Source organism: Dermacentor andersoni, chromosome 3 (genome assembly GCF_023375885.2).
Source record: "Dermacentor andersoni chromosome 3, qqDerAnde1_hic_scaffold, whole genome shotgun sequence".
In the NCBI taxonomy this organism is placed as follows: domain Eukaryota; kingdom Metazoa; phylum Arthropoda; class Arachnida; order Ixodida; family Ixodidae; genus Dermacentor; species Dermacentor andersoni.
Genome location: NC_092816.1, coordinates 151,388,170 through 151,510,065, shown reverse-complemented (window position 1 = coordinate 151,510,065; position 121,896 = coordinate 151,388,170). Strand labels below are relative to the sequence as shown.

The window sequence follows — 121,896 nt, the reverse complement described above, 5'->3', positions numbered from 1 at the left end:
GGCTGACACACCCTCCTCCGGAAAAGTGCTTTCCAACATGACAACATAATGCCCTTTTTCGTCTCCAAGAAACCTCCAAGTTTCTGCCCCATACGTTAGCTCAGGTAGAAGGCAATGATTCTATGCTTGATTGTACAAAACTAAATATATATATATATATATATATATATATATATATAACTTTGTATTCACCATCCAGGGCCAGGGAACAAGAGAAGCCAGACACCACTGACCAATTTCTGACTAAAAGAATTAATTTTTGACCTTATACATCTTGTTTTTACTGTACATGTCCCTCACCTCCATCCAGGTTCCCAACATTTATATCTATAAAGCTTGTCTATCACCACATACAGGGTCTGTCCTGAAAGTAATGTCAGTAAATTTATTGCGATGTGACTGTATGTCAGAGCAGTCTAACTGGTTGAAACTAGTAGTGACGGAATCCAGCTAAGCAGCGGTCCGTCAGTCAGTGTGCTCCGAACATCGAAGAGTGTCGGACGGGCCCGTTTGTGAGAGCTGTTTTTTATTCTTGTGCAAGTGAAAATGCAGCGCTCATTAGAACAAAGATTTGCGATCAAGTTTTGTGTGAAACTTGGCAATACCGCTGCGGAAACTGTTACTATGCTTAAGACTGCTTATAAAGAACATGCCTGGTCAGATCGGCAAGTGTTTCGGTGGCACAAGGCCTTTTGGAAGGCCGGGAAGAGGGCGACGACAAGGACTGCGCTGGATGGCCATCTACGACCACTATGACTGACAATGTGACACGAGCGAGAGAACTGTTGAACTCAGACCAACGATTAAGTGTTCGTTTAATGGCCGACACGTTAAACGTTTCGGAAACTCAAGTTCATGAAATTGTTACAAACGATATCGGCATGCGGAAGCCGTGCACAAAAATGGTTCCAAAAGTGCTCACTGACAACAAAAAGTCATACCGCGTTGAAACATGCCAAGAAAATCTCAACATGTGCAAACGTGAGCGAAAATTTTTTGACAACATCATTACAGAAGACGAGACTTGGGTATTTGAATATGACCTGGAGACCAAAAGGCAATTATCTGAGTGGCACACACACTCGTGCCCTCCCCAGAAGAAAGCCAGGATGAGCAAATCAAAGATCAAGATCATGCTCATTGTTTTTTTTTTTTTGACATCCACGGACTGGTTCATCATGAGTTTAAAGAACCTGGAACCACTGTGAACTCCAAGTTTTATGTGGATGTCCTTGAAAGACTGAAACGCAGGGTTCAACATATCCGGCCGGACATTGCAGACAACTGGAAGTTGCACCACGATAATGTGCTGGCCCACAGTGCCTTCATCGTCACCGACTACCTGGTTAATGCAGTGGGGCCAACGATCCCCCAGCCCCCGTACAGCCCAGGCTTGGCTCCCGCCCAACTTTTTTCTGTTTCCATGCCTCAAAACACCCCTGAAAGGCAATCATTTTGGGACAGCGGACGTGATTAAAGCAGCTAGCACCACAGCATTAAAGGCCATTCCGGAGGAGGACAACGCATTCGAGAGCTGGATGTCTCGCTGGAGCCGATGTATTGACACAAAAGGAGAGTATTTTGAAGAGTCTTAAACTTTTTGTAACAAAAAATTCAATAAATGATTTTTAATCGCCTTACTGACATTACTCTCAGGACAGACCCTGTACATGCACCTTGAAGGTATGTATGTGGAAAGCATTTCAACCTCTGCTTGCTTTCCTGGCATGGAATAAAACGGCCTTTTGTCTCTAAACCACTTACTTTTAAACTATTCCGTTTGGTTCATTTTTCTAACTTCTGCAGAGTTGCATTCACAACTTTCATAGTTAACTGGCTCCATTTTCATTCTTGCTTCCTAAAATATGCCCTCCTGTCATGCATAATTTGGAAGGCCTTCTGTTAGCAATGGGTATTGTATTTCAAGACTATCAGTGCAATGTTGCATGAAGAAACCTATTCTTGGAGTGAATTATTGTTCAGCTTGATATCATGATATTGCTGCATGGTTGTTATTTAACTCTGCAAGAGAATGGTCCTGCCATCCTACCAAGAGTGCATTTCATGGGTATTACTCTCTTTCTTTTGACATTAGTTTATGAGGCTCACAGATATGTATCTGTGTCAACAATAACACCTGGCATCTAATTTTGTGCAACATGCACTACATTTAATCAGATAAAAGTTGCATGTTTTGTCTCTTGGACCAGTCTGCTCAGTGGTAGGAGGTCGAGACCACAAATGAGAATGGCTGGCCAAGATCTGTGGTGTATGTCCCGTGTTATACATCTGACAAGATTTCATGGTGGCAAGAAGACATATCAGACCTGATGTGATCTTTCTAATTATTGTGCACAGAGTTATCAGCATGATAATATCCTTAATGCTATAAAGAGTACCTCCAGCAAGCAGTCTATATGCTTATGCCTTTTTGTTGCTTATGGCAACAAAATCCAACATCCTTTGAAACATGCTCACTTGCTGTCTGATGCACAAAATGAAGAACGCTGCCTTCTCTAAATTTATTAGCAGCAAGAAAGCCACTCTGGAAGCAATTATATACATACACAGCAACACACACTAAAACCTACAAATGGGAGAAAAAACACAGACTAGGCTAACAATAAAAGAAACCTGACACCCAACAAGTGTTACATGTTACTCAAGTATGCACATTCAACCTGAGTTAGAGAGATAGATGGTCGACTCCCGCACTCCTGTGCATGCATGTGGATATGTTAAGCCTCAGCTACTCTTTCTATATCATAACTATCCCCATGTTTGTGAAATCTGGTGTACAACTGCAAGAACAATGATGGCTTGAGAGGTGGTTCACATTTCAATGAGTTCTATAAGGAGGATGCATCAACTGTTCCAGCCAATGTACACATTACCAAATGAAAACAGCCGCTTATAAACAGCACAACACCATACAGCACAAATTATATATTTGCCACGTGTTATTAAACTTACATCATTAAAGTACATTAGAATTGGTGCTAAGGCTGGTGCACAATATATGCATATACTTTAAACAATCATAAATAATGCAGGAGCTTGGAATATGATTGGCCATTCTCGGAACTGCTTTGATAATACAAAAGTCAAGGCTTTGTTTTTGGCATCACCCACTTCAATTCGTTTTCTTTCTTTTTCCAATTGAAGCATTGGCAAGGTTTGTGCCATGCGCTTCGACAGTGATTTTTTCCTTGTTCGCGCACGGCCATGACCATAATACAAGAAAATCGCCCCAGTAACGCAGTGGTCCCTGCCTACTTTTCCATATACTTTACCGCAATACATTACGTATGCTTCACCGCATAACATGACTGTATTGCGGCAAAGCTGATTTTATGGAACTGACATTATGTAACGGACCTTTTGTCCTTCTGCTGCTCGCATGAGCATAAGCTCGAAAAACCACAAAATAAAGACTTGGCTCGCTGCTGGTTGATTTCTAGCTAACATTTCCAGACGCCCACGTTGTTTACAAAAAAATCGGCGAAGTTTCTCGCGCTCGGACGCGCTTCAAAAGGCAGCGTGCACATGACCACCTATAATTAAGGCAGTCATAAGCGGCAACGAAATCCACACAAGGTACATCAACTTCCACAAAGCTACTGGGCAACGCCATCAATAACTGGCACACGGGCCACCCAGGAACTGGCAAACGCTGCGATGACATCCACACAAACCACGTCGCTTTCCACAAAGCTATTGGGCAACACGATCAGTCACAGGCACAGGTGAAGTCCGCAAAACACTACATGGGCAGAACTACTACGGCCATACTCAATCACTTCGCCACAAGCTCTCACATTTAACGACATCAAACAGCTACAATCACTCCTCCACAGCCACGGACACAGGCGAAGACCGCACGGGCAGAACGGAAGCACCGATTCAGGGCTCGATCATGGCTCGATCGTCGCGTTCATCGCTTTAGCGCCACCTATTTAAAAATAATATACGGAGCCAAGCCAAACCATTATTTAGCGTCTATTTGGGTGAACCTAACGCTTTCGGGCCAACGACCAGGGCACGATAACGCTTACCCCCCCTTTCCACTCCTGCGACCGGGTCGCAGGAACGGCGGCCCCCGCACGAAGTGACATTCGTGCTTCAATGCGCAGCGAACGCCGAGGACACAGCACGCACAAAGCTACGAGCCGCCGATGTTTATGGCGCAGCCGGCACATGCACAGTTGTACCTGGAGAGAACGCCGTCCCGCACCCCCATCCCTCGCCGCCTCGAAAGGTTGGGCATCCCCTCGCACGCGATCGTACTTACAGCGTTGGGCGCGCGGCGACGGTGTTATCGCCCTTGGACTTAACGGAACGTCATGCCGATGCCGACGGCAGAAATGTCCTTGGAGTGTCCATATAATCGCTAGCGCAACAATAAAATACGATGTCCATGTAACGACTTCTATTTCCGAATGTGCAATGAAGCTGTCCACATGCTTTCTAGGATACACGGTTCACTTTCGTCTAGGTGAACAAATCTCGCTTCAGCCAAATTTTTTTATCTGTATTTTTATCGGCCTTCGAATTAAGCCCTCCAATCTATATTAATCCAGCAATGTTACGTATCAAACGAATGTTCAAAATAACACGGTTTAATTGACCCACTATGTATACGCAAAATCTAAGCAGTTTTCGTCGGTTATTATAGACAGAAATGTTCCGAACTAAACAATGTATACAACACAACGCAATTTAATTTATATCGCCCACGAGATTAAACCTATGGTCGGATCACAGAAATATAATGCAGAAACCAATACAATTGTTTTTCTGACCACGAAATGGTGCAAGCAACCTTAGCAAGCAAATTGAAAGGACTTTCTTTTCAAGCGCAGATCTTTTAATCTATCATTATAGCGGAATTAGTAACATCAAAGCGCAATTTTGTTTACCCTACATTCACCTTTTAAACAAGTTTGCATCCTTTGGGGCTTATATCCTTATCACCAGGATCGGCCCACACGAAGTGACATTCGATAGTGCTGTCTGTCGCTTCAACGCGAAGCGAGCGCCGAGGACACAGCATGCACAAAGCTACGAGCCGCACGTACACTTTCATTTCAAGCACAGGTCTTTTAAACTATAGCCGAAGTAGTAACATCAAAGCGCAATTTTGTTTACCCTACATACTCCTTTTAAGAAAGCTTGCACCATTTGGGGCTAGAATACACGTTTCACTTTCGTCTTGGTACGGGCAGGTAATCAACCACAACGCTAATAAACAATGATAATCGTCATCTCCCTTGCTTGCGTTTCCTTTCTTGAAAACTCTGCACTCGCTTATCTCCTGCCGGTTATGCTATGTTGGCTGTCACGCTGATAACGCGCAGGCCTTTCGTGACCTGGAAGTATTCCGCGCTCGACGCATTAAAAAAAGCATGCAAATGCGGACGAAATAGATGACGATTATCGCTGTGAGACAAGATAATCCCCAAAGGGTGCACACTTTTTTTGAGCATGAGTGAAACACATGTACTTACCTGCCCGTACCTGCCCGTGGTAACCCATGTCGACTGTGCACATGCGCCACAAATAGAGCTTAGATTCAGCCGAAGCATCCTACTCTCCTGGCAACAGTGACTGTTGCCGCCGTCGTCGCCATATTGCGACGAAGCTGGGACGTTCCATTCGGTGCTTAGCTCAAATTTCGTCCAAATTGGACGATTGGGGGATTCCGACGTCCCCCAGATCCTGGTGATTTCGCTTTCGCTCGCCGCCCAGCCTCTACTCTAAATTAGTACTGGTCTCTTCAAAGAGGACAGTTTTATTTCCCGGTGTTTCAATATGCAGCTCTTCTGAATTGTTTCGGCCATGAAGACCCAGGTAGTTATCGCAACTCCTTTCGGAGTCGCCACTGCTTTTGCCAGCGCGTCTACCAGTGTCGACGACGGTGTTTGCGTCGTCCCCGTCAATGCTAGAGTCTCCAGCGATGGACAAGAAAAATTCTGCCCGCTCGTCGTCGTCCGCTCCCAAGGGGAACACCACTGACGCCAAGAGCAAGCAAGGTGGGCTCGCTCGATACGCAATGGGCTGCGCGTAATCACGCGACCGCTCACTACGCAGTTCGTTTTAGTCCTAAATCGCCCGTTCGGTTTTGATCGACGTGTATGTGCAGGCGTAGCGGCGAGGAACGACTGCCTGGTCTTATTTGCGATGCTGACCGACCGCGAAGCTGTGGCGTGTTTAGGGATGTCATCGCTTGCGAAAGCCACTCGTAGGCCTAAGCCGCTCTCGTTTTCCTGGTGAATTTCTTCAGTTTCGGTTCTGTGCGGCATAAGCATCGGCTGCTGAGGCCAGTGAATGCGTCTTGTGTGCACAACACTAACCAGTGAAAGCGACAATGAAGAACAGCTCATCGCGAGTCGTGCTTCTTACGTTGTAGGCGGAACAGCAAATTCGGGCTTTGCAGCACATTTAGTGCCGCTTGTCAGAGCAGTCATTACTTCTCTGTCGTAGTATACAATGCCTAGGCGGCTTCGCCAAGCGTCGTGACCACTCTCCCCACTCTCTTGTTCCTTTTATTCACCTACAGTGCGAAAGGCAGTCGGCTGCAGATGATTGCTCACGTGTAAGACAGCTTGCTGTGTCATTACTGCTGTGGGCAATAGGATGCGCACCGTAACGCTCGGGAGCAAATCCGTTTATGCGCAATACCGTTGCAACACGCACGACTGTTGCTTGTATGCTTGTCGTAGCCTGCGCATATTGTGGTCGTTGACACAGCCCACTTAGCCCGTAGCACGCTACTGTGCGAGTCAGAGCTGGTGTTTCGCCCAATCGGGCGTTCATGGAAACTACTGCCTCAGCTCGAACACTGGCCACCTGGGTGCTTTGTTATACGCCAATCGCGCGGGGCACTTTCGATCACGATCGAGCTCGATCAGGAACGAATTGCGATTGGCTCCCCTCCGCAGCTTGCGCAAAAGAGCCAATTGCGACCGAGAAATTCGATCCCGATCCGAAATGCCCCGTGTGCCCGAGGTGCGCAGGGTAGCGCCTTTACGCTCAGCTAGTGAGTCATACTTTTGTGCAATAGCCAGGCAACGTTGCAGATAACCCCCTCTCAAAAATTATTTTCCGCTAAAAAAGTCCTCACATTCAAGTGTTAGTGTACGTCACAGTGGCTGAGAAAATTGCACGCAGTGAAAGCCACTGAACTCAATAAGCCAACATGGTAAACCTAAACGTCTGAGCGACGCACTTGGATGTTATCTTCAACACAGTTCGTTCACAGTGCAGGTAATGGTAATATTTACAGTTATTTTTATTTTTGTAACTGTTGCACTTTTCTGAGTTACCACGCAGGATAAGCGTTCTGCAAATTCCGACAAAACTGGTGGCCTGAGCCTGATAGTAGTACATGCTTGTGTTGATAACAGCATAAGTGTTTTGCTTGTTGGAAAGATGAATGTGCATTGCTGCTGCTTGTGGCAGGTGCAGTTTGACGGTGCTTACCTACAGTTATGCACAATGCCTTGAAGGACTGATGCAGTGAAAGTGAAGCCAGCTGTACCAAGGATGCAAGTTCTTCCATTTAAGAAGCCCAAGCTTCCTGTTGGCAAAAGGCTTGCGACAATAGTGTAACATTATTGCTTCACGTTTTAGAAGGTGGGCAATGGTAGCAATGCACTGTTCCTATCGATAATCTTGCACAGTATATAGTATTATAAAGCATGTTCCATGTTCACATAGGGACATGTTGGGCACAGTTGTTTTGATTGGAGGGGTCTTGGTTGTAAAAAGGAGTTGATGTAGCCGTCTGGCATGGTGTGTGATAAGGTGAACCAACCAGTGCAGGAGCAAAAATGGAAGAATGACTGATGAGATATTAAATTTATGCAACAGTGTGGTGGTGGGGTTGCTAGCAGTTGCTGCAGCTAACCAATGAAGCTGTGTGCAGATAGTGGCAGACATCTGGTGTGAGTCATTTGCTGGGAACCCTTGGCATGGATTTAATGGTTGCAAATCAGTGCGTTTACATATGTACATACATATTTACATAGAAAATCAGTGCATTTACAATGTGTTACTTCTTTTTCGTGGCAAATTTCTTTTTTTTTTTTATATGCTTGGGCTCCCAATGTTGCAAATGTGTTTTGCCAATGTCCTCTATAGGTAGGAAAGGAATTATCGTAATTGTCAAATGCCTTCCATCATATTATTGCCTATATATATGCATGGATTTCTTCAAAAGAAGCTCCAGCAGTTTAACTGCTAAAGCAATACCCACACATATTTTCAAAGGTTAATAAAACTACCACAAGCTTCTCAATCGTTAAACGATCACACTTAGGAAGCATAAAAGTTGGGAGATACTTTTGAGATATCTTAATTTGATACTAAAGTGGTTTCGAAATACTTGACCTTGCAGACACATTGTTGTTATGTGATGACACAGTGCGAAATTTACTGACGTGTAGAAATGTGGCTAGGTATGGTGGTATCGTTCATGAAAAGAACAAGACTGCTGCGCTCATTTCTCTGACTACACTTGCGCCTGGCAGCTGCTGCAGCGATCACAGGAACGAAGCGAGCCAGTGTATCGTGACAGCATGATGTCACCTCTTTGTTACCGAAAACAAAAGTAGTATTATAATAAGTTATTTAGGTTGCTGTGACTTTTGCCCATATTCCAAGGTTCAGGGTGTCTGGGATGTTCATTTAATGCGAAAACATGAAAAGGCGACATCATGTGAGCACACCTGTGACTTGATGAACCGCTCTTGGGAAAAACATGCAAGATTTAGGACGGAGTGGCTTACAGTTTCACATGCTTGGAAAGTAGTCGTTGCAGGAGCAGTGTGTTGGCTGTTGAAACGCACAGTATTTTGTGAAGTACAGGTAATGTATCTTGGCAATTTGTAGTAGCGCAGAAACACACATACACACAGACACACACACAAAAAAAAAGAGAGCGTCTAAAGATTTTTGACGTTTGCTTTCTTTACAAAGAGAATACAAATTTTTGCTCCCACACCATACCTTCGAATGCCTGCTATGTTGGCACAGTGAAATTCATACATTCTGACTGTCCATTTTTGCACAGTGCACAATCTACCAAAGACAACAAAAAGAGGACAGGACAAGTGCCATTGTCCTCATTGTGTTTGTCGTTGGCAGTTAGTGGGCTCAGCAAAAATAGTTTTCAACTTGCCCACTTTTCCGTTCTACTATTTTGGCTATATTTTGAACCATAGCATGAATCCAGAAGGTCTTTCTTAGCGGTTCCCAGAGCCTTGAGCTGTAGGTTTTAGAGGTTTTCGAAGGCATGACTTGTGGAATTTAAGGTCTGTTGTAGGAAACACTGTTCTGTATTTCGTATGTTGCAGGTATACAGTGGTCTGCCCTTAGTAACTTTTTTTATGTGCTTTCTCGGTGTGCAGGTGTGCTTCGGCACATTAGACTCCATCAGCGTCCCTTAAATCAAGCACCACGACATACAACATTGAGGAAGTGTCCTTGGCACCCTGTTTAAGTTTAGGTTAGACTAGGATTAGTACAGGTTTACTTTAGGTTAGACATGACTTAGTGTAGGTTTTGTTGGTCACTATTGTCCAGAAGACAGCAGTGCCCATGGACTTTAACATGGCACATGGAGGCCAGGGTTGGTTTAGGTCTATTTATGTTTGCATCCACAGGCATGCAGGTGCCTGCCGTCTTAACCGCCACTCCTCTCCCTTTGCAGATGGCTCGGGCAACAAGCAGCAGCAGCAGCAGTGGCCCGGCAGTGGCGGCGGTGCTTCGGGAGGAGGCAGTCGCCGGGGGAGGTGGAGTGGACAGCAAGGGGAGGGCCGTCGGCCCACTCCTCAGCGCAACCGCACGACGCCGGACAAGAGGCCCCAGCCCAAGGGGCAGCCCCCACCAGCTGCGCAGTCGCCGCATCAGAATTCACAGGGACAGCGCAGTCAGGTCAGCAGCTGGCAACAGCATGGGGTGGGGGGAATAACATGCACGCTCACAGATTGGCTGAATGAGGGGATACTCGCTTGCCAATATTTTTGTAGGCTGTGTACTCGCGTCCACTCTCTCTCGTCTGTACTCACTCACATTCTTGCTTGTGCCCACTCTCGTCAACGCTCACTTTTGTTTATATTTGCTTCCGTTCGCACTTGCTGGTGCTCACTCACGCTCGCGCACACTTGTCGACACTCGCTCACGTTTGTACTTACATCCACTAAAAATTGTCGGCACTGATTCCTGTTGCTGTTCACGCCCACGCACACCCTTCATGGCTCGCTAAACCTCTATCTTGTGCCTGCAATAGGAGCGTGAAATGTGTGCGAGTCAGTCGTAACATTGCAAGCCACTTATTAACCTCTTTTAAGTGGTTGTCGAGAGTTTGTGACGTATTGGTTCCAAGCTCCTAAACCGGGATGGGATGGTAAAGAGAAAATAGGGTTTTGAGGTCAAGTGCAGCTGTCCAACAAGTGCCGAGTGAGTCTGTCTCAATTTCTCACTTAGAAAGCAAGGCTCTGTGCTCAAAGTATGAAGCTGAATCTTGCGGGAAACTAGTGCAACTGCAGTCATTCAGGTGCACTAACACAGTCGTCTCTGCAATATCAACTTTTCCGGGTCTGCCATAATGTGCGAAGAAGTTCGCTTTCCACCTCGGAGAACATGCAGTGCAACCTGTGCGAATGTAAAGGGTGTTTCTTTGCATTAAATGTCCATTTGTTGTCGAAGCTCATAAATTTCATTGTGTGAGGGCATGCGCTGGGAAAGTCATTAGTGTTATAACTTCACCTTTGATCAGGTTTTGATGCCATCAAATTTATGGGCAAGAATTGGTGATCACTAAAAAACTTCAAAGAACATGCATCAGTTTTTACAACTTCAAGTCGGAAGTAACAAATATAGATTATAATTATGCAAACTGCATTTCTTGAAGCATCTAAAGCAAACAAAGTTGTTTTATTGCACATTTTTATTTTATTTTACTAGCAGCACCTTACAGGGCCACACAGAGGGAGCATAGAGTAGGATGGGTGGGGACGTTTCCAAAAACTGCATTTAAAGGAGAAACAATATATTAGCTTGCTCTGAAATGTACTAGTAAATTTCGATTAGTACTTTTGCACAGCTGTCGTAAACAATTTGATTTCCTTGCGTCCATAAGCTGATGCATTTGTCTGCTTTAGATGATAAAACAGTCTATAAAATTGATATCTTTCACTAGTGAGAAATAGTAGAGTTGTGAGCTTTCTGCTTTGATATTTGACAATTTATGTAAATAGCTTGCAAAAGAGTAAAATTCAGTTTTCTCTAAGTGCAGTTCAAATTAGCTCAGCAGTTGTCTAATGAGGGAATTTCTGCATTCCACTGTTGTTGATCCCCTTAGCAGTGAGAACAGTCATGCAAGGGACATATATAACGAAAATATTGCTATTTCTGCTTGACTCGGTGTCCAAATTAAAACAAGTCGAAGTCTGTATTATTGCGCAGTCAACTGTAAGGCGTCTGAAATTTTGGTGGCTCTTATATATTGTCTGTAGGGCCAGTGGCAGGGCCATGAAGCTGCCAATTAATTGAGCACGGCCAAATTAACGGTCACTGACTGCCATTGATCCCTTACCGTGAAATAAACTAATTAGAAAGCTTAAAAATGAATTCTTTAGCACTGTGACCTAATTTAGTGTTTCCCTTTAGTGTCCCATTATGCAGTGTTATCAAGGTTGAAAAGCTTGCCATTGTGATGATTTCTGAAGCCATAATGACAGTCATTAAAGTAAAATTTGTTCCTGACTTGTGCAGTGTTTAGGGGACACTGAATTGGAAGTTGTTCAGTTAGCCTGGCCCGTTTAACAAAGTTAGGGCTAACTGAAATACACCCTTTAGTTTCTTCTGTTGCCACTTTATGGGATGCCACCATTATTTTGGCTTTTATGTTTACTTTTGTGGCTAGGCCATCTTTGCTGGCTGAATACACAGTGGCACAAAGTGGTTCTCTGAAGCTGTTAGGAGGTGTCTTCATTGTTTTTCCGTTCATGCTTTTGTTTGTCCATGATGGCACCTAAAGGGACACTAGTAGAGAGGTATAATAACTTTACTTGTATTAGGAAAATGTGATTATGGAATAATAAAGCGGTTACTCTTACTGTATGAGGAAGATTGTAAGCACGATAAGATTCAAAGACGAAAGAAGGGCAGTTTTAGCCAGACAGCATCCTGAGACAGCGTCTACTCTAGTATGGTTGTTTATTTTTAAAGGAGTTAAAGGTGTTTATTTTTAATTTTAATCACATTGCATTCTAAGGAAACCAAAGAATCAACCTAGAAAATTTCGAGAACTTTTCCATTGCCAAGATGGCTAAAATACTAGCAGGCGCTTTGAACTTAATGTCACACCAGTGTAGTGATGCTGATTTTTTGGCATGAAATTCTAGAACAGAATGCTTGGCACTCATTTTCTCTCCAGTGAGCAACCATTTGCTGCCAAGTGAATGAAAATAGTTTTGGGAGAGTGCATTGCCAGTGTTAAAGGTATTGAATGCTGCTCTTTAAGGTCGCTTAATGCTTTCAAATATAAATGCAACAAAAGATAATTTTTTTTGCACACAGTGGCTCTGATGCTCATATAAAGCAAGACCACGTGAAATATTTCTGTCAGAAAGGTGAATGTTACCCAGGGAAAAAAAAGTTTTTTTTTTTACACTGTAACAAGTGTGGGCTTCACTGCACACAAGTTAGTGCACACTTCCAACATGACATGCAAATGATTCTGATAATCATATAAAGCAAGACCATGCAAAAAATTTGTCAGAAAGGTGATGCTTACTATAAAGAAAAAAAGTGTTATACTGTAACCAATGTAGGCTTCGCTGTGTGCACAAGCGAGCCTATGCTCCCAACTTCACTTCAACAGTTCCTTGTGCCATCTGATGTTATATTTAAAACGAGCACCAAATAATGCACACCATCTGGAAGAAGCACGAAGCAACACAGGAGCTTGAGTCGTTTTTAGGCCTACACAAAAAAAACAAAAACATGAGAAGCGCTGGATGAGCTGGTCTCGTTGTTTGTCCTCTTGGCAAGTTTTCGTTTGACACGCTAAGCTTGCCTTCCGTCCTCAAAGGGTTGAAGGACGGCGCTGCCTTCCCAAACTGATGCAATGCACCCAACGTGTTGTGCGCAGGTAGCACGCAGCCTGCAGGATGACTGTGTGGAAGAAGCACTCCGCAAGGGCAATCGAAAGGTGAACTTGAATCACCTGCTGAAGTTCACTCTGACTCCCCGAGAGAGTGATCACCACCACAGCTACTGGCCTGGCCAACGCTCCAGTCGGCCACCACCGACCAAGCACTCCAAGGAGCAGTTCTTGCAGGCCAAGTGAGCGATACAGGGATGCTCTATATATACCGAGGTGGAGCCGGGTATGGTTGCTAATTAATGCAGCAGTAATTAAGGAACTGCAGTTATCAGATTTTGCAAGTGAGCCACTCCACCAGGCTCGGAGTCTTACCTGTCGCCAGGCACTGTTAGCTTGACGTTTACTGTGCGTTGCACTTGGACGAGCCTATCTCGGTAATTTGTACGTGCCTGCCGAGCTGGAACGCTATTGCGCACATTCAGCTCATGTCAACGGCGGAAGGCTGCCCTTGGTCATTTGAGTGGAGCGTGATGGTGTTTCCACTTGGCTTCCTTGTCGCTTTACAACCAAGCTAGCTGTGTGTCGCTCGAGTCTCTAGGAGATGTGCCTGCTAAAAATGCGAGATCAGTGCAGTACTACCCTGCAGTGCCTGAGAGTATCAGATGCTAGCAGATCGGGTCACGAATGCCGCTCGGCTAAATCTTTAGTTGTTGTCGGCCTAATACACCCTCTCTGAAGCTGTGTTTTGGACCGCCGAGGCACGGGGTGTAAAGGCAGAACTGTCTTGTGGGCGTAGCTTGTAATGAATTAAGTTTTCACTGAGCATAGCCTAGGCCGTGATGTTGTTGGGTCGGTGTTGTCGTTGCAGCTGCCAGTTCGTGGTGCGTGAGGGCACGGTGCGTCGTTGGGATCCGGACGTGCCCGTAGCCTGGGAGCTGGTGCACGAAGTGCGGGTGCTGCAGCAGCAGAGTGACACTGGCCAGGAGGAGCGCTGTCCCGTGTGCCTGGGCACCCCGCGGGCAGCTCAGACGCCCCCGTGCGGACATGTGCACTGCTGGTCGTGCCTTCTCCACTACTTGGCCCTGTCGGATCGGCTGTACCGGCCGTGCCCTATCTGCTACCGGCCATTCTCTGCTCAGCAGCTCCGCAGGTGTGTGCGCTGCTTCGGTGATGCTTCGGAACCATCCCTGGTGTGCTGTAACATACAGGAAAGAAAACAGTCTGAATTACCGTACGTGTGCATTGGCCATGCTGACGCCAAAAGGAGGGAGAGAAAAAATAGATGTCAAGTTTGGTGCCACGTCACGGGGCAGTTTGTCACCACAATAGTAAAAGGCCCATTCTACTGTACAGGTGTCGGACGGCACCGCTGTTGCATTGCAGCGAAATTGACATTGAATGCCGTTGCCGCTAGGCATGTGCGAATAGTGATTTTTCACTTCGAAGCGAATACGAAGCGAATAGTCATCGAATTCGAATAATTTCGAAGCGAAGCGAATATTTTCGAATCGAAGCGAATATTTGGGACTCCTAGTACCCAACAGAAAAATTGATGGAGTGACAATAATCTCTGTTGGCTGTTTTATCAGTTATATTTTCTGAACAATTATAAATGTGAGGCAGTGAGAAACAGACGTGAGGCATGAGACCTTTTCATTTTTCAATTTATTCAGACCACTGTGCACTGCTCACCTAGCCTTTCATCCTAGTGCATGTTGCTATGTATAAACACTAACTGCTCAACATGCTCGGGGAGAAGGTGTTCTCTTCTAGTGGTGACAACATTTCCTGTTGACGAGAACAACCTCTCACTTGACACTTGGGTTGCTGGCACCGACAGGTATAGCCGAGCTAGCTTGGACAGTGATGGGTACTTCGCCGAAATTTTTCCACCACAGAAAAGGATTTTCCAAGCGGGGCCGACAAACAGGTGCATGGAGGTACTCCTCCACCTCTTCCATAAGTCGCTGGGAACCAGTGCTTGAAGTGGTGGTAGAGGCCAAAGCTCCAAAAACATCCCACACATCACTAGAGACAGCTTGTGCAGGTGCATTGGGCTCTTCGCTGTCTCTCCCCTGAGGCAGGCTCTTCTCCACAGCTGAGCAGAGTAGATTTTTCAGCCACCGTTTCTCACTTGTGGTGTCGTAACAAACGGCTTTAAATCGGGGGTCCAATGCTGTGCTCAAGGCATATGTCACCTGCAATTTTATATCAACAAACCTGGACTTCATGCTGTGAAGGAGGTTTCCTGCAAATGCAGACTCCTCCCCACAACGCTGCTGTTGCTGAGTGAGCAGAAGTTGCATGCAATGCACTAGTGGCACCACTTGCGAAAGAGTTGGGTGCTTTTTGGAGCAAGACTCTCTTGTTGCATCATCAACACATTTTAGCACTGATGTGATGGATGCCATCAGATGCCATTCACTTGAAGTCAGGTTTTCAATGTGTCCTGTTCCGACAGATTCAAGGAAATTGGTACACGGAGCTTCAAAAGGCGTGACATCATTTCATATTCACTGTTCCACCTCGTCGCAACATCCTGAATCACTTCAAGGGGCTCTAAGCCCATGCTAATCTGAACCTCTTTGAGGCGACTTCTGGCTTGGGAACTCCTCTTGTAGTGCCCTACAATTGCTCGGGCCTTGAAACACAGCTGCTCAAAATTCTGAGTGTCCTTCTTTGCACACTAGATGCACAATTGTAACGTATGCGCGAAGCACTGTATACTTGTCCATCCCGTTCGTGATGCGGCACCCAGGAAGTTTCTGGCATTGTCAGTGACAATGAAAACTGGAACATCTTGAGGCAGTCCCCACTCCTTTGCCAAGTCAAGGAGGATGCACTTCAGGTTGTCAGATGTATGGCCTTTCGGCATGTGCCGGCATGCAAGGTGATAATTGTGAAGCCGGAACTCTTTATCAACGAGATGGCATGTAAATGAGACGTAGCTATCCCCGGGCCTAGACGTCCACCCGTCGGTCGTCACCGAGTAGCATGGGGTCCCGTCAGTGAAGTGATTGCGCAGCTCACTTTTGATCCGTTCTTTTTCTTTGGCGTTAAGTTCTGGCACGACACTCCGAGAAAATGTAGTCCTCGATGGGACCTTGTACTCGGGCACTGCTGTGTGCATCAAAGACAAAAAGCCTGGCTCCTCAACGATCGAATAAGAGTGCAAGCCAGTGGCCAGGAACTGCGCAACCTTCGTTGTTAACGTTTTTGCGCGCTGACTGTCACCTTTCAACGTCGGCTTGAAGTAGCTACAGCTAGCAGCACTTGCGTCCGCCTTGTTGGTGCCCGTCGTCTTTTTCGGGCGTGCAGGCTTTTTTGAGCTTTCGGCAGCACGGAGCTTCTCGAACTGCTTGAATGGATCAGGGTGACGCTTTAGGTGATTGATGAGGGTGGTTGTAGTGCCCGTGGGCGTCTTAAGGCGCATCTTGCACGTGCGGCACGTCGCGTCACTGGCTCCGCGATCGAAGAACTCCCAGATGGCACTCCGGAACACCCGCTGCGCCGATTCGTTCATGGTTTGGCTACTTCGGCTGTGCGCGCAGTCGAGCAAAATGAACAACTAAAGCGTGACTGAAGTTGATGACTCAAAGCGACGTACACATCTGGCGACCACGTTTGCAAGCGCAAGCCTAAAAAAAGAAGCTATAGAAAGCACATGGTTGCTTCACCAAATACCTGCTACCGCTAAGACAAACTTTTTTTTTATTTGTCGTTGTTAAGGCGATTTATATTATATCTTACAATTACAAGGTATAATATGTACTTTTAGGTAGATAAATACCTACGGATATTATGATGACGTTACAGTTACGTTACATTTAGTGCCAAAAATTGCAATAGTAAACGCTTTTTTTAAAACTTACGAAGCGCCATCGCTATCATTATCAATATTGTTTACGTTCGTGAATTCGTGTGCTAGGTTCAAAGTTCGGTCACGGCTTTGTTTCTTTCAAGCGGTCGTGGCTCCGTCAGCAAAGTGGCATGAAAATGCTCTACCCAGGGTAGATATAGAAAGACAAACTTGCAAAAAATGTACGCGTACCAGTATTATTAAACTTCGAAAGACTTTGAAAATATTCGAAGTTTTCGAATAGCCCTATTCGAATCGAAGGTCGAATCGAATATGACATTATTCGCTTCGGTATTCGAAAGTTTCGAATATTCGCACAGCCCTAGTTGCCGCAGATGATTGCACATCAACGTTGTGATTGAATCGGGCAAATGATGCTCGTAAACAGGGTGTTAAACAGAACCCACTGCAAAATTTTTCTGTCTTTGCACACTCAATGGCCAGAAATCTAGATTCAGTGGCAGTGGTAGGCAAATCATTGTTATTGAAGCTGAGGATGACAGGTGGCCTAACAGTGACAACTTGATAAGAACGTTAACCATCTTCATTGGCATATTGGAAGAGACAGACAAATGGGCCAGCCCTGTTGCAAGCGAACTGCTGTCGTGGTAACAGTGCTTCAGCACACTATTGCATCAATGACCTGTCTGCTTTATGGAGTCTAGCTAATCTGCACCACACTGCTGGCAGATGGTGGACAGTAGTGATGAATCATTTTTCATTCTGTTAGCAGCCGAGTTGTCCAACCTCCTCGTGCCTTTGGATGTTTAGATGTTTGCTAATGACATGGGGACATGTTATGGCTTGCAGGGTGGTTCCCCAGCCCAGAAGGGGCTACCAGCCGGGTGACGAAATCACCATGTGCCTGATGCGTCGCCAGAAGAACCAGCCCGGTGCCCAGCCCATGCCGGCTGACCTTTGGCGTGTGGATGACCTCGAGCCCTTCAACGTCAACCGAGGTGGGACCATCAGTTGACTGTTTTTTTTTTTTTAAAGGAGTGCATTACACAGCATAGTACGAGAGTGTTGACTGTGTACGCTGTGCTGAGGGGCATAATCTTGCTGAACTGAAACCCGTTCAGAGATTGGAATGAATTGGAAATTAGCAGATGGAATGCGCAGCCTAATCGGAAGATTTAGGCTTGTCTCTTGTGGTCAAGCTTTGCCTTGGTTCTAGCTATGATTTCCCCGTTGTGATGTGACAACAGCTGCTACATAACCAAAGCGCCATGGCTTGGTCGTGGTGCTGAGACAGGTCATTGTATCTTTAGTTTGTATTTCTAGTACGTGCTGTCCAACTTCGTATGACTCTGAGACAATGTGGATTGAATCCCGGCCACGGCGGCCGCATTCCGATGGGGGCGAAATGCGAAAACACCCGTGTACTTAGATTTAGGTGCCCGTTAAAGAGCCCCAGGTGGTCTAAATTTCCTGAGTCCCCCATTACGGCGTGCCTCATAATCAGAAAGTGGTTTTGGCACGTAAAACCCCATAATTTAATTTTAACATGGATCGGCCTATACATAGCCTCTGAGACTAGGGTGTACTGCGGCTGCAGCAACGTGCCACGAAGGCGGTGCTTATGGTGCATTGTGAATGTTGCTGCTCATTCTCGGACAAACGGAATGTGAACTGTGGCGAGCTTAAGGGGGGACGTGGCAATTAAAGTGGGCAAATTGTCAAAATTTTCGATTTCCTGATTTATTTATTTTTTTCGCGATCCACAGACCTTTATTTACCTTGTAGTGAAATATTATAACAAAATACGTGGCAGAAATCGAGAAAACAGCACTTTCGTAGAGTGTTGTTATCAAAAATTGAGAAAAACCTGGCTTCGAAAGGCCTCGACGCACCGCGGATCGCCCGGCCATCCGTTGATGCAGCGCTGCCATCTTGGTATCATTGTAAAGAGGAGAGATCGAAGCTAAAGACAGCCGGAGCAACACATTTCTCCACCGAAAAATAAACCAGCAAATGCAAGCGAAAAAAAGGCAAATGCGGCATTGCGATTGGGCGTAGTAGTCACGTGGGGCACAGGGCGCGCTCCTATTGGCTGTTGTAGATTGGAATTGCTGACAAACCTCTCTCACGCGCATTTGCACAGCAGTGAGCTGCGCGTTCCTATCAACATGATGGACGATCGTGGTAGCTTACGCATGCCTTCTGCGATGAGTCCCAAAGGAATGAAGTTCCGAACGGCCCACGTGTACGGAAAACAGCAAAAGGCATAGAAATGAGAAATGAGGGAGAAAGCTACTCGTAGAAACGGATGCCGCCAAGCTTGTTGACAAGGCACGACCGGCGCACATTGGTGACTGGGAAAGCGCGCCCGCGTGCGCTGCTGATGACACGACCACAGAACACCTACTTGACCGCGAGCAATGTCACAGGAAGGTCCGACCACGAGTGACAGTGAAAGCGCGACCGTGAGTGACAGTTAAGGTCTGCGCGAACACGTGGATGGACCGTGCAGACCGATCAGGCCACTCACGTATGTCTACTCTAAGTTCCTTCATCAGCTTGAGTTTATGCCTCCAGCCATCCGTCGAAAGGTCCAGCCCACCTGTGGTTACCGGAATGCCAGACATGTTTGGCGCTGCGACAGAATGCTCGCGACGCACGCTGCTTCGATAGCTCTCGCTTGGGGTTGACTGCCAAGCAGCTGCTGGAGAGGTTGGAGAGGCTTTGTGTGCGCGCGCTCCTAGAGAACCGCAAGTAGACAACACGATGTGCCATCATGACGCAGAGCCAATTAAGGCAGAGCTTATGCCCGATCACTCGGCGAACGAGTTGAGGAGAAAATGCATGGCTATGGAGGAGGGTAACTTATAATCGTTCATAGCTCTCTTAATTTGAAAGGCTTCACACAAATTGGGGTGCGAATGATTAAGGGGAAAGGAGGGGATCAGAACTAACTTTTTTGTTTCTCGACATAAAGGGCTGAAATTTGGCACGCACACTGCACATTGCAATAAAGAGACAATTCTAAAATTTCATTAGGATATCTTAATTAGTTTTTGTTTTATAAGAATTTATATGTTCCTTGCTTGTGGAAAGCCTGGCACAGTAACAAAACATGATAGGGAGCTGGAAATACTTTGCATGTTTGCCCAGATGTCTAATCTACATCAAGACAGTGTTCGATTTTTTTTTTAGTGCGCTAATAATTTTTTGCTCAACATAACATGCACATGACTGTGCTTCACTGCATGGAGCCATGTAGTAATTGTGAAATAATTAAATAATGGAAAGATAAAGAAACATTTCAAGACTGTCTTTAAGTACAGCACAGCTTGTGGATCACAGCAAAACAAACTGGACCAAAATCGGTCCAGCCATTGTTGTGCTACGCTTTCCACGAGCGAGGTGATTGACAAAAAAAATGCAATTGAGAAAACTGGCTGCAAAGTTTTAAAAGCACTGCAAATTTATTAAAAAGCACCAGGGCTGTAATATTTTGAATCATTGCTGTCAGGCATCTTCTTACACCTTTGCCTCTTTATTTGGTGGGCTTTGGATGCCTTCTTCAGGCGTTCTTTATCCTTTTCTTGCGCCGTTTGGAGTAGTGCATGACCACCATTTTCACTGCCAGGCCGAGCCTGGTATCGCAGTGTATACCCACAGAACGCTGTTGGCATCTTGGGCACAGAGCTTTAGCAATCAGAGTTCATCGCGGAAACAGGCATAATAATGAACTCGCAGTCACAAAGGGCCTAAATTTGTTCTTGGCATTGCTGCTTCCGCTCAGTCGCGGACACTGCGCGAAGGGAGTCGCGAACGCTGCATGCCTGCGCTTCTGCAGTCACCGCTGACACAAAACGCGGCTCGAGGTGCGTCTGAATCGTGCGACGATTCGTCTGGTGAGCCTTGAGTCACCATACAGTATGTAGCTCGTCGACGGTTGGGGCTCACTCGCAGGCTGCGTGTCCCTGTTGCACGATGCATCGGAAACGCACACAGTCTCTGCCGGCGATGGAGACCTTCGACCTGCGTCGCCTCCAACAACGCGATCTCGGTTGCTGACTCGCGTGGCCGTACGCACAGGTGCGAGAGCCTCCGTTGGCACGTCTTCCGGTGGCTTAGTTATCAGTATCGATGTCACAGGGCGATTGTCGGCTTCGCTGCTGGAATCGCACGGTGCAAGATAACGCGGCACGCTATCCGCGTGTTCAGTCGGGTTCTCCGCTTCTCCCGCTGGCCGCCGTCTTTTTCTCGCCGTAGGAGGCTTGCGCTTCCGTTTTCCGAAGACATGCTTTATTTAAAAGTTCTTTTCGAACGAGCGACGATCCATCACTGACCTGGGAGATTTCATAAATCTGAATTCTGCGAGTGTCAAGCGAAGAAAGACGCCGGCGTGGTTTTCAAAGCAGACAACTGCCGTCCGCTGTGGTTGCCAGCTTGCCCACTGCTGCAGCAACAACCAATGGCGAGACTCCTTTCAGTACGGCAACCAATCGGAGGATTGCTTTCATCGCAGGGCCCGTGTGACCGCCTCTAGCAGACCCGCGCTTCTTTTGTGTTTGTGCATTTGTTACAAGATGGCGACGACCGAGGAATTCAGAAACGGAATGGCGAAACTTCGAGCGTTTGAACGATACCAAGATGGCGGCGCTCGGTGGCGGGAAAGACGAGTTAGGGCTCCGCGAACTGCGGTGATTTTACGCGATTTAAAGCTGTTTTCTCGCCCTACGCACTGATAAATTAATTTTTTTCGGGCACTTTTAGGGCGTTTTCAGTCAAACCATTTTGATACAATGTAGATTAGGCATTGCAGATACCGAAACGTGTCGTTGCCAAAAATCTATCTTTTTTGCGATTTTCGCGATCTGATCCCCGCGTCCCCCCTTAACTTTAGCTGTACGCTACGCGTCTGCAAAATTTGTTCGAACCGTTTCAGGGCCCTTTAATTGAGAGCACTGTTCTCCAGTCTCGGAGGCCATGTCCGCCCTTTCTTGGCTGACAAAACATTCCAGGAAACAAATTTTTTCTTTTTTTTTTTCAGTCAGCCCTATTGTCATAATCACTTGATGCGATATTTTCTCTTTCCTTAAGTTTTTGTCGCCATTCTGCGGGTGGTGTGTCCATAGAGCAAGTGTGTCTAGGAGATGTCGCATCTGTGTACATGCTTGAGTGGCTGCGGATTTGTGTACTCGGCACCACTTCCTGTGCCTTCGCGAGAGCCTAATGTGGTGCAAAGAAACTTATCTCGTTTCTTCGATCTGCATGGCGATCTCCGTTCGCATAGATAGCCAACACGGTGGTGCTCTTGGGTTGCTGTATATGGAGACCACGGAAATGCCACTTGCGCAAATCCAAGCAAATATTATCGCCTTCAAGTGTGGTACGAGTCAGGGCATCATTACAGATTGTTTATCTTAAGCTGCTCTAAGCCTAATAAGTCTTTTTTTTGCTGAACAAATTTTTCTGACTATATTTCAGTCCCCCTGAGGTCTGGAAAATTGGTTGGCAACTGCATATAACTGCATGCCAGCCTGTGAAGAGATGTAATCGCACCCCTGTGAGGAATAAACGAGCGGGCATCTAGTGGCGACCCTTTGAGAAATTATAAGCCAGATAGGCATCAGTTTTTGTGAGCACGACAAATGGAAACAGCCCATGAGACGAAAGCAACACTAACCGTTGTGTGCACACGTGGATGAACGAGCAGTTGCCAGCCGTCGGCATAGACAAGCCGTGCAGTTGAAACCAAGGACTACGGCATGAAAAGCAATTTCTTGTATACACACAGGCTGGCATCTCTTGCTGAGCAACAGAGTTGAAAAATTGGCACATATTTTCAACATACAGATGGCATTGTAAATATATTTGGGACTTGGTGGTGCACTGTATTTACGTATTTAAGCCTCACAGGCCTAAAGGCACAGAGAATGCAGCAACAAATGATCACGTGACAAAGTTGGCTTGGCATTGGTGGATGGCCCTGTTTGTAAAGTTTTTTTTTTTGTCGATGCCCCCTTTGAGTATCTTCCTGTATTTACTTCACTGACAAGGGAATAAAACTATAGTTGCAAATAGCGCTGTGTGGTGTGTGTTTCTCTTCTGTGTGTCTCATCAAATTGTTGCACAGTCCAACCTCTAATATGCTATACCAACATGCCCAATCTTTAACCTTCCCAGAGAAAAGTTGGTTTGTCGTAATCAGTCGAATTTAGTCTCTTAAGAGCAACAACTGTTAGTATTGTCGTGCCACCATAATACCAGGGTAAATAATACACGAGATGGTGCTGGAATCGATATGTCTGGTGTGTTTTGTACGCTGCCTATATGTCCAAGTTATGTTCCAGCTGTCCTGGCCACACAGGGACGTAATTTTGGTGCAGTAATTTATATTGTAACAAAACAGGAATGAAAAAAAAAAAGTGATCTTGGCTCACTTATTGATGTGCAGCAACCTTCTGATCTGCAGGTCAACCTTGCCTGCAGATCTGCAGCCAAGATTGTGTGCGGCTATATTGAAGTTTGATGGCTAACGGAGGTGTAATCGTGCACGTGCTTTTTTCTCTGGTGCGCAGAAGACAGGCTGACTTGCCACCAGAGGGTGTTGGTGGCGTGCCCAAAGCAGCTGGGCGCCATGTTGGACAGGGAGGAGTCTGAGCTGCGAGCCCAGCTCCTCGAGGAAGGGGATGCCCCCGAAGCCTGCTTTGTGCAGGCTGCCCTGCAGGCAAGTGCTATTCGGGCATTACGTAGTTGAATGGATACTAAAGAGAGAAATACGTTCAGGCGCATTAGTACATTGCACTTCTGCAGTACTCCCCCCCCTCCCCCCACTGGGGGGGAGGACAAAAAAAATATAAACAATCTATTACCTTGAAAGGAAGCTTGGTAAACAAGAAAGGACAAACGAGCGGAAGACTGCACCAACTCATTGTGACATCATTGATTTAGACAGCACCTGATTGGGTATAATCGTTTTTTTATCTATAAAGATGGATTACATTGTATTCTAAAGGACCCTAGACTTGACTGCGCCACTGTGGCCCCAAAACAGTGCAACCCCTCTAATATGCATTCCACAGGTTCACAAGAAAAATATGTAGTACCTGGGAAACGTATTATAGTGCAGTCCACTTATGACACCACATATAACGATATATCTGTTATAACGATGGGTAGACTTAACACTCTTGGTCCTGGTGGTGTCTGACATTACAGAAAACGTCCGACACAAGTCACGAAACAAAGTAAATGGAAAAAGCGAAGCCTTCGAATTGAAACCAGAATACTCGTGAGGCACTTGCTAGAAGTTTAGGTCGAATGGTGCAAGGCAACAGTCCTGCAGAAATATCAAACTAGGATATTTTCCAATACTAGCAGCAACACTCTTCGTTTCACTTTAGGACGTCAGCACCAAACAGCTTGGACATCTGGCTTTGTAATTTTTATTGTACTATAAAAATATGTTGAAATGCAGCTGAAGAAAAAAATTAAGCAAAGTGGTTTTCGTTGCTCATAAAATAGCTCATTCGACAGTGTACAAATTTGGTTGTAAAATTGTCAGTGGTTGTAAAATTTAGATAGGGACTAGTCGGTTCGTTTTCTTTCACACGTTTGCTGAAATGTTTTTTAAAAGCATAGTGGGCATTGTTGATTTTTGGCATATTAACTCCCTCGGGACTGTTATATAAATCTCCATAAGAGATTTAGGTGCATGTAGTTATTTCATCAATAAAAACAAAGTAGACTCGCTGAACTGATCTGCCCAACCTGTTTGCTAGATGATAAGGAAACTGAAGATCTCGTCGAGTAGCTTTGCCGAGGAATATCAAGAACTCGGCACGAACTGCGACTTAGAATAGGGAGGTCTCGACACATGTGATAAGCTTCTTTTTTATTTAGTACGATTATAGTTTCTTGTTTGAATATTACGAGAGTCAACATAACGTTTCACCGAAATAGAATATAACTTTTTCAGCCTCTGCAATATAAGATGCAAGGAAGGTGTATGTTTTTCGAAGAGAATGTGAGGTGTTCATTCCCAACCTTTAAACCCTGGTGCAGTCATTTGACACCATATCCGCAACTTTGTTAAAAATCGTAAAATGCAAAATTTTCTACCGTTTCTGAGTGCTTTTTCACACTAGATATATTGAGCAAAAAAATCTGCCTAAAGGAAAATGTAACAGAGCTGGAAGGGTTAAGGGAGGACGTGGGTTGTTGGGATAAATTTCTTACTTTTGGACCAAATTTGATGGAACTGCACATATTTGTTGAGATTTGCGTGCTGATATTAAATATCAAATTATATTCTAAATATGTGATGTAGTTCCTGAGATAAATAGTAATTACATTCGGTTGTTTGCTGAAACAATAAAAGTACGGTCGAACCCACTTATAACAATATTCAAGTGCCACGAAAATTACATTGTTATGACTGATAATTGTTATAATCGGGTTGCATGAAAAAAATCAAAATAGGGAGATGGCAGAGCTGATGTGAGAAAACTATAATGGCAGGGAGGCCAGTGCCCTTCCCCACCACCTTCCTCCATCCAGCTGCTGATTGTGTTCACTCGTTTAACTGCTTCCTGGGCGCTCCAACTGGGGTAAGAAGCCATGGCTGTCGGCGTTAAAGAATGGCACTGCTATAACAACTGCAAACAGGTGTCACGGACAGCAAGCGATATGCGAGCACCTCTGAGGTATCACTTTGCTGGCCCCAAAAGGGGCCTTTTAAATATTGTGAGAAGGCTGCTGTGGCAGCCCGTCAGCTTGAAAAATCCAAAAGAAACGTTGAGAGATCGCCACATGCATCTCACCACGTACTTCCTGCTGGCTTGCATGAGGAAAGCCTATGTCCGTCAGCCTTGTACGCTATACGCGAAGCTTGATAAAATCTTTCTCCAAGGCATCCAAGTGCTCCACGTAGTGCAGTGGAAGGTTCCTCGCGAGAACGAAGCCCCCTGTAGGGACTCAATCATCTGCCGGGCCTCCTGTGAAGGCATTGTATAGGTAGCCTGCGCTACCGCGTCATCGCTGCCGTCGTCGCCGTCACTCTATGATGCAAGCATGCTCGCGACGATCATCTTATCACTTAGAAGCACTTTGCTCCCAAATCTATAGCCGTGTGCTTTCTTTTCACTATCAACATCGTGCATTGCCGATGGTCAGTGGCCGGATCAGCCATTTTCAGTTTCGGTGGCAAGTCAAGCGAAGCTGGAGAAACCGCGTGGCCAGTAACGACTTCAGTGCAGCTAACAAGAATGAACGCGAGCGATTAAGCTGTTTGCAGAACTGCGCTGAATGAGGAGCCAGCGAGCAACATGCAAGCAATCTGCTTGTGGCGCAGTTGGTGCAGTCCATTCATGTTTCGAAGGGTGTATTAACCCAAAGACTGAACTTGACTGCGCCAATGTGGCCCCAAAACAGTGCTACCCCTCTAATATGCGTTCTACAGGTTTCCAAGAAAAATATGTAGTACCCGAGAAACATATTATAGTGCTGTCCACTTGTAATGATACCACATATACCACAAGGCACAACCTGCTGTCCTGTGCCTTCGCAAGGGCCAAGGGGTGCGAAGGAACATGGCTCGTTTCGTCAGTCTCCATGATGAGCTTCATTGGCGGAGATAGTCAGCGTGGTGATGCTCTTGTCGACTGTATACAGAGATGACATCACTCTTGCGCAAATCCAAACAAGTCTGATTGTCTCCAAGCATAATATGAGGCAGGGCATAATTAGAGATTTTTTGAAGCTGTTCAAAGCCTAATAAATTTTTCTTTTTTTGGCTGATTGAGTTTTTCTGACTATTTTTTGGTTTCGTGAGGTCTGGAAAATCGGTTGATGACTGTATTTTGTTGAATTCAAGAGTCTGCAACGAAAGATACAGGTTCATGCTGCGTCTACATTATCTTCACATCGGCGGTACGATGTGAAGATGTGAAGTGGTACAGTCGGCCACACTTTTCTGTCCACTCCGCCCCTGCCGCTGTTAGTGTCACCTGCAGTGGGACTACATTGTCATTGAACTGCTGGCAGTGGGGAATGAATTCTTCGGCTTCACAATGCGTCTCTGAAACTCGAGATTATGCAACCTCCAGTACTAAACGCGAGGGAAGACAGCGCACATGATGCCATGCCATCTCGGCAAGGCACGTCTACTTTTCGTGCATGCTGCAGATTACCGCTAAAAAACTCAGTGCCCTTCCACTCTCTGAAGAAGGATGACCAGCGAAGCTGTGTTTGTGGGCCCCTTTATGGCGAACTGCACCTCTACTGCGGTTTGGCCTGGCATTGCACTATCTTCGGTATAGGCCCACGTATGGGTAGTGCTTAATGCCTGCTTCACCTCCGCTATGGGTTGGCCTGGAATTGCACTGTCTTCGGGATCGGCCCACGTATAGGGAGTGCTTAACACCTGCGGCACCTCCGCCATGGGTCGATATGGCATTGCACTATCTTTGGGATTTTTTCTACATGCGGTGGTGACAAGGGGGAAAGTAGCGCTTAACAGCTTCACTGTAATAGGGTCCGCGAGCTGCATGTGGACTCATCTGCACTGACAGCCACGGGCAGCCATGGCCGCACTAAAAAGGATGCGCACCAACCTGCCTCACACTTCCTCCCCTTCCCCTTGCTCGTGTTTGGTTGCATTATCACCAGCTTGCTCCTTCCCCATTTCCTCTTGCTTTCACAAGAAGGCGGCAATCGTCAATCCGCCATCCTTATTGGTTCACCCTCGCACACTTTCCCTCATACCCAAAGCATACAGTGCACAGGGCATGATAGGATCTCATCGCACTTGGACTTTATACAGGACATGACACTGCCCTGCTTCCACGGTCGCTCTTGGTCGCGTGCAATTTGACAGGTGTGTTTGCAAGTAGCCGCTTACAATTAAATCATTTAATGACCATCTGCATCTACAAATGTTTTCATTCATTGTCTTGGTATTCCTTGTGGTGACAGTGAAATTTCGTTGTAATGAAATTATGTATAATACACTACATTATGCGGAGGCTCAAATTACGTGGTTCATGTTCTATAAGTGAGAAGTTATAAAAACTGAAATATTTTCTTATATTCAGAACTTCCTTATCTTGAAGTTCATTATACAGTAGAACCCCACTGTTACGTTCCTCACTGCTGCGTTTTCCTGGCTGCTACGTCGTTTTCATCCGGTCCCGGCATAGCTTCCACAGGATCCAATGTACAGTGCAGTCCACTTATAACGATATCGATAAAGACGAAAAATATGATCGTTATAACCGATGATCGCTATATCTGGACTGCAGTTATCAAAAAAAAAATTTTTTTTAAACGCGTTTGCGCTCTTTACCTTTGCAGCTCTGAACTCGAATTCGCTACTTGCTGTAAAGAATAGATGATGTATACAGTAGGCCGTGAAAAACAAACTTTATTTCTAGCGCCAATGACCGTGTCAAGGATTAGGCGCGCCGAAATAGTCCGAAATCTGCACTTGCTTTTGCGGCAGCTTCAGCTTCACAACCGCGGTGTGCATGGATTCCAGCTGCTGCGTGAACACTGGCGGCAATCCTTTAGCATGCATAAAATCAATTAAGGAGTCGATCGACGACAGTGCACTTTGCGTGGACATCGTGGTCGAGGTCAAGGAGCCACTGTCGATCTCGTTGTCACTGTCGCTGATGCCGTCGCCACCGTCGCACAACTTTGCGTCTGTCGAGACAGCACATCTTCGGCGATCGCCTCGTCGGTGACCTCATCGCAGAACGAGGCAGCACTGTCTGCAGTCAAAAACTCCTCCTTCGACACACCACTTGTGTCACCAGTAGGAACGAGCTCCCAGAGCTCGGTTATGTCAGCGACTTCCACCGGGTCGGTCTCAGCGGGTTGGGGAAGTTCGTCCTTACGCAGAAAGCCCGCCTTCTTTAAGCCATTGGTGATGAACCACTGGTAAAGCGCCTCTTCAACATCGGTGTACAAGGGGTCTCTAACCCCTTTTCCGCTGATCGGAATGGCCACTGATAGCTCCTGCCTTCACAATCGCGGTGCTCCCGGTTTTCAAGATGGTTGATATCGTTAACTGGACGAGCTCATACTTCTTCACGAGGGCGCTCACCTTGAAGCCGCATCGAGAGTCCTGCAAGATATCCATCTTCGTGTCAAGCGACACAGCTTTGCGCTTTGTCGGCGCCATCTTCGAACTGGGTTGAACCGTTTGTTGCACGCTGCTTCGGTGGTGTCAGCCTGCTATCGCGAAAGAGACGCGGGACGGGCGCCACCGCGCCGCTTTGCTTGTCGCTTCTTTTTTTCTTTCTCTCTCTTTCGGAGCGACTGTGGCCGACGCGCATGAAGCAGCTAGCGCCATCTTGTGGCGCGCTGCGCCAACGTTGGCTGCGCCTACTCGTGCGCGGGCGGGGCGAGACGCGCTGCGCGGTAATGGCGGCAGATACGAACTTACGGAGGTAAACATCGCCTCGTCTCGACATCGTTCGTTTCAGGGAACTAAGCAACGCAAACGTTACGATTATTTGGCACGGAAAACGCCGTCCAGACTGCAAAATTTTGATCGTTATATCCGATATGCGGTGAATAACCTATCGTTATAAATGGTTTTTTTCCCAATAGACCTAATGCATAAAATGACACTCTCATGTCGACCCATCGTTATAACCGATATATCGTTATATGTGGTATCGTTATAAGTGGACTGCACTGTATAAGGAACCCTGCTGCTACGTAGTAGCTGTGAAAACGTTCCCGCATGATACGTCGCAACTTAGCACCCTGAACCCGCCTGGGCTAAAGTAGGCAATGCGCTCCAACCGCCATTTTGGCTTTTGACGAGTTTTGGCCGGACTTGGCTATGGAACTGGCTGCAAGAAGCCGCACGCCAGTTCGAGAAGCCCCCACTAAGTGGCCATTCGTGAAAAATGCTCTCACTATCATCACTGTGATTACGGTCACCACATGGTTTTTGGACGGGTCGACTCACGGAGGAAGGAAACTCGGGAGAGGCCCTGACGTCACTCTTTGTGAAGCTATTGCTAAAGGGAAGCCGGAAGTTGGCGTTGCTCACGGTGTTGCTCCGCCTATCGGGCCAGCTCTCCTCTCATGTTTACATTTCTCCCACGCCGTGCTGCGCGCAACCGTGCTGCTCGGGCGCGCGCGCTCCGCAGCAATACTAAGCAATTGTTAGCACGTTAGCATGATTACGCCAAAGAGGGCACAATTTCCCGCGGATATTCCTTCGTTCGTTGCCATCGCCGTGGCGCGGTGACGACGAGGAGCACGAGCCACATGATGCCGGAGAGTTGCCAAATCCTAGCTTTGGAAAAGCCGTCGCAGCTATGGGCCTCCTCCGCAGGTACGTCGCACCTCACAGCGACGCTGACAGAAATGCGGCCTTCCAGGCTATTGAGAAACGTGTGGTGATTTCTAGCGAGCGAAAGAGACGGCAAGCCACCATACTAGACTTTTTTAAGTCCTGAGCGCACTCTGTGGAAATAAATTGTCTATAGTTGAAGCTGCACTTTTTTCATTCATTTTCGGAGCTTTCCTCACTGTTGCATTTTCCCGGCTATTACGTTTTTTTTTCCCCGGTCCGGTGAAAAGCGTATGAACGGGGTTCCACTGTAGTGAGGTATAACTGTAAAACTTCAGTTGCCAGAACGTACGAAAACTAAGTTTGGGAAGGTCTAACTTATGCTACAATAAAATCTTTGTGGTTCGAACATTGTTAATTTGGAAAATTGGATAATGTGGACTTGCCCTCTTATCTCGCCAAGTATAAGCATCATTTAATGGCATCAAACTGTCCGACTCACTGGGACATATTGGCCACACAGTGGCTGATTCAAACGATGTAGGAGTGTGTCAAGTGTCAAGCCTACCACCGATTTACCTGCAGTAACTGCAGCGAGCAGTGGTTTTGTTCTGATTCAGTGTAAGGCGTGCCATGTCACGAACACTGTGGAAACCGTCAAAGATCAAACGAGAGTCTGTTGCAGCATCTGCGTTCACATCAAACGTGCCAGCTATATCACGCTTAATAATTAGTTGCTGGACAGCTCACTGTGCTGTTGTGCAGTCTTAAGCGCACACACACAATCATTGCAGCTGTTTGATATAACGTTGGCTACCTATGAAAATAAGTGAACGCCTTTCATGTAACAATGCAGAACCAAGCATGACCAGATTGTGTCGAAACTGAATTTCAGCTTTACTGCAGTGAAAACACGGCCATGCAGCTAGTCTGGGCGAGTACTTTGAAAGAATTTGACTGCCATGGGACTAAGAGTGATAGTCATCATTTCCTTTTTTACACACCCCGGGGGCTTTGTAGCGTTACAAAGGGGAACAGGCAGATATCACGAGTGTGGTTGAGTGCGTGCAGTGGAAGGTTCGGCTGTTCACTGACCTTCTGCAAACCTTGTTGGGCTGTGCAGGCATTACAGCAGCGCAGGCAGGACCTTGAGAAAGAAGTGGGTTCACTGGACGTGAATGCCAACAGCCAGGGTCAGCAGCTCACTGTGGATTCCGAGGGCAACATGGAGGTGAGCAAAGGCTGCTTCTTGGTGCCGACTGTCTTTCCTGCGGACTTACCCCGAGCTCTCAACTGGCTTCTATATTGTAGCTACAATGTGCATAGTTATGTCCTCCAAAGCTTTGAATGTCCACCAGCGAAAGTTAATATTTCGCCCCAAATAGCTTTCCGAATTATTAAAGCCTTTAGCTGCTCTGGTGGCCCGGTAGCTACAGTGGTGGCCGTGCGGCTGAAGTGTTTTGTTGGGGGCAGGATGTGGAGGCATTAGTCTACTTGTACATGAAAGTAGTTACTTTCAAGCATTCCCTACCTGTGAACTGTGCATTCCGCTGTTTAAATTGCTCTCTAACATTTACCTGGTTTATTCAGATATGCATCCTCCAGCTTGGAGCACTCCGAGGCACTGTTACCTGGCACTGTTAGTGCGACGTAGATCTGAGAGAATTCTGTTAACGTGGCTGGTTCAATTGCTCTGGAAGCGGCTGAATGCCTGGCTCCGCAGGCTTTCTCTGGCTCCAGTCTGAAGAGAGCACTGCGTCATTCCAAACAGACCGCAGTAGGAACCAGCCTACAGTACCGTTAGGTCTAGGTTCGCGTTAACGAACATGGAGATAGCCTGAACTGATCTACTGTTGCCTCGGGACGTTAAATCCCATGAATAAGTCGTCAATTAACTGACAACATGGAGAATGTCTCGAAGTAAACAGCTAATGTATTTATGTTCAGTGCCCGTGTACCTATATTCATTTGTGCTGCACAAACTCAGTTTCGAGCACATATGTTAACAGAAGCCAGTGGTTGGAATTGGAACTTTTTTTCCTCTTTTCATGATAAGAAACACTTGTTAAAAGAAGTTTTAGGTTAGGCTTTCTTTTCCCTGCACTTACGTGTACTCCCTTTCAATAAAGGTGCCGGTGCACAGGGAGCAGCAACAAGTCGTGAACAACACAAGTGACGACACCAGAGACCTGGTGCCTGACATGACACACAGCCTGCTTTCAGGTCAGTACAACTGCTTGGGAATTTCACGCTAACAGTGTTGGGCATTTGGTGGTGGGTCTGTTGATGGCGCTACGCTTGCCTCTCTACAGAGTTAAGCTGAGCAGGAGTGATAAGGAAAGGAAGTGCATGCACAGTCGCCAACCAATAATTTGGACTCGATGGGGACTGCCAAAGAAGTCTGAAATATTGGATGTGTCAGAAAATAAGTGACTTTGTCCCACAAATGACAAAAAAAAAGTAATAACAATAAAAATAAAAGCTTGTCAACAAACATGTGCTTGCATGTATGTTTGCCTGGGACGTGTTCAGTCCGTATTTTAACCATTGTCATGCTGTTGCTGCGAATAGACGAAAGTCTATCCGTGTGAGGGTGAGCTGAGGAGCATAGTGGCTTGATGTGTGCAATCCTGCGTGCCCAATGTTGGAGGTGACGTCATTGGGCACGCTATAGGATGGGAGCCGTAAGAGAGCGCATGGTAATGCAGTCAAGTGTGTGTTAGGAGGGAGGGCTAGTGAGCGCATGGTAACGTGATCTAGTGATGCATCAAACCTTTGCCTTTTGCTCCGGTTTGTCCAACAAGCAGTCCATAGCAGTGAGAAATATTGTTTGGAGTAACTGTTGCATGGCTTTTTGATTTTGAATTTGCCGTATTTCTTTATTCAAATACATAGGACATTGCTGGGACCAACAGAGCAGTTCTAAACACCTGTCAATTCAAACTAAGACATTCTGAATTATTGGGATTTCACTATATGGCATAGAAACTAACAAAAGTAGAGTTTTGAAGCAGTACTTTATCAGTTAAAACTTATTCAGTGTTTTTCGATGTCCCTTTAACACTTCCCTGCCTGCGGGAAGAGCAGCAGTTTTTGGGTCGTCCAGTAAAGCTAAAGCTTTGATTTAGTGAAGTTGGTAAATTGGCAATCTGCTTCATTATATTCAAATTTCTTTATATTGCAATGCGATATTGTATGCAGATAAGTACATTCGCCAATGAATTTTTATTAGACGAAAGGGGCCACATAATTATCTGGATTATCGGGCTATTGGAAAAGGCAAATGATAATGAGATAAAAATTCACCCACGATTACAATACTTTCCAATGCGAAATTTGAGTGCAGCTCTATACGTGTTTTCATTATGTGATAAATTGACTGATGCAGACAATCTGTCTCATGTGGCACGTTGCAAGGAGATCGAAAAGGGGCGTGACTGCCTTGCTAATTTGGAGATAGCGAGAGGCAGCACTTGGGTGACGCGTGGGTGCTATTCACAGCAACCGCCGCCGCAAACAGATCTCTGCTCACGCAGTGCTTGGTTTCCATATATGGTATCGGTCGGCATGCTCGCTGCATGCCATCAGTGAACAGATAATGGCACGCTACTCTGGCGCCGTCTCGTAGCGGTTGTCGCTGCGGAGCCCATCTTGCGCGTCACTATGCTTTTCTTTTCATGTTTTCTCCATGCCCTCCTACGCCTTGCGCCTCATGATCCTGCTGCACCCCCCTCTACTTGCCTCCTCACGCTCTCTTTGCTATCACCATCTTTCATCCTTCGCTGTGCTCGTTTGCTCGGTTACGCCAAGGGAGGACACTGAGGGCCGACGCTGATGCAAAACGCAGGAACGGGCGCTGAAGAGCTGCACTCTAAAAATAATTTTGTTGTATTTGAGAGTCCGGGTAGAAAGTATTTATTGATGCTGTGTTGTTGATATCTTCACATCGACTTCACATCTTCACTCTGAGCTTCCCAGCTGCTAGAGTTGCTCGCATTGGGATGTCGCTATCATGAAAAGCGCCGGTGGCATGGGCCTCCGAAACTCAAGATTATGTAACCGCCAGCACTAAACACGTGGGAAGACCGCACAAGATGCTACGCCATCTTGGCTGGCCCAACCTTCGCACACGTAGCATATGGCCTCTATAGCATGCAGTCTGACACCACAGCGCCGCTAAAAAAGGAGACTCGCCAACTTGCCCCTCTCCCTCCCCCTCCCCTGCTCTTGAACGTGCACTCGCTTCCTACATTTCATCTTGCTTGCACGTGAAGACTGCCTTTATCAAGCCGACATCCTTTTTGGCTCATGCTCACGCGCTTTCACTTGCACCCAAAGCATATGGCGTAAGGCGCAACAGGATGTTATCACACTTGCAACTGATACAGAACATGATGCTGCTTCACTCAATCGCTCTCGGCGGCGCGGCACGTGATTAGAGGGATGCATTCACAAGCAGCTGCATGTAGTTTGATCATTTGAACATTTATTGTCTCAATAGTCCTTCATGACAGCAATGATGTTACTGAAATCTTGTATGAACACACTTTGTTATATTGAGGTCAAAGATATATGGTGTTCTATGGACTAGAAGTTGTAAAAATGTGAATGCACTTAAACTTCAATGTAACGAACTTGACAAAATTGGCAATTTGCGTCGTTATATGGAAATTTCCTTCTATTGAAATTCGACCTTTCATGCAAATACGTACAGTCGCCGATCGATTTTCCTTACACGGAAAAGGGCCGCAGAATTTTCCTAATTTCCGGGCAATCAAAAAAGGCAAATTGGTATGAGAAAACAATTCATTTTGATAAATGCTTCAGCTGCCTCTTGCTCTAATGGGTCACCGAAACTCGGTATTACGCAACCTCCAATACTAAACACGCAGTAAGACAGCTTACATGGAGCCACGCGGTCTCGGCACGCCGTCTCTTTGCAGACACGACAGATTACCTCTAAAGCAGGGTGCGCGGCTGCATGTGCATTTACTGCACTTACATCCATGTGCAGCCACGTCCGAGACATGCGCCAGCTTACCCCCACTCCGCTCTCCCCACCTCCTCGTGCACACTTGATCACGTTACTGCGAGCTCGCTCTCCTCCCCCTCTTTCCCTTTGCTCACGGGGGAAGGCGGCACTCCTGAAGCCACCATCTTTCTTGTCTCACCCTCGCACATTTTTCCTCCTATCTGAAGCATACTGTGCGCGGGGTGCAATAGAATCTTATCACACTTGGAATGTGATGCTGCTTCACTTCGGTGGTCGCTGTTTTCCCGTTGCATGATTTAAGAGGAGCGTTTGCAAGCAGCTGCTTATTCAATCATTTGACCACCTACGTTCATGTATTGTCTAGGCATTCCTTTGCGGAGGCAGTGAAATTTCGTTATATTGAAATCACATACAAACTTCGTTATATTGATTCGTTATATATATTGATTTAAGTTATGTAAGAAAATTTTCCAACCCTACTGACGAGGCCTGAACTTGATGCCAAGATCGACTCCTAGCCGTCTCTTTGCATGAAACTGTGGCAGCCTGCGCAGTTGCTGGCAAATGAACCTGACTGAAAGATGTGGACCTTTTAATTTCCGAATTCCGGAAGAAAGTATCAAATTTTGCAAATTTTTTGGTGTAGTCGTAATATTTTCAATGTCATTTAGATCCTGAAAATATATTACTTGATTCTTAAAACTTTGTTACTTGTTATCTTCTAAAACCCCTCAATGATTAATAGTAGCGGCACCTTGCTGCCCTCCCCCACTTTGCACTCTCGCGCAATCTCACCCCTTGATGCAGCCTAGCAGACGACACTACGCGTTAATGTGAGTTGGATGACAGTGTTTTAGGTTGGCATTCTTGTTTTAGCTCCTCGTTATTTCCTGATGCATTGAAATTACGTTCGAGAGCCTTATTTCAATTCTGCGAGGAAGAAAAAGCAGTACGAACGAAATGATAAGGCAAAAAATGTAAAAGAATGTATGCTTTGGAGTCAAGACAGGGATAATGTAGGCGCACACGTTTGCGTCTCAGTACAGGTTTGTGCTGAGTGCAGTTTGTGAATTGTAAGTAGCTGTGAAGCATGGCTGCCTCAAAGTGTTCATCATAAATAGAACCTACAAATCTGTTTTGAGTGCCGCCGACTGTAACTGCTCAGTTGTACAGCTATGTCTTTAAGGCGAAGAGAAGCGGTGACTGAAGCCACAGCAGCCATTCAAGTGTGATGGCTCTGCCTAGAGCCTTACAGTAAATTATAAAATTACTTACATTGGCATTGAATGTGCACTCTGGTTGATAACCGTAAAGCAGCATGCTGGGTATATTGTCTGGCTCCAACTTCTTTTTGCCGAAATCACGCATAATCAAAGGTTCAAAAGATTCATGATTGCCTGCAGGGTTCTCAAACAATTCTCCATTAGTCTAAACTGATTTATTGTTTCCCTTTAGTGTCCCTTTAAGCACACCCCCAAATATCATTTGGCCTAACCCCAAATTTCAGTTGGTCGACTCCCACATTCAAGTTAGGCTGCCCCTTCAAGTTGGCCCAACCCTATTCTTGCTTCCCCATACATATTCTATGGAGCCCTATGTATTCTATGGGTGTTCCCTCTGATCATTTTCATTTTTGTTGTTTCAATTGTTCCTTATCGCTTATAAAGCTACCAATCGTCAACATTTACACTATTATAACGATTGAATGTCTTTGCAAATTGCGCATTTTTGTGCAAATGCAAAACATTAAACTTGTTATGTGACGGACAAATTTCCTGTGGTATTCGCCAAGGAATGCTTATGCATTAAAGAGCTGCTCAAGGTAGAAATACTGCATTGACAAGGTACACAACTGTAGGGCATCCGTGGTAACATTGCACGGTGTGAAATGTTGGGATTAAACACCTTTGATACACTGTGTTCTTTAGAAACCTCCTACTTACAAAGCCGTGCGGATGGCGGCCTATTGCAGTTTGCGCAATCGATCCATTGCATCCATATATTTCTTCGCTCCACATCATGCTTGCCGGACGGCAGCGTAAAAAGCTTTTTTTTCTTACACTGAAGTGATTACGGCAAGTGTAGGTGCAGAAACTCATGACAAACAGTAGAAATAGCGCCACGAAGTTGGCTGTTCCTAACGATGTACTCACAATGGAAGCTACCATCGCCATACACTACGTACACTATGGCGCTTATTCATTCATTGCATCGAAAATGGTGCTGGAGAGACTTCTGAAAGCACGTGCTTTCTTCTCGGATGAAAACAACTAAATGGAAAAGCGCGCTGTCACGTGACTGCAGTAGCCCATTCGGAAAGAGGAGATGGGCGGAGGAGGGTGTGGGTAAGGGAGAAAGGCTGTGACGCGCAAGACCCGCGGCAAGCCAGCCCAAGACCCATGACGAGGAGCCGCGGTTCTCGGAGGCCAGGCGCGGGATCGACGGTAGTTGACTGAGCGACGAACAGGTGGCGTGAGTGCGGGGAGGACAGCCGCGCGAGCGTGCGGGAGGAGAGTGGAAAAAAGGGAAAAACTCGGAGTGGGGTTGTGTGGTGCGGAAGGTTGGCGTGCCGGAAAATAAAGCGGTAGTTCGGGACCACGTGTGGCGTGTCGTCGATCGTGACAAGTGGGGGCTCGTCCGGGATCTACGTGAACATGGAGACAGTGGACGTTCCCGAACAATTGGTACAGCATCTGCTGGGGCAGACGAGCGGATCTACCATGGAACGCGAGCAAATCGCGGCAGCTGTCAGACAAAGACTGATGGCGGCCGAGGCAGTGCCTATGGGTTCTACGACAACGGCGGCGGCGGTTCAACCGGTGAGCGACTGCGCTCCGCGCTCCACAGGAGGTCAGCCAGGTCAGCCTCCAAGGTTTAAGGGGTTCAACGACCATCAGTCCCCCGAGGAATTTTTGGACCGGCTTGAAACGTTTTGTTTGGTCAGCGGTGTCGCAGCTGACAAGAGGCTTACGCACATTGTGCCTGCTGCGCTGGAAGGTAGCGCGAAGTTGTGGTGGCGATTCGTGAACTCGTTTGCGTCGTGGGAGGAGTTCACTGCGGCGTTTATTGCGGAATTCTCCTCCATTGACGCGAAGCGCCGCTTGAAACAAGAGCTGGAGCACCGGACGCAACATCCCCAAGAAAATTTAAAGGAATTTATTTATACCATCGCGGCCTACTACGACCGGATTGGCGGCGAAGTGCCCGAGTCGGAAAAGGTTGACCGCGTGCTGCGGCAGATGCACCCGCAACTCCAGGATCTGGTGGAGGGAAGACAGTTCGGCAGTCTCGCGGAGTTGGCGAAGGCCGCTGACGGTCTCATGGAGCGTTTCTGGAGGCGCATGCAGTACAAGCCACCACCACCCCCGACTGACCAAGTCGCGAGAGACTTGGCCTTCCAATCGACTATAAACGTGGCCGGCGTGCCGGGAACACAACCCGGAGGGTTGATCACAGCGGCTGCCGCGCCGTTCCAGTATCCGCCGGCGGCATCCCCCTGGCCGTTGCACCCCGCGGCGATACAGCCCTCCTACCACCGAGACCAATTGCACGGATTGGCCGCATTCGCCACAAGGACGCCACATCTCTCAACGCCGTCACAGCACCAAAGGTACCAGCCGCGTGACCAAAGAGAATTCAACTGCCATCGCTGCGGAGGCGTCGGTCACATGGCCCGCGAGTGCCCTACAGGTCGGCGTGGCGGCCCACCCCGCTGCTACCAATGCAACGGGATCGGACATATCCGCTCTCAGTGTACGGGAAACGGGGGACGGTAGGTGCTGCACCGGCAAGCACCTACGAGACTGCGCTGCAAGTAGCGGCCTTGGCCAGCAACAAGGAGCCTCTCCTGGAAGTGCAGATCGGGAGGACGACGTTCCAGGCCCTACTGGACACAGGCTCGAGTGTGAGCTTGCTTGGATTGCCGGCGGCAAGGGTAGCGGTCGAGGCGGGCGCCAAACCCAAGACACAGGAACAAGCACTCCGCCTGGCAACAGGTTGGTCTCAGTCGACGACTTCCCTCAAGTGCAAAATAAAGTGGGCCACAAGCAGCCGCAATCAACGCTTCCTGTGTGTGCCAGACTTGTGTCGGGACATTGTGCTGGGCAGAGATTTTTTAACAGCAACAGGCATCTCTTTACATGTATCGCTGGGTGGGTGGACGATTGGAACCGATCCACAGTGCATGGTGCCATTTGCTAAGCGTGAAAAGGACCCAGCGACAGCACTTGCAATAGAAGATGGAGAGTCGTACCACTTGCACAGCCTCTTTGAAGAAGTGCTTGTAGTTCCAGGCATAGAGAACATGCATCAGGCTGGCACCAGGGAACTACACCCAAGCATGAGTAAAGTTCTCGATGACTTTAACCATCTGTTTACTACAGTTGCGGGATGTACCACCCTGGCTCAGCACCTCATTGACACGGGGGACAGTGCGCCCGTGAGATGCAAGCTACGTCCAGTGAATGCGAAGAAGCAGAAGATCATTGAGGGCTGTGTGGATGACCTCCTACAACAGGGCCTTATAAGACGAAGCACCAGCCCATGGACTAGCGCCCCAGTGCTCGTTGCAAAGAAGTCTGGAGGCTACCGGCTCGCTGTGGACTACCGTCCGTTAAATGCACGCACCCGAGTACCTGCCTACCCAATGCCTCGAACTGACTGGCTGCTAGCGCAGTTGGGCCGAGCAATGTGGTTTTCCAGCTTTGATCTCTCCCAAGGGTTTTTCCAAATTCCTGTTTGCAAGGCTGACGTAGCTAAAACGGCCTTCATTTGCCATCAAGGTACATTTGAATTTACGAGGATGCCCTTCGGGGTGGCAGGTGGTCCAGCAACTTTTCAAACCCTAATGGACCGGGTGCTGCAGGGAATCAATCACCACTTTGCTATGGCATTTTTAGATGATGTCCTTGTATACTCAGAGACACTGGAGAAACATGTTGAACATGTAAGGGAAGTGCTACAACGCATTGAGGGTGCTGGCCTTACGATTAATCCAGATAAAGTACAGGTCTGCCGTCAGTCCCTCAAGTTTTTAGGTCACATCATCTCCCCTGGGCAGTGCAGACCAGATGAGGACAAGGTGCGTGCAGTGTTGGATTACCCTAGACCCAGTACAGTTAAGCAGCTGCAAGCCTTCCTGGGACTTGCCGGCTACTATAGAAGCTTCATCCCTCACTTTTCACTGACGGCACATTCACTGACCAACCTTTTGAAGAAGAACGAGCCATGGCAGTGGGAGGAGTGCCAAGAACAGGCTTTCACTGCACTCAAGCAGGCCTTAGCTCAGGATGCTGTTATAAGCCTCCCAGATCTAAATCGACCCTTTGTGGTGGAGACAGATGCAAGTGGCATTGGCATTGCAGCTGTGCTGCTGCAGGCTGGCCCTGATGGTCTGCAGCCTGTTTCCTTCATTAGCAGAGTCCTTACAGCAGCCGAGAGCCATTATACTGTCCAGGAGTGGGAATGCCTGGCAGTAGTCTGGGCAGTGGACAAGTTCAGGGCATATCTTGAATTTACGGAGTTTGAAATACACTGTGACCACTCCTCCCTGGCATGGATGTTTCATACCGACCAAGCTTCACCCAGGGTCAAGCGTTGGGTTCTTCGGCTGCAGGGCTTCAACTGCCGAATCAAGCACAGACGAGGGCTGGCAAACATACCCGCTGATGCCTTGAGTAGAGCCCCTCTCCAGTGTGAAGACAACCCAAGTGACAACCTACATGAGACGCTGTTCCCCATTGCTGCTCCAGAACCTGAAGGCAAAATTACATTTGATGAAGTAGCTGTGGCCTCGGAGGTTGACTCTTCGCTGCTGAGTGACACAACACAGCTGGTACAAGAACAGGCTCGTGATGACCGCCTCTTAAAGCTGAAGGCAGTGGTCCAAGGGACTCAGCTCCCAAGTTCGGACCCTGATCATCGCCTCTTTCGTGATCTGGCCGAAACAACGGAACTGCAGCCAAGCGGATTGCTGGTTCAGCAAAGAGGCAACCACAAGGTAGCGTGGTTACCTAGTCACTTGCGGCAGCTGGCACTGAAGGTGGCCCACGACCATCCCACTGCAGGCCATGCTGGATTTTTCAAAACTCTGAGGCGTGTGGCTGCACGATTCGTCTGGCTGGGCATGCGAGCAGATATATCAAAGTATGTGCAGTGCTGTACTGTCTGTCAGCGCACAAAAGCTCGGCGCAAGAAACCAGAGGGCCTCATGAGCAGTCAGTGGGCAACATCACCCATGGAAGAGCTCAGTGTTGACATTATCGGGCCCTTGCCATCTACACCCCGGGGCCACAAATACTTGCTGGTAGTTATTGACAAATTTACGAAGTTCCCAGAGCTTTTCCCTCTACGAGCAGCAACAAGTGCGAAAATACTGGAGTGCATGGTGCAAGTCTTCTGCCGCCATGGCACACCTGTGGCCATCACCAGTGACAATGGCAAGCCCTTTGTTAGCACACTATGGCGCAACCTCTTGAAACACTGGGGCATCAAAGATCGCCACACAGTGCCTTACCGGCCGGCTGGCCAAATGGTGGAGCGTCACAATGGCACAATTAAGCAGTGTCTACGGGCATACTGCTCCAACCACAAAGACTGGGACCGGCACATACCTGAGATCGCCCTTGCCATGCGTACTGCCGAGAGTGTTGTCACCGGATATACTCCAGCATTGTTGTGTTACGGCCGCGAGTTGCGCACCCCATGGGAACCTCCAAGCGACAAGGAAGACACAGAGCCTCCAAAAGCAGCACACCATGCACTTGCTGCGGAACTCCAGCGGTGCCTTGGAGAGGCCCTCCAGTATGCTCGGTCACATCAGGCAGCTGCTTGGAAGGTGCAGAAATCCTGTTACGACCGTCATCGTCAGGCAACAACCATCAAAGAGGGTGACCTTGTGCTCCTGGATTCCCATACCTTGAGTGATGCGGCCAAGGGCGTTTCGGCGAAATTGGCACCGCGGCGAAGTGGACCTTATTGTGTAATCAAACGATTAGGTGACAATAACTTTGTTTTGAGCGATCCTGCTACAGGACGTCATCGAACTACTGCCCATGCTGATCAGTTGATGCTCTACCATGAGCCATGGCCCCTCCCTACCAGCACAGCTTCACGATTCGAGGGGGGGGAGAGTTGTGACGCGCAAGACCCGCGGCAAGCCAGCCCAAGACCCATGACGAGGAGCCGCGGTTCTCGGAGGCCAGGCGCGGGATCGACGGTAGTTGACTGAGCGACGAACAGGTGGCGTGAGTGCGGGGAGGACAGCGGCGCGAGCGTGCGGGAGGAGAGTGGAAAAAAGGGAAAAACTCGGAGTGGGGTTGTGTGGTGCGGAAGGTTGGCGTGCCGGAAAATAAAGCGGTAGTTCGGGACCACGTGTGGCGTGTCGTCGATCGTGACAAGGCATAAAGCTCGTGCGGCGGTGGAAAAGTTCAAAGGATGGCGCTTCTTTTAAACATTAAGTGGCTCTAGTTATTTTCGGACTTTTACCGCCCTCTGTCATTGAAAATTTAAACCAAAGCCAATTACTGATGGTAGCTCGTCTTTCGCGGGGGTAGCAGCACAGTACCTTGCTGAATGAGCTGAATGGACGCTGTTCTGAAATGTGGTTAACCAAAGTTGCCTTCTGTGTCAGTGCTGCTTCCAAAGCCCCAAAAAACAAATCCATCAAAATTGATAGAAATGTGACGTTTCTGTAAATGAGTGTCATGCGACGCGCTGCCCGTGCGCGACCATGCCCCTTCTCTGAAAGTGCTTTAAAAACATGCATGCTGTAGAAAATGAAATCGGAAAAGTAAAACCAACTAAATACTTTCTAATTGTCCTAATGGATAGTGCTAGCTAGCTGTTTAAGATTGCTTGCAAAGTGGCAAAATATGAATTTGCAACCAACAATAGCGGACTATCAGTGGAAATAGGTACGGGCAGGAAATTGTTAAAGTCGACTGCACAAAGGTCTTCCCTGGCGTTGCAGCTTCCTGAAATGTATTGTTATCCTAAACTGAACCTGCTGCGGTGGCATGGTGGCTAGGCTGTTACTGCTGCTGTGCACGATATCACGAGTTTGGCTGCTGGCTGTAGTGGTCGCATTCCAATGAAGCAGAAGTGCTAAAGGGCTCGTGTATTTAAATTTAGGTACCCCTTTAAAAACCCAAAAGTAGTGAAAACTTCATTGGAGCTCTCTAGTTGGCACGTGCGGCATCATAGCAACCCAAACGGGGAGAGGCTGAAAACCAATGTGAACGATGGTGCGTGGGCAGTAAAAGCGTGTGCATACCGTGTGTGTGCGAGTGACTCCAAACTCGAGATCGTGACACCTGTCACGTGATTGCGCATAGGCAAATGGAAGGGGCCAGTGTACCGCTGCTTGCTCTACGATGATGCCATTGTGTGGCACGTTCTCGTGGGAAGCTTAGTACAGTACTGTTGCATTCGACACTTGGACACCTTTTTCGTACTCAACGTTTTAGGCATATATTCGTTCCACACAGATATTAGTGAAGAACATTACTGGAGCTGACTTTGTTATATCTGATAATTTAGTATATCTGTGTCGCCTATATCCTAGTTTACATGTAAGGGCACACTAAACTCCCTATTGTGTCGGCTCTTGCAGATTCCCATCAGTTGCGGGGCCGTGAGCGCTGCACCAGCAGTGGCAGCAGTGGTGCAGAGGACAACGCAGTTGGTGCGGAAGATTTGGAGATGCCAGTTAGCACTGCTGCCAACAGCGCCGGCAACAACAACAATGGCTGCCGAGAAGGCGCCTCGGGGGCCGACAGCTTCTATTACTTCCAGGCGGCCGATGGCCAGCCCGTGTTTCTGCATGCACTCAATGCTCGGATGCTGGCGCACGAATACGGCGCGCTGGAACTTGCCCCGGTGACATTCACGGCACGCATTGTGGAAATTGAAGGTGCCTCCATTGACAATGTGAGTCCCTTGTTTATTGCAGCAGTAGATTTTTGTTGGTTCTCTTTGGCTTTCGAGGCGTGTCCATCCGTAACTTGCAGCACAAGACTTACTTTGTTTAGTGCAGTGACCACTATGGGTTGCACTATCCAACCAGAAAAGTGGATGAGAATAGAGATTTCTCCTTTTTCCAACTATGATTGGCCTCCCTGCGGTCCCAACTGAATGGAAGCTTCTCTGAAGGATTAGCATTGCACATCATTTTTTCATATTTTTTTTTTTGTGCTTATGAAATCTGTGTTCTCATTTAACGTTTAGCTTTAGATGCCTTGGAGCGTTGATACAGTACAGTCCACTTATGAAGATATCAAGAAGAATGAAAAATCTGATCGTAATAACCGATCTTCGCTTTATCTGGACTGCCTTATAAGAAAGAGAGATAGAAAAAAAAATCAATGGTACCTTTGCAGCTCCCAAACCAAATTTGCCACTCACGCTAAAAATAGACCTGGAAAGTAGGCAGGGAAAAATAAAATTTTTATTTGTACCCCTAAACAGCGTGTAAACCATCAGGTGCCCTGAAATAGTCGAAGTCTGCACTTACTATTGTGGGAATTTCGGGTTCACATTCGTGGCGTGCATAGTGTCCAGCTTCTGCGCGAACACTGGTGGCAATAACTTAGCTCGCTTGAAATCAATGAGCGACTCGATCGGGATCAGTGTCAAACACGGCCATTGTCAATCTCGTCTTCACTGCTGCTGCTCTTGTTGCCTCCGTCGCACAACGCTGTCATCAGTCGCAACAACTATTGCCCTGCTGTTGGATGCCGCTTCGCCGAACAAGGCAGTTCTGTCTGCGCTCGAAAACTCCTCCATCAAAGCACCACTCCTTTCATTGTCGGTATCGACGTGCTCCAAGAGCTCGGTAATCTCGGCGGCTTCCACCGTGTTGGTGTGGCCCCTGGATGCCGCCGCCATGATTGCAGCGCTTTTGTGCGAGCTCGTACTTCTTTGAATGTAGCAAAATTTGCAGCTCCGCCTCAAGCGACACAGCTTTGCGCTTTGTCCGCACCATCCTCTTCTCATGGGCACCATCTTCTTTGGGGCCGATTCCGCGGCGCATTTCTCTGCTCACTGAGAGAGTGTAGAAAGGATGAGTGCCGCTTTCCTTCTTTTTTTCTTTCCCTATCTTCTCTGAATGTGTGGAGCATGATCGAGGGTGAAGGTAACGCAAAGCTGCTGGCGCCATCTTGGGGCGCGTTGCTCCAACACATGGCTTTTGCTCCGTGGCTTTTGCAATTGGCGTGCGGGCAGGACATGCTGCGCTGTAATAGCGGTAGATGCGAACTCGTGTAGGCAAACTTCGCCCCGTCTTATCATTCGTTTAAGGGTCACGCAAATGTCGCTATTATTTTGATCGTTACATCTTATGAATAATATATTATATACAGTATTTACTTGCATAATGATCGCACTCTCGTAATGATTGCACCCCTGAATTTTTGCCGTCAAAATTACTTTTTTCTCTTCCCCATGTAATGATCGCGCCCTAAACTTGCCAGCCGAAAGCTAAAAAAAAAAAGCTTGTCGGCTTTGAATTCTGAGTGTGTGGCGTGCAGTGTCTTCGAGCATTGTTGTGAATAGTTTTTTGACCTCGCGTGGATATCTGGTGCCATTAATGACACGAAGGACATCAGTATCCACATGTGTGCTGCCGAATTGAGCCTGAGCAGTGGCAAAAGTCACTGTGACATGAAATAGATGAACATTAGTGAAGCATCTGTGAAGAAATCAATGCATTATGAAAACAATAGCACTTGCTTTTTTGCTACAAGAATAATCCCGGAGGTTATGCACAGCCAGAAAACTCGAGCTGCAATTGTCAGCCTCCGTGTGAGGGCCACGTCTCGCCGTAGAGCTGAAGCGCATGCCTGGCATGCCACAAAAGGAGACGCACGAAACGATTTCACGTCCGATACGGCGTCTGATGCACTGGAACGGCAACTGGATCCAAAGTGTTTTGCCATGCTGTAGTGCCGTATCGGACGCTGAATCGTGCTGTGTCTCCTACTCTTCAGAGACAGCCGCAGAAAAAAAAAGAAATCACTAGGAATTTTTAGTCTGCTTAAGAAATGCACCCCCAAACATTGTGCACATTTTTCAGGAAAAAAAAGTGCACTCATTATGAAAGCAAGTACGGTATGTCAAGGGGCCTGCAGTTTTTTAATGACATCTGTTTCAATTTTGCTCAAATTTTGCAACAAGATCACATTCGTTGGTTCACACCTTGCAGTAAAACACTTGGCATCCTTGTTAGGTGGATTTGTTTAGAAGAAAAAAAGAAATCGTATGTGCATTTTACAATCGTATAGAAGCAAGCTGCTGCTGGCGCATGGACTGATTTCACTGTCTGTCAAACCGGGTTAGCCAGAGTGCTTTGCTAAGCAATACGGATGTCAAAAACTTTATTTTTGTTGTAGAATTAGAGTTAAGACAAGGAACAGTGAGTACGAAATCCTCATTTGAATTTTTAATACCTTCAAATAATTTTAATAGATTTACAGAATTGCATTTTGCACTGCATGCAGAGGTTCTGGGACACAGACCCAGTTGTGCCTTCTACAACAGGCTCTGTACCAATCGCCCAAACAACGGCAAGCTGTTGAATAAAGATGATTGCTTTGTTGGTTGAAAATGCAGGCCACTGTGCAACTTGCCACGGTGAAGCCGTAATTTCCTCTGTTGTGGGAAGCGTTTAGAATTGGGGCCTGCCTTGTGTCACTGCAGGAGCTTCGTAGGCGGCTCCGATACTTGCGCCACCTGCCACTGACGTGCGAGATCCAGGTGGTGGAAGTGCAACTGGCGCCACCTGTTCTCAAGCAGGTCACCCTGGACCACTTTGCCCGTGCGTGCCCAACCATCTCTCTCTTACTATCTGGTTGTCCCCTGGTTGCACAGTACATTTCACTGGCATACTTTCCAACTACAGTTGAACCTCTATTTAACAAACTTCGATATAACAAAATTCTTGATATAACGAAGTATATAAATTTTCATAACCTCTTGTCCATAGAACACCGTGTAATTAGAACATCCACATAACAAAGTGTGTTTGTATGCGATTTCAATATAATGAAATTTCGCTTCCGCAGCAAAGGAATGCCATGACAACAAATATGAACTTCCGCGGACGCAGATTATCAAATTATTGAATTACAAGCAGTTGCTTGGAAACACACCTCTCATCACCTCTCAAATCGCGGCAGTCCGATTGCAGTGACCCCCGAAGTGAAGCCGCATCATGTTCCGTACAAAGTCCAAGTGCAACGAGATCCTGTCGCGCCTTTCGCACTTCGTGCTTTAGGTGCAAGTGAAAGTCTGTGAGGGTGAGAAACAAAGAGGGTGCCTTCAGGCATGAATGCCACCTCCCCCTGCGAGGAGAGGGAAAGAGGGAGGGGAGTGAGCTTGCAGTAACATGATCAAGTGTGCACGAGGGAGCGGTTATAGTGGAGTGGGGGTACACACACACGCAGCTGCACCTTGCTTTAGAGGTAACCTCTCGTGTGTGCAAGGGTGGGTATGCTGAGATCGCGTGCTATCATGCAAGCTGTCTTACCGCTTGTTTAGTACTGCAGATAGCGTAATCTCGCGAGTTTTGGTGACCTGTTGGAGCAAGACCAGATGAAGCATTTGTTCCCCTCTGCCGGCGCTTTTCCTGATAGCGTCGTCCCAGTGCGGGCGACACCATCAGTCACGGGGGTAGAGTGCCTGCGGAAGCTTGGCTGGCTTTGCTTAATTCGTACTGCCGAGAACATATAGTCACCGTATGTGACATCAAACCGTATCATTCGTTGTCGACTCCCAAATTCATCAATATGAATTGTTTTCTCATTCAAATTTGCTTTTTTCGATTTCCTGATAATTAGCAAAATTTTGCGGCCCCTTTCTGTGTAAGAAAAATCGTTCAGTGACTTATGTATTTACATAAAACGTTGAATTTCAATAAAATGAAATTTCGATATAACAAAGCAAATTGTCGATTTTACTGACTTTGTTATACAGTAGAACCCCGCTGTTACGTTCCTCACTGCTGCGTTTTCCCGGCTGCTATGTCGCTTTCATCCGGTCCCAGCATAGCTTCCATAAGATCCAATGTATAAGGAACCCCGCTGTTACGTAGTAGCTGTGAAAACGTTCCTGCATGATGCGTCGTTACGAACCCGCCTGGGCTAAAGTAGGCAACGTGCTCCAACCGCCATTTTGGCTTTTGACGAGTTTTGACCGGGCTTGGCCGGGCTTGGCTATGGAACTGGCTGCAAAAAGCCGCACGCCAGTTCGAGAGGCCGCCACTAGGTGGCCATTCGTGAAAAATGCTCTCACTATCATCACTGTGATTACGGTCACCGCATGGTTTGTTGGACGGCTCGACTCGCGGAGGAAGAAAACTCGGGAGAGGCCCTGACGCCACTCTTTGCGAAGCTGTAGCTAAAGGGAAGCCGGAAGTTGGCGTTGCTCATGGCGTTGCTCCGCCTATCGGGCCAGCTTTAGAGCTTGCTTGTGATAGTCATAATGACACCTATACTTTAGAGTTTTCGTTTAGTGTCCAGCTTGTGAAATTAAAATACAAATGCAGTCACAAACTGAAGAGCCAGCTTTTCTTTCTGCTTGCTCAATTATTAGAATGTTTCCGCACCACCACCACAGCATCCAGCACCGTTCAATGAAACAGTGAGTGGTAATTGAGCATCACAGGTACCACACATCGTTTTACTTTTTGCTGGTGACTGCTTTGCCAAATGGTCGCTGTTATTGGGCTACTGCTTTCTCACACGGGGCGCTTCCTGTGAGTGCAAGCAGTTGCTCTAGAATCTACGGTGACGTGTGTGTAAATACGAGATCAACTTGAGCCACGAGTTTAGATTCGGTGGCTGTGTTCACTGCCGTTTTGAGCATTTCTTGTCTTTCTGGGCACAGGTTCGCCTAGTAGTTGGTTAGATTCCTAACTGAGCATTTTTGCAAGTGCTTTTTCTGGTTCTACACCGTCGGTACAAAGTGACAATCTAATCCTGGGAACTTCGTGTTTTTGTGCTTGCAACTTTTTGTTGGATGATTCATGATATGCGGATGTATTAGGCTCTGAGTAGTTTATAACAAACGTTGTGTACCATCTCATGCCCTCAGCGGATGTGGAGAAACGCCGCCGTCAGCGATCCCGGAGAGCACGCAATGAGAAGCGTCAAGACAGACTGCGTGCAAAGGAAGAGATGCGTCGGCATGGCTACGGTAAGTGGCTGCTTCTTGGTTCCTAAGCAGTTAATTGCACATACAGTCAAAACAGGAAATCCTGCGACTACTAAATTCCCTCGGCAATGAAATATTTTCGTATCCCCGGTGAACGCCCATAGGATTCAATGCATTTCGTATATCACAACAAGGAAATGTCGCTGTACTACAATCCCGCATCAACGAAACTTGCCACAACATAACCCCGCATATTACCTACTTGCGGAAGGTTAGCAGGCCTCAAAATATGCTCAAATGTGATTGCTTTGCACTAAAGTTGCGTAAAATACCGCCACATTACACTTGCATTGCACGGTTGCCACCATTTTTGTTTCCAAAATTACCAAGCATAGGAAGCTACCGCACTGGAAACATGTCAGGACCGTCATCTTGTTTGTGACTCGCCGTAGTTTGCTTAGTGGCTATGGCGTTGCGCTGCTAAGCACCACGTCGCGGGATGGAATCCCAGCCACGGTGGCTGCATTTCGATGGAGGCAAAATGCGAAAACATCCGTGTACTTAGATTTAAGTGCACGTTAAAGAACCCCAGGTGGTCAAAATTTCCGGAGTGCCTCCACTGCAGCGTGCCTCATAATCAGATTGTGGTTTTGGCATGTAAAACCCCATAATTTAATTAAATTTTAAATATTGTTTGTTGATTGCCCATTTGAAGCGGTAGCATGTTGCCACTGACCTGTGAAAACTGTTTTTCCACACATGGTGCAGTGCGTAATGTGCACCTCGGCAGGAAAAATACAGCAAAAGCGAGGAAGTCCACGTCCCACCGACGTGGAATTGTTTATGACACTTGGGATGGCGGTGATTGCATCGGGCCGTGATTGAGCGATCGTCCAGGAATACACATTGCTCGCTTCAAGAACGCTGGTTTTGGCACCACCCGACAGGCATTACATGCGGATTCGGTGCTGTACGTAAATCTGCGCGAAGGGGCCGTAATCTCAATCGACAGCCTTCGGGTATACGAGACACGATCGCTTTCATGCTTGGCACTGTACATTTTGGCACCTACGGGAGATGGCGTGCGCTGGAAAAATGCTGCTGCATGCCTGGAGCGCTGTTGCTCTGTGTCCGGTACTGAGTTACGGAGAATCTCGCGGAAGTGATCGTATCTTGGATAGCAACCGACCTAGAATACTGCTCCACGGCAGTGGTGCCGCTGCCGATCGATGCAAGCGGCGCACTTTGTACTATCGGCAGTGCGGTCCTATATCCTCGAGCAAGCTTGCCAAAAAGTAGGCTAACAGAATTTTGAGGGTGAAGTTTCGTTCTGGGAGGTGTTGCCTATCTGTGCTGTCTCATTTCGCAACCACAATATTCCCGGAAAAGCGAATTTTTTTTAGTTTCCTGCTGATTTCATTATTGCGAGGTTCAACTATAGTCTGTAGGTGTAAGTATACCTACTTGTGGTGATCAACTTTTTCAAATTAGTGTGTGGTTTCTGTGGAACACGCCGAGATCCTTTGTCAGGGCCTTGGCTGCGACCTTTGTTTCAGTGTGGGCACAGTAGTTGTACAGCCATAATGTGACTACTAAAACGATGTGGAGGACGGGACCTTACTTCTCCAAGGCCCCTAAAATTTAAGTATACCATATGCCTGCAATATTACCAGATCCTAACAAGGCAAGCGTGGCAGACAAATTAACTGAGAAAATGTGGGATACTCTAGACTGGAGCCAGCGTTAACTGAAGAAGAGTCCCAACAAAGACAAGTTCTCATGTTGAAAACATTGGACTCTGAGCAAAAGGTTCTCTTATTGGCATACTGTGAGTTTAAGTGACCAGGACCAGACGTTGCATATAAAGACAATGGTCTTGTTGCTTGGACACTTCGAACTGACACATAGTATTAGTAAGATAGATGCCTGTCATCCGTTTCCTCTATCGGTGGTTTAAAAATCTGCAGTGTTCAAGAAATGTAGTGAGGTCCCGTTAATGGTTTACAAACGTGAAGCAGAGGTTAAGGCAGAAAGCTTGGCTGGTTGGTTTGAGTAGCCTTGACATACGGTCCCAAGGGGAAACAAACATGTAACACGAACATCGCCCGTCCTGTCTCCTTCATGTTGAGTGTTTTCATTTTTTTCCTTTGTAGCACTGGATTGTTGCTTACGCTGTTGTTTGCGCAGGTGGCAGTGCCCGCTACCAGCTGGATAGTGTGCGCCACTTCCCGATGTGCGAGCCAGTTAGTGGGCCATCGCCAGCTGTGCCCTCTTCTCCTCCACCCCTGTACTCACCGTCTGCAGGCTCGGAGGGCTCCATACCAACTGGTGGGTGTGCTACGGGCCGTGTGCACATGGTCTTCATATTGTGAAGACGGTTAGCTCCTTGCATGTGTGAATCTCAACTCTCACTGCATCTATGCTTTTGTTGTGTTTGCCTTACTGAGTGAAAATTTTTCCACGCCCTAAAAGCCCATTGTAGGATTTGGCTCACTTGCTCCCTTTATACAAACTAAGCTTCAATAAAACATCACCATTATCGTTATTTGAATTCCTGAAAGCAGACAGTTGAAGCTTTTGTGCTTGTTACATGCAGTTCTGCCACCTTTATGCAATTCATGAACTCGTGAGGGATTAAAAGTATGAAAGTGGAAAGTCTATGGCGTACTGCCACCAGCGTGTGCCATTGGTGTGATCAAACGGTGCCGCTGTGAATCATCATGCTCAGACCTGGATTCCTGGTTTGTCTTCACGTCGTTGCTTTTCTGACTCGTGACAGTAGCACATTATATTAAAACTCCATCTAACGAAACCCGATTTTACGAAGCTCCCGATCTAAGGAAGAAATTTCCGTTCCCCAGTCAGTACCCATAGGGTTCAGTGTTTTCATCAACCCGAATTAACAAGACTAACTTAACTACCAAACTTCATTTAACGAAGTTTTTTCTGAAATAAATGAGTAAAAAGGTGGTGATTTCTTGCTAATTTTCACACAGATGGGTCTTTTCTCCAGGCGTGCGTTCTAACGCAATCGCCTTAAAACATCTGGGCACCCTAGTCACGGCCCTAGCTTATTTTGACGAAGCTGCACGTTGCACCCATTCACTGAAGAACAGACTCGGCAGTCATTGATCTCTTATGGTGGTTTGCTAGGGCCCACGAGGGTACTGAGGACGCATTGCAAGCACTTGTAGGCTATGAGAAATGTGTGCGCCCACTGCTGGTGAAGCACGCACAGGCGAAGATCATGAGTTTTTTTCACTGCAAGATAATAAATTCGCACTTCTCTCCAGAACATCAAGGTGTGTTCTCTATTTTCTTTCAGTTGCATGCACTAGCAATTCAGGCTGACTTCGCGGACTTTTCCCACGCTCAGGTGTGCGTTAATGGCAAATACAGTCTAACCCGGATATATTGAACTCACATATAACGAATTATTGTGTATATCGAACAGCTATAATATCCCCTCGAAAATATTTTTATAATATTCTTATTTTATTTATCGAATTATCTATATAGCAAACTTTTTTGTGATCCCCTTCAGATTCGATATACAGTCGTCGACCGTTTATTCGGACCTCACGGGGACTGCGGAAATGCCCGAATAAACAGGTGTCCGAAAAAGCAGATTAAGAAAAAAAAAAAAAAAAAAAGAGGGGAAATCCTTCATTCCCACGCACTTATTCGGGCTCGGCAGTATGCTTGAAGGAATCATGAATGCGCCGTTGCACGCTGTTTTGCTTACGCGCACTGAGATAAACCTGAATCTTGGAGAGGGTCGTACGGTCACTACGGTCAGCAGCGGCTGAAAGCACAGTCACTGCTTGTGCACGCTCCGCATGCGACGGCAGCATAGCACATGGTGCGTCATCTTCCGACTCAACCGTTCGGCAGCGCAGCAGAAATCTGACGAATGATCTCGCCGTCTTCGAGTTCTGCGCATGTCAATACAGCAGTGTGAGCACCTGTGAAACTGTCAAATGAGACGGTGTCCGGAATCACAATGCAACCACTACCCAGGTCTCGGCAGAACATTTTCGGCATCAGTAGGGAGCACATCGGAAGACGACAAATGCTAGGCCTCCCAGCACCCGCTTGCCAGCATTCCCCAGCGCAGTCTGCACGGGCACTGTCGGCGCCATTAGACACTTGACGCGATGTTTCTGTATACCGCGTTGCATCACTGCAACCTTGACACAGCGCACAAAGCAAACATCACCACGCCATCACGCCGACACCAGTCGCACAAACGAAAAATGCAGCGTCGTGCACGAAGAAAGAAACAAATTAGCTGCTGGATTGTCTTGACATGGCTTACTAAGCTGAGACCGGAACTGCTGCAGCTACGAACCAGGCAGAAACGATGAGTGGGGATTTGCAGTAGCGCCACTTGGTGGGGCAGCAAGGAAAAACAAAAAAACAAAGCAAGTCGAACCGTGCACCGGTCAGACTCGGTGCATGGTGCTCTCAATCGAGTTGGCTCATGGAGTGTCCGAAAAATCAGACGAGAGGTTACAAGGTGTCCGAACTTTTGGCAGTTGTTATACATTATATGGTCTATGGGGAGAATGGCGGTGCCGCAAAGCCGACCGAATAATCGAACATGGGGTCCGAATTTTTGGAGTCCGGAAAATCAGTCGGCGACTATATCCAGGTTTGACTGTACATTGCCGCAGTAGCTTTTGAGTGTTGCTAAGTTACAATTTTAGATTTCAAATGACCGAACAATCCCTTTCTCAATTTTACGAACTTCCTGATTTAAGGGGAGACACGGCTCTTTGGGAGCGAAAATCGGTCAGAAAGCCAGATTTTTAATCTTTTCATTTTTGGATTCATGGCATAATTGTGCACCTTTGAGCAAATTTCCATTTAGATCTGATGCGTAATTGCGCCGTAATGTCGATTTAGAATAGTGTAGTTTCTGAAAGCGCCCTTTAAATTGAGGACAAACTGCGCTAGTTACGACTGCGTGCCGCGCAAAAATGAAAAGCTGCACCTATGCCATCTTGGTCTTGTTTGAAAGCTCGCGCGTCCGGCATCCCATCCTCTCTCAGCCAGCCACCATGTGCCAGCTGCAGTAAAATAAAACAAACGCAAAGTTTTCTTCAACGCGCGTTCTTATTGGTTGGTAAAAGCACGTGACCCGAATGGCACCATCTGATAGGCTTAGGCCGGTTGCCCTGGCATGAGCGCTGCACATGCCGCCATGTTAACACTTTCCTGTCCGTGGGAAAATAAGCACTTTACGGGTGGTCTAGTAAACATTTTTTTGCTGCTACACCAAATGTTTGATATTAAAATGTTTAGTATCAATTTGTAGAAGAGGGAATGCGCTTTTTAATGGTATTGTTTGAAAGCAAACATTTATTACCAATAATTTGTGAAAAAATCACTTAATAAAAAATTTGTAACAAAAATGGGAAAACTCCGCGAAAACGTCGATGCTGCTTTGCACCAAGACAACATAAAAAAAATTCAAAATATACATTTTGAAGGGACAGGCCGTATACAACATTGCTGCAAATATAAACTTTCTATCTGAACAAGTTATTTTTTTACAAAGGAAAATGTTGCCCCTAGTGGCTATCGTGCCACCGCGCAAAGCAGTTGCGTGATGCGGTGAAACACAGGTTTGCGGAGCACGTCTCGCAGAAAACGTTCGTTTTTTGTTCCACTTTCCGTTCTTGATAGCACAATTTGCAGTTCCTGTATCTTTGTAGCTTCTGGGGCTTGTGCTGTTGATCCTTAGGGCCACATGAAGCGGGAACAGCAGGAGGAGCCTTGGGGTCTGGATGTTGTTGCTCATCAAGTCCTATGAGCTGCTCCACCAGCTCTAGCCTGAACGCGAACTGATCAAAGCGCGGACCTCTTGACAATTCAGGCACTTCGGGATGCTGCCGACGGTGCTCATCAAATAGAATAAAGCTGTTGACAACAGCAATATCTATACTGTGGAAAAACAGCGTTTTCCACCAGCGCACGCACTTCATCAGAACATTGTATGTCCCAATCAGCTGGTCGGATTTATCGACGCCGAGCATGCCCACATTGTACTTGTCAATCAGCATTGGCTTTTTCACCGATACTTCTTCCCACTTATTGTTCACTTTCCTTCTGCGCTTCGCAAGTACGAATTTGTTGGCTGTGTGGGCTGTCGACATCATGTGAACAACACGCTTGTCCTTCCATTGTAAATATAGAACGTCCTGGTCCCGTAGCCAGCGAACATCTCCTCTCTTAGCTTTTTTTTCCCATTGGGTGTCCTTGAGCTCGGCTGGAAAGCCCCGACGATCCTTGCGCGTTGTGCCACAAGCAAGCGTCTTGCGCTCCAACAAGTGTACAAACAAGGATGTCGACGTGTAAAAGTTGTCTAAATAAATGATGTAGCCTTGATCTAGGTAGTCCTCTGCCAGTCGCGTCACCACATCGAATGCCAGCCCACGTGCGCTTGGTGCTTCACGCTTTCCTGTGTATACATTGAACTGAACGGTGTAACCAGATTTGGAGTCCGCCAAAACCCACAATTTATATCCCCATTTAATAACTTTGTCCCGCATGTACTGTCTAATTCCGGATCTGCCTTTGGACTTTACCATCCTCTCGTCAACGGAGAGGCTCCGATCAGGTTGGAAAAATTGGGCGGATGAGGCGTTGATGTGCTTCAGCAGCGAAGCTACGCGATGCAGCTTGCCATGGGATGCGGCAGTTGTCTTTTCAGGGTCGGACACACTCAGGAATGCAAGCAACGCTTTGAATCGATTTCTTGGCATTACCGAAGGCGGAAGAAGACCAGAAAATAATTTCCGTGTGTTCCAGTAGCAGTGCAAGCGCGGCACTTGCACAATACCCATGTAAATGAGAAGTCCGATAAACTTCTTCATCTCATCGGGAGTCACTTGTTTCCAAGATCCGTCTCTCTCACTGTATGATTGCTTCTCTAAAATATGCATCCACGCATATTTATTTGTCATGTCGCATATCTCGGTGATTATTTCCGCCGTGAAGAACAGCGCGAAGAAGTCGACGGCTCTTGCGAAGCGCCGCGCGGAACTGCGGAGCGCAGTGCCGAGGTCAACTCCCGGCCGTCTTCTCACGCAAAACTCCACTCTTTGTGCCGCCGCCGACAAGTGGTCCCGTCCAAACGACGTTGACACCCTGCAGATAAGAGCCGTAGCCTTTAGAACACGCCGCATGTCTTTAGATCTGATCGCGGCCGCGATAAAATGGCTCGGAGTGGAAAAGGAACTTACCGGCGGATGCCTGTCGACGTTCCGGGGCTACTTGACGCACTTTCACCGTCCGTGCTGAAGTCTGATGACTCAAAATCATCTCCCGAGTCTCCGCTGCTACCACCATCACAAAATTCTGATGCAGACTCATCGGAATCCGTCGAAACTCGCCGTTTACGAGGTGCACCTGCGCGCGACGTCGACGCCATATCCGAAACTACGCGCGCTCGTCAAGCGCGATTAAAAGGCGTTTTAAAAATCCCTCCCGCGGCCAAAAAAGGAAACACAAAAGCGAAACTTGAAAAATAGTCCTTTTATGTGCTGGATGGCGCTAGCTGTCCATAAGCGCTCTGAACGGGAGAAAGTCGACGTTGAAACCATCGACAACATACTGTCGATGGGCATAGGCGCGGACAGGAAAGTGTTAAGCGAGCCCTCGCTACTGCACGGAACTATGCCAGGGGGACCGAAGAAGCACCATTCGGTGTATATGTTCGGCGGGAGACGAAGGAAAATGAAGAAGAAAGTAGGGGAATCGTCTTCTTTTCCGTCTGAAGTCAGCGACCGACGAGGAGCAAGTGCAGACGAGCAGCCGCACGATAGCCGCGGAGAAGCAAACAATGCATCGCTGGACGACGCATCGCTGAACAGTGCACCCATCACTTCTGCGGATCATCAGCCGCCCGATTGTCGCGGAGAAGCAGAAAATGCTTCGCTGGACGATGCTTCGCTGGACAGCGCAGCCAACACACCTGCGGACGCCAGACTCGCCGACCGACGCACGGACGGGCAACCGCCCTGCCGCAGAGAACCAAACAATGTCTCGCTGGAAGTTGCATCGGTGGACAGCGCACCCGACGCGTCTGAAGTGTCCGCCCGAATGAGAATTGACTCGAAAACTGTCACCGACAGCGGCGTAAGGGAGGCAAGCGCTCGTGAAAAGGCTACGCTCGAGCGGCTTGCGTCGACGGCAGCAACGACGCGAAAGATGGAGCCATTCACGGAACTCGGCGGCACGGCAGCGTCGGTAACAGACGAACGTAAGGCAGCGTTTACTGCCGTCGACATGCGTGCGATAAACTCCCTCCTTGGCTTTTTGCGCTGCCAGACTTGTCAAGGATGCGCGGAGATGGTGACAGGAGATCGCGAGTACGGCCTCGCAGTGAAACTGATGCTAATCTGCGAGAGGTGCGGTGAGATAGCGACTGAGTGGAGTTCATGACGGGTACAGGGTGAAAAGAAATGCAACCCGTTTGAAATTAATATACTTGCCGGGCGTGTGATGCTCGCAACAGGTAACGGCCAGACAGCCATGAATGACATTTTCGCTGCGATGGGCCTGTCTGGCCAAGGTCTCCACAACAAGATCTCCACAACAAGACGTTTCAGCGGCATTTGAAAAAAACTCTGAACCCCGGTGCAACGCGTGCAGCTGAGGCTGTTATAGTGCAGTGCGCAGAAAAAGCGGTTGCACTTTACGAAAACTTGTGTTTTGGACACAAAGGCAACATTGCTGTGTGCTTTGATGGCACCTGGATGATGCGGGGCAATTCTTCGCATATAGGAGTAGGCGCAGTGGCGGAGTTATTTACCGGCTACATCCTGGACTGCGTCGTGGTTTCAAACTTTTGTTTGGGCTGTGAAATTGGACCCACACCTGACTCTGATGAGTATGCTGGGTGGAGGAAATCCCATCAGTGCCAGAACACTGATTGTAAATCTGGCCAAATGGAAGTTATGGCTGGATTAATCTTGTTCCAGCGTTCTTTAGAACGCAACAAAGTAAAGTACACAACCATGCTGTGCGACGGTGACAGCCGCACTTTTAATGCTATCAAGGATGGAAAGGTGTACGGCTTTGTAGATGTTCAGAAAGAGGACTGCATCAATCATGTACAAAAACGTATGGGTGTAGCGCTTCGAAACCTGCTCCAGAAGCACAAAAGTAAAGGCATGCGGGGTCTTGGTGGCAAGGGGAGGCTCACAGCAGACCTCATCAACAGGCTGAGTGCCTATTATGGTCGAGCACTCAAGTCTCACTGTGGTGATGTTGACGCCATGCAGAGAGCGGTAATGGCAACGTACCACCATGTCACATCAACCGACAGCTGCTCTAACCACAGCCTGTGCCCAAGTGGCAAGGATTCTTGGTGCCGTCATAATGCGGCAACAGCAAAAGGTGAGCCACAACCAAGGCACAAGTATAACTTGCCAGCGGATGTGGCAAAGGCCCTTTTGCCTGTGTATGAGCGCTTGGCAGATGGAAAGCTGCTGGATAGGTGCAAGTGAGGGAGAACCCAAAACTCCAATGAATCATTCCACTCAGTCATCTGGAGTATGATTTCCAAAGAGCAGCATTTCTCCCTTTTTGCTGTGGAGGCAGCCGTTGCAGAAGCAGTGCTACGCTTCAATACTGGAAATGAATATGCAGCAACAGCCATTCTTCAAGAAATGAATATGAATGTGACAGACTCCGGCTCAGAAAGAGCCAAAGAAAGACTTGCGCCGCACCACTGCTTCCAGGAAAAAACGGGCATTATCACTGGGCCTCCAAACGATGGCAAAAAAGAAGCACCAATCTGGGATGCACCCAGATTATTCCCCAGGTGCATTTTCGTAATTTGAGGTGCTTTTGTTTTCATAAAGGTGCTTGAAACCGTTTTTCTTCATTTTCTCAAAACTACAATTTTGACACACTAGTAGTTTTGGAGTGAACATATTTCTGTTTGTATTTGTGCTAGCATAGTAATTCTTTTTTCCCTGAAAACAGAAACTCTTACTCTTTGTAGTAAGGCTAATTTCACTGCGCATATTGGTCAGTAACATTTTTTAAAAAGATACTTTGTATAAAGCAGGTGAGGGAACGTTTACTGCAATGGGTTTGGCAACCCCTAGCTTTAGACCTAATTGGCCTAGGAGACTCATTCTTGTTTTACTACATTCCTTAGATGTTAAACATTAATTTGGTGTGCTAAATTTTATCATTGCATCAATTATTTGGGAAATTATCGAACTCCAAATGAAAAACATAGAATTGTAAATATTTCGAAAACTGTTTGTTGTATGGAAAAAATAAATGCAGATTTAGAATAAGTGCATAAAACTTACTAAAACCTGGAAGTTTCATTGCAATCAATCCACAAATAAAAAAATTTCAAGGAGGGGTGTCCCCCCTTAATGAAATAATTCGAGCATGGTCATCACTTCGTTAAATTGAGTTTCAACTGTAGTCTTGTATTTGTACACAGTTATTGTGGCCAAAATTGCTGATGCTTGAACCAAGTAGCCTGTGGCAGTAAACATGCTGGTGTGACCATATGCAAGCAACGAAATTAGTTAAACCTAGATATAACGCAGTACGCAAAATTGGCATTTTGCTTCATTATATCAAAATTTCGTTGTATTGAAATTCAACCTTTTATCCAAACTTGTACAGTTGCAGGTCATTTTCCTTATACGGAAAGGGGCCGCAGAATTTTCCGAATTTTCGGGCAGTCGACAAAAGCAAATTTGAAGGAGAAAACAATTCATTTTGATGAATTTGGGAGCCACCAACAAATGATACAGTTTCATGCCACGTCGACGATATCTTCACATCGGCGGTACGAATTAAATGAAGCCAGCCATGCTATCGCATGCACTCAGCCCCTACGGCTGATACCGTTGCCCACACTGGGACGCTATCATGAAAAGTGCCGGCAGCGGAGAGTGAATACTTTGTCTGCCTCTCGCTCCAACGGGTCACCGAAACTCGTGAGATTACGCAACGTGCAGTACTAAACGCGCTGGAAGGCAGCTTATGTGATGCCGCACTGTCTCGGCACGCCCCCTCTTTGCACATTCGGCAGATTACCTCTAAAGCAGGGTGTGTGGCTGTGTGTGCGCTCAGCCGTGCATACAGCCATGCACAGTGACGGGCCAAACGTGCGTCCAAAATCGCAGCGCGCGCCAACTTACCCCGCCCCTCAGGCGCGTTTGATTGCGTTACCGTGAGCTCGCTCCGCTCCCCCTCTTTCCCTATGCTCGCGCGGGAAGGCAGCACTTGTGAGTAAAGCCACCATCTTTCTTTGTCACCCTCACACACTTTCATTCGCACCTACAGCACAAAGTGCGAGGGGCGCAATAGGATCTTATCACACTTGGACTGAACCTTTTCAGGGTCAATGACTGTGGCGCTGCCGCGAACGGTGCCGCGAACATGTGCAAAATGGTCAATGCTGTATATTTACGGCACCGTCTGTACATTTAAAAAGCGCATCAATTTCCATTTTTTTTTTTCTTTCCTAGCATGTGCTGCCACTGTGTGGGAACACAGGGAATTTTTTTCTCGCGCCTCCTTCTCTCGGTTTTCATTGCATGGTTTGTTTTAGAGCTAGTTTGTTTCGGTGCATCTATATATTATATTTACTCGTATAATGATCCAACCCCTGAATTTTGTCGTCAAAATTCGATTTTTAAAATTTCCTGTGTAATGATCGCACCCCGAACTTGCCGCAGCGATATGTCGTGTGCCGTCTAGCTAATAATGATTGCGCTTACCATCTGTCGATTGCTACGTGAACGACTCTTCAAGACAAACCAAGCGGTCTGCATGCACCAAACATTCTTAAGTAGATGCCTCATTTCATTACTTTCATCACTTTCCGCACTTCCATGACAAAAAGAGGTACAACCAAACTTGCCTTTATTATTTGTAGGCTTTATAATGGTTGTAGTCAACAACATAAAGGACGCCTTTCGATTCTTCACATCGGTACTCGTGGGCACACAACAAATCGCAGGCGGCAACGATAGTAGCCACGTTTCCACTGAAACGTTAGAAGTGTACCCTATTCATACGCTGACGCTTGTAACACAGCTAAGATATTCGCCTACCCTTAGCGGAAACGTGCCGTATTAGGGTAAAGACAGATGCCGCAGTTTCCGCAGCATGCCGGCCATGTCACTGGCAGCCAAGCACGCCCATCTGCTTCTGTCCCCTCAAAGTGGACATGGCTACGCTATTGCCGCAAACTTGCCGATATTAACGATATTATTCATTACTGATATGGAAGAAACTGTTTCAATGCGCGTAATGTACTCGTGAGAAGAAAAAAAAAAATCTTTTTCGGCGCGTTTGGCTTGCTCTGCCGGCCGCCATTGTTGTTTTGGTGTCCCGCACTACATAGAGCTGCAGCTGCCTATTTGTTGACCTGTTGTCATCACGCAGCAAACGCGAGATGAAAAAATTTTTGTTTTCTTTTCGCTGGAAATTTAACTCTCGTAATGATTGCACCCCTGAATTTGCGTTAATTTTCTTGACAAAAAAGTGCAATCATTATGCGAGTAAATACGGTACAACTGCTCGTGCATTGGTGCGCGCGGGCAGGCGGTGGTTTGAGTTTTGTTCTGCGCGCAGTTTCGGCTTCTTGCGCTCGCAAAACTGATGGCTATCTTGTTACTAATCGCTCAAAGGGCGACCGCTTGTTTCTCGCTCGTTTAGTGCACACAGGAGTGCTCTTAGGAGGGATGCCGCCGTGGATGCGTCTCCTTTTTTCTTTTTGAGAGTTGCAACAACTAATTGCCTTTGGTTGGCGATAAGGGGTCTTTTTTTGCACCCGCTTTTCACTTGGCTCATCACGGTCGAGCTCGCAGGGAGAGGGTGAAGTGAATGCACTTCGTGGGCGTGACTCTTCATATTGCACCCTGTGATCTGAGGCCAGGCCCAGCTGCGGCGGCCTGTATGGTGCGCCGTAGAAAAAGAAGTGAATGCACTAATTTCTCGCACTGCTGCGTGTAGCCACGCAGCATGGCACGACTTGTGCACAACCCTCGAAATCGTGCGGGTGAGACCCTCGAGGTCATGCTCCACTGTGCCTGCCTGGATGGCGCACCGAAGTCTATGCACTAATGTTTCACACCGCCACGCATGGTCCCGCAGCGTGGTGCGGCTCACACAGCCAGGCACGTGTAAGTGAGAGAGGTCAGTGGAGAGGTGCGATATAGAGGTGATGCTTATGCACAGGTGTGCGGCTAGGCACAGCGGTGAAATAGACCACTGTTGCTCTGCGATGCAGGAGTTTTAAACTGCCACGGCGAATGAGTGTCGCACCCCGCAAAAAGCAATGTAATCGGCGCTCCACGGTTGAGTATTTTTAGGTTTCGGAGACAAATCTAGTTTGTGATATCTATTGGCAGACAATTTCACTTCGTTAAACAAGGTTTTAAATACGTGAAGTGCTATGGTGATTTCAAGGGTAACTTTATTTTCTTCGTTATAACTGTTAATTCGTTGTATCCTATTTCGTTATTATGAGGTTCAAGTGTAGAACCTCTTTTATACGTTTTGGAAGAAAATGTGAAAGAAGTACTAACCAAAAAATCGTACGATCTGAAGTCGCTAAAAAATTTTGCATCCATGTAATGTGAAGTGTCGCATGAATCGTTGCAACGCTTTGCCCGTTGAGCCGGTGGGGCCTAAGTGTTGCCGAGATGTGCATTTTCATTTTTCGCAGCGTGGGCAAGCTCATGCTTGCACTTTTTGAATTTGGCCTGGGTCAGCAGCGTCTTCGGGCGCAAAGTTTTGACGTGCCCACTTGACGAGAATTGTTGTAGCACGAGATGCCAACGAGCATTAAGCTGGTAGAGCTTGAATGTTCTGAGATTCGCTTTGTCATTTTCCTATTGCATAGTGCTTTAAGACGGTGGCGAGAATCCGAAACAAAGCCAAACTTGTGGGCGAAGCCAGAATACAGTGCCGCCAGAGCAAAACCTGGCACTCGCTTCACGCTGCCTGCAGCAGAGACAGCCTGCAGCTTTCAGGTTATTGCCTATTAGGTTATTGCCTTTCAGGTTATTGCCTATTAAAAGCATGCAGTAAACTTCCGATGGTACAATGCTACACAGGCTGTCTGACAGGTAAATGAAGGCGCTTATTGCAATGAAATTGGCAGCAAAGCTATAAATGTGCCGTGTAATAGGCCTGCATTATTTGCTGGTACCGGAATAGGAAACTGAGCATGCACTGACATTTTCATGTGACTCGGGCAGGCGAGTACTGTGGGGAAGCTGCTGCAGCGAGTGGCTACTGTGTTTGATTTAGTGAGCCTTTTCTCGTTTATGTGGGATCTAGCGGCTGGAAAATGTTTCACACGATTGCAATTTAGTGACGTTACTGAACGTTGGTGCCAAAGAATGTGCTTTCTGGGAACATACTAAGCGGAAAAAAAGGAATGTTACTGTAATGGGTCATTTTCTGTGTTCTTGATTGCAAAGGTTGTTGCTGGTAAATAGTATAAAACGGGATCATACGAACGAGGTGCTACTGTTGTCACCATTGTGGGAGTGCATGTATTGTATGAATTCTGTATTTGTTTCTGCAAGGCACACCTTCATGTAAGGCTTGCACCCATATGCATGGGAGCTCTAGAATTTGGAAGATTTGCCAAAGTGCATTCACAGAATGCGTGCATTACTGTCTTTCTAGTGGCTCATTTGTGGTTATATAGACTGCGTAGAGTCATGGTAGTGTCTGAAGGTAGCCATAAATCTGACTTGTTATGTCTTGTGCAGAATAAAATGCTAACAGCTGAGTGCATGCCTTACAGTACATGACTGCATGGTGTAAGAATAAAGGTGGCATCTGAAAGCAACTAAAGCAAATAGTGCATTTTGCTTGTACCAGTTGCAGCTGCTACCTGTGGAGATAGTGTGTATTACGTGGTTTCCTGGGGTCATACTTGGGTGAAAGTTAGTTTCGTCTGTTCATCCTTCGTCATTATCTCAGACACAGCTCCCTCGCCATTATCACAACCATTGGCCACATGGCACGACAAATAAGAGTCCAGAATAAACTGAATTGTTACGCATTACAGCCTCTGACTGCCATATTCTGTCCTTGTAATTCCAGGAGTGGTGTGTTGAAGGGTTTCGCTGGCATTTTTCTGTAGCCAACTGATTTCTGAAATTGTGGCTGCAGTGAGCGATCCTGACGAGCAGCAGCAGCAGCAGTTGATGCTCAGCAGTGCCAGCAGCCCAGCAGAGGAAGACAGGTCGGCAACCCCTGCCAGCAACTCTGTGAACCGGGTGTCCTTTGCTCAGGTTGGTTAGTGTTCTTGTGCCCCTCAGGAGAGCAGATGAGAAGCCTGTCTACTGTCTGCAGAGAAGTAGGAATAATTATGATGTAATTCCTTGACATTAGAGACCTTTAGCCTGTCCGCTATTCCGGTAAACGGAAGCGGTTTGGGCGGATTGCCGGATTTGCAGGGGCGAAAACGTGAGCGGCCAGAGCGGTGCAGCCGCCTGGTAGCGTAGAGTCCAACCAGACAAACACAGAGTAACCCATTATATCCTGCTTCGCTACTGGTGCAAATTTCTGGCAGTGGCGTAATTGCGAACACGATTACGCCACTGTCGAAAATTTACACCAGCAGTGAAGCAGTTAGCTTCAGTAATTAGTAATTAGCTTTGTGTTTGTGTGGTTGAGCTTTGTGCCACCAATCTGGCCGCTCACGTTTACGCCCTCGCTAAACCAGCAAACCGCCCGCGCTTGCCGGAATATCGCACACGCTAAAAGTCTCTATTAATGTACACGTCTCCGTTAATGTATGCATCTCCACTGTCCTCATTGCTGGAATTGGCATACGGTCGAACCAACTTGTATCAATACCAGTTTTAACAACATATCGGTTATAACAATGGGAAGCTGGTGCACTGTCAACGTTTGTATGTTTTCTATGGGGAAATAACGCACCTACTACAATGCCCCCATGCCACATTATCGGTTATGAATATGAAGTCTGGCTGCTGGGTGTCCGCGCCGGAAGGTAATGGAGTGCGAAATCCTTGAAAACAAAGAGGGTGGAACGCGAGCCGCTTCACATTTGCCTGCCACCCCAGCTGCCGCCGCATGCTTCTCTGCTTCGCTGGCCTTGCGCGAATCTCTCTCGTTGCCCTTCCGCCCCTCCGGACACTAATGGGTTGCGCCCATAGCTCTGTGCCGCGCCACCCTCCAAAACACGAATGGACTGCACCAACTGCACTGACAACACTGCCGGCGCTGCTCCCAGATTGCTCGCTGGGCCCTCGTTCTGTGCAATTCTGCTAGCCGATTAAGTCGCTCGTGCTTCTCTTCGTTTGTTGCATCGAAGTCATTCCTGGCCATGTGGCTTCTCAGCCTCGTTTGACTTGCTGCTGAAACGGAATATGGTTGATCTGCACGCGATCATTGGCAATGCATGACATTGTTGGTGAAAAGAAAGCGCACTGCTATAGATTTGGAAATTAAGTGCTTCTAACCCATAAGCCAATCATTGCGAACGTGCTTGCATCTGATAGTGACATTGACGGCCACGATGGCAATGTTGATGCGGTAGAGCAGGCTGCCTCAACATTGTCCCCGTTGGAGGCCCTGTAGATGATTCAGTCCCCCAGGGACTTGTTTTCGCAATAGACTTTCCGCTGCACTATGTGGAACATCTGGATGCCTTGGAGCATGACGTCTGCAAGCGTCGCGTAAAGCACACAAGGCTGATGGACATGAGGTTTTCTTGTGCAATCCAGTGAAAAGTATGTGGGAAAGCGTCAATGGAATGAGAGGCTAAAGACCGCGGATGATGGTGCGCTGCCCGAATGACCAGAACCACCTGTTGCGTCCGAAGCGGCATTCTACCGACGCCTTTGATTGTACCGAGTCTAGCTGCAGGTTGATGTCGTCGGGTCACCAGCTGGCGCGTCCAGCGGCATTCTAGACTGCGTTGATATGGCATACTATTCAGTATTCAGTGGGTGAGTCGGCTGAGCATGCAAGAAGTGCAGCGATCGTATTTGAAGGAGTGTATGGCGTCACAGTGCACAACGGATTGGAAATTCAAGCTGCTCGTCGCAAAAGCTTTGGATGTTGCAAAGGGAGCATCTAGATAGTAGTGCTACCGAGGCCAGACTTTCAAAACTGCACAAGCCATCAAAGGACCTTGCATAGAGCACTGGCATGCTGTAGAGCGAAGTGTTGTTGTAAGACAGTAATTAATTTGGGCCCTTCAATAAATATTCCATTCGTGTTTTTGACTTTAACATTGTGTAAGTTTATTTGGTTATGGTAAGACTACTTCATCATACAATTTTTTGTATTCATTAAGCTTGCAGACCACTGAAACCAGCACATGTGAAGTGGTAAATGTAGTTTCTTATGCTGGCTTTGGGACAGTACATGGCTTTATAAGAAGCTTTTAGCTGTTTTCAGGAAGGGTACAGTCATATATTTAGTATGGCCATTAGGCCACTTCAGTTTCAAATATCGCCGTGTATCCCTCCTCTCTATGTTAAGTCTCGCATACAGAATTTGTGCTTCTTTCCTACGAAATGCCAAACCGACTAAGCCTTGCACAATGCTTCCTCGATGCAGATGGTGCAGACACGCAGCGCGGGTGCGGCAGTCGGCTTTCGCAGGGGATTGCCGGCCAAAGATCCCCCCATGGCTAGAACAGCGGCAGCAGCCAGCTCCGACGCGGATGACGACGAGGAAGGCTGCCCCGTGCCGCTGTTCCGTCACTCGTTCAGCCTGGCCCTGGAGGAGGCTCTTAATGCTGCTGCCGCAGCATCGGCTGCTGCGCATGCTGAAAGTGCCCAGTCATCTGGTGGGTTAGCATAGTGAAAGGATTTTTAGAATGACAGGAAGCTGAGCTAGTTGGTTAGGATTCATAATGCAAATTAAGGGGCAATTGCGTTCAGACACGAACACAAGAGGAGAGAAGCGGACAACACGAATGCCGCTTATCCTGGTCCCTGTCGGAGTCGGCCGGCTAGTGTTACACTCAACGTGTAAAGGCCCGTCCACATTACCGGCACGGCAACTTGCTGCACGCAGTTCGCCGTTTGCGGGCCGCCGTGCGGTGTTCGTGTTGTCCACTTCTCTCCTCCTGTGTCCGTGTCTGCACGCCTTACTCCTTCTTTGCATTAAAAAAGGATTTCTATATGCCTGTAGCCCGGTCATAGTGGAGGCTATATGTTCAGTCGCTCGGCTCAGCAGGCTCCGTAATCAGCATTTCATCGCTACTCATCATACGTCACGTTCTTGTGCTAGTGTGCTATGACGTCAATATTTTCGTTCCTCCGCTGTGTCATAACTGCCACGCCAGCGATGGGTCTCGACTATGAGAAGGAGCTTTTAATGACTTTTTGTAGCTGAATTAAAATTATTTTGAAATGTTTGCACCGTCCAATACATAGTTGTGGGTGTCCTTGCATACGGAAGCAGCCTACAACATACTTTTTATAGCCTCAAAATGTGTTGTCCCAACCCCTTTAAATCTAGCGTAGTAGCCCAAAGTACGAATTTCAATTAATTTTTCGACTCTTGCTGAGAAACGGGAGTACATAAATCGGTCTATAATTCTCTAGCAATGTAGGGTCACCCTTCTTTAGTATAGGAATTGCTTTAGCTATCTTCAATTAATTTGGAAATATTCCTATGGTAAAAGTTGTATGAGTTAGTTGAATTTGCACCTAACTGAATTTCTGAAAGTAAAATGCTTCAGAAAATTTGTGAAGTTCAACTTACAACACTACCTACAGGCATCATAGTGTCACATTGTAATTTGAATATACGAGAAGATAATTTCTATATGTGAGAAACCATAATTGTGCTATGCGGAAATTCAAATGCAAACCCCTTTTTTCGTTGCTTATTGGAGGGGGGTATGAGCCATTGATGAGTCTTTGCGTGTGGCCTCGCCTTATGGGGGCATTAGCCGTTGCTCTCTCCTGAACTCCTGCCAGCCGGATCGGCCTACCATTGTTTTCTATTGGGCCCCATGTTGCAGGATATCAGGTGTTAGTGCCAGCGTCAATGAGGCCTGACAGTGCTCTCACATTCCACTCATAAAGTCTAAGCTTAAGCATCCTCCTAGTTTTTTTTTAGTTCCTCTTCATTGCAACTTGGGGGCAAGCTTTGTAACAAGTTTTGTTTGTTCCAGATGGACAGAAGGGCAAACCTGGATCTAAGAAGAACAAGAAGAAGAACATGACCTTGCTGTTTGCAACATCCATGAATCGTAGCAAATAGTGTCTACAACACACTGCTGGTTTGCGGCATTTCCTTCCAAGCCAAAAAGAAAAAGAGCGAGCAAGAAGAGGTCCTTGGATCGAGCAATTGTGCGCCAGGTTATTGGGGGCAAATTTATTGTTTTAATTTTTCAAGTTCCTTTGACGGTAATGACGCTTCTGTCTGTGGGTTTCCCAAAAGGCAAAACTCTTTCGAAGCGAGGACTTTCCATGAGGTTGATAGAAACAGAAATTGTTCTGTGTTTGTTTTGATGTTCATTCATTTGCTCTTTAGAGAATGCAGATCGTGGCAGCATTGGCAGACTGTTGACCCTGCAAGATGCCTGCATGGAGAAGCTATGTCATGAGTAAATAAAGTGTGCTTGTTTGAACCCTCCTTCGTGTCAGTTGCGAGTTTGAAACTGTTGTCGTTCTATTTTTCTGTCTAGGGGCACAGATCTCGCAATGAATTCAAAGCTGAATTCCCTTGTGTATCATGCCAATCTGTGAAGCGTCATTGAAAACTAACGTGCTGCGTAGTTGAGTGGCTATGGTACCGTTTTCTGAACCCCTGGTCACGGGTTCGATCCTCCCTGCAGCAGCTGCATTTCGATGGGGGTGAAGTGCAAAAACCCCTGGTGGTGAAAATTCGGAGTCCCCCAACTACGGTGTGCTTTGTAATCGGACAATGGTTTTTACATGTAGAACCCAAGAATGAAATTTCAGTTTGGTTAAAATTGACTAATAACGCATGGGAGCATACCGTATTTTTGTGCATCTAACCCACACCAAAATTTTTAAAAATTTGATGGTAAAGTGGGGTTACGGAGATTTCTTTCGCATGGCTAACAGAGTTTACAAAGATTGCTGGGCAGCCATACTCGCTTTGCATGAATAAACTGATAATGAATAAAAAAATGTAGGTTTACTGTGCAGTAACTAGCAGCGTACGCACAATTGTTTTACCACAATCGGCAAATACGGCTCTATTTTTTTTTCTAATGTACAGAGCATCCTGAATAAATGCATTGAATTGTCTTCCACTATTGATTCCTGCTGTGCTGATATTGGTCTGACGGAGACTTGGTTTTCTGCAAAAGTACAAATTTTACCGATGGGATTGTAATTACCGGTCTGGTGGTTGCCGATACTCTTGCTTCTCATTTCATTCCACTTGTATGCTCATTTGAGCTTGTGTGCGTACGCGTGCTCTTTGATTCTCGCAAAATAATTTTCTATGTCTCCTATTGGCCACGAACTGCATATGTGACCTGCGCGGTTTTGTCAATCAGCTGTTCGTCTGAGACCTAAAATCGCCCCTCTTCATATATGGGGACTTCAATTTTCCAGACATAAGGTGGGAAAGAGACTCCCGTTTCCCTACAATACAACTGAAAGCACAGAATAACTTTTTGTCGGGACATCAACTTAACTCGGCTTGTTCAATTTCCCGCTCTCATAACTCCCACTTCCGCTACCATTCCAGACCTAGCTTCCTGCTTCACTCATTCAATGGAAATTGGCGACCACTCTACAATTCACTTCGCTCGACGGGCACGGGTTTCCAACAAGAAACGGGATCATCCAAAACTACAGTAAAGCAGACATTACTCAAATGAATAGGGAATGGCAGGCCTTTGTTCGTTTTTTTTTTTTTTTTTGCTGGCTTTGGGCAACGGTTGGTTGAGGACAACTGGTACATGAACTCTTACATGAGCCTACATGAAGTCAGAGACCGGGGCTGCTTCCCTGGCGCGCAGGGAATAGAACCACCGGGAAGTTTTCACGGGTTAGGCATATAGCCCGCGGGCGCCACCGCCCTCGATCATGGTAACCGGAGCGTTGATGTGCCCTAAGGATACTATTCCGGACACCCCTAACAAATGTGCATTGCTTTGATCGTTCTCAATTGCACCACACTTCAGCGTCGATGATGTTATCGACGCAACTGAAGAAGCGAATGAGCCGAAGGGCCTGGAGTCTCTTCAAGACACGGGAGGAATAACGTTGTGCGCCGCTGCCGCATCGAAGCTCAAGTCGCCATTGTCGTCGGCGGAATCTTGGTCCCTGTCACACTCGAGTATTGTCCCCAACGTTTTTCCGTCTCTTCGTGGGAGATGCAGCGCTGGTAAAGCCATATTGGAAAGTGCTGAAATGGGGGCGAAGCCCATTAAAAAAAGTTTGGCTGCGGCTTCGCTGAGCCAACCCTGGATATGCAAACCGAAAGCTTGGTTTAGCCTGGCTAAGTGTTGGTTTCACTTGGTTACCCTTTGATGTAGCTGTAGTTATTATACTTCGGTATACAATCATCGTTGAGCCAGGTGTGGCGGCTGTTCCTAGGTCGGTGGCTAGACATGACTTGAGATTAGGCTTGGGTAGGCACGCATCGTTCGACAATGTGACGCCTGTTGTGCCACAGGGAAAGCGCAAGTGCTAGACACGCAAAGAGAGGCCACGAACATGCGCAGCGTCGAAGCACAAACGGACAGGGCGCGAACGCGATCGCCACATTGATCTCGACGGTGCGACGCCTGTTGCATTCCGGACCCTCTCCAGCGAAGCAGCTTGCCGGGCGATATCCGCAGGTGGTCAGACGCCGCTTGGCGACGGCGGCAACAACGGCTCAAAGCCCCCGCTCCTGCGCAACGCTCATAGAAGACGGCCCGTCCTCGCTCTCATCCATGCCCAAGCTCGCACTGACCAAGAGAAAGAAACTCAATTTCTTTCTCTATGCACTGACTAGGCGAGCACGGCGCTTCTCATAAGCCAGGCGCGGCAAGTCACATGGTCAGGCGACGACCCAGCTGCTGAGAGCGCATGCGCCAAGCCTGCGGCGGAGCGCGGCGAGTCACGTGGTGCTTTGCCAAGGCTACAGCGTAGCTGCGGTTAAGTCGAGGTCAAATTCGCGGTGACGGCGAAACTCTGCTCGACGAGGCTAGTAAATTTTCGCTTCAAAAATTATGCGTGGCTGTGCCATCGCAAACACCAGAGACCAGCGAAGTTGTGGAAGTGCCAAACCGCACACAAGACACTCGAGCGCCGGCAACGCGTCCCTACGGCGTCCGCCAAAGGCGTCTACTACAACGCCGTAGTAGACGCCATGGTTGTCTCCGCTCTGTACGGAACAATGGGCATTGAATAATTTATTGTGAAACTGTTGAACAGGATTAAACATAATTTACACGATGGAACATAATGTACATAATCATCTCCAACGCTTCAATGACCCGCCGCGGTAGCACTGTGTACACGGCGTCCTGCTGCTGAGCTCGAGGTTGTGGATAGCTCTGAAAATTATTTTTTAAAGGTTTAATTTCATCCTCGACTACCACTGTGTCATTCCCGATGCACGTACCACCAGTTGGCCCGCACGTTACAATTGCGGTAGCCGTAGCGCTCCAGCGAAATGGGCACGATTCGTGGAAACCCGCCTTAATTCTGACCAAACAAAAATACTTCGCATCACGTCGCGCTCAACTGGAGCGGTGGCACATCCCTTCGGCTAAAACCTATAGCGTCATATGTGATACCCAAGTACTGAAGCGACTCTACCTATGGAATGGTTCTCTGATCATATACTACTGATAACTGTATCGGCCCAGAAAGCGGAAAGACAAGAACTACACTTTTGTTTGCGTTTAGTGACAGATGAAGATTGTGAAGCCACGTCTCGAGAGTACAGAGGTACGTTTGCAAGAACAGGCAAACGGAGTTGACGTCTCTTGCTGTCGCGAAAAAAAATGCGATGTCATCTGCATGGACATACATATTCACATCCTGGAACAATGGTACTGAACTCATCAACAAGTTAAATTGTACAGGGGACAGAACAGCCCCCTGGGGCACCCCTCTTGTTTGGTTGAACTTTGTTGAAGAAAAGCCATTTTGAAAACAATGAAATTTGCTGTTTCGAAATTCGAAAATCTGTGCTATATCATATATCTCGGAAAATTGTAGGCCTGTAATCTGTCCAGCAGTAGTGAGTACTCGACGCTTTCATAAGCTTTCGCTACGTCAAGAGTTACTAAAGCACAAAATTTTTTTCTGTGCCGAGCAAGTTAGATACGGCTTTCCATGTCTACATGCGCACACTAAATGGAGAGACCAGGCCGGGAACCTGTTTGACTTGGGCTCAGTTGCGAATTTTGATATATGTGATCCATCATGCTGTGATATAAAACTCTTTTAACAAGTTTTACCATATTTGACGTAAGAGAAATAGGTATAATATTATCAAGATTGTAGCCAGCTCCTTGTTTTTTAATTAGTGGAATTGTTTTGGCCGTCCTCCATTCTGGAGGAATCCAAGCATTTTTAGAGAATGATTCATCGCATTTAGAAGGTCTTCAGGAGACATTGCAAACAAAATTTTTAGCATGGCATTGGAAATGCCGTCAGTACCTTGGGCTGGGGCAGGCAGAGATCTAACGGTATTGGAAAGCTCTGACACTGCGACTTACACTAAGTCATCTGTGATGGGACATCTTAATGGCCCATTTGGTAAACGTGATGTTAAGCGTTACGCTAAGCCCTTTTCTATGAATTCTAAAGAAGCAGATATCTCTCATTGTGAAAAAATTGTCGACGCTATATTCGCTGGTATCAATATGAACTTTCTATATCGAAGGAATTTGAACAGAGCTTTTTTGTTGATGGGCTTAGAGAGGAAGTCATGACGTTTTTCATCATACTCGTCTTTGGCATTTGATACTGTTCTCTCGAATGCATCAGCTGCGAACTTATACTCACTCCGTTAGTCGGAAACTGATTGTAAACTAGCTTTTTCCAAGCGGCTTTTCGTCATCTATAATCCCGTGTACACTCCGAATTCCACCAATGAGAGGTAGTACTTTTATCTATGTTAACATTGAACTGAGGCTTTTTAACGGATCATTTTAATACAGAGCAAAGCCTCACGGCTTTGATATCACCCGGCACTGTTATTTGGGAGTTGAACACTGTTTTCAAGATACTCTGAAATTTCTGGTAATTGACAAAAGTGCGCACCGGAGACTCTATAAAGAAATAAGAGGGCATACAATATCAAACCTAATAGGTAGATGATCATTGTTTGAGGCAGAGTCGACAGTCGACCAGTAAGTGTTGGAAATCCCCGAACTGGCAAGTGTTAGATCCAACGCTGATTTAGAAAGACCTTGAATAAACTTAACTTCTTTCATGTTTAAGGAACAAAAATTTCGATTGGTTGTCGAGTCCAACAATCTCTTTCCATATGAGTCCGTTTTGAAACCCCAAGACACATGATCCGTATTGAAGTCTCCGGATGTCACAATTTCTTTCCAGCAAGATTTGATAACAGTATCAAGGTAACAAATGTCCTGAATACCTGTGGAAAAATATGTATTAGCTAAGGAAAATGGGTAACAACCAGTAATGGTTACATCGATTGCTGGTCAGCAAGACTTGATAACAGTATCAAGGTAACAAATGTCCTGAATACCTGTGGAAAAATATGTATTAGCTAAGGAAAATGGGTAACAACCAGTAATGGTTACATCGATTGCTAGTATCTCGCACTCCGTAGACATATACTGTTGGGATATTTTTGCATGGTGGCATATTTTAGTTGTTATCAAGAAAGCAAATCCTCCGCCTCTTGATGGACTGAATTATGGTAATAAACGATAATTTCATGTGTGAAAATCTTGGCCATTGGAGCTAGAAATTCTATCGTCGCGCTACATGAACGCGAGCCCTCTTGATCTTCACCGGCTATAGACGTGATAGTCGCGCCACTACAAGATATTTATTTACAGAATTTTGCTGCAGGGCGTGCAGAAACAGCTCAAACAGCAATGAACGTCATTGCAAATTCTAACATCAAATTTCTCGGGACTGGTGCTAGGCACGACATATATAGCAAATTGGTATGCTTTCAATACTGGCTGCCTGCAGTATGCGATGAGATGTTCCCTAGCAAAATAAAGAAAAGCTAATTAGTACAATTTTGACCGTATGTAATTGTATTGGACTATCGCGCAAATTCTGATGTCTGTTGCCGCTATGAAGATGTCACAGCAATAAAATGTCATTTCAACTACTGAATTTTCATAAATTTTAGACAATGAGTCATGTCCACGAATTTTATACACAGCCCCTCCGGCCATTTTGTGAACCTTTTCTTTTTCTTGTAATCTTTCGTACAGGCATACAGTCTTGCACGTCTTCACCCATCCTTCAGCGCATGCCAATGGATATTGTACATTGCTCCTTCGGCCATCCCTTGAACTTCACTGCAGTGCACTAGCGTAACTCACTGAACAAAGCTTAAAAAAAAGGCATTTTCAGAAGATCGGCAGAACTTCAACAAGTTTCCGTTACCTACGTCGGAACACAACATTCGCTGCACAACATTTATTTTATTTATTTCATAGGTACACAACATTGTGAGAATGTGCCCCTTTAGTAAACGTTACCGTGCTAATACTGTGGGGCTGAATGTCTCTAGAAAACGGTTGACAGCCAGACCTGTCGGTATGACGTCACGATACGGTTCGCGTGTAAAAACAGAGCTGCGGCGTGGCAGCTGCGGAGCTGGAAGGAGTCGGGAATCATTCCGCCTGTCCAAACACCAGGAATGGAGTTGGAATTAAATGGACGCATAAACTTGTTACGCTTAACGTGGCTAATAAGCGTGAGTATGTAGATAAAGTAGGTAAATTTGCTAAACGGACTAACCTGGATTTGGCCAAGTTTATTACATTTTTCAATTTTCAGTGAATACCGGCTCTTTCAGTATCTGCTTATAAGGGACTGGCTCTGCCTCGCCTCTTATAAACAACCCTATATTCTGCCCGTTTTACACTTTTAAATGCCCGGGGACCTCCTGCGTTACAAATTCAGAGTGCATTTAAAGACAGCAATGTATAGCTGTCACGAATGAATCGATTTTGCATGAGCATGCTTGAGCTAAGAGGTAGGAACGGAAGCCAAGAACTAAGTCGCAAACGGTTGCACCCCCGTGGGAGTCCACGGTAATTTGAAACACCCGCCGTGTTGTTGTTTTTTTCGCACACTATCGAGTATTCAGAAGGCGCGATAACACGCAGTAAGAGACATGTGTTGGTAAAAAAATTTTACCTCATAATACGCCAGTAACTGTAAAACAAACAAAAATGTTTTTATGCAAAAAATGTCAGTGTGTTTCGTTTTCATGTTACTCATCGAAGTGACAGCATTCTAGCACGTGCACGAAAGAACAGTACGTAATATTAGTTGTAACGTTGTTAAGAATTCAGAAAATGAGCTCTTTAGTTACTAGGCACGCAAGGGAACTTTTAACCAAGTATAGTTGAACAACTCTATAACGAAGCGCTTGGGGCATCCGAAATCGTTATACAGCTCGCCTAGTTGTAAAGGTCGCGTCCCGCACCGCTCACAATAGAACCGGGACACAAATATTCCTTCGCTGTACAGGTCATTTCGTTGTGGATGCATTCGTTGTAGAGGCCCTCGTCTATGGAGAAAACGTTTCATCTACTGGAATTAAGAGGAGTGGAATGGCTCAGCTAAGTCACCCCGGAAGTGGAAATGATGCAACTCCCACCATTCCGAGGAGTTAAGATGAGTTGTGTTGCTGAGACCTCCACTCTTCGGAATGGAATCGGGAATGTAATGAAGGAACCTAGCCCGGCAACTGCGGTCGAAAAGGGTCTGTGTTTTTCCATTGTAATCAGTGTACTTGGTCCGGGCTTGCACTGTTTGCCGTGTTAGTGGCGTTATATCAGAGTAAAGCAGTTTTATGCAGTTTTATTGGCCAACCACGTCTTTCCGGAGACCAGCGAGCCGTTCCATGTCGAGGACGTTAGCAGCGTGGACGCGTCGGAAGAACGTTCGCTGCCGAATCACTTGCTCGGGGTCCGATCTGCCGCTGCCGCTGGAAGCCATTAGGCTGTGCCTCTCCTTGATGGCCTGAAATTGTAGGTAAAAGTAACGCATCAATGACAGCCACGCGAATTCGTTCATTAAAGCAAATCCTTCCTCGACTCCTTCTCCCCCGTATCAAGCAGTGCCTGGCAGTGTAAGCGACAACTCGGGCTATTGGGCATGTGCCACTGGCTAATTCTTTATATCCCTTGGTATCTGCCAATTCTTGACCAATCACTTCGAACATGCATGTTCGACTGTGATACACAAGCCTTAAAATGTATCTAGATGCCTGTAGTGTTTCTGTGTGCCCCTAGCACACCTCTCACCAATTCTTACTTTTTCGACCTGCATCTTCTTACAGCGGCAGCTAACTGCTGCAGGCGACGAGGCCCATGCGCGCATCAATACTGCTGCTGCTACCTCGCTAGCTCAAACAAGCTTCGCGTCGTTTATATTCCAGCATTGCGTTAGATCTGCGTGTTTTTTTTCTGTTATGACATTGGAGATGTTTAGCAACAAAGAATTGCGGAAAGATCTTCGTCGACGATTGTCAATGTCAAGGCTGCGTGCTTGTAGAAATGCATTCGCTATTTTAAAGCAAATGATGCGCACCAAGGCGCATCATTGAAGGTGCATCATCACCATGAAGGCATATGGGCAGAGTTCTTATTTCCATTGCCTGATTCCGTATGGGACAAAGCACATCTGTCCTCCTCTCCCGCCGCCAGGGACCTCTCTCGCAGCCGCCACAGGGTACACACGACGGCTGTCGTTCTCGAGGCGCTGCACCGCAGCATCTAAGCCTTCAGCATACAACAGTTGCTTGGGCCGTGGAATAATGCATCGCAACAACGATCAGCCTTGAAAGCTTTAGCAGCCTTCTTTAGTGAAATTTACATTCTATGTATGCATTAACACTTTGTATGTCCTTGTGTGCAATTTTCATGCCGCAGCATTCTGTGTGGGTTGCAGATTGATTACTGGGATATTTTCATATTGACTCTTGTCGATTAAGCATAATTAGGAGCTTTATGTTATTCTCTGACCGTTTGTTTGTTTTTCCCCATCACCTCACATTATCGCTCACCTTATCACCTCTCATTAGACAATCCACTGTTTGTAACGAAACCGGTGACACGACAGTTGCCAACATTTCCGCTGCAATGTCAATCAATCAATCAATCAATCAATCAATCAATCAATCAATCAATCAATCAATCAATCAATCAATCAATCAATCAATCAATCAATCAATCAATCAATCAATCAATCAATCAATCAATCAATTAATCGATCAATCAATCAATGAGACGCCCTAACGCTCTGGTGCGACAACAAACGTTTCAAGGAGCTATAATAGCGGGCGTTTCAGGGACGAACGCGGCTCGCGAATCGGTTGCGCCAGACTTTGCATCGGCGCCTTTGTATCCACGGTGATAATCTGACCCCCACCGATCATTACGCAAACGGTAGAAATCAAGGCGCTTTAACCTAGTTCACTTAGTACTAAACTTTCCGTGAAGTAGGCTACTGTACGTATAGTTAACTTTGCATCGTTTTCGCATTCCGAAAACTTTCGCAAGGAACTGTGCATATTTGGATCTACGAATCCGCCGTCAGACAGCACCGCACTGCGCGCATGTGCACCCGTATGGCCGGCCACTGCAGCTGGAAGTGGATCATGGCTCGCGCCCACTCGAGGAATCCCACCGCGGGCCACAGCTTGGCGTCCAGGTGGAAGTAGGCGTAGTTGCACTGCAGCACCTCGAAGTCGCTGAACCGCTGGTCGCCCGCTGACCGCAGCAGCAGGTCGGCCTCGGGACACTCTGTCAGCGCCACGTACTCGTCCAGGAACTCGCCGGTCAGGTCCCTGTTGAATAACCGCTAGGCTTAGAAGGGCTCGACTGCTGTCGCCACGCAGATTTCTCGGCGTGGTATTGCAATGACAGAACATCGGCCGACAATCGCGCGTTGATTGAGGAAGGGAAAGAAAAGGGGTGAGTAAGCGGCAGAAAGTGCAATATGGTTCCCTATATACTATCATAATGCCCTCTTTTATTAACTGTCTTTACTGAGTGTTACTGTAGGTCCCAGGTGCCCCGTTTTCTTCGAGTGTGCGAAATGACCAACGCACCGGGACCTAAGACGGAATATTTTAGCGATTCCACACTCCTACAGCCAGCTGTCCAAACGACACTTTTCCCTACGTTATCATCCTCGTCGGCCGGCCATGAATGGTTTATTTATTATAGAAGAAGAGGTTAGAGCGAAAGGAATCCACGCATTACACAAACACGCGAGCACGAACAAGTCCGCCAGATATACGAAGTGCAATTAAAGTAGGAAGTATCAAATAAGATTAAATTTCCTGAGTTTAACGTACCGAAAGTGCACAGTATGTGTAAAAAGGAGCACCGTAACAGAGGGCTCCAGATTCATTTGAACTACCTTAAGTTCTTCAATGTGCACTTAAATCTAAATACGCGAGCGTTTTTTTAGTATTTGTTTCCCTTTTTATCGCATTTCACCGCCCACCGGAATGCGACCGCCGTGGCCAGGTTCGAACCCGCGACCTCGGCAGCGCAATGCCGTAGCCACTGAGCTACCGTGGGGATGCATCGGGGCTGGTGTTCACACTGAAGCGTGTCCAATCGTCGGTCAATGAGGAAACGCTTAAGAGAAGTGTGGAGACTATGTGGACCAAGAACAGTACGCATTCCTCGTAAGATGCCTCCACCTGAGGAAAAGGCATGGACGTCGAACGAAAGCAATTATACCCTTCATTTATTTGTTCATTTATTATTTTTTTCATAGAAACACTTCCATCAATTGTGGGGCTCTTCATACGAAAATGCGGATACAAAACCCGTAGAATTCAGTGCTTAAGTAAGACTGCGGGGCACGAATGTAAACATGTAAGTTTCGATGACCCTAGCTTGCTTTTTTTTTAATGCGAAGGTGAATGCCTCAGGGCATAGAGGGGTATGTGATGGGGGTGAATAAGGATGATTAAATGTATGAAAAAAGATTTGCTGATCTAATGAAGTCCAAGAGGGATCGATAATGTGGTCCCTGCGTCCACGCAGTGTAATCGCTCGGATTATGCGGCGAAAGTCCCGCTGCTGCGAGGTGCCGGAGCCTCGTCAGTTTCAGTGCAAGGCAAACCCACAGCAAATGGTGGATGTCGGCTTCAGCATTTCGCGACTTGCAGAGTGGACACCCAGGGCGAGGATATAACTGGCGAAAGTGCGGCCTCTTCCGAGTCGCGGCAGGAGTGAGGGCAACCCCGACCGCGTATTTCCAACTGCTCGTAGGTACAACGGGGCGTGGAACTTGCGGAGACGACGGACGTTTGCGCGCATGCGCGAACGAGAGCGGGTGCGAGAGAGGAAATGTGGGGAGTTTTGCTCCTTGAAAATACGAGTCTGCCTAGGTACTACGGAGGAGTTTCTTGGCGCGCGGTGTATGCGCTTGTCCCTAGGCGTGCCGGCAGAAGTCGCGGGGCGCGGTTGTGCTGAACATAGCATCGCAAGTTGGCGCTCGACGCAATCATATTTAATCGATCATGTTTTAACTAATGAAAACAACGTGTCATTATTTCGCATTATTGGCGGCGCCTCCAGGACACCAAAGCGGCAACGGGGATATCAAAGCTAGAAGCCGGACTGGTCCGTGGGTTGGGGCTCGCAGAGGCCTGCGCATGCCAGGGGAGTATAAGATCGGCTGTCCGCTATCGCGGACAGCCAATGTTTTATGCGAACACCCCCAGGCACGCTTCGGCCTCTGCGGCCCCAACCCACGGGCCGCCCAGCTTTCAGCTTTGATCCCCCCGCTACCGCTTGGGTGCCCCGGAGATCCTGCGCCGCCTGCTTTAATATAACCTCAGGTGCTCTCCTGAGGCCTCCGTTTGCCGGTTACATGTGCCCTCCTGGAGCAGTGCTTGTAAAAAATCCGATCTATCGTCACGACGAAAAAAGCGACCCGCGACTTATAAAACACCAGTCAGAACATTGTCCCTTCAGACACAGCGATCACCAAGCGGCGTCCGCGCCCACTGCCTCACCGCGCGGGCAGCCAGCGGCGGAGCGTATAAACCAACTCGACCGAACTCCGCAATGCCGGCATGTCTAGGGGACAAACGAATACAACGCGCTCTAAGAAACCTCCTCCGTAGTGCCTAGGCTGTCATATATTCAAGGAGCAAAAGCCCCCAGATCTTCTCTCTCGCGCCCGCTCTTACTCGCGCCTGCGCAGAAACGTCGAGCTCCGTCAAAAGTGGCACGCCCCGCTGTATCTACGAGCAATTCTAAATACGCACCCCGACCCGGGGTTGCCCTCACTCCTGAAGGAAGGAGGCTCTTGGATTTGAAATCGGGTCGTCTTATTAGGGGAGGTGCGTCAGGGCAATAAATTGTAGTGATCGTTTCACAGCCCTGAACGCTTGCATCAACGTAAAGCACGATGGATCCAAGCGGCAGGTTGGCATCTTGAGCTACAATCCGGTCATGAAGCGACGCTGCCGCGTGAGTTGATGTCGGGCGACGTATATCAGACGGCTTGTTATCGCTCAGCTGTACAAAACTCCGTGGAGGGAAGAAGAACTGGCGATGGTGGTGGTAGAAGGGAGTACGAGAAAGCGCAAGCCCTGAGAGCACACGTTGCGTGTGAAATGCTGGCCTTAAGCCTGCGAGCATCACGTCGCTGCTGCACCAACTCATCTAGTGTGTTCAGCTGTGCATTTTCTTGGAGAGCCACGATCGGGGTGATGCGGGGAAGGCAAGTGATGACCCTCATTACCTTGCGATTAACAGCCTCAAGGCGATGCCACTGTGCCCTCGCCAAATGCTGGAATTGGGCTTGATAAACAAGGCGTGGTTGGACTACCGCCTTCATCAAATGTCGCGCAACATATGAGCGGGCACCGTCCGTTTTAGGAGCAATGCACCTAATCAGACCCAACGTGTGAATCGCCTGCTTTTTCGTGCTGGAGAGCCAAGCAGTTCCGGTTCCCAACTCGTGGACCGTCAGACCCAGAATTTTTAAAGTTGAACATTGTTGAAGTGGGGTTCCGAACAGGTGAAGACGAATGGGTGTCGCATAGAGTTTATACCGGCCTCAGCGATTGGCCACTGACATGTAAGCAGATTTGCTGACGGAAAGCCTAAGGCCGACCGAAGAAGCAAAAGTCGACGTCATAGCTAAAGCTGATTGAAGGGCAGCAGCTTGAGTCTGCAGGTCATGATGAGTGCTCCAAACCGTGATGTCGTCAGCGTACAACAAGAACTTTATGTCGGGTAATCGTGTAAGCGCCACGCAAGCGGGATGAAAGCAATATTGAATATTGTGGGTGACAATACCGATCCCTGGGGTGCGTCGCTACGAGGGGCAAATGAGCCGATGGCGTCACCAGTGAGGCGAATTGCTAAGTGTCGGTCTTAAAGGAAAGATTTGACGAAATTCCGTACTCTAGGGAGAAAATGCAGCATGTCAATTGAAGCCAAGATGGCAGCATGACTGATGTTATCATACGTCTTTTCGAGGTCCATAGCGAGGACAGACAGTGTGGCTACGAGTTGACCATAAAACTGAGGATGCCAAGATAGCCAGCCCATATTCAGTACCTATCGATGGACGGAAGCCAATTTGAGCAGCGTGGTAGAAACCGTGGTGCTCTAGCCACCACGACAGTCGTGCGGCTGGCATTTTCTCAGCAAGCTTGCACAACGTTGATGTTAGGGAAATGGGTCGGAAGTTGTCAAGGTCTGTCGGCGGCTTGCCTGGTTTCGGAAGCGGGATCACAATAGCCGATTTCCAGCCCGGAGGGACAACGCCATCTAGTCATACCTTGTTCATGGTGTCGAGGAGTTGAAGTAGCACACCGCAACTCAGGTTCTTGAAAGCCTCATAAGTAATAGAGTTTGGACCGGGTGCTGTCTTGCGACTGGTACCATCTATCGCTGCAAGCAACTCAGGCATGGGGAAAGAGCTTGCAATCGCCACGGAGTCTCCTGTAGATGGTAACTTGTCGATATATGCTGGAATGCCTGCCAAGAAAGCACCATTGGCTGTTTGAGGCAACACGTCGTACTGAGGGGAATACTTCCGGGCTGCTTCTCTGGCGAAATTATCCGGCGACAAGCCAGCAGCGAAGCAGGCTGTGGCTGCCGCGTCTGGACGGCGGCAACCGTGTTCCATGGCATGGAACGTTTGCCAGAGAGAAGCATTGGATGAGAACCGCTCACACCACGTATGCCAGTGCCACCGCGAGAGGTCGCGTTCATATCTTCGGGCCTTAGCAGTAAGGAAGTTCAGTCTTGTACGTGCTTGTGCAGAAGTGGGGTCTCAGGATGCTGCCAGCTCAGCTTGTCTGCGAGCAGCCCACAAGTTGAGCAGGCCGATATCCGGTGCCGGTCGATCGACGTCTACCCAGCTGAAGGTTGTAGCTTCATTGAGCGCGCTTTGTATGCGGTCAACAAGTAGTGGTGACGAGTCTACAGAGGTATCTTGGAGAACAGAGCGAAAGGTGTCCCAGTTGACCGCAGTACACTTGTGGCGCAATCGGCGGGCCTGCGACGGATGAAGGCCGATGATGATAGGGTGGTGGTCACTACCCCAACAGTCGGGCTCCAGGTGCCAAGTGGGAGTGCCGGGACCCCACAACCACGTAAGATCCGGTGCGTATGTTGCACGTCGAGCATGAGGCACAGCCCGCGCTGTTGAATCGGTATGGTTCAGTAGTACAAACAACGCATCCGCCTAGGCGTCCCACACAGCCCTACCTCGGGGGCTAGAAGCAGGGTACCCGCAATCTGGGTGAGCGGCGTTGAAGTCATCATCATCATCATCATTAGCCTGGTTACGCCCACTGCAAGGCAAAGGCCTCTCCCATACTTCTCCAACTACCCCGGTCATGTACTAATTGTGGCCATGTTGTCCTTGCAAACGTCTTAATCTCATCCGCCCACCTAACTTTCTGCCGCTTCCTGCTACGCTTCCCTTCCCTTGGAATCCAGTCCGTAACCCTTAATGACCATCGGTTATCTTCCCTCCTCATTACATGTCCTGCCCATGCCCCATTTATTTTTCTTGAGTTCAACTAAGATATCATTAACTCCCCTTTGTTCCCTCACCCAATCTGCTCTTTTCTTATCCCTTAACGTTACACCTATCATTCTTCTTTCCATAGCTCGTTGCGTCGTCCTCAATTTAAGTAGAACCCTTTTCGTAAGCCTCCAGGTTTCTGCCCCGTAGGTGAGTACTGGTAAGACACAGCTATTATACACTTTTCTCTTGAGGGATAATGACAACCTGCTGTTCATGATCTGAGAATGCCTGCCAAACGCACCCCAGCCCATTCTTATTCTTCTGATTATTTCTGTCTCATGATCCGGATCCGCCGTCACTACCTGCCCTAAGTAGATGTATTCCCTTACCACTTACAGTGCCTCGCTACTTATTGTAAATGGCTGTTCTCTTCCAAGACTGCTAAACATCACTTTAGTTTTCTGCAGATTAATTTTTAGACCCACCCTTCGGCTTTGCCTCTCCAGGTCAGTGAGCATGCATTGCAGTTGGTCTCCTTAGTTACTAAGCAAGACAATATCATCAGCGAATCGCAAGTTACTAAAGTATTCTCCATTAACTCTTATCCCCAATTCTTCCCAATCCAGGTGTCTGAATACCTCCTGTAAACACGCTGTGAACAGCATTGGATAGATCGTATCTCCCTGCCTGACGCCTTCCTTTATTAGGATTTTGTTGCTTTCCAGGCACGTACCCAGGGGGGGGGGGCCCCGGGGGGGGCCCGGGCCTCCCCGAAATCAAGTGGCATACCCCCCCCCCCCTCCCCACCCACGCCACCACTCCTCACACATTCCTAAAGCGCCGCCAGATCAATGTTGAGACTTGGCAGCTGTTCATCGGTCAGCATTATGCTGCCTTTTTCACTCCTTTTAGATGGCGGTAGTTATCGGCATCTCTTGTAATGTGAAGGACAGTTTTCTCATAGATTCCGCACCAGCGCGATTAACTCGAGATGCGTTCAGTTGTCAACATCTATTCAACCGTCACGCGCATAGCTGTTGCTTTTGTTAGTTCAACCTTCTTTGTTGAGGCTGATCCTGGGACCAGGAGAGGGATGCGGCTGTTACTCAGCTGGTCTGCGCGCTCATGGAACGAGTTGCGGCCGGAGAAAACGCCAATTGCGTTTACCTTATCCCTTTGCTTCATTATTTCCTTGAGTTACGGCTCGCCGCGACGCTGGCAGATGCCCGGAACCATATACACGTGATATGGGTTAGATAAGGTGGGAAATAAAATAATGTGAAAGAGCGTCCATCATGAAACCCTGCAATATCCCTTATACCCATAAGCAAGATGAGTGTCGCCCGTTACCTCACCTGTTTTTCCCTAAATGTATAGCATTTTTCGTGCAAAATTGGCAACAGGAAACAAAAATCGCAAGGAGTTGAGAAATTAAGCGATCTTCTAAGGGAGAGAGCCAAGGCAACAACCAACCTGCAAGCAAAAGCGAATAATAAAAAAGTTAACCGTTGTTTATGAGAATATTTATGGATCAACATCTTTTTATTTAAAAAGGAAGTAGAGAAAACACCGCCGGAAGTGGAGAACAATTACCTGTTTTGAATGACGCTTCTACAGTTATCGGTCGAACCGCCTCACGTAGCCACTTCTCTGCTGTGCTTATGTGGGTGTTTTTCTAACATTTCGCGGTGAGCGCAGCACGTCTAGAATCGCAGAGTCCTGCGCTCTACGCGGTTGTATGGGACTGGCGGCCGCACAGCGTTACGCAATTCGCGGAACTGTCAAAACTGATCAATAAGGCGAAAATAACTGATATTCGAAACTAAAACATGAGAAAGACTGAAGAAGCCGTAAAAAATGAACGCAGCCTGAAATCAGTAAAAAGGAAACCTGGCATAGGACAAACCATGATGTATGCACTAAATGATAAGAAGGATAATATCATCAGCAATCTCGAAGATATAGTAAAAGCAGCGGAAAAAATTCTAAGCTGACCTGTATACAGTACCCAGAGGAGTCACGATACTTCACTTAGAAACAGTAATGAACAGGATACAGAAACTCTCCATTAACTAGCGATGAGGTGAGAAGGGCCCTGCAAGACATGAAACGATGAAGAGCGGGAGGAGAAGGTGGAATAACAGTCGATTTAATCAAAGATGGAGGAGACATAATGCTTGGAAAACTGGCGGCTCTTTATACGAAGTGTCTATCGACTGCAAGGATCCCAGAAAACTGGAAGAATGCAGACATTATACTAATCCACAAAAAAGGAGACGTTAAAGAATTGAAAAATTATGGGACCATTAGCTTGCCCCCAGTATTATATAAAATATTTACCAAAATAATCTCCAATAGAAAAAGGGCAACACTGGATTTTGTCAACCAAGGGAACAGGCTGGCTTCAGGAAGAGATACTTTACAATGGATCACATCCATGTCATCAATCAGGTTATCGCGAAATCTGCAGAGTACAATAAGCCTCTCTATGTGGCTTATATAGATTACGAAAAGGCATTTGATTCAGTAGAGATACCAGCAATCATAGAGGCACTACGTAATCAAGGAGTACAGAACGCTTACGTAAAAAGCTTGGAAAATATTGCTACATGCGTGTGGTATTTGTTTGTTAGAACGAGGCGCGTAGGCGCCATCACTCCAGAAAAGAGGAGGTAGAACGAACTGGGCTCGCGCTGTGAATCTAACCGGTCAGCGCTGCAACCGTTGTTGTAAATATAATCTGTAAATAGTTTCTCGTCTTACTGACTCGCCCTTCGCGTAAGAATATCTACAGAGGTTCTACAGCTACCTTAATTCTACACAAGAAAAGCAGGGAGATACCTATAGGGAAAGGGGTCAGACAGGGAGACACAATTTCTCCAAAGCTATTCACTGCGTGCTTATAAGAATTCAAGCTATTAAACTGGGAAGGCTTAGGAACAAAGATCGACGGCAAATATCTCAGCAACCTTCGGTGTGCCGATGACATTGTTCTATTCAACAACAATGCAGACGAGTTACAACAAATGATTGGAGACCTTAACAGAGAGAGTGTAAGAGTGGGGTTGAATATTAAGATGCAGAAGCTGAAGATAATGATAAATAGCCAGGCAAAGGAACAAGAGATCAGGATCGCCAGTCGGCCACTAGAGACTGTGAAGGAGCACGTTTACCTAGGTCAATTAATCACAGGGAACCCTGATCATGAGAAGGAAATTCACAGAAAAATAAAAATCGCATACGGCAGACATTGGATCCGGATCGCATACGGCAGACATTGCCAGCTCCTGACTGGAACCTTACCATTATTATTGAAAAGTAAGGTGTACAATCAGTGCATTTTGCCAGTGCTGACATATGGGGCAGAGACTTGAAAGCAAGTTAAGGACCGCGCAAAGAGCGATCGAACGAAGATTGCTAGGCATAACGTTAAGAGAGAAAGAGAGCGGTTTGGATCAGAGAGCGAACGGGTATAGACGATATTCTAATTGACATCAAGAGAGAAAAATGTAGCTGGGCAGGTCATGTAATGCGCCGGTGAGATAATCGTTGGACCATTAGGGTTACAGAATGGGTACCAAGAGAAGGGAAACGCAGTCGAGGACGACAAAACACTAGGTGGAACGATGAAATTAGGAAATTCGCGGGCGCTAGTTGGAATGGGTTGGCGCATAACAGGGGTAATTAGAGATCGCAGGGAGAGGCCTTCGTCCTGCAGTGAACATAAAACAGCCTAAGGTGTTCCTGATGCTAGCTGCGATTACCTTAGTAAATATTTTGTAGGCAACGGACAGTAAGCTGATCGGCTCATAATTTTTCAAGTCCGTGGCGTCCCCTTTCTTATGGATTATGATTATGTTAGCGTTCTTCCAAGATTCCTGTACGCTCGAGGTCATGAGGCATTGCGTATACAGGGTGGCCAGTTTTTCTAGAACAATCTGCCCACCATCCTTCAACAAATCTGCTGTTACCTGATCCTCCCCAGCTGCCTTCCCCCTTTGCATAGCTCCCAAGGCTTTCTTTACTTCTTCCGGCGTTACTTGTGGGATTTCGCATTCATCTAGACTATTCTCTCTTCCATAATTGTCGTGGGTGCCACGGGTACTGTATAAATCTCTATAGAACTCCTCAGCCACTTGAACTATCTCATCCATATTAGTAATGATATTGCCGGATTTGTGTCTTAACGCATACATCTGATTCTTGCCAGTTCCTAGTTTCTTCTTCACTGCTTTTAAGCTTCCTCCGTTTCTTGAGAGCATGTTCAATTCCATCCATATTATACTTCCTTATGTCAGCTTTCTTACGCTTGTTGATTAACTTGGAAAGTTCTGCCATTTCTATTCCAGCTGTAGGGTTAGAGGCTTTCATACATTGGCGTTTCTTGATCAGATCTTTCGTCTCCTGCGATAGCTTACTGGCATCCTGTCTAATGGAGTTACCGCCGATTTCTATTGCACATCCCTTAATGATGCCCATAAGATTGTCGTTCATATCTTCAACACTAAGGTCCTCTTCCTGAGTTAAGGCCGAATACCTGTTTTGTAGCTTGATCCGGAATTCCTCTCTTTTCCCTCTTATCACTAAATCATTGATCGACTTCTTATGTACCAGTTTCTTCCGTTCCCTCCTCAAGTCTAGACTAATTCGAGTTCTTACCATCCTATGGTCACTGCAGCGCACCTTGTCGAGCACGTCCACATCTTGTATGATGGCAGGGTTAGCGCAGAGTATGAAGTCTATTTCATTTCTAGTCTCGCCATTCGGGCTGCTCCACCGTCCAGTTTCGACTATCCCGCTTGCGGAAGAAGGTATTCATTATCTGCATATTATTCTGTTCTGCAAACTGTACTAATAACTCTCCCCTACTATTCCTAGAGCCTATGCCATATTCCCCCACTGACTTGTCTCCAGCCTGCTTCTTGCGTACCCTGGCATTGAAGTCGCCCATCAGTATAGTGTATTTTGTTTTGACTTTACCCATCGCCGATTCCACGTCTTCATTGAAGCTTTCGACTTCCTGGTCATCATGACTGGATGTAGGGGTGTAGACCTGTACGACCTTCAATTTGTACCTCTTATTAAGTTTCACAACAAGACCTGCCACCCTCTCGTTAATGCTATAGAATTCCTGTATGTTACCAGCTATATGCTTATTAATCAGAAATCCGACTCCTGGTTCTCGTCTCTCCGCTATGCCCCGGTAGCACAGGACGTGCCCGCTTTTTAGCACTGTATATGCTTCTTTCGTCCTCCTAACTTCACTGAGCCCTATTATATCCCATTTACTGCCTTCTAATTCCTCCAATAGCACTGCTAGACTCGCCTCACTAGATAACGTTCTAGCGTGAAACGTTGCCAGGTTCAGATTCCTATGGCGGCCTGTCCGGAACCAGGGATTCTTAGTACCCTCTGCTGCGTCGCAGCTCTGACCGCCGCCGTGGTCAGTTGCTTCGCAGCTGCTGGGGACTGAGGGCCGGGGTTTAATTGTTGTATTCATATAAGAGGTTGTGGCCAAGTACTGCACCAGGGTGGCCAATCCTGCTCTGGTGAGGGAGTGCGTTACCGGTTCTGGTCACTGGGTCACCGTTGTTCGCCGGGTCACCGTTGGTTCGGGTCACCGTTGAAGTCACCACCAACTAAAATAGGTCACGCAGGGTATTGTTGACGGACATTCAATAACCAGCCCAGATTGATCCTTGAAGAAGAGCCACCGGCTGGTCTTACGTAGTATGACACTACCACAAGAGTTGCCTTGGGTAACTTCGCAGCTACTGCCACTACTTCCTCATATGAGTTACATCAGTTTTCAAGAGAAAGGCAGACCTGAGGATAGCGCGTATCAACATACACTGCTGCTTTTCCTGGAGGGGCAGCTGTGTGCACGCGACGGTCACCCATCGAAGGATACACGTACCCACTGTAGCCCGGAATGGCAGGCAATGCGTTGGTCTCCTGTAGTAACAGGGCCCACACCTGCAGTTCGTTCATACGTAGACGGGATTTAAGCACCCACACTTTCGTGGAGAGACCTCTACAGTTCCACTGTAGCCCACCACAAACAACCGTACCAGTCATTTTGATTACGATTCCAGGCGTTGTAAAATCAAAGATGTCAGGGTGGATAACTGGCTGACCATGAACCGCAAAAGGGATGTTGTAGACCTAGTAGAATCTGCGAACGATACAGCAGGGCGTGACATAGACGTTGATGTAGCGGAATCGATAGTTGCAGTGGTGTGAGATTCCATTGCACGTCGGCGACGCGCAAGTAGTTCACGGTACTGTGGGAGCATGGAAACCTCCGCTAAAAGGCGGGAAATTCGATTGTAAACTGCTTCCATATCATCACGCGGACGTTCCAGCACGCTCTCCTTCTGTGTGACCAGCGGACGACGGTGGTCTTTGCGAACTTTGTTACTGTAAGTCTGTTGGGAATCATGTGCAGGCGGGTCGGGCTCGGAAAGCTCTGGCCAGTCGTCGTCTTCCCACTGGAGCGCCGCAAACCTGCTAGATGTCGGCGCTGGTTGTGTGGCAGCATGCTGAGGCCATTGCTCATGAATCCCACGACGAACCTTCTCAGTGGCCTTTTGCTTTGTGGGACAAGTTGAAGAAGTGATCTCGTGGTCGTCGGTCTTGCAGAGTCCACATCGGTAAGACACTGTGCCAGCTAGTACAGCTTTATCTGGCGCTGTAAACGGACAGGATCGGCGCATGTGGCCAGGTCGGAAACAGTTGTAAGAATAGACGACACTGGGTTTATATGGCCGAGGTCGTAGAATGCAACTATAGCAGTACAGGCGGGCTGGCGGAGTTGGTGGGCTCTGCAAGGTGACCATGCAAGAGCGCCCCTTTCCCATGCAGAGCGCTTGAATGACACGGGGAGTAGGACAGTAGAGCTCACGCTGGAGAGCAGTCTGGTCCTCGCCAACGTCAGCGTTGCAAACGACACAGAGATGTAAGTCCGAGCCCTGTACCAGATACACTTGGACCGGCACGGTGACTTCGCTTGTGATCGAGAAACGCCGAAGCGTTTGCGAACGCTCGACAGCAGCCAATGTCCGGAGCCACACAACGATGGTATTTGACTTCTTCCTGGCCGTGAAGCTGCGGAAGCCTGTGGTGCCAAGACAGACGTCTAGGTTCGCCGGAATAATCCTGTTCAGAATCTCCGTGAGGCTTGTGGGGGCCAAACCTTTAATGGTTGCTTTACAGCAAACCGAGCTCGGTGTCGACCCAACTGGGTGGTCAGTCGTTAGACAGGAACACTTGCCTTGGTAGCCGCTGTCGGCCGAAGATGAATCTGGTGCAGATTGTTCCGAAGGACGCTTCTGAGAACCACGGGGGGCCGACGGCACAGATGGTAGCGCAGAAGACAAGTCCATAGGGGTACTCGGTTCGTCATGCACAACAATTGGATCCCCATTCCTTATCGGTGACTGGGAAACCATCGCCGGGCTCCGCCCTAGGGGCAGATCACTCACGGTCTGATGTGCATTTTGGGAAGGTCGCGGGTGGGCTGTAGACGAAAGACTTGGAGCAGGAACCAGGAGCTGGGATCCAGGCTCAGGTGTCAATTGTGCGGCCGGTGATGCCGTCGTGACGAGCGGCGCCGACGAATCTACCGCTGCCTAGTCCCGGTGCACAATTCAGCTGCAGGGCCGAAGGAGTGACATTCGCTGAATGCCAGAAAACCAGACTGCGCGTGAGCGTCCGGAGCGTCCTCGGATGGCTTGTGGTCTAATCTCTTGAAGTACGGAACGTATTTACGCGGAAGGCGAGATTTTTTACAGGAGCGATGAGCCGCCACCTTAACAGGGACACTTCATCGTCTTCCTTCCAGTGTGCTATTTGTTGTCTAACACACACACACACACACACACACACACACAAACACACGCACGCACGCACGCACGCACGCACGCACACACACACACACACACACACACACACACTATATATATATATATATATATATATATATATATATATATATATATATATGTACAGTTGAAACTCGATTTGACGAAATGGTGACCACGCTCGAATTATTTCGTTAAATCGGGAAGTTCGTAAAACCGAGAATTTTTTTTGGTCATTCGAAATCTAAAATTGTAACGTAGCGACACGCAAAGGCTACCGCGGCATTGTATTTCCCGCTAAACCAGCCCTCTGTCGCATTAACCATGAAATAACGAACGCAACCACCGCCACCCCTACTGTTGAGCCGGCTGTACCGTGCATGGGCGTGCTGTGCAGCCTCGTCAAAATAAAGCCATGGATGTGACCATGGCTCCTAGATGCTTGAACGCGATAGCTTTAGAGCGTACGCTCGAAGAAGAACCCGTCTGTGTCAAAATTAGAAAAAAATCACCGCTTTTCTTCGTTAGATCGGGAACGTCGTAACATCGGTGTCGTTCGAGTTTTTACTGCATACATACATACATACATACATACATACATACATACATACATACATACATACATACATACATACATACATACATACATACATACATACATACATACATATTGTAACGATGTTTAATGGCCGTGAACTGAGAGCCGCACATGAGCAAGAGTCCCACCACGAGCGGCGAACCCGTTCCTTGCGCTGGTGATGATGATTGGCTTGCGTCCGTCGTCTTCACTACACTTACTGCCGGAAACGAAAAGGAGCCATCCTGGCGATTCAAGAGTTCACGAAGAGCGGGTCGTTGTATGGCTTGAGGCGTTGCACAAGAACAATATCTCGTCTCCAACGGCGCAGGTCCAAAGACGGCGTGACGCGTTCGATGACGTAGTTCACAGGAGATGTGCGCTCGATGATGCGGTAAGGGCCTTTTGTACTTGGGCAGTAGCTTCGAAGAGAGACCAGTTGCACTGGCAGGAAATGACGGCCACACAAGCGGGCCAGGAAGGAAATTGGGCTTGTCGGTCTTCTCGGCGCGGCTGCCCTCCTGGGGCTTCTGGTCAGTTGAAGTTAAGGGGTGAGCAAGTTTTCGGCACTCCTCAGTATGACTCGCAGCGGCAGAAACGGGCGCACACTCGGATGCATCCGGCCGGGTCGGGAAAATTGTGTCGACAATGTGCGACGGGTAGTGGCCATACAATAAGAAAAGATTCCGAATGCGCACACTGGGGATCAGCATGGAAGGATGCGCAGATTTCGGTGCGCAGGCTTCGAGGTATTACCGGTAACCACTGGCGACCGTCTCAGTAATAATTACGTCGGGGAAGTAGGTCGTTGCGAATAGCGAAATGGTGAGCTCGACGACACCGCGTGTGAGTTGTCGGTTGTGATGACGAATCGAAGAGAAAATTGATAAGGGAGGCAATCCAGAGGTCCTTGCACTGCTCGGAAGTAATGGTTGCAACGTCAGTGGACGAAACGGTAGACTGAGACGTTGGGAACAGGAAATGTCGGGCAAGGGAAGACGTGACAGGGCGTCGGTGTCGGAATACTGGCGTCAGTTTCGGTACACGACGCGGACGTCGAAGTCTTGCAGCCGAAATGCCCAGCGAGCAAGGGGGCCTGAGGGATCTTTCAATGATGAGAGCCAACACATGGCATGATGGTCTGTGACGACATTTATTATTGTTGTTATTCTTCTTGAGCGCGTTTGCCACTACTCCGAGTCAGAAATAAACACTCACAGCCCTGTTGATCGGTTGCACCTGAAGGACCTGCGAATGATCGAAGGAGTTCGTGACGGGAAAGTAAAAAGAAACCCGCCGGTACAGAGCGAATAGATGCCTTAAAGCTCAGATTGCAACTTAGGTGCAACACTGACCTGAGTGAGCTTCGCTGCGACAGCCTTTCAACGTCAGTATATTCGTTTGTTATGCTACGACGACTCCTTTTCTGGCTTACAAATCGGATGTCCTCACTCACTCTGACCGGATGGCGCCTTCCTTGACCGCCTTCGCCAGATGCAGAGCCATCCTGGACATCTGGTAAGTGGTGTTGTACGCGGCGCAGGACACTTGCCTCTTTAGACTGGAATAGAGAAACAGAGAAATAAATGCGATGAACAGGCGAAGTCGGATTTATTTATTTACTTGCGTCGAAACCGATTTTAAGGCCTTAGGCAGGTATGGCAAAAGAAAAGGAAAGCAACAACCTGACTTTGTTCTTTCTGTCTTTGTCTCTAGCTCATTTTAATCTCCAGTGTGTTTTCTTGTCATCTCTCTTCTGAGCTGTTTTTAGTGTATCCGTGACGCATAACTTCAATTCCGACTTTTTTGCTCTCGTTGCGTTAGCTTTGTCAAGTGCCCTCTTATGGTCTTTCTTTTACTAGTAAAATGTGAAAGTTAGTAACCGGCGCTACTGAAATGCGCCAGCAGCTCTAAAATATCAACAAATAACAATAAAAACAGCCAAGAAGCAGCGCATTTAAATATATAACCACTTTGCTCGACGACAACACAAATAATTTACTCGCCCAACTGGCAGTACAAATATGAGATAATGTGAAATATTCAAGAATGCAAAGTTTGTGCGATGTATCGTTCAAGGAGAGGTTAGAGCCAACAGTTCAATTACAGACAGTACAAATAGGCAATATAGAATCAATAACTAATCTCATGTCATCGAAATTATGCGAGAAAGAAGACGCTGCGGCGCATTCAACAACATTGACGGACAAGATATTACAAAAAAGTTGTGTGCCTGTCACCAAAATAAATAAATAATAATTACCGAAGATGTGCGAGACGGGCATTCCTTGACTTCCAACGAGTGATGCGATCCTGTTGGACGTCTGTCAGTGACACTAATTTAAATATATTACACGAAAAGCAGTCGGTGGACATTGAAAGAACGTAAAACCGATGACCAATGCGCAAAAACCACGCTGAATGAAATTACATGCGCACAAGAGGCTCGTGTACTTGAACGCCAATTTCCATTGGAAATGTTTGAATGCGCCTTGTGTCTAATTTTCAGAGTGCGTATGGTCAGTTTTAAAATTTAGAGGACGCTTAAGCTTCGCCTTTAAGAGTGGAACGCGAGAGCATTCAAAGATCCCCGACTGCTCCTCACGCTTTCCGGCAACTGCAGGTTATGTAAGTGCACCGTTTACCGGGAAATGCTGGCGGCGAACGCTATGCACGAAGGAGGGCTTTCTGGTATAAGCGCGGCCTCTTGCTTGGACCGCGCATGCGCGGAGGCGAGCGCCATCTGGATGATGTTGTCGCAAGGAACCGAGTACAGCGCGCCGCTCTATGAATGGCAGAAACGCTGGAAAAAGGGTTTATGTTTTGAGTTTCCGCGTAACAGAATGATGTTTTCTGGTATATTCAAATTACAATCCGACGATATCATGTTTGCAGGTTGTTTTTAGGTTGTACTTTACGATTTTTCTGACGCATATTACTTCGAGGAATTGAATTAGTTCAGTAATGCCCCTGCGCCACGCGGAGGGCCTGCGTGGCTGTGGTTCGGAATGATGTTTCGCTAAACGACGTCCGACGCAAGACGCCGGCACTGGATATTATGCGATACGGGGCCCTTAACGCTATCTCGTTAATATTGCGCCTCATTCTTCTGAATCATTGTTGTAAGCTTTAAGGTAACATACTCCATGAATATTACACCGCAGCTCTAAGGCGCCCGATCCTGGTTCGAGCGTCGGCGCTTCTCGGCGTAACCACGCGAACGCGTTCGCGCCACTGCTCGCGCCTTCGTCGTCGCCGTCTTCCACAGCTGGCTCCGATGCCGCTAATCATGTCTGCGTAACCACACTACCCCACCCCCCTCCTCCCCCTGTGAAGGCGCTCACGGCATTGGCCCGCTGCCAGTCGGCTCGGTGATTTAGGTCTCGAAATGAAAACGCGTATACAGCTGTGCTAAAATTTCGCATTAGGGAGAATCGTAATCGTCGAATATTTGTATTCCCGTATCTACTAGAGTGTTTTAGCGATGCTGTAAAGGTATCACAGTTTGCGGAATGCCGGAATGTCGGAGAGGGAGAAAAAAAGAGAGAAAGAGATGTGACCAGCAACCCTGGTGGTGCCATCTCATGACGCTGACTTAAACTAGTGCACACAGATCAGTAATTAGAACGACTCTTGGTCTACCTACCTGCTTGCGCACAGGCGCCGTCACGGGCAACCATTATAGGGTATGTGATTGGTCTTATTCCCCCCCCCCCCCCTTTCAGCGAGAACTATGACCCAGCGCAAAAACATTTTCCAAGACTGCGTTACTGTTGAAGGTAGTGTCACATGACGGCTCTACCTGCGTAGTTGTTCACGTTATTGGTGTTCCAGTGTTCCGTAAATTGTACTACGTCGCGGACGCTCTGCTACTGCCAATCACTACTGATTAAGACTTCTGCTGAACACTTCACGAACTTTTTCTGTGGCTCTGTTTAGGCTGGGCACCGCAAGGAGTATAAACGGTTCCACAAATGTGGGAAGTGTTAGCACCAGCAGATATAATCCGAAAGAAATATCTTTGGTTAGTCCCTAAGCCGTGGTAGTTCAGCAAGCAACATAACGCACACTCACCAGTTTTCTCGCATGTTCGATGTGGCAATCTCAGCACGCGCCAGACTGGAGCGCAACTCTTCTGGCAGCAGCTCGAGGTCGCCGCAAGTGCAAACCTGCATTCCCCTGGCACGGTAGACGTCCCTGATTGAGTGGGCAGAGAGCAAACGCGGTAGGCAGGTTCAGGGCGAGACCATTTTATCTGACGTGTCCCACTGCTGTCAAACAACGGTGAGTGTGCGCAGGTGCACGTAACGAAACAAGGTTAACACATTTAAGAAGGAGTGTCCACTATGGCCCACTCTGAAAAAAGTGACGTCAACTTCGCGCTCCAATAACAATCGCGGCTGAGACGTGGCACGGAGGTCTGCGGACTACACTGAATGTATTCGAAGACCAAATATGTCACATTGGCCATAATTATACACTCATATTATGAAAGGATATTACAGTCATATCTAAAACAGGTTGCTACCTTGGGCTATTGGGTATTGTCCTCATTTCCCCCGCTGTGTCCACTACAATCTATGTTGATTTTAGTATCAATGCATTGTTCCCTGTATTATTGTATATAATCACATTGTTTGGCTTTACATCCAAAAGCGGCATAGAAATATGAGAGACGCTATTGTGAGAAAAGGGGGAGAGTGGAGTAGGGTAGTTCAATAAAAGTGATTATTTGAGGTTCCTTTCCACATGAATCTGAGCACGCACGAGCGTCTTTTCTTTTTGCATTCTGCGTCCATCGGAATACAAACGCCGCGAGAGGGAGTCGAACGAGCGACCCCGTGCTCACCAACAGAACTCCATAGTCAGTGAGTCAAAGTGGCACGTTTTACCGTTGTCAGATGGGAAGAGGACTTGGCACCTTTGAAGGCACCGCGTCCATGAGCGTACAGATCTCATCAACCCATCATCATCCGATACATTGACCCCGGTACTCCCCCACAACCCGGGCTGACTGGGTGGGGGGACTTGGTTCGGGCCAACGGTCCTTCCCGGACAAGGGGGCTGTTGTGGTGCAGCAACACAGAGTTACTGCACTCAACACACAAACAGCCATGTCGGTCTTACAGGACTTAAGCCTGAATGACCCTCGGACTGCCTCGGCGCAAAAAAGGCCAAGGCATACAACCATGCAGAGTACCAAAGCCGTCCGCGGAGCAGCGCGACCAACCAAGGGTGCGCCACCACCGGTTCTAGCTCTGGGTTCCGCTGAACCAGACAAAACCCCGTAGATCGACTGGCGCACACGGCCGAGTCGAGCGACCTTAGGAGCATGCATCATAACTTAATGGAAAGCTTTCCGCCTGACTCATCAAAAATCACCGCAGGACGGGCCCACACTTCGAGAAACTTCTTCTCGCCCAAGCGGTGCCGCTCCCGGGTGAGATGGAACCAGACCTCCTTCCGTGCTTTCGCAAGCACTTCGTGAAGGCCCGGCGCCCTCCTCCCGAAAACTGCATCGCGTCGTGCCAACCACACTTGGTAGGAGCACTCAGCGAGGAGAAGCACGAACTGGTTGACCGCCTGATTAGGCAAAGGGTGCAAAAATCGGACTGTCTGATAAGGAATGCCTGGGAGATTAAAAAGACTAGCGATCCTACAGAGAAGAGCTGCAGGAAGCAAACACTGCGTAAAGGCATGAACCGTGTCCTCACGAGCGCCACAGAACGGGCACACTCCACTAACCGGGACGGCAGTGAAGGGCCTGTAGCCCAACGGCAGGCACCCTCGCGCCAGGCGATACATAAAGGTGGCTCGCCTAGCGTCGAGGAAGCCAGCCGTGATGAGCTTCCAGTTTGGCCTGTGAATGGACAGGTCATACATTTGGCAATGCGGAGGGAGGCCTGGGGTAAGGATGTCTACTAATTCTTGGAGTGGAGTTGAAACTACGTCGATGTCGGGGCGAACCGTGCGGAGGCTTACCAAAGAGTTGGCAGCCGCCGCATAAATGGTGGACGGGGTACCTGAACGAGGAACGCAGTGCGAAAAAGTGCTCTGCGAAAACAAGCGGAGTCGGGTGCTAAGGAAAAACGAGGTAAAGCTTCGAGTCAGGAGCATATCCGAGTTAAGAGCGACCTGGGTCCATCTGACGTGTAGTGCGGTAGCCACGATGCCCAGGTCGGGAATTCCGAGTCCTCCCTTATCCCTGGGCAACTTGAGCACCCGCCTAGCTACACAACCATTTGTACCCTTCCAAAGGAAGCGAAAGAGGACCCTCTCCAAGATATGCTTGGTTCGGGTCGGAACAGGAGACACACACGCCACATACGTCAGGAACGAAAAAAGAAGTGAGCGCAGGATTGTCGCTCGAGCAGTCAATGGGCATGACAACGCGCTGAACTGCTGAATTCTGGTTTCAAGCTTCTCCTTAGCCTGTTGCCAGTTTTCAGGAGACAGACCATCTGGTTCGAATTGGAAGCCTAGAATGCGCAGCCGCGTTTTCACGGGGAGACCATGAACGGGCTGCGGACTGGACGGAGTGGAGTTCAAGTACATGGCTGCACTTTTCGACCTATTCAACCTTGCACCACTCGCCCTGCAGTAACTGTCCATGACCTCCAAGACGCCGCAAGCTGATGCTTCGTCAGGGACGACAATGGACAAGTCATCCGCGTAGGCAAATAGTGCAACCGGAGGGGAACCTGGTGGGAGTAGGAACCTGCCAATTCTGCTGTCACAGGACAACCTCTGCAGAAGCGGTTCAAAAGCGAGTACGTAGAGGGCAGGTGAGAGGGGGTCCCCCTGCCGTACACCACGCCCCACAATGAACGCCTCCGAGACGCGGTCCCGTATGACAACAGCAGAAGTCGGTCGAAAATACAAAGCTTGGACCATCTGCCGAAAACCCACACTAAAACCAGCCTCTTCCAAAACACGGAAAAGGTACCTATGGCTGATAATGTCGAAAGCCTTCTCCTGATCAAAGGAGCAAAGAATACCTGGAAGTTTCCTGGTGTTTGCCCACAGGAGAAGGTCCCTCACTGCTAAACCGTGAAGCTGACAAGAGCGCCCCTGGACACTACATGCCTGGTACGGACCCAAAACAGTGCTGAGTACTGGCGTGAGTCGCGTGCACAGGCACTTTGCTATGAGCTTGTAATCGCAGTTCAGAAGCGTGATTGGACGCCATGCTCGCAGATCGGTGCTCCTCGACTCGTCCTTACAAAGGAGAGTGATTAGCCCCTCTCGTTGAGACGCTGACAAGGTCCCTTCACTGAGTAGCCGGTTCACCAGTGATGTGAACGACTTCCCTAACAGTGTCCAAAATTTAACATAAAACTCGACTGTAAGACCATCGGATCCTGGACTGCGATTACGCTTCATAGACTTCAAGGCGGAAAATAACTCGTCCTCATCTATGGCTGAGTCGCACACTTGTGGCGGCTCAGCTGGTAGAGCAAACGGAAAAACAGCTGGAGAGGCAACTGGTTCAGCATACAAGGACATGTAAAACTGCCTCGCCAGTGCGAGAACTCCATCTGGTGAGTCGACTATGCTATTATCGCTTGGATCTATTAGGGAAGAGAGAGTTGTGCTCTTCCTTGAAAGATGTTTACGTAGGACGTTTCTGCTGCACCACGCTTCCATTTCCCACAGCTCTGCTCGGGTTGTGGCCCTCAAGCCATCCCAGCGTCGCTGCAGGAGAATCCGAAGTTCCTTTCGGAGTGAGGCCAGTGCCGGAGCAACTCCAGGCCCGCCGGACAGTGGCCTCGAGAGCAGGAGGATCGCGTCGGAGACGATTTTTATCTCCTCACGCTCCTCGCGCGCTCGACGCTTGCCCCAAGACCTGAAGCACTCACGCACCCTGACCTTCACGTCATCCCATTCCGTACCACTAAGATTCGCTGTGTTATGAAGCGATCGAAATAGTATGGATGATACCTCTGCGGTTGCCTGCCTATCTTTTAGGAGACGTGGATTTAAGCGCCACGGTCTCTTTGCCTTTGGTACTAAGCTAGAATCGGCAAACCGCAGAATTAGGAAGCAGTGGTCGCTAAGAGCAGAAGGAATTAACCACGAGGAATGCACACTGGGAGGCAGTGACGATGAGATGTAAAAACGGTCGATGCGGCTCTGCCCACCCCTCCCTGTCCATGTCATTCCTGACTGTCCAGAGCGAAGTACGCGCCAAGCATCGACCAGTCCCAGCCCATCGACGAGCTGTCGCAGTGTAGCAATTGCACGCTTATCTTTACGTAATGGAGTCCCTCTACGCGAGAGGCGGTCAACCAGTTCTAACACACAGTTGAAGTCGCCTACTAGAACTAGTCGAGAGGGACTGACCAAATAGGGTTCTAATGTATCGAAAAACTCTCTCTGTTCTCTAGCCCGGGTTGGAGCATAAACATTAACAATTCGAATGCCACAATCAAGATCCACCGACAAGACGCGGCCCTCGGAATCCCTGGCATGGCGAATAACAAGGCCGTCGAAATTCGGCATCAAAACGATGGCCGTACCTCGGCTGCCCGATGCGCCATAACTCCAGTAAGACCGAGTGCGAAAAATCCGGTCGAAGTGGCTGATCTGGCCTAGCCTATGAACGTAAGTTTCCTGAAGTACGAGAACATCTACCTTTTTGGATTTAGCCAAATTTATAACCTCTAACTGCTTAGAAGCGCGCGACAAACCACGACAATTAAAGGTAGCTATAGTGAGAGAAGGAGCCATTTTAAAGGGGAAGGAATTTAGCTAAAAGCTAGTAAAAACAAAGGAGGATGAAAAGCTAGGAAAATAAATAAAGAGCAGGCTAGTATTAGGGAATACTAGCCGCTAAAGACAAATAAGCAAAAACTACCTATGAGAGAGTCTCCGAAATTGGAGACCCCTCATCAGTAGACTCATAGTACCTGTCTGACATCTCAGAGCAATCGCACCGAGCCCATTTGCAATGCGGACAAGGAGGGGAACTCTCCGTGTCCGATGGAACGTCAGTATCAGAGTCGGATGTTTCAACAGCACTGCGCTTAAGTTCTGGAGCGCCAGTCTCCGAGCCCTGGGAGCCACGTTCGTCCGAGCTCGACGCACGCTCCGCGGCCGCCGCCCTGGCAGCGGAGCCAGCGCGGTGAGCGCGCCGGCTCTTACGCTTATGGCCCGACCGGCTAACAGTGCCAGTCGTGCCAGTCAGCGGTTCCAACGCGCCAGGGGTAGCGGCCGCTGTAGCGACAGGCGTACCAGCCACGGAGGCAACAGCGATGTCCGCTTCAACCTTCTCGCCCGCTCCCCCATCGCACGTTGCCGTGACAGACGGGGAAGCGACCGCGGTGGCATCCACGGAATCGCCGCCGCACTCGGCGGCTTCGACCACGCTCGAGGAGGCCTGGCTATCTCCTTCATCCAAGGCAGAGACCGTATCAGCTACCGGCGAAGTAACCGCTTCCTCGACGGCAGGTACCTGCTGCTCTGGCCTCGCGGTCACTGACGAGTAGGTGCGGACACTACACGCCGAAACCGCATGGTCACCACCGCATCGTACGCACGCCGCGTCGCATGACGCGTGGCCGAACTGCTCGCAGCGCGCGCACTTAGGCGTGTCACACGCGGCGGCATGGTGTCCTGCCAGGTTACACCTACGACACAACCTAACTACACCCTCGTACTCACACTGAACGACGCGCTCACCTACCCGAAGAAGGTTAAAAACGGGCCGCGCCATCTCTATCCGAATGCGCCGGTTTCCCGTGCCAACGGCAGGGAACCCGGGCACGCATTCTTCGGAGATCCCGTGGACCTTTCCGAAGACCTCTAGCTCGGAAACAAGAGCTTGGTCCGGAAGATCCGCGGGGTAGCCAAACACCCTAACCAACTTCACCCGCACACCTCTATTGCCTCTATACTCAAAACGAACTTCCACATCACGAACCTGCAATGCGGGATCAGCTGAGAAGCGATCAACCGCGGCCTTTGTCTTAAACGTTATCTCGAACCTTCCTGCACCAAAGTCCTGTACTGCCTTAAGGTCATTCAACGAAAAGCGCTTTACGAGCGCCTTACAAATTTTAACGCGATAGCGAGCCCGTGTCGCAGAAATTTCGGCGTCGGCGTTGTCTCGGTAAAAAGATTTTAGAACCATGCATAATCAGGCCCTCCATGTGATGCAGGGAATTGTCTAAACTTATTGAATTTATCAAGCTAAAATACGTTGGAAAATCGTAAACTACGACTTACACACAACCTGAAGAGATGATATCTCTCCGGTTGTAATTTGAATATACAAGAAAACATAATTCTGTTACGCGAAAACTAAAAAAAACCATTTTCCGGCGTTTCTACAGTTCACAGACCAGCGACGGCGTCCGCCATTCGCGCGCGCTCCGGCGCGTAAATATCTCGGAGTCCACGAAGAGGCCCACCCGCTTCCGTGAAACATTTCTAGATGGCGCTCGCCTCCGCCGCATCTAGACCCATGCATGAGGCTGCGTTTGTACCAGAAAGCTCGCCTTCGTGCATAGCGTTCGCCGCGGGCGTTCCCCAGTAAACATTACGGTTACATACGCTGCAGTTGCCGGGAAGCGCGAGAAGCAAAAATTAAAAATTAAATTATGGGGTTTTACGTGCCAAAATCACTTTCTGATTATGAGGCACGCCGAAGTGGAGGGCTCCGGAAATTTCGACCACCTGGGGTTCTTTAACGTGCACCTAAATCTAAGTACACGGGTGTTTTCGCATTTCGCCACCATCGAAATGCGGCCGCCGAGGCCGGGATTCGATCCCGCGACCTCGTGCTCAGCAGCCTAACACCATAGCCACTGAGCAACCACGGCGGGTAGCGCGAGAAGCAGTTGGGGATCTTTGAATGCTATCGCGTTCCGTTCTTAAAGCCGAAGCTTATGCGTCCTCCAAATTTTTCATTGCTGTACTTACTACCGCAGCAAAGCCTGTAAGAGTGATGAGCCCGGCACTGGAACCCTCTGTAGGTACGCCGTCACATACGCACACCTCCTGGGAAGCAACACCCAAAGTGGATTTGTAGAAAAGCTGAGATTATTTCGGGTTCCCTAAGGCTTGTCATTATAGCTAAAAGGTTCAGAGCTCGAGGACATTTATTTTGCGCAGAATAAATTGAATACCGCGATTGTGACCTTCGAGCTCCTTCAAGACCTTGGTAGAAATTTGTGTTTAGAGGTGCCTTAGAGAAAACTGCATTCACGGCTCTTGTGATATCGCAGCCTACTATAGTCCCTATGTCGCATAGAACGAGCAAACGTATAATTTGACACGTGCAAGGATAAGGACATAGTGTAAGACCTTCAGAAAGATTTTATGCTGCTCTTTACTGTAAAACATACCAACTTTAATAAAGCACGCGTCGCGCCAGTTTCAGCGGGTATTTGCTGCGCTCTTACCGGCAGCACCGGGGAGCGTGTTTCTATTTACGCCCAAGCCCAGCGCTCGACCGCTGCGCCACCGTGCGCCGCTCGCGTGTACCACGTTTCTAGGTACTTTTTCCGCAAAGCTCCACGGCGAGCGCCCTAGATCCTTGTAGGTACTTGGTGGGACTAGGGATATGTTATGCCTGGGCGCACGATCTGCTCACCCAGCTGTCGCTATGAGAAAATAGGTTTTTCAAAACAAGCAGCCTAGGCTGCTTCGAAATAAGAGTTGCGTGCGGAAGCTGACGCAACACTGGACGAAATTTTTCAGTTTGGATAAGGGTATAAAGGGATGTGATAAAAAGTTGGTCGTGGTGTGCGAGGCGCTTCGATCTACAAAAGCTGGGATAATCGTGCGGCATGGAGGGTTTCTCGCACCACAAGCCACATCATCGCTGCGCTCAAGCTTCCTTTCCTTATTGACATCACTATCTCTCTCTCAGCAGAAACAATAGCAATGCGCCGGCGCCATGCACGACGAATATTAAATTAAACGTCCAGGTACAAATAAAAAAAAATCTCGCAGAAACTCCTCTGGGAGTATGCGTATAAGCATTGTGCCACTATAGCTCATCTCCGCGCAGCCCGGTGTCATCACCAATGTTATGTAACTTGATTAGGCCATTACTAACGACAGCTCAGTGGCGACACGAACTGGTGCCGATGGCGGCGCAAGGAGCATTGATGACGCAAGCAAAGTACTGCAGCTGGAGGCCCGAGTAGCGCTGATGACCGTTCCGATCATTTTATAAGCCGTTATCGCTCTTCAGCACCTATTCATCCACGTGATACCATTGGAGACCTTTAGTGTGTCCGGTATTCCGGCAAACGGGGGTGGTTTGGGCAGATTGCTGGATGGGCGGGAACAACGTGAGCGGCAGGCGCGGTGCAGCCGCCTTGGTGGCGTAGAGCTCAACCAGACAAACACAGAGCTAAAATTGCAGTGAGCTACTATATTCTGCTTCGCGGCTGGTGCAAATTTTTGGCAGTGGCACAATTGTCCACACGATTACGCCGCTGTCCAAAATTTACAGCAGCAGCTAAGCAGAATATAGCAATTGGCTCTGTGTTTGTGATTTACACCAACAGCTGGCGCCATCAATCTGGCCGCTCACGTTTACGCCCCCGTTCACCCGGCAAACCGCCCGCGCTTGCCGGAATACTGGACGCCCTAAAATTCTTTGTTATTGAGCCATGAACGTACTCAGGCGGCGGCTTCTTATGTCAATGCCGCGTGGGACGCAGCTTGAAAGCGATCTGCGATGCCCACAAAACAGTGCCAACAGCTCATAGCTTCGCGCGCTGTGTTCTTGCCGTTTACATAGTCTTGAAGAGACGCGGGTGCGTTTAACTTCAAAGCGATCTGCGAAAGTCGCAGAATGAGGCGTTAACTGAGAGCAACGCCAGCCCTGTGTTTTCGCCGCTTCGTTGCCGTTGAAGCGGAAGGCAGCGCAAAGGCAAATTCGTTCGCTACTGCGGGCGCTATCTCGAAAGCGGTCGTCTTATTATGGGACGGACGGAGGGACGGTTTTCTCTTTGCTTAAGCATTCAGAATTAAAATTTACCTACACCGCCTAAACTCTGCGAATGCGGGCTGGCCCGAACACACCGCGCGCCCTGGCACAGCCAGGGACGCAAAACCAAATACATCTAGGGCGCGTGCCATGGCGCTTCGGCGAAAAAGTACCTAGAAATGTAATACGTGCGGGCGGCGCATGGCGGCGCAGCGATCGAGCGCTGGGCTTGGGAGAAAATAGAAACACGCCACCGGCGTGATGTCGCTCGAAGTCGTCGCTCGCGTGGGGTACGACTTGTAGGCGACGAGCGCACGCGGCAGCCCTCTCCATCAAGTCGCTTGCCGCCGTCGTGCGCAGAATCGCTTGCGTGGGGTTTATACTTCAAGCCCACGCGACTGCGTGCGGCTGAAGTATAACGTCCCCCTCCCTGCCCTCCTCCGGTGCCACGCGCGCGACAAAAGCCGGCGCGCTTCCTCACCCCTTTTCTCCCTTGCGCGCGCGAGATTTGAGCCACCATCTTCGGCTCACCTTCGCACGCTTTCACTGGCACACACAACGTACGGCGCGTGAGCACAATGACAGACAACAGCACAAGACGACGCCGGTACGTCCATATCGCAAACAAAATATGCAGCAACTGCTAGAGGAGGTCGCGACAGCGCGCCTCGGCCTCCCTTCCTTTTCCGTGACACTTCGCCTCATTTCTACTTTTTCTATTAAGTTCAGTTTAATAAATGCTTTTTAGGTTATCTACCATTTTGAAGTAACATATTTGGATGTGCTTGATCATGTCGCCAATTATTCTTCTGATAAGACAAACATATTTTCAGGGTCCCTACGAGTTCGTCTTAAATGGAGTCTGCGGTATTTAATATTCCATTAGGTTTGCTACTCGCATTATTCGATTCATAGTTGGTCTAAGAAATTAGTACTGCACTATGCAGGATAGGACTTACGTCCTATCTTGCAATATACTGGCAACACCAAGTAAATGGCTCGAGCAACGCTTCAGAAATCACTATTATCATTTCAGTATTTTCTTTGTATTAGTCTAGGTCTTTTGATAGAGAAAAAAACAAGAATTTTCTTAGGAAAGATTTGCGCCATACAATCTGCCTTCGGGGCACATCGCTCACCTCTTTCAATGTGTCCCAAGCAGAAACACCGTTCAAATGCTGTGTCTTTTTATAGAGAACGAATACAGCCCTGCATAAGCGTTAAATACTGTGCTGTCAACGGACGTAGAAGAAAGTTTAATATTGTTACGCGAAGGAGGAGTCAGTAAGACGAGCAACTATTTACAGGTTATATTTACAACAGCGGTTGCCGCGCTGGCCGGTTAGATTCACACCGCGAGCCCAGTTCGTTCTTCCTCCTCTTTTCTCGAGTGATGGCGCCCACGCGCCTGGTTCAAACCATCAAATACCACACGCGTGTAGCATAATCCCCCGGCGGCAGAATCGACGTCCCAGAGCGTCTAAATGTCATCACTGGGAGGGTGATACTGCTTCAGTCGTGTAACGTGCACGATATCACTGGAATGAGAAGCAGATGTGGTCTTAGGGGCGATCTCGAAGGTGACAGGAGTCACGACACGAAGCACTCGGTATGGGCCTGTGTAACGAGAGAGCTGTTTTTCTGACAGGCCGACCTAACGCGACGGAGACCATAGAAGCACCAAAGAACCAGGCGGGAAGTGCACGACTCGGTGTAGCCAGTCGTAGAAACACCTTTGGCTCTCTTGGGATTTCAGAAGGTGGTCACGGCCAATTTTCCTTGCATGGGTACAGCGGGCGATGGCGTCAAGTGCATATTCACTGGTCGGTGCCGCGTGAATAGGGAGGGTTGTATCGAGAGGCTGTACTGGTTCTCGGCCGAACAGAAGGAAAGGGGGGGTATAACCGGCGGTGTCATGGTGCAAGGAATTGTAAGCAAATCTGACAACGGTAGAGCGAGGTCCCAGTCAGTGTAGTCTGAAGAGACATATTTCGCGAGCATGTCTGTGAGAGTGCGATTGAGACGCTCCGTGAGGCCATTGGTTTGCGGATGGTATGGCATGGATAGCTTGTGCCTCGTGGCACATGACTGCAGGATGTCCGCGATAAATTTTGATAGGAATGTCCGGCCACGGTCTGTGAGAAGTTGTCGCGGAGCTCCATGTAATAAAATCACGTCGCGTAGAAGAAAATCGGCGAGACCTGTGGCGCAACTTGTAGGAAGCGCTCGGGTGATGGCGTAGCGCGTGGAGTAATCCGTCGCCACAGCGGTCCACCTGTTCCCAGAGGTAGAAAGAGGAAAAGGGCCAAGTAAGTCCAAACCAAGCCGAAAGAATGGTTCCACGGGAATGTCGAGTGGTTGACGGTACCCGGCAGGGAGTGTCGATGGTGTCTTGCGTCGTTGGCATTTCTCACGCGCAGCTACCTATCTTCGAACGGAGCGAGCAAGCCCTGGCCAAAAGAAGCGTCGGAGGATCCGGTCGTAGGTACGTGACACACCCAGGTGACCGGCAGTGGGGAGGTCGTGAAGTTCGTGGAGAACAGCCGAGCGAAGGTGTTTAGGGATCACAAAGAGTAATGCAGGGCCATCGGGGTGAACGTAGTGGTGGTAGAGTACGCCATCTTGAAGTGTGAATAAGCGAAGGGAACTGTCGGCAAGTGACGATTCCAGGCGGTCAACGATGGTACAGGACGGGTGCTGCTCGTCGGCGACATGGACACAGGCGTCGGCGTAGGTGTCACAGGCGTCGGTGTCAGTATCAAAGAGGTCGGTGTCAGTATCAGACGTAGAGGTTGTGTCTTCAACTGGGTAGCGAGAGAGGCAATCTGTGTCCTGGTGTTGGCGTCCTGACTTCTAAGTCACTGTGTAGGGATATCCTTGTAGTCGGAGAGCCCAACGACCGAGCCGGCCAGTACGATCCTTGAGCGACGAAAGCCACAGAGCGCATGATGGTCGGTGATTACTGAGAAGGGCTTGCCATATAAATATGGGCGGAAGTTTGAAACAACCCAGACGAGACCAAGACATTCACGCTCGGTAATCGAATAGTTGCGCGCTGAAGTTGTCAGGAGCCGGCTAGCGTAGGCTATAACGCGGCCGTGTCCTCGTTGGCGTTGCGATAAGAGGGCGCCGATCCCATAACCGCTGGTATCGGTTCGGACCTCTGTAGGTGCGGACGGGTCAAATTGGGCCAAGACCGGTGAATTGGTGAGAATCGTGATAAGGCGTGAAAATGAGGTAGACTGAGGGGAACCCCACATAAAAGGCACGTCTTTTTTCAGAAGTTGAGTGACTGGTCGAGTGATTGCTGCGAAATCTTTCATGAACCGTCGGAAATAAGAACAGAGCCCCACAAAACTCCGGACGTCTTTGACGGACTGAGGTACAGGAAAAGCCGTTACTGTTCGAACCTTCTCCGGGTCGGTTTGTACTCCAGAAGCATCGACGAGATGGCCTAGCACTGTACTCTGTCGGCGTCCGAAGTGGCACTACGATGAGTTTAATTGGAGCCCAGCCTTACGGAAGATGTCAAGGATAGCTGCGACGCGCTCAAGGTGCGTCTCAAATGTAGGAGAAAACACAAGGATGTCATCGAGGTAACAACGGCAAGTTGACCGTTTGAAGCGTTTAAGCAGAGTCGATCATCCGTTCGAACGTAGCGGGGCATTGCATAAACCGAACGGCATAACCTTGAACTGGTAGGGGCCATCTGGAGTGACGAAAGCAGTCTTTCCTTGGTCTTGCTCATCGACGGAAATCTGCCAATAAAGAGATCGAAGGTCGATGGACGAAAAGTATTTGGCACTGTGCAGACAATCAAGAGCGTCGTCGACGCGTGGTAAAGGGCAAACATCCTCTTTAGTAATTCGGTTTAGGTAGCGGTAATCAACGCAGAAAAGCCACGTGCCATCTTTCTTTTTGACGAGCACGACCGGCGGCGCCCAAGGACTCGACGAGGGCTCAACAATGCCTCTGGAGAGCTTCTTGTTTACTTCCTGCTGAATAACTTGCTGCTGTGCCATGAACACGCGATATGGTCGGCGGTGGATGGAAACAGCATCACCCGTGTTTATCTGATGCTTAAAAAGGGACGTCTGACCAAGTGGTCGATTGTCAGTGTCAAATATGTCGCGGTAGGAAAGCAAAAGGCGATATAGGGCAGCTGCTTGGTCAGGTGCGAGGTGCAGAGCGACCATGGGACGTAATGGGCCGTCGAGGTTCAAGGCATCCTGCGGGTAATCAGGAGGATCTGGAGACGCGTCGGCTGCAAAAGCAGTTACGTGGTCGTCTGTCACTGACCAGAGCGTGGCGACCGCAATGCCTTCAGGTAACACTTGCTTCGTCAAGCCAAAATTGATAACGAGGAGACACATCCGATTAGCGGCAAGGGTTACGACTGAATGTGGCACAGAGACGTCGTGCGCCAGGAGGACATCACGAACAGGTGCGACGACATAGTCGCCATCAGGCACGGTTGCCATTGAGACCAGTTCGATGAAGGTTAGGGCTTTGGAGGTAAGCGAACAAACGCTGTTGTACAGAGAGTGTTCGGTTGTTCGGGGCGAACGCCTGAAAGAAGAGGAAGCTCGAGGCACAGCGTGCCGGTGGAACCGTCGATCAGGGCAAAATGCGTCGTCAGAAAGTGGAGCCCGAAGGGCATGTCACGAGGGCAACTGGTCAGTACGGTGAACAGGACTGGAACTTGGCGGCCAGCAATTCCTATGCGAGCAGTGCACATACCCCTGACGGCAACAGTGGCGCCATAGGCGACGCGTACGGCTCGAGGGATGGCAAGAACATTTTTTTGAGGCGACGACTAGGTTAGCGCTCATTATGGATACTTGGGCTCCAGTATCAATCGATGCCGTCAACGGAACACCATCTACGTCTACTTCAATTAGGTTCGTGTTGGTGAGGAGCGTCAACGGAGGATTTGGACAGGACGAACGTGATGCAGCACTACCTCCAAGAGCTGCATGGCCTAGTTTTCCGCCCGTCGGTTTGGCGAGGAAAAGCGGTGAGGTTACAGTGACGGGGAGCTACAGCGTTGAGGCGACGGCGATCGCGCGGAAAAGCGGCTGTCAAGGGCATCAGAAGTAGGGTACAGACGGCGAGGGGAATAACGGCGAGCGTCGGCGTATGGGCGAGGAGCAGGGAATGAGCCCCAGTACGGCGGTATCCAGGTGGTGCAGCAGTGGTGGGATGCATGACCAACGCGGTGGCAGCGGAATCAGATCGGTTTGTCTTCTGGCGTTCGCCATTCCGCAGGATTGCGTGATCTGGGAACGAAATACTGGTCATTACAGGTTGTGGACTTGGGAATGGGTGCCGACTCAGGTCGGGAGACAGAGCAGGCGGTAGGGATGCCAAGGTTTTCAATTTCTTGCCGCACAATTGCTTGAATAACGGAAATAGTGGGGGCCGCGTGGTCAGAGGTACCGTCAGGTGGTCGTAGATGAAGGAGGGGTGGCGGGGCGGACTCGCCGCTTCAATCTCACGGCAAACGATACGGGTGACCTGCTCTTGAAATGTTCGTGTGGCGGTAAGAGCGGAGCAAGAGGACGTGGCAGGGGTGTTTGGGAGCCGGGAAAACTGTGAGACGACGCGGCGGCTTTTGGCTAACTAGAAGCGGCGGCATTCTTTGACGATGACGTCGACGGTAGAAACGTCTTTATAGACGAGCAAATTGAAGGAGTCGTCCGCGATGTCTTTTAAGGATATGACCCACCTTGTCAACTTCGGTCATGTGCTCGTCGACTTTCCGGCAAAGCGCGAGCCCTTCCGTATGTAGGAGACATAAGATTCGGTCGACGACTGCCATGGACATGGGTGGCAAGCTCTTTTCGCACAGTCTGTTGGCGACCTGACGGGTTGCCAAATAAGTCGCGAAGCTGCTCTTTGAAAATGTCCCAGCTGAAGAGTTCGATCTCGCGATGTTCCGCCCAGATAAAAGATCACATTAGCAAGCATGATGGTAGGGTCCCAGTGGTGGCTTTAGCTAACGCGCTCATACCTGCTGAGCCAGTCGTCGACGTCAACGTCATTTTGGGCGGAGAATGTCCCAGGATCACGGAGACTAGGAACCATAACGTATGTTGTGGTTGGCGCCGCAGGTGTAGGTGGCGACGTGTTGGTTCCATCGGAAACCACGGCTGAGAAGGCGACGGTGCGGCCGCTTCGGAGATCCGTGGCGAGGACGGGGATTGTTCCACCTCCACCACAACGTTACGCGAAGGACGAGTCAGTAAGACGAGCAATTATTTACAGGTTATATTTGCAACAGTGGTTGCAGCGGTGACCGGTTAGATTCACAGCGCGAGCCCAGTTCGTTCTTCCTCCTGTTTTCTCGAGTGACGGCGCCCATGCGCCTCGTTCAAAAAATCAAATACCACACGCGTGTAGCAATATTAATTGCCACTATTCCTTAGATATGCGGTACAGAGTGTCATGGAGGACATGAGCCACCGTGTCAGAATAAGCACTATACTGATGCGTATGTTCACCCTATAAATGTATAGTATATATATATATATCCGCGAAAATATACCATTATAGTATATTCTCGCGTCATACTTCCTTTATGGTTCTTAATGCGAAGATTTCGCGAGGTATACATTGAAGCACGCATTCAGAACATAATGTGAACATTCACCTGCGAGTGGTTATTTCTTCCTAATTGCATGTCGTCAAACATTCACGGCGAAGGTCTAGCACTGCGGCGGCAAGGGTCGCATGTATCTACAGCAGAGTGCCTATGCAATCGCTAGCAAGCACACAGCGAGGCAGCGAAGCGCCAGTTGCTGAATTTCCAGCCACTCACACGTTGTCAACAACCTCCACGTGCGCCCGATTCGCCTGGTTCAGAGCAGAGGTCACCTCGAACGCGTTGCGGCTTAAGTTGCGGACAGTGAACACGAAGACGCTTATGACATCCACTCCGGCACGGAAGCACCATTCCCGCAGCTGAGAGAGAGAGAGAGAGAATAAAAAGGTGCTGTATTGACATATAGGAAGCGGTAGTCTGATGAGAACTAGAGAGATTTACCTGGCTGTACGCCTGTAGCGTGCCATTCTAAATGATAAGGATCAGAAGGGAAATATAAATATGCGCGCCGCACACACACTAAATATGCAAAAAAGGCACGCCTGAAAACGTAACGCACAAAAGTAATTAAACTACGGCAAATAAGTTTTGCGGAAGCCAGAGATACGGAGGGAGGCTGGTGCATATTAAAAAAAAAAAAAGTTGTCATCAGCGCACATGTAGCCCGAAACTACTTGTTGACGCCATTTTATTTCGTTGGGATCATTCTGTCGCAGGAAGGTTAAGAACTCCTTCGCATATTGCGCGCTGTACGCATAGGCGGCACCAGTCCATGTCCAAGGCGTAATCATCAGAAGTTTGTTCAGTGCAAGCATTATAGAACGCTGCTTTGTAACGCAAAAAACCTGCAAGTTAATTCAGACAGTGTTTTCGCTTGGTACAATACGACGAATGAACGCCGCCCGCTAGGCTTGCTCTGCCCTCGAGCGAGGTGTTAGCGAAGCGGCTACAGCACACGCCAGTTCTGTGCACTACAACGTGCATACACTTAATCGTTCAGCTCAATGGTGACACGACGCACACGACGAAGACGATTCTGCACGGATCTTCTCGTGCTTTTCTTTTTTTGAAAGTCATAGAGTTCTATTGAATTCACTGGGGAGGGGGGGATAAATCGGCCTCCATGTGCCGCCTAAATCGGCGCTGTCAGTCAGAATGGGGACATCTGTTGCAACAGAACTGCTTGTTGGCCTAGTTGGTCTTTAAATTGTGCGTTTTAACTTGCGGCAAAAAGCATATCTTTTAGAAGGGGGACGTAAATTGAGACACATACAGAGACGATGTGCGGACAGGGGTAGCGCCATTTGTACCGACTTTGGGCCAAGTATTCTAAAATTTGCCTGTGTATTGCACACGATACCTTGAAGACATGCGCAGAATCGCAAGCCACCGTGGCGCGTATCACGGAGAGTTCAGTTGGTACGTGCATTGTGCGCGAATGCGCAAGGCGCACTGAACCCAACCCTAGCCTTTTACCTCCCTTTGCTGACCACCGTTCAGGTGTCGACAGATTGGACTATAGAGAGCTACGCTGCGGTCGGCAGTGATTTCCTTCTCTTGTTTTCAAAGTGAGACTTTCTTTGTGAACTCCCCAGAACTTCCCTGACCATAGCTGCTGCTTCTCTCGTGCCGAATGTAGCTCAAGTGCAGGACAGCACTACCATGTTTACTACCGTTACGTGGTGTCCTGACTGCTGGCCCTGTTTTCTATGGAGTTAAGTTCCATAGAAAACAAGGCGCGCAGGGTAGCAAACATGGTAATGCTGTCCTGCGCTTGAGCTATATTCGGCAAGAGAGAAGCAGCAGATGTGGTCAAAGAAGTTCGGGGGATTTCACAAAGAAAGCTTTCGCTTTGAAAAGAAGAGAACGAATTTAGCCATCAGACGTCGCTGCCGAACTCCTAATAGCATCCACGCCAAAATTATTTATACCCCTCTCCCCAAAAACACGGGAAAGGACAACGGGGATCGACGTCAAGCTAGCGCGGACGCTTCCTGAGGAGGTCTTAAAAAACAAACTGGCCACCTATGTTGAGTCACTTGCACGGGCAATGACCGTTGCACAATCGCTGCCGTTGATGGCTGCGGTCGGACCATTAGCTCCGCCACGGTCAACACGCCCTCCATTGTGGAGGCGGAAGAGGCCGCACTTGCCATTGGCGCGTCCCTACCTCATGTTAAATTCGTTGTGCCAGACTCTAAAGCGGCCGTAAGAAGCTACTCTATTGGGGCAATCGGCCACATTGCAAGCAGACTTCTCAAACTTCAGGACACTATCCGTCTATTGTGGGTGCCAGCTCATGCCGGCAAGCCGGGTAACGAAGCAGCTCACCTAGCCGCCCGAGCAGCAGATAAGCGGGAGTTGGGATCACTCGAACCGGATGGCAGGCTTGAACCTATCACGAATTAACTCCATTTTACAAGGATTCGCGCAGAGCGTATCCGTTCCCGAGCACGATTGTCTCCCTGGGGCAGGTCACGACTCTACGGCGGCTACAGACACGATCCGTGCTCAGCACTAAAAGGTTGACTGAAATTTCTAACCAAGAGTTCAAACCTAACTGCAGGCACTGCGGAGCACTAACCGCAGACCAAGATCACATAGTTTGGGGGTGCCCATCCAACCCCCCACCAAGAACGATACTTCGGCAACCTCCCACGCTCAAGGCCTGGTAGCGTACGATCAAGACTGGTAGCCCAAAATGCCAAGTCATGCTGGCAGAGTGGGCTAACCGCGTTGCGGCCACATGGCGTCCACGCTAGCTCCTCTGACAGGGTCTCAATAACTAATACGCCCGCAATAATGTTTAGTTCTCTCTCTCTCTCTGGAATGAAGCAGTGATAAAATTAACGGGTCCTGTTAAATATTAGAGGGCGATGACGGGGATTTGCGCGTTCAGCAAATGCGGCGCGCTCGTGGTCACGCGCTTCTTGACTGACTCCAACTGTCAGTGTGGAGGCGTTGCTACTGTTCTCCGGGCAATAAAATACTCTTTTCTGCAGAACTTCTACTGCGAAGACTCCTTTTTTTCACGGCTCCCTGGTTTCGAAACCATGGGCAGCCGTGTTAATCAACGACAGAACAGCTCCCAGGCCTGACCGATGACGAGCCCACGCACGGATTCGCTAGGAAGAGCGGAGCCAACGCTGCCGACGGCTCTCGTCCATCCACGGACAGTCGCCTGCTGCTGGGAGGCCTAGCTAACCATGAATAGGAGACCTATCAGAACGACGGTTAAGCCTCATCTTCGACGATACCGACATAACACTCAGTGTGGCTGCAACGGCTCAACTTCACCTCATGAGCAGCCGGCTCGAAATGCTTCAGAAAGTGGCTTCGTTTTGTAGACGAAAAGATGGAAATATAGTGTTCAGGTAGACTACAGGGATAATTTGGTTACGCTCCAATCTAAATTCAGACTTTCTATTGAGGTGAGGCAGAGTGAAAGAAGTGAAAACGTTTCAAATCTCTCAAAGCGAAGTGGCCGTCCTATTATTCTTCGGCTTTGAAGCGTTGCCGGAAGCACAACAGGTATTATTTTGAAAGACAGAAGTTTCAAACCATGACCGCATCGAAGTACAAGAACCAACGGCATAAAGACAGAAATGTTCCATAAAATTGAAGCACCCACTGAAAAAGGAATTGCCGTGTCTAAAGCCTGCATTAACGTGGCTATTGACGTGAATGACGGAACTGAAGACAACTATCAACTGATGTATTTGTATTTGCCTTGTATTTGAGAGTCGCGTCCAAGGCACAAGAAAGACAAATTAGAAGCAGCTCTTGTAACCACAATGATACCGAAGGAGACTTTGTACGGTGGGCAGGGCATGCGAACGATGAAAATAACAGTACATGGCCTGATAGCGACTCTTATAAATAGTCCAGGTGGCCTCAAAGACTTCATTTTCATCGAAGAGTCAGGTTGCCGTCCGGGTAAAGGAACACGTACACATTGTAGAGATGACTACGAAGGCTCACGAATGAACCGAAGCCAAATCTACTCCGGCCAGCACAGGTCCCGACAACAGAAGGCCGACAGGTTTGTGCTATCAACGTAGAGGAGCGTCACCCACTGATCTGTATCTCCCTGTCAGAACTGGTTGCTTGATAATGAAGACATCCTGCGCGACAGAAGCACCCATCAAAGGACAAAAGCATCCAGTAAAAAAATTACCTATGCAGATATCCAGGAAGGCAAGAGCCACAAGGCGTCATGGAGCAAGGCTCACAACACGCCAAAGCCTGAGCATCTATGTAAGCTCACCGCAGAGCAAAGACAACATAAGGTACCCTCTTTGTAGTATTCTTTACTGATGATGCAGGGTGAAGCAAATATTTAATGGCATTGCCAGAAGGACCAAGCACCGACTACATACTATCAAGAGTCACCGCCAAGTGCTTAACATTGAACGACATCGGCTGACTCCTGTTCGCATGAACACTGGAATTACCGCTATATCCCACCCCTGCTTTTGATAAGAGGATAAGGACCGGGCGCGCATTGCTTCGTACTTGGATCACAATACGAATTATCTCGTACCAGCAAGCACTGCACAACCCCTGTGTAACAGTTCTACGCTGGCCAACTGGACCTTCTCATATTAGTGAGGTGTCGTCGGACTTTTTCGCACAGGATACGGAAGCAGCACTTCCTCGTTGGGTTGTGGACTCCTAAAGGACCCTGGTTTGCGGGTTTCGGCACCATTTGGTAGAAACCCGCGAAGGACCACACAAGAAGAGTGGTCAATAAGCAAGCATGGCGACATAATGGAACAACAGTGAAGATTGTGATAGAGGTTGAGGGAAGAAGTTTCGACATTAAGAAATATCCTCATTGCTACTATCATGCGTCATCAAGAGCACAGTTCCGCTCGTAAAGCAAACCTTTATGTGTCTACATTCCTAGGGTTTGGTGTTTTGGCGAATCTGCTTGGTCAATATTTCGCCGAGAAAAGTATAGCTTACTATTGCACTATCTGCAGGATCGGTCCTCTCTAGTCGGCGCACCCGACCATCAGTAACAACGGGGACTAATTCTCGAGACATTCCGATGCGCCGTCACGTGGATCACGTGGTGGGAGGCTCTAAGCGTCTTGGCGTTTTCACTGGCAGACAGATAAATCGCTACGGTGCAAAACGCTCTGCCGAATATGATCGGTTGCGGGACGTTTTCTTTAAAACCGCTTCACGAAAAATGTCGCTTCTCAGATTCCGACATGTGGGTTGTACCCGCGCTTATTTATTTTTGCTATTTCAATAAACAACCAATTACTACGGCGCGCCCACCTTGGTGTACTTGTCCACTCCGACCGCGTACGCCCGGCGCAGGTCGGTGCCGGTGGCCCTGGAGAAGCGTCTGTGACCGTCCGGCACCAGGCACACGTGACGCGGCACCACCCCCAGCGACACGAGCCACACGACCGCTCTCTGGCAGCTGGCGACGAGGTGTCGCCACAGCCCACTCCCCCGCCGCTCCACTTCTTCGGTTGGCGGAATGTCGGCTCCGTCGTCTTTCCTGACGCCCTGCGTGCCTTCAGCGGGCGTCGCTGTTCGTCGGGAAACGCAATGCAGTCGCATAAAATCGCCGGACGCGTACAATAAGTCCTTTCTCCGTTGGAGAGTAAAACTGCACCAGCTAGCATTTTTCTTTTTCCCAATGCTTTAAACGTTGTCTTCATCACGATCAGCATAGGGAGTCACTTGCTAGAACGGTGCGTAACGAAAATGTTGTAAGAGTACTATAGCTTAGGCTTTGCAACCTCACTACCCACGTGGCTTTTCTTCATTAACGCCCTGTAGATGAAAAAAGCCATTACTCATCATGCACAAGTCGCCTGGACTGACGGCGCGGTTTTTTCCACAACGCATGATGCAATTTGAGCTCAATTTAGCCGAGTGCACGGCGTTTGGAGGCGCGTATTCTGGCTGTACACATGTTGCATCACTTGTTGCAACCTCGAGCTGGAGCGGTCGAGTTTGCGTGAGCTTGCTCGCCCATATCTAGGTGTAATCCATTGAACTCAAACCGGTGCTCGTCAGGAGTTATAAGGTGGCACAAATGTGTGACTCGTTTCGGAAAATTCACGCTGGCTATAGGTGAGGGCGGCCCTGCGTTTGACAAGTGTAGGGTCCAGAAATGGTGTGACGAGGCTCCAGTAACCGAGGCATAGGGACTCCCAACACCTTTGACCACGGCGTAACGTCTCTGTGTGCATAGGAAGCGCAAGCGCAGAAGCCTCCACCATCTATGCGAGGGTAGTCTCGGATGCCCTAGGCGATATTTAAAAGTTCCGTAAAACATAAAAATTATCACCCTGTATAACTTTCACATGCGTCGAGCCAGTTAAATTTGTAGAATCTCGCTGGTCATTGTGTGGAAATATACTACACGCAAAATTGCTTTAAGGCGAATAAAATAAACTAAGAATTACAGCCTCACGTCCTTGCTTGGACGAAGCGTAATTGACACTTGCAACACGACTCTGCCGAAACCTTCATAATTTGTTTTAGGTAAAGTACCTTTGTTCCCATCAGGCTGACAGAGATTTTGATCTCCGACATACGTAGAAAACAAACACATAGACAAACAGGCCGCAACGAAACAAACAAAATGGCGCGGGCATCTGTTTTCCGCTATAGGGAAGCAGCTGTACAACGTCAACATCAGTTATCCGTGGCGCCATGATAAGGAACGCCTGCCACACGCTGCACTTTGTTTTAAACATCGTGTCTGACGCCTGAAAGTGACGGCTTTTGTGAAAATAAAGCTGAACCCGACGCTTACCCATTCCTGCTGTAATGTTCATCCGGTCTCCTGTCCGCGATGCCTGCGTCGAAAACTGCCGTCTTCTTTGGGCGGTCAACCGCGTTGCCGCTCGACTGCAGACGTCTTGTTTTTTTGCGGTAGATTACTAGCTGGCGTTAGCTGTTTCTCCACGCCCGTAGTTCTCCTCGCCCCTCCGCCACTCTCCTCCGAACTCAGCAGGTTGGTGTAGTAATGCGCTGAGCCTGGCTGTGGCGACGCTGGAATAGAGCAAAGATACTTTAGCGCTGGATATCGAAACCGAGCGAAGGTGCATTCCGCGTGTCACCGAAAGGAGAAGCCGCGGTAACATTGTGGCTTGATTTCGTGCAAATCGGCTCTTAAGCGTACTGTGGGAGATGCTCGATCGCACTACAGAAGTCTGTTTTAACTCCCAGAAGCAGTATCAGGAGGCTACGTCGACGCGTACGGCCGCATATTGAATTAGGGAACGCTAACGAGACCGACAGTCAGCGCGCAACTGAAAAGAAAAAAAAAAAAAGCAGGAAGGCTGTGTGATGTGACCTCGCACCTCCGAAGGCAGAAAGATAAATAAAGTGAGAAAAAAAAAGCGTAGCATCTCCTCGGGGACTTATCTGGATGCTGTGTAAGCATTTCGCAGTGATGACGTGGTGTTGAGCGCTCACACTCAACACTGGCGATAAAATCCGAGCACTGCTAAGCTGCTGCGGTCATCTTGGTGCCCTTGCGGTACATGCGACAGCGCTGCGGCGACCCGAACTGCTGCGGTAGGCGACGCAACGTGAACTGATGAGGGAAGCAAACTACTGCAGGTGGTGACGCCAGGTGCGCTGATGACGTTCCTATCCCAAGCCGCGGCTGCTCCACAGTTCTGGCTTGACCACGTGACGTGCCTGATTGCGCACGTCAAGTTGTCAAGGAGACGCGCTTGGGCCACTTCTCGCGCGTTCGTCGTCGTCGTCTTCCACAGCTGGCTCCCATGTCGCTGATCATGCTGGCGTGTTGACGTGTTGCTTTAAAAAGGAAAATGTGCTAGCTATAGCGCGAAAATTCATCGCTACAATCTAGCGTAGTCTGCCTGGAGACTATCCACGAAAGCAGATTAACCTTGCGGCCTCTGGGTGTGTGCGCCGGTGAGTAAAAAAGCATTGTTTCGCATTCTCAACTTTGAATTTCCTTGCGTGCGAGGCGGATAAGACAGATTCCTGTTGTCATTTCTCAAAAGTGGATTGCTCTTCAAAGGCAGTGCAAACGAGGCTCTTGTTGTTTTGCCACATTGCTAAAATTCCTAACACGGAGTACAGCGTAAATAAATAGTTTTTGGCTGTTCCTGCATAAATGATACACTGCGATAAATTGACTGTACATTAGTGGCAAATGTACTTCCGGTGATACAGTTATATTAATTGCATTTGAGACATATCAAAATTAGTGTGTTTATTACCTATAGTATCTGGCAGAAAAAAAATTGTCATCTAATCCAGCCTTCACTAAGCACAGCCCACACAAGGACACCATTGAAACAAATGCACATGCAAAACGATGTTGTGCGTGTGTGTGCTTTTATGTCATGGACAGTTTTGCGCACTGTTCTTAGTCATGCATGAATTACAAGCTCACTCACGCTTGCAACGCAGTAACTGAGCCTCTTTCTTCTTTCGACTCCAGCCTCCAAGATGCTACTCATACTAGTTCACCCGTTTGGACTCTCTTGTCTCTGGACTGTTACGGTTCACTTTGTGTGGCAATGAATGGAACAGATGCCAAACACCTGGGACACGGCGTACCTAATTATCACACTTGTCAACATGAAGAGACTTGTCCGCCGGGTGTGTGCGACGGTATTATGCACGGCATGTGCAAAACCTACTCCCCTCTGTCCTTTGTTCAACCCCTCTACGCCAAGGAATGTGGCTTCCCTCCTATGCCCCTCTGTGTGGGTTGACCCAACGTGTCCTGACAAGGCCCTCTACCGGGGAGCAGAGGGAATGAGGTGGCCAGGATGATGGAGGGTATAAGAAAGCTGGCGAGCAACGACGTGTGGCCGCATCTTAGCCCTTGCGTACAGGTGTACGCACGCTGAACATTTCTGCATTTTTTGTCTTAGAACGCACCTCTCACCCGTAATGTTGTATTAAGCTTCTATTATTTGTTTTTACGTCACCTTGTCTTCCCTGCCAAACCCCCTCCGAGTGAGTGAGTGAGCTAAAAATTTATTGAAAAAAATATTAAAGTGAGGCACGATGGTTGGGGCCCCTATTCCAGGGCTCCACTGGCACGAACGGCTCGCTGGGCTTGGTCCAGAAGAGCCAACTGGCTCTCCCGACCCTCGTCCGAAAGCCATGCCTCCCACTGCCTATTCCTCATTAGTGAATGTTGGTGTATTATGGGGCTGTCTATGTGCGGAGGCCTCCTGGGGCACTCCCATGTGATGTGTTTTAGTGTGGGTGTGTCTGTGCACCAAGGGCACTCGTCAGTGGGTGTATTCTGTGTACGTGGTGCAGGTTGGGGTATGGATTCGTGTGAATACGACGCCAGTCCCTCTCCTGTTGGCTGTTTAAATTGGAGTGAGGATGTCCAAAACCTGGTTCGAGCTCCAAGCAGACGCAGTTGAAGGTCGCAAAATCCCGTCCACATAACGGGACGTGCAAGTCAACAGTGAATGTGTCACCACTGGAAGTAACGTCCAGGGCCAAGATTCTCACAAGGTAGTTTTCTGAAAACTTCAACCAGAACCGTGACTTGCTGATTTATTGGACTAACTTTTCTTCCAGCATTTATTGTTTGCATGTTTGTCATGGCCTCATTATTTCTCTTTCCAAGAAGACGGACAATGGAGAGATTCTTGGTCTGCAAGCTGCCCACGTCAAGCCATAAGAAGCTCAAGTCACCATAATGACAACACGTCCTCTAGAACTATGTGCCTGACCATGAAATGTTTGCAAGTTTACCAGATGGAGGGATGTAAGCACTATCAGGAAAGCAACAGCCTACGATTTTGTATCGTACCGAGTGGGAATGCTAAAGTTTTACGTACAAGCTTACTTGCTTTTAAGGGCGTTTTATGACAAACGCAGAGATAACATGTTGAGTCCCAAGTTGTTTATTTTCGGGTCATTATAGCTATGACGACCAGAACAGAAACAATGCAGCAGGCTCCTACTTGCTAATGCACAAACTCTGTCATTTGCTCTTTGCAAATCAGCTTGACGGGCAATACCACCAAGTATCACATGCTCCCTGACAACAATAATTTTTTACAAGAAAATGCAATGAATTTTAAAACGATCAAACGCACTCAATGTGATATTGAGGAAGTGATGCTTCATGTAGACTGAAACTCTGGCAGTCACTGTTCATTTCATTGTTTTATTTTTTATTTAAAATACCCTCAGGACCATATGGCATTAAAGAGGGGAGTGTTTACAAGGTAGTAAAGTAAACAAAAAAAACAAGCGCAGTGAGTTCTGGTAATATAATAATTCTCCTGGTTATACTACGCTAGCGAACGTTTTTCGAAAAAGTTTGTTATCGGTATGGTATGGCATGGTATTGGGT

The 121,896-nt window shown here is 48.2% G+C and overlaps 3 protein-coding genes across 3 annotated transcripts; 1 reads left to right on the top strand and 2 right to left on the bottom strand.

Annotated features, from left to right (window-relative positions):
- The first annotated feature begins 5,605 nt into the window (after positions 1-5,605).
- LOC126524628 (E3 ubiquitin-protein ligase RNF10) lies at positions 5,606-69,025 on the top strand. Its single transcript, XM_050172928.3, has 15 exons — positions 5,606-6,032; positions 9,713-9,936; positions 13,160-13,353; positions 13,983-14,264; positions 17,784-17,932; positions 23,507-23,655; positions 31,364-31,471; positions 32,370-32,463; positions 43,845-44,161; positions 46,928-47,045; positions 49,322-49,423; positions 51,569-51,709; positions 64,568-64,689; positions 66,992-67,223; positions 68,562-69,025. The coding sequence occupies exons 1-15, from the start codon at positions 5,939-5,941 to the stop codon at positions 68,648-68,650; spliced, it is 2,415 nt and encodes an 804-aa protein (XP_050028885.1). The 5' UTR covers positions 5,606-5,938; the 3' UTR covers positions 68,651-69,025.
- On the bottom strand, positions 54,817-56,579 carry LOC140216791 (piggyBac transposable element-derived protein 4-like). The gene has a single exon (XM_072287340.1). The coding sequence runs from the start codon at positions 56,572-56,574 to the stop codon at positions 54,958-54,960; it is 1,617 nt and encodes a 538-aa protein (XP_072143441.1). The 5' UTR covers positions 56,575-56,579; the 3' UTR covers positions 54,817-54,957.
- A 7,366-nt stretch (positions 69,026-76,391) lies between the features above and the next one.
- On the bottom strand, positions 76,392-119,292 carry LOC126524629 (isoprenyl transferase-like). Its single transcript, XM_072286789.1, has 7 exons — positions 118,339-119,292; positions 116,841-117,100; positions 111,768-111,910; positions 96,076-96,198; positions 93,458-93,562; positions 78,166-78,388; positions 76,392-76,560 (listed from the first exon to the last, which is right to left on the bottom strand). The coding sequence occupies exons 1-7, from the start codon at positions 118,358-118,360 to the stop codon at positions 76,399-76,401; spliced, it is 1,038 nt and encodes a 345-aa protein (XP_072142890.1). The 5' UTR covers positions 118,361-119,292; the 3' UTR covers positions 76,392-76,398.
- Positions 119,293-121,896: the final 2,604 nt, after the last annotated feature.

Coding starts and splice junctions, on each gene's coding strand:
- LOC126524629 (XM_072286789.1), bottom strand. CDS start 118,360: ATGAACATTACAGCAGGAATGG. Junction 117,101..118,338: donor GAACATTACAGCAGGAATGG/GTAAGCGTCGGG, acceptor CCCGACGAACAG/CGACGCCCGCTGAAGGCACG. Junction 76,561..78,165: donor TGCAGTGGCCGGCCATACGG/GTGCACATGCGC, acceptor CTACAATTTCAG/GCCATCAAGGAGAGGCACAG.
- LOC140216791 (XM_072287340.1), bottom strand. CDS start 56,574: ATGCGGCGTGTTCTAAAGGCTACGGCTCTTATCTGCAGGGTGTCAACG.
- LOC126524628 (XM_050172928.3), top strand. CDS start 5,939: ATGCTAGAGTCTCCAGCGATGGACAAGAAAAATTCTGCCCGCTCGTCG. Junction 9,937..13,159: donor CACAGGGACAGCGCAGTCAG/GTCAGCAGCTGG, acceptor TGTTGTGCGCAG/GTAGCACGCAGCCTGCAGGA. Junction 47,046..49,321: donor CACCCTGGACCACTTTGCCC/GTGCGTGCCCAA, acceptor TCATGCCCTCAG/CGGATGTGGAGAAACGCCGC.